The following is a 107,054-nucleotide window of genomic DNA, read 5'->3' on the forward strand; positions in this document are numbered from 1 at the left end:
TGATCCCTAAATGAAGTGCTCAGCCTCGGCCCTCTGCTCGTTCCTGCCCTGCTCCTTGGCACGTTCCCATTGCAGGGCCGCTGGGGTTGGGGTTGCATTCCCACCTGCAGGTAGGAAGGAAAGGCTTATGTTTTTATAGCAGGATCGGTTCCCTGATAATGTACGGAAGAGGTGGCAGCCCCAGCACAAGGGCACGAACTAGCAGGGGCTTTCTGCCACGGGGGCTCTGGCCGGAGCCCCCCCAGCCCTGCAGGGAAGGACTGCAGCGTCCTCTCCACACAGGATTAACGGGGCAGCTCAGCACTAACCTGCTGCTTAGCTTAGCTTAGCAGAAACATCTGGGTGCTCCGGCAGGGAGCGGAGATGAAGATGGCATCGCCGAAAAAGAAAAAAAACCCAAACCCCGAAGGCTCGCTAGAACAGATGAGCAAGCAGAAAGCCAGGTGGGGCTTTAAAAACGAGCTCTCTGCAATCACAGGCATTGTGTTTCGCCGCGTCCTCTCCGGCAGAGGTTCGGAAGGGCTGGGGCTGGCGGGCCTCCTCCGAAAGGCGGCCCCGAGCCCCCTGCTTGTCCGCCTCCTCCCGTCAAGACCACCCTGCACCCCCGGTTAAAAGCACACGGGGGCCAGGCCGGCAGCGGGGCTTTGCCCGACGGCTAGCGGAGCCCCAGCCCCTTCTGACCGCCGGGGCCGGCGGCCAGCCCCGCTCCCCCGGCGGGCTCCTGCCGCCCCCTGCCGGCGGCGGGTGACCCCCGGCCTCTCACCGGCAGCCGAGCAGGGCGGCGGGGGAGAGCGGCGGGCCGAGCTGCCGCGGGGCGGCCCGGGGGAAGCAGCGGCAGGAGCAGAGGCCCTGGGCCGCCGGCATGGCGCCCCGTCCCCGCTTGGCGCAGCTCGGGCTGGGGTTCGGCCTTCGGCCGCCTTGGAAAAGGCACCAGCGAGAGGGGAGGGAGGCGGGAGCCCCGCCACGCACCTGCCCCCCAGCGCCTGGGAGCCCCTTCTTCTCTTGAACACTCTAGGACGCAAAGATGGAACTTCGGTTTTGTTTTTTTTTTTTTTTTTTCCTCCTCCTCCTAAATAGCCTCTTCGAGCTTCACAATCCTACCGCGTGGGACATGCTTATTTACTCGGGGTAATAAACCTAAAAGCTAGCACCAACGGAGAGCTGCTGCTCTGCAACTTTACCCTTTTCAGAGTTGTTTGACACAGCTAATCTCTTCATGCTTTTTGGTAGACTGAAGCCGGCCCCAAATCACCTGACGTCTTAGTTACAAAAGTATAAAGGCAGAAAAGGGAGCTGAAAAGGAACCAAAATGCTCAGCCAAAACCTCTGTCCCTCCATCCACCCAAATTTATCCCTCGTTTACAGTCACAGCATAACTTGGTGCTCCTTCTGTTTACATAGTAAAGGCCAGAAGCCTGAACTGCCAGAAAAAAAGTTAAAACAGACCTCTTGCACAAGCAGTTTAACTCTGTGAGCTCAGTTCTTGAGTAACTTCAAGTTTCCACCAAAAGCACTCTGGTACCCTGCATCATCAGCACTATATGGGGCTAGCGCTGCACTAGGACAGGGTGGTCTGCACCAGTATCTAGGGGGAAAAAAACCCAAATCACTTCGATGAGTCAGTGCAAAATCCACTTAAGCTGATCCAACCAAAAATGAAAACTCTCTTAAGAGATGCTCAAAAGTAAGCGCGGCAATGTTCTGCTGAAACCCAAGTATCACCTTTCTACACAAGAATTATTTTTCAGAGGAAAGCTGATTAAAAACATGATACAGGATCATCTTTGGCATTAGAAGGAAGCCACAGGATAGGCATTACGCTCACACAGACTAGGTGTATGTTTTTAAAGCAAACATCCTGTTCCCAGTTCCCAGACAGAGGCTCACACATGGGGCACACGAACTGGATTCCTCTCAGACACAATTAAACCAGTAAATAGAGTCCAAGCCCTAACTGCGGCTCCAGTCCCCCAGTTTTTACCGGTTGCAGTCCTTAGGCTAACACCAACAGCAAGAAACAGTGGACTACAGCATAAATCCATCCTCTCCTTTGCCACCTCTAAACCACACAGGAAGGAGAGGTTGTGCCCCTTTCTGATATTGTCACTGTTAAAAAAATATAGCTGGAATCGCAGCTGTTTGTTGTAAGCACAGCAGTTACAGACCTTCTGATCTCTTCAGTGAGACTCAGTAGCATTTATTGAAAAGGACTTGTTTTTCCCTAAGAAGATGTGTTAGATTTGTACTCTCCTCTTCCATTCACAAATTAAGGCCTGAAGCAGCTGTTGGTCAGGTCACCTCATCTAGTACAGGCACACAGAAGCAAGTTCTAGGAGACAGATAATGTTTTGGTTTGATTTTTTAAGAAAGGGGAACATCCAATCTTTAGTTTGAAAGACCCAGAGCTGCCCAATGAATAAATCGTCATTTTTACATTTGAATTCACTTTAACTCAGAGGGACAAGATGATGGTGTAACTCTCTGTACTACCTTGAAGAAATTTGAGATAGCATACAGACAGCAGCTGAGTATTTTTAAATTAGTATCACTGTATCAACAAGTGCTTCATGAAAGTGTAGCGTTCATCAAGACTTTACACAGTGCTGTACTTGGCTATCAGCTGACGGACCACAGAAAGTTAGAAATCACTGATTAAACCACACTAGGTAAAATATTGCCCTGGGAAGTATGAAGAATGGAAAATTACTGAGCATAGAGACAGTACAACAGTGTTCTGGGCTTTGAAAAAGATTCAGAGAGAAGGGAAATCTATGATAAATACACAAAATGTTTCAACAATGACAAGAGAAAAACATTTTAACTGTGGAAGAGGGAGCACACAGAACTCACTTATGTAAAAGCATGAAAAAAGGTATGATGCTGGCAGTAACATAGGAATAGCTGAGGTTTTCCTTTCTACTACTACAGCTATGTAAGAGAAAAAAAAATTAAAATAAGAGAATCCTTCATTAAAGGGTGATTTGAGTAAGCTTAAAATAGTCATTACAGGGAATTTGTGAGAATGACATCTTAAGAGAATGCAATAGTGCAATAAATGACAACAAGTGAAAAAAGGATTTTTTATTTCTCAGTGTTTCTCCACTGTCAATACTGTCCTTTTGCTGCAACATGTTGCAAAAAAACTCTCTGCCTTTTCCATTTTAAACAGCTACAATATTTACAGGCTGTTTCCAGTAACACACGCAGACACATACACACTCACAGACACGCAGGTACATATATCCCTGTCCCTGGCAAGGTATCCGTTTGCTGGTAGAGGCAATATAATATTTTCATTGTCCATTAAAACCCCAAAAGCCATCCTCCTGTTTATGCTCTACTCCCCTCTCCCTCCATTTCCTAGCCAGCAGGTTATTGTCAAGCTTTTGGGGGTGTCTGTGTAACAAGTTAACATACCCAGCTATTTGATCACCATCTTTCAGATTTGTGGACTAGGTGTATTGGGATTATCTATTCAAACTGTACATACCAGAAGTCATAAAAATTGCTCATACTCAGATGTCTGTGACGGAGTGATGTATGTATACTCCTGAAATCTTTTGGAGCAGCCATCTTAATCACCTTTTTGGAAATATGCATATCATGCTGGGGTAAAACAAGCCACATGCTTTACTTCCCACCAAGGTGTTATGTACCCACTTTTTTACTAAGGCACCAGTAATTACCAGTATAATTTCTGAAAGAGTCCAGCGCCACTGAATGTACTGCATTAGATTATCAAATAGCAAGCCAGACAAGAAAAGAATAGATGCCTATATAATAGGTATAAAATTCCTTAATAAAATTAAGTACATAAAACCTGTGGTGGTATAACCCCGAATTCAATATAAGTTGAATAATATTTGAATAATATTGTTAATGGTAAGAAATGCAATCTATCCTGCTCCATTTTGTGAACGGAGAGTTCTGTAATTGAGAAAGATCTTTAAAGCTGTGTCTTTGTATCTACACTCCTAGGTCATATGGTGTTGTGTGCATTATCAGAGAAATGATCTGAAGTTGAATCTAATTGTAAGGCATCTCTTCTCCCCTCTCACCCTCACACCCTAGTTCAGACCAAGCTTTATGGCCACTTGCCAAACAGCCAAGGGCATGGACCTGTGCCACGAGCCTTCATCTTTCACCTCACCAGTCATCTAGGCTTCTTATAAGAGTTCTTCAGTTCCCAAAGGGGTTGTGAACATGGGGGTAAGGAATGCCTGGTGAACTACACAACCAACCAGAAAATTGAGAACACCACTCAAATATGCCATACGGCCCAGGCAAACCTACATAGAATTACCTCAAAAAATAATCATCATCATCTCTCCCCCCAACTTTGAAATCATTTCACAAATGCTGAATCATGAGAGAGATCCCCACAATTCGTCACAAGTATCATACAGTGCAAGTGGCACAGAAGTCTAGGTGTCATCAGTGGCATCACATACATTTCAGGGTTTTGTTCGTCTGTTTTAATCAGAACACTTTAAAAGATTTCACAAGGCTGTGAAATGGGAAGAGGTTTTAAAAAATTAAGTAGCAGCCATTTTTACCAATGAACATAATCTGATTAGTGGGGTTTTCAAGCATTTTTCTGTAGTTGAATATCTGTTTTAGGGAGCAGCAAGTCCTTACGTATGTACACAGATACCACCTTTGAAGAAATCTGAGAAACAAAATCAATTGGGATCTACCTGGAAGCTAAAACAACTGGACTTAACTGGAATGTTCTTATGGCAAGAGAATATCACACAATGCAAGGGGACAGAGTTAAAGCACTCATCTATAATGTTTTTTCATGAAACCTTAAGAAAGATAAAAAAAAAAATCTGCTCTATGCTGAGCTCAATCTCAACTGACAGGACTAACTGAAAAATACCCCATCTTTTCCACACTCACAACAGGAGAAAGATACTATGCATCAAGACAAAGGCCAAAGAAAAGAAAACAAAAGATGAAATTATCTCCATCTGGAACAGAAGTTTCCACAGACAGATCTATCCTGTGGGGATTTAGAAGAAAACAAACACAGTTTCCATTGTGCAAATGACAAAACAAAGACAAACTTTGCACAAACCAACATAAAATCATATGTGAATCTTAAGAGTTCTGAATACAGGAAGACTTTGAAAAAAAAGTTACTTTTCCAAAGCCTTATGGAAGAGTGAAATTTCAAGCAGGTAGCTTCTGTTGAGCAGATCTGGAATAGATCTGAGCACTATGTGAATGGCTTTACAACACGTGTTCGCTAAATACCTGAAAGAAGGTATTAACCTGTTAACTGGTCACATTAAAATCCATCTCCTGAAGGCAACACACCAAAAGCCTGAAGATTAAAAAAATAGAAAGATCCATCAATTCTCTTTGCCCCTTAAAAAAAGCCTTTCTTCCTCCCCATCTGCTGTTTGCTGATCTAATTCTAGGCAGTTACAAATTCTCTAGAATTTTCATGTTAACAAGCCATTAATTCCTATCATGTCTATTACCAGCAATGGACATTGTCATTATCTTGCCCTGAAGAGAGTAGAAGAGATTGTTCAGAGCCAGCATTAAAATCCTGAAAGTTGCTTCAGTCAAGTTTTTTTTAAAAAAACCAAAACCCTACATCTTTTGTTTTTCAGTCATTTGTTTACCTCAAGACTTCAGTAGAAGAAAAAAACCTCTTGCAACTAATAACAAATGGGGGCCTATTTTAAAACAAATTCTTCTTTCTAAAATGAAGCAATATTCCCAGTGATATGGGAAACCCTGTAATTACCTGAAGGGAAGGACACAGAATAAAACCTTAACTAGAACACCATCAATTCAAAACTTAACACATTTTCTGCGTTCCTGACAGCAATGTTACCAGACTGCTGAAGAAGGTTCATCTACTGTACTACATTTTCAGATATGCAGGAGATGAATTCAACTACACTATAATATGCACATATGATAAACTACATGGAACAGCAAAATTATTTCAATGGTGGCAGATCCAGAACTGTGCATTTATACCAAGACTAAATGGGACTGCATATGCATAAACCAAATAGTAATACGCAACTGTAAGATGCGCAGTACTTCAAGTGCAAGTTTGCATAGTGTATGATGTAAGCAAGGTCCCAGTATAATTTACTGGGAATGGTATCAAGAACTGACTAGCTACCAGGCACACAGACTTACCCTTTCATGGCTAGATGGCATACAGTGACTTGAGTCAGAATACCAATATTTCTTAGGCAGCTGTTTCTTCCTTCGTTTTTTCTCACCCCATATAATTTCTCTTACATTAGGTACATAATGGACAAGGTTTCTCTGATGTCAGAGAAATAACTACAATAACCTCTCTGGTATATCAGAATTCTCTTCTGGTTACCTTACATATAAAGAAGCAGAGGTGACTGGGAAGAAGATGGCTGCTCCCAAAAGCTATGACTGTATGCAGTTTCCCCACAGAGTCCTACATAATTACAGGTCAGAAACAGGAAACAATCACAACAGGTACATTTTTTTCTTACGGATTAAGAGAAGTGAGTCATAGGAACTGCAAGTAAAGAACAAACCAGTTTCCCTCTCACACTCCCATGATAGTTCTGAGTTGTTTCCCTGAATACACACTTTTAAAAAAATACAATAAAACCTAGGATATGCAACACATGAATAATTCAACTTCACAGTTATAAATACTCAAATTACACTTACATAGAATATATAATCACAGAAAATAAAATTCAAGTCATAGAAAAGAATGAAGACTAAAGGGAAAGAAAAGGCAAGGTGGCAAAAGTGATACAAGTTTAGGGCTGTGCCTTCTATAAAAGCTCTTTAAAAGTTGAAGTCAAGTTTTTGTTGGGTTTTTCTGTTTTGTTTTTTGGGGGTTTTGTTGTTGCTGGTTTTTCTTTTTAAATTGGATGGAATCAAAAAAACCTTCAAGCATCCATGAAGTAATCATGGACCTGCACCTCCCCCTACAAAACTCAACTGTCTCTGCCAGAGAAGAGCCAATGAAACAACATAGCCAGCTCTGGGTGTAAAGAAGCAAAGTAGCCATGGCTAGCGAAGGGAGGACAGATGAAAAGTAGTATATTGGGGTCCACTTTAAAGCTAGATGTGTTGTACAGATTTGAGGTACCACTGCCACCACAATAGTCTGATGTAGTACAGGGATACTCAGGTGCTTTTTTATATATTTGTTATTTTACCATTTATTGTGAAGAGGATGCAGCAAATGCACTTGTATGAAATACAGAACATAGAACCAAACCCATGGCACAGCCCTTACCATCAACATGTATATGGAGAGGGAGGGGATTAATCCCAAAGGCAATTTAAATAATGGTATTTTATATACTTATATTTATATATATAAATAAATGTTCTCAGCAATCTCAGGGTTGTTTTTAGTGCATTGCTGTAAAAAAATTAGTGCAGTTCTCATTAATGTTTAGCTCATAAGGAATAAGAATCTATACATCTGTTCAGTCTCTTCTTGCCACACCTGAAACGCTTACACTGTTTCACCAAACTGAAGGTTTGTAGTCAATTTCTTTAAAATAAGGTGGATGAATTCCACTCACTCTGTGACAAGACATGGCAATTTTTGGCAAAACAATTAGAAAAATATGAGGTGCTCTGATCTTAGAACTGAAAAGTTTGTTGATTTAAAGCATTACGCAATGCATAAACAAAATTTATAAACAAAAAGATATGTCTCAACAAATCTATCCTTCATGCAAATGTTTCTTCAGCAGCTAACAACTTTAAGAAGTTTCTTACACTTGTTTATTTGGGGGAAGGGACTTAGACAAATGCGTTTCAAGTCCTTTCCTAAAACTGGACCAAAGTTTCATGTCCTGGGAGCTGCTTCTTCTGGACCCTTCTTCTCTCTTCGGAACCGTTGGAGAAGGGCAAGTTTCAGTCTCAGAGAGATTTACACTTCAGCCCCAAGTTCAAGGACTCCAGTTTCAACAACAGCAACATATTTATCTTCAATTTGAACCAGCAGGATGGTTTTATCTATATGGGACCGACTACTTGGATCTCTGCTGCAAGGCACCCAGCGGTGAATCACCTGGGGGGAAAAAAGTAGTACAATAAAACATAAGTTCTGTAGGGAGAGCTGCCATATCAAAGTTGTGGCTGATAATTCAAGACCCTTACAGGGCAAAAGAAGCAATAATATAAAGCGCTATACTGACTTGGTTGCTTGTTTTTCAGTGACAGTATACTCACAGATAAGCTACTGATTTGAAGTCTTGCTGAAGATATGCAGCTTACCTGAGAACAGCCAGCCTTTGATTTCAATTTCAGCAGGAACAAACAACTTGACCCAAATCAGAACCAAATACCTCATGCAAAGTCAGTAACAACTGAAAAAAGTGTACACATATGGATTTGGGATATTTTGATGCTCTAGCTGTAATAGTCTTAAAATACCTCAGTGTTGTGCAGCACATAATAGCACAGAACTGTAGTTTTATCAGGAGGTAGGTGTAAATTACTGTCTCCTCTAAGTCAAATCCTTTGCCCTCATTTTGTTCCCTACTCACTGTGAATTCAAGGTTGATCTTCTAAATTAAATTACTCAATGATAATTTAAAATGAAAAAATATCACAAAAGAGGAAGGGTTTCAGAAACAGTGCCATAAACTACTGTCCCATACTCCCTTGGATCTACAGAATTCAGGTACTTTGACCTGCTGCTTCCAAGGATCCTGCCTGATATTGACCATCAGAAGGTCCCTTTTCCATACAGGCCCTTGTATGATCTTGTATGTCTCTGCTCAGCTGCCTCCATAAAAACACACCCTTAACTTCTGGGTGCCCCAAAGGAACCACAAGGATGCTCCAGTAACACAGTTTTAAGTATTGCCAGCTCCACAGAAATAGAGTTATCTCAAATTTGCCAGCTGTGGGAAAAGAACCCTAAATTCAAGACAAGGTAAGGTAAAAAGCAAATAAAATTAATTTTTACAAAATCCAGGATAGTACAGTTTTCAAGAGTTCTAAAGATACAGGTAGGGGGAAAAAAAAAAGGACAGAAAACCACAAGTAACCTACATCTTCCAAGATTAAATCCAAGAGACTCCCCTTAATCCTCACTATACCCAGCTGACAGCTGCCAATTTCTCTAACAGTGGGTGAAGGAGATTCAGCTTTGTCCACTGCGTGAGTTCTACACTGTATCCACAGGGACAGCACTTCAGCCAGGGAAGCATGGCATCTTTAGTTCCCCTTCATCTGATGCAACAGCACAGTATTTAAGCTGTCTATTCAAGTCTGACTTCAGAGTCTGTCCAAATAAACTTTTTATGATGCCATATGGAATAAGGCCAGAAATAATCTATCCCCAGACACATAAAACATTTCCCAATAAAGTCCAAGTACTACATCCTTGTTGTCCAACTTAAAACTGGTGCCTTTGAGACAGCCAAGGCCTCAGTTTTACCATCTCTTCTATCATGATTGGCATTTATTTGATAACCAAAAATGACAGATAACATGCAAAATGATGTCACTAGATAGTCAAGAGGCGATAATCTCTTGCAGGGGGAAAAGGGTTCTTTCACATGCCAGTGTCAGGTATCATAGAAAGATAATGCAGAGTATCCCTTAATCTCAAAAGTCCTGGAAAAAGTAGCTACTATACAAAGAAGAGTGTTAAATTTCATTTCCTTGAAGAAACCTTATAACGTCTTCATGTATTATATATACTGTACTGTATACTCAGCAAAATAAAAAGCAAAAGTTAGGAAAAATGCGTTATGTAGTAGGAAGGTTTTAAACAACTGAGTGCTGAACTTCATACTGAGAACACTGACGTAAGGCTTTGGCTGGTAAACTGCTTGATGAGCAGCATCTCAGCAGGTAAGAATCATTTCTGCCTGTTTGCAGAAAGGACTGCAGCTGCAGGATCAGAAAGGGAAGACTGTCCTAAGAGCTAATGGCTTTACTGATACTAGTATGTTTAACCACAGGCAGCTGAAGCATGCAGTGGAAACTATGCCATCAAGTTAAATCCTCTCCTCGTAATCACACATAGGATAATCTGGTGCTTTCCTCCTTTCTTCTTAGGTTAAAAGATGCTCTTCTAAAAAAACCTGCCAGTATGCTGCACCAAAAATAGATGAGAAGCATTCAGAACAGTAGCTTACTCTGACCTTCAAATCCTCTTGTTTTAATCCTTCTGTAACATCAATCACTGTACATGTCAGCATGCTGCAATTTGCAAAACATGCTCACGAACTCCTGAAAAAAATTGCCTAATGATACCAGGCAACAGGTCGTGTTTCAATACGACCCTTTACATTGACCATCTTTACAACTTTCTTGATCTGGAACAGCTAGCAACAAATTCCAAAAGTATAACGTCTAAACCCAACGTAACTATGAATGTTTACAAGAACATTCTACTCCTAGGTGTTGCCTACAAGTAACCCTACTATCTTAAGAGTGGACCGTCAACCGTGATACAATTATTCGTGGAAGGAATTTATTTCCAGGGCCCTTCCTTCACATACATATAACATCAAGGAAGATTTGGCATACACTGTGTTATCAGCATATTGCCATTTCTTACCTCAAGTTTGCGCATACATCCACAGTGATGTGGACTGTCAAGACAGCAAAATCCAGCCCCTGAATCCAATTGAGGTAAGCAGTCAATCAAAGCAAATTCTTATAAACCGTCAGAACTGACATATTCCAAATGAAAAAACAGTTGTATTGATAAACCAGTGCAGATGCAATGTCAGTGACTCTTCCCTTTTACTATTTATCACTGAAAGAATACTCACTGGAGCATCTTTATAGACATAAAGGTCTAAAAAATGTATGCCTCAGTAAAAAACAAAAAGCCTCAAAGATAGAGCTGTTTTCTTTTCTTCCTAAAGAGAACCTAAATCGGGAGATAAGTTTTCTAACTAATACAGTGAATTTTTATAAAATGCAGATATAACACACCTAAGGAAAAGGGAGATGGAGTTTCAAGTCATAGGCTTTTGCAAGTTTTAGTTACAGCAGATTTCCTTCTTAAAGGAAAGGAAACACCTATCACATACCTATTATATGAGAGACATCTAAAGACAATCTTACTTGGCTCTATTTTCATCAGAATAATTTAAAAACAAATGCCGTTAACCATTCAATTAAGGACTCATTGGTAAACTGACCTTCTATATTTGCTCAAGGACTGACAGTTTAAGGAAAGGAAAATGAAGGTTGGATGAATGAGTGCAATGCTTGAGAGCTCATGACAAGAGCTGGAAGAAGGCAAGGAAGGAGAGGTGGTTGACAACATCCGAGTCATCATCCTGCATCTTTTGGATACAGTTGCGGAAATATCCCTCTACTTCAAATTAAGATTCTAGACCTGCTTTTGTAGGAACAGCGACTTGGAAGACAGCTGCTGATCCAACTTACTACTACTATGTGTATTTTTGGCCTTAACATCTAGGCAGACTGCCATAGAATCAAGACACTCCCTTTTTTAAAGTTAGCTTGTCAACTGCTAAGCAAAACTTACATGGCCTTCCATGCCTTCCTGAGGACTCCAGTCTTTCCAGCTGTTTCTTCCAGCTTTTAGCCGTATCACCTCATCTGGCCACTGCAGCTCTTTCCTTTTTGACACGTTGATCCCTTCCAGTACTTGACTGGGATCCATTAACTATAAGTAGGAATTGAGTTTTGACTGTTAGTTCAGCCAAAGTTTAAAAGAAACAGATAAACTGTAATCTTTTGTATACTTCCAGAGAACTGAGTTTAACGAACAGAAATCAATTTCTGACCAATTTCAATGTTGGAAACTCAAACTCCAGGCAAGGAAAAAGCCTGAACAGCACAGAATTTGGAAATTAGTCTGTGGTTTCAGACACAGCTGACGAGGTACCAGTTCACTGCTGTCTGAAGCCGCAGCTCTGGTTCCCTTTCCCACCCCTTCTTTCAGTTACACTAGCTCATGGCAGGGTCTGAGGAGCTGGCACAATACAAGCATTGGCAGCACATGGTCCAGTAGCAGGGAAGAGTTAAGTGATGATGAGCTGTTAAAACTGGCTCATCACTTCTTAAAGAATATTTTAAGAAACATGGTCAAACGTGGTCTTGGAGAGTTTACTGTTAGGTTGAAGAATTATTTATCTACCAGCACGGTTAGTTGAGACCCACTGCATGTTTTGAAGTAAACTGGCCTTTCCACAGGGGCAGCAGGAGAAAACTCCTGCAAACTGCTTCGGGACACAGAGAACTGCATTATGTCCACTATCCAAGGGCACATGTCAACTTTGCCTGTATCCTCCTCACAGAGGAATTAAGCAGTTTCATAAAAGGGCCCTTGCCTGCAAACTAAAGCTACTAAGTACAGACCTGCAAATTAGTTTAACTTTGCCCACTATGATGCAGTTTACAAAGTATTACTCTAAAATGAGGCGATTTCAGCAACGAAATCATGTTTGTTATGATCTATCCTATTAAACACACCTCTTGATGTTTCCCACTAATATACTACCAAAGACATATATGTGGGGCTAATAAAAGCTAGAAGAGCAAGAATACAAATTTCTGGATTTTCACAAAATCAGTAAGGCTGCCATGATTAACTTAGTCAATGTTATATTGCTTGCTGCTCAGTAAACCCAGACTTGTGGCAATAACCGAAGAATACATATGAAAATGAATAGATACATATGAAAGTGAAAATCAGTATTTTTACACTTTTGTGGAAAATCTACTTGATTTAAAAGAAAAAAGCTAGTTGCTTTCTGCCCTGCAAATGGAGCTGTTTAGCTTTACATGTTGTAATGAATAAAGGCAAACTAAGTATGAAGAAGAACTGAGTTCAGCTGACGTTCTCAAAACTGCACTACAGCAAAACATGTAAGTAACATAAACTGGGATGTCTAAGCATGTAGGAAGGCTGGCTGTCCAGAAAACCTTTTCTTCACATTAGTTCTCCAAATGTAACTGCACAATAGTTGTACACTGAGACATTCCAGACTGTGTGTATTCACAAGTAGTGATTTCAACAACATACAAGGTAACGCTAACAAAAGCATGTGGAAGCATAGGTTAACTTGTTCTTCTGGACTATTCACCTGGATTCTGTAAATAACATCATCCTTTTTGGCTTGCATTTGATTTGCAGGGCTTGCATTACCACCTGACTGAGTTTCAGTTGCATTACTCCCTCCTTCTGTCCCTAGAAAGCCCACAAGGGCATGCTGTTTACAGGCTGGGATGCTTTGGCTGGAGCTGCTAGAAGAAGGCAGTCCATGCTGTGCGCTGACCCCAGTCTGGCCAGTAGGTTCCATTTGGTTCACCATAGATAGGCGGGACTGGATGGATGATGGGAGGTTACGAAGGGATATCTGACTGGTGGAAGAGCGCCGACAAGGCACAAAGCCTGTTGCGGATGTGCGAAGAGATGAATGACGACTGCCGTAGCAATAAGATGAATGGCTAGCTACCGAGGCGCGGGCAGGGGAATGTCTGACAAGGCTTGACTGCACAGAGTGAGAGCTGTGACTGGTGCCTAAAAGTAAAAGATACAGAATCAGTAGAGTTTGATAAAGCCTCCCACCCACATTAGATTGCCAACACACATGTTTTAGCATTTAGATACAAAACTCATGGGTCTAACAACATCTGAAACAGCTGTATTGCAGAAGATCTCTGTTGCATTTCATATAGCAGAACATTTGAATACATTCCATTCATCTTATCTCAGAATTTTATATTCTGTTCAATTCACAATCCCTGCAAGACAAGTAAGCTTGAAAATGCTTCAGCCTTGCTCTTCCCACATTAACAATTTGTTTCTTAATATTAACATTTAAGTTTCCCATACTTAAGGCATTAAGGCAGGTAGAGATGTCCATGTTTCAAAATACTAAATATTCTTTCTTAATATGCTTGACTGGATGTTCAAAGATTAGTCAGAAGATTTGTTAGAACAAAAGCTGTTTTTAAACAAGTTCAAAAAAATTTAATACCCTTAAAGTGAAAAACAGGAATTGTAGTTTATGAGCATTTGTGTCATTGCTTTTCCTATACTAAGTACTTGTAAGTACCTCTCCACAGCTGATATATCTAATTACATCATGTAAAAAAAAAGTTCATTCAACTACACAGACTTTTATATTCTTTGTGAGTAAAGGCAGTGTTCGGAAAGCTTTTTCTCAGCTTTACTATTTATCACCTCCCTAACTACAGATCACTATGGACTCCTGGATAGGATTCAGCTAAAATACTATGGAAATAGAGAATCCATTCTGCTGTATAAATAAGAAACAAAGACATTCACAAAAAATGATAAGTTTAGCATTTGCAGACTATATGACAGAAGCGAAAAGATCCAATCTGCAGAGACATGTTATCAAAAGTTATTTAATCTATTTTGCCAGCACAACTATACTCCTATTGCTCAAATTTCTGTTTGGGAACTTTGCATTACATAAAACGATACTGTAGTTTGAGATGAATCCAGCAGGTGTTAACACCACAAAATCAAGTTACTTTTGTTTGCTTTTTAACTTAGGCCTGATCCAAAGAACTGAAAGGCCAGTTCTGTCTATAGGATTGTACTTGTATAAAATTGTTGCTTAGTTTTATTTTAATTTTACCCAGAGTGGAGGGATGAGTTGGTGGATGAGCTGCAGGAAGAGTTGTGGGATGAGCTGCAACAGGAGGGTGCTGTACTGCTCCAGGTCCCTGCCCTGTAGTTGCACTCCCTCCTCCTTGTGACATGCTGCTCTGCGACTCATTGATAGTTGCATTGTTACTTGTGCATGAAGCTCCACCTCCAGCATCTGAATCTTCAATATTTCCACCACTATTGCAGCCAGCTCCACAGCCTTTCCTTAGTCTGAAAACATAACGCAATTGACACGTTAAGTCAGGCCTTCTAATCATCAGGATTTTAAGAAATGCCTTATAATGACAAGTGAAAGGCTTTACTCAGCACAATCCACAGCATTCCCTAAAAATCTGATAAAACTTGACTTTATTTTCTCAGAATATGCTTTGCAAATAGAAATACTGCTTTCTAAGAGATTGCAGTTTTCTTCATGACAGCTATTCAGGTAACAGTTATTTATGATAAGCCAAATGCTCATATAAAATAGCTTTTGAAAAATCAAGCCACCTCTGCAGTACAATAAAGTGATAAAATTCTAAATATAAAATGCTGGTAGAACATCCTGGTTATTTTGTAACAGTTTAGTACAGTTTATGCTCCTTCACACACCAGTCATGTATTCTTATACTGCAAAATCTTTGTCTATTCAGATGAGCAGGAAAAGAATCTTTGTTGGGTTTTTTGTTCGTTTACTTTTGTTGTTGGTTTTTTTTTTTTAATGTATTGGATTTCTTGTTACCTTCAGTAATGTACACAGTTGTTTGAAGCACATATCGCAGTTATTTGAATCACAAATTCTCATGTGAATTTTGAGCATTCAGACAATAGGTTATTGAACATTTTCCAGTGTATATAACCATACAGGCTACGGCAAACCACATTGTTTGCATTAATAAACTTCAGACAGACACAAAAAACACAGCACATACCTCCTCCCTTCAATTTCTACTTTTTATTATTTTTCTTTGTCGCACTCAAATACACTGAGCATTCCTTTCCAATTTTATTTGCCCCTGGGATCCAGAATCCCAAATCATACATAGCTTGGATCCAAATACTTTTCTGTGCCATACTTTCACCTGTTATTCTATCCATGTGTCAGACAAGCAGATGGTGACAGAAGAAAAACACCACAGACTGTAGTAAGTGTGACATATTCTGGAGTGAAACAGCACATTCTGTTTTGATGTGCTGTAAATGTCTAAGTGTAAGTATGACCATCAGAACAGCTACAAGACTTTCAACTACAGCACCAGTTCCTGGAACCGGTAAGAACTGGGACACACATTTCTGAATGCCACACGCAGCTGCCACTGTTGCTCTTGGAGCCACAGTCATAAGGGGCCAGAAGTGCAGTAAAAGTTCTCATGGCTATAAAACACAGCACAGCAAGAGTTTGTACTGGGTTACCAAAGGGTCATGTGGAGGGAAGATTATATTATTATCACTCCAGTTACTTGTTCTGGGTCTGACACACAGGGTATTTATAAGCACTCATGAAATTCTGAACAACAACTAAAGCTTGTGTTGCTATGCATGAGCATACCCTAACAACATTAATATTGGCACTTGCATGCTAAATATTTGCAAGACAGGAACCCTACCAAATAGTCCTGATTCTGTAAAGATGGTATTATAGACTGCAAAAGTGACAATACTGAAAAAAATAATACAGAAATTGCATTGTCTCATTCTTAGACCTGACATTAGAACTGAAGTTGCAGTTCTTGCACCTAGACTTTGTCCTGTTTTTTCTGAGCACTCATTTACATAGTTACTTATATGCCTTGAAGATTAATCCTGTAACAAAGCAGTTGCCATATGCTACAGATGCACCTGAAATGAAAGTCAAGGCTTATTTATTTTTATGTGACTGAATATTATAAATTATGCTGTGTTGGGCATGTACAAGACTAGTTAATGGAATGTGAGAGTATGAACACATACTAATGAGAACTCATTTCCTCAGCTCACCTGTGCCACGTAGACACTATGAAGTTTCTGATGTTTCCTAAGCTGATAGCTCCCCCGAGAATCTCCTTAAGCTGTTCATGACTATCTGAATAGGAAGTAGTCAAAGGTGAGACGTAGATTGGGTATCCAATTGGCTGGTCACAAGAGGAGTTGATCATGTTCCTCAGAGCTTGTTTTGCATTTTGGATGCTTCCTCTTTCTGGATTACGATTACGCAGGAACACAAGCTCCTGCTGTTGTCCTGCCCACAGGCCACGCACACACTCCTTATTCACCTGCAAAAGCCAAGTAAAAAGGCTGTGTCAAAGTAAAACAATGAGAGTGTGTGATGACTGCTTTGCTATACTAAGGCCTTCACGAGGGTATGTAATACTGCACTGCAGAACTGCAAGCATTCATATTCACTTCTTTAAAAGGCTGAACTTAGGGACACAGGCTGCAACAGTGAGAATAAAGCAAATCTAAGAATGGGATGAGAAATAAGATACTTTAAGTCAGGAACTGATTTTCTGATTAAATACTTCCACTATATGAGAAGCAGCAGCCCTAGCAATGACAGATCAATAACAACAGTAATTATTTGAATTGAGGCAGCAGTTTGGTATGGTTATTAAAATATACCACAACATACTGTCACATTGTGGAACGTGCACAAAGCTTACCTTAATGACCCTGAAACTGAGATACCGCTTATTTAGCATAATGATTTTATATTCATTGGTGCCATCATCCATCACATGACGCAGAGCAAGGAGGGAGGGAGAATTGGAGAGAACTGCACTCCGCCAAGCAGGGTCCCCTTCATGTGCTATAACTAGATTTTCTTCATGGGTTGTTATGGCTTCATAAAGGACAGAAGGATCATCATATTCATCTGGAGAAGTGAAGTGATCCTGTTTCCAAGAACACATGTTAAGTAACATATGATCAACATTTTAGATGTAACTACAGACAAAAAAATCAAACATTTCACACCTCTAACTCTTGAAAGGCTCAGTACATTACACGAAGTTAGACATCAAAATATCAGATACCTACTAAAGAACACTGTTACAGATGATCTCTCTTCCAACAGATTAGTTCTGTTTGCTTGTGTTTGCTTCTAACTTAAAACCAAAATGATTGGAAGGACCTGCCTATTACTGATTCAAGTAAATTTCTAGTTGAATTTTATACTAGATTTATATTTATTTATATTGTCTACAGAAGCATTTTAGTTTTAGCTTCTTAGCTTACTCACAAGTCTCCAACTGTAAAACACACTTAAAGTAAACCACTGATTATTCACAAGACTGTATTATATGAAAATTGCAACAGGAAGAAAACCAATAAGGTTTATCTGTATTTTCTATTAAAAAGTTCACATGAATACTTGATGACAGACTATTTCAGCATCAGATACTATCACACAACATAATTCACCACCAGTCAAATAGAAACACAAAATTTGCAAGTTCAAGTCAGTATTAGGTCACATTATTTTCTGGTTAAAAAACGATAGTGGTTAATAGCTAAATTTCCAACACTGGCTGAAGACTTGATATGCTATTGCACTGCAAGTGAATAAAATTACCCTTTAGAGATTAATACAATAATGTTCAGAAAAAACGTTTTTCATTATTAGAGATATTTGTAGTTTTCCTCACTTTTCGTTCTCTGACTTAATTCAAGCCCTTTCTGCACAGTAACCCAAATATACTGAGAGCACTTCAGAATTGTTGAAGTGGTACTTCTGCTGGTTTCAACAATGATTTTGTAATTATTCTACTTTGCTAGATGTACTCCTAAAATATGCATTCTGCCAAACTAAGGGACTTTGTGATACATGAAGGAGTTAATTCAATCACTGCTAGCTTTGGGGGACTTCTAGACTCTGTAATGAAGGCAAAAAAAGAAACTAGTATTTAAAAAGTGCAACTAAGATTTGCCTACTTACTATGATTTTGAAGCAATCTCATCTAGAGTACCAACACTTCCCCCCCCCCCTCACAGAATGTTTATCACTCAGTACATGCTTTCTTGTACTTGCGGAGCTTAGATGAGACATACGCACTGGACAGAATTTGAGATTGTTCATCTTTACCCTCACTTCATTATAAAGACCAACCCCAACTTCATCTTGGTGAAAGGCAACCTTCTCATTCTCACCTGAAACCTTACTGACAGGATCAATGAGTAACACCAAAGTGTTATTACAACACTTCAAAGAAAAAAGAACAAGAAAACCAACTCCCATTGGAGGAGAGGGCTGTGCAGTTTTGAATGGCATGATAACCTTTTAAGTCAATCACATGTTTGTGGGGAGGGGAAGAAGGAAGGAAAATATCAGAGAGGCTGTTCATAAGGGAATTATCTCTAGCTGGATATGAAACAGGGCTTGACATATTCTCTCATCTACACTTGATGTAATTTTCAAGCTCTAAGCATAAACTGCATTCCATTTTCCTCTATATCACCTTCCACATGAGCTATAACAAAACAAAGCACAACACATGATATTCCCCCATTTTTAGTTGTCCACCTCTACCACATGCCTTTTTATTCTCTTCCTCTTTTTTCTCTCTCCCAGATGCTTATTTTTAAAAGAACTGGACACATCTTCCTGTGTAATCTCTCACCTGATGTAGCTTAAGTGACATCCGTATTCCAGGAACCACTACTTTCCTCAGCAATTCCATGTCAGCAAAGATCCATTCATCTCTAATTGAAGATATACGGAAGTCACCCTTAAATAGGGCATGCAGGCCATACAAGAAGGATTCCAGATTACTGTTGAGGGGAAAAAAAAAATAATGAAGAAACAGCCCAAATATTAACAGAAATACAAACTTATTCACAATTATCATTACTGACAAGAGCAGAAAATACTGAGCTGTACAGAAAGGCACACAAGTCTTCTCTATAAAGGTTATTTACAGGATAGGACAGGGAGAAGAGAACATATGAGTAAGGATGTGTGTGTAAGCAAAGCCTGGACACTAGATGTCTATGTGCACTGAACAGGCAATGAGTAAACCATACATGCCACAGATTATTTGCATTGACTAAAGTAAACAGGAACACTGTGAGGAATGCCTGACTTTATTCTGAAGATTTTTAAAAGAGAAAACTTTTCAGGGAATATAACACCACAATGGACCAGTTGAAGGAAGATATGTAGCTTCCATTGTGCACACTTTAGTACAGAATAAAAATCTTGACAACTTCATCGTGTTTAAAGGCATTGTTTCCTTTTACTAAGCCAAATTAAGAGTGAAAAATCAAATATGCTCTGATCACTCTTGGGAGTGCATATCTGCAAGACCTTCAGGGGGCAATTGGCTGGTACTTAGAATAATTAGTCAACAATTTCCCTGAAAGTGAAGTAGAACAGGTTTTACAGTCAGTACCCAGCTGACCAATAGCTTCCACATTCGATTATGCTTCTATTTATTTTCTTTTTAAACCATCACCTTGTGATTTCCTGAAACATACAACTGTATTTTACATTGGCTTTCCAAAGTAAGTTGAGGCTGTCAGTCTGCAAGAAAGAGGATGCTATATGATGACAGAGTTGAGCTGAAGGAGATTTGTACAAAATACAACTGCTTGCCACAGAGCCAGCTAAACTGTGAAACTTATAATGGTCTGATCTAACTTCCATCAAGACATGTGTGTTCTTCACTTTAAGAAGTTGTCTTCTCCCCCCTATTTCCACATAGAGCACATACTTGGAGCAGGAAATGGAGCTTACGTTTAGAACTCAACCAGGTTTTTTTTTTTTTCCATCAGTTATAACTGGTCCTTACCCACACCAGAATTTTCACCTTGCATTAGTTCAATACAACAAAATGCTCAAATTCAAGTTCTCCTTCACTTGCTGTTCTTTGATTACATTTCACCAGCTGTTATAACAAAAACAATTTACATAGCGTATCTGTCCAGTTTAAGGAAAGATTACATTAAATATCTGGTTTTTTTATGAAGAGGTACTCATCTAAGACCTAACCTAGGAACCCAGATGGATTTTGAGGAAGGAAAGCTTACAACAACAGTATTTTATTACCTAGACATATGATGTGAAGCTGTTCCCAATGCTCTCCGCCCCAGAACACAGAGTCCATAACACAATGTCACCAGGGGTGAGTCTTTACTTGAATCCAGCGGCTTGTAGTAACAAAAGAAAAAAAAGAATAGTCAGGTGAACAGAGTAAAGAAATCACCACAGAAAAACTGTTCTGCGAGAAGTAAAAAGACCTAAACACATACAAAGGTACACAAACTCAAGCATGCACATGTACCCACTACACCAGTTACTCTTGCTCAGACTTTCAACGGGTTTTTTTGTTTGTTTTTTTTTTTGTTTTTTTTTTTTTTTAAGTTCTGCTAGTATGTAGAATACTTGTAAAGGCTATACTATATTTGAAATAAGACAAACTAAGCTGAATAGATGCATGCAACATTCCTCAGGTACTGTGTATCTTGTATGCAAACTGTTGATTAAAAAAATAATGGGTTAAGACAAAGATATTTTTAGTTAATAAGATGGATTCTCACTTACTGGTTAGGAGTATATAATTATGAGTTAACTGAAAACTTCCCTGGACTACAGCTTTATTCAGGGGAAACTTGCCCTCAGCTCAAAGCCAGTAGTAGCTGTAGAGGGTATATAATGCCCTAGATAATAGTATAATTCATTTAAGTGATTAAACCTGACTTTCAATACTTACACAAAATATTTCACAAGATTGTGACTTGGAGGGAAACAATTTTCTTCAGCTGTTTGTCATGTGACTGCAGAACAGTTTAAATCTTATACCTGTTAAAAGGGGCTTCTAGTTAAACTTTTACCACCAAAGTAAAATTGAACTCTGAAGTCTTAGATTCTTCATTAAACACACAAATTCCAACTATATTCCTGTCTCTCTAATCTCAATCAATTTCTGCTTATTCTCAAAGGCAACACTACTTTGACTAGACCACTACAGTTTTTTGTAAACACTAAGAAGGCAAGGCATTCCTCTGCAAGCATACTAATGTTTCTATTTAAAAGGTGGAAGGATTTGGAGAGGAAAAGAGTTGAATATGGGATGATCATTTTCACAAGCCAACAATTCCAGTGGTCCAAAGGAACAGTATAGCATGACCACTAAGAAAGTAGTAGTCAGTCTTATAAGCTAGCAACAGGTATTTGGGTTTTGGGGGTTTTTGTTTTGCTTTGGGATTTTTTTTGTTTAGGTTAGGGTTGATTTGTAACCACTGACATCTGAGCACAAAACATCAATTCTACAAGCATACCCTTTTGTATGTAGATAAATGCCTGACTAAGATTCAGCTGATGGATTTGAGCTGGTCAATGAAAACTCATTAATGAACAGGTTAAACCATACACTACTTACAGAATTTATTTAAATTCACATCTCAAGAGCAGAAGATCAAAATCAGTAAACTATAAATTAATATTTCAATTATAAATCTTAATTTAAAAAAAAAAATCAATATTAAACCAGCCTCTAAAGTCAAACCAACAGGGGAAAAAATGAGACCATCCTAGAATAGTGAATGGCTTTCCTCACATGTTCATACTTACCTTTTCTCTTCGAGAGCAGCAATATTCTATCCAGTTCAAATAGATCATACAGAAACTCTCTCTCGAGATCCCTGCTAGACGGTGGTCATAATCCTCATCAATATTGGGGTTAAATGTTGGGTCTACATCAACATAATTGCGGTCTGTGCACAACCGCAGTCCTTCCTGCATTGTCTCATTAGCTAACCATTCCTCTAGCTTGGGGGATGTTGTGACATAATAGATGATTCCCTGAAACAGTCGTAATTAAAAATACGAGTCAGTATTGCAATAAAAAAAAAAGAAGTCAGCAATATCAATTATTTCAACTCATTTGCATTATTTTCCTGGTAATAAACAAAACTGATACACAGTAGCATTTATTTAGCTCAGATGCAACAAATTTGCACAGAAAACATAATACAGGTTTGTATACAGGCATATTTTTCAAAGACTGTCAAGATTTCTGAAGCTTGCACTGAAGGAATAAGGAAAGGAAAAAAAAGATGGGACAGGACTCCCACTGTAATTTTGCAGAAAAACACTTACATAGGACTTTATCTAGTTAACATGGTGGCTTAGACATTGAATTTCTAAAGAATTCAAACGCTAAATAAAAAACGAGACAGTTTAACACCCTTGCATTTGCGGGGAGAGGCAGGGGGGAAATACAGCAACTTGTGTGTAAGTGAATAAGTATCTTGGAAATATTTCAACCTGAAAATTTTCAACTCTGAAAGAGGGTAGCTTATGAAAGATCTCAATTAGTAAACTGATTATCTGAAAGGATCTGAGGCCTGGAGTCCTCTTACAACTGCAGGGCAGGGGTTTTTTTTGTTTTTTATTTTTGTTTTTGTTTGTTTGTGGGGTTTTTTGTTTGGGTTTTTTTGGTTTTTTGGGTTTTTTTTTTGTTTTTTGTTTTTTTTTTTTTTTTTTAAAGACAGACAAAGATGGGTTTGGACTTCTTTCAAAGACCAAAGCAGCTTGGCTTTCTCCAAGAGAAATACACTATTTAACTTTTCATTTACAACACAGCTATTACATTTGGGTAACAGCTTTCAAGTTTCTACTCCAGCTTCAGCTAGAAAATGTCCTCTCAAGTAATCATCATTACAGCAAACTCTATCCTCCTTTGATGAAGGTGTTCATACATCTATAATTTGTATCACATTCTATGAACTTCTAATGTCTTTCATATGAGGATCAAGACATTAAGCAGTTCCTAGATGCAATCCAGCCTATCTCCCCCCAAGGGTCGTACTGATCTGAACCATACCTTCACATAGTAAGTGGTGAGAATTTTCCGGAGATCAAAGACTTGAAGCATGGAAGCTGCACTGTTGTCAGTGATGCTATAACCCTCCAGAACATATTTTGTCACAAGCACTTCCCAAGCTAGCCAACGCTGCCCAAAGGCAGCATTAAAGGAAAGCATGTGAGGAAGGTGGCCTGGTTCACAGCAACAAAACCCCTCATCTTCCTCTACACCTTCAGTGATGGCCTCTACTTCTCGTTGCTGGCAATAAGTTCCTTAGGAGAAAATACAGAAAAGAAGAAAGAGTTGAACACTTATACGATTGCTTTAATATTGACTTGTGTTTAAGTGTTTAGAATCCAACTCATCTCCAGTTATGTTTCTGTAACACTAAGTGAACCATCTGCCAACGAACACTAAAGATTTGGACAGCTTAATTTATCACTCTAAAGTCACATTTTAGTTAGGTGTCTCTAAGAATCAATTATGGTAGCCATGTTGCACTAAAATGGAAAGATACTTAGCATCAACTCTGCTAGAACAAGCTAGTTTTCCTCACCAGTCACAGGGGCATAAAGAGGCCCTGCAGCCCATTTTCAAAGCAATTAATTTACAGGATAGAACTGAAAATAACTTAAGTGTCCAAAGCAGAAGTCCACTTTTTAGTACAGACAGTTAAAGAAGTGTAACAAACTCACCTCTGAATTCAAGCCCCCTCAGCTGGAAGGTGACCAAGCCATTTCCTATCTCTATAAGGTGTACTAGTGCATTGAGGTAGTCAGAGGCTAGGATGAAGCAGTCCCCAGTACTATAGTTTCCCCACCGACCCAACAACAAGTCTCCACATAAGCTGTGCTGAAGGGAACGCGTTAAATGTTCATAGAAGATTGAATTCAGGTTGTTATCATCTGAACCTGCAGGAAGATTGGATTTGCATTATGTGAATATGAAGAAAAACATCAAGCTTGAATGTCAATTATCACTTCACATTGAATCCTACACTTTTCTTAACAGCAACATTGTTCTAAGGTCATTCTCTCGCCCCACCCCCTCTTTTTTTTAAGGGACAACTACTCCAAACAAATGCCAAGTGACATCTAGTATTTTTCACCAAATTTTTTCCCTTCTTAGTCACTCCTCTATTTTCCAACTTATTCCTTCAGTTCCACTCATGCATCTCCCATCAATCTATTCCACATAAGGCACAAAAGCAAATGAGCACAGAAGTATCTCAGTAACGATGTTGTACTGGTCTCATCACCACGACATTGAGACACCCTCAAACAGCATTTAGCTTTTTTTATTTTTTAATTACTTAAGAAAAATAAAATACTTAATACTAAAGAATAAAAAGCAAAACAGCTTAATGCATACTACAATTATAAATAAAGTAAAGCAGGCACACGTAAAGGTAAGGGGGAAACAAGAAAAACTTATAGAAGAGTAAAGAATAAAGCAAGAGAGATGATGAAGGAGAAAATAACAGTAGAAATAACAGAAATGTTGGGCAGGGTTGGAGAAGATCGGAGGGCAAACTGATCATGAATCCTATAAAAAAATCCTATACAAAAAACATTGCCATTTGAAAAAAACACCACTACCAAAAAAAACCCCCAACCCTAAAAAAAACCCTACCAAAATCAATCCCAAACACAAAACCCTACCAAAAAAACCCCACCCCCCCAAAACAAACAACCCCACCCCCAAACAACCCCACCAAAGAAAAACCCAAATAAAAACAGAACACTTCCCCCCCAGAAAAAGACCCCACCAAAATCAGACTAGGAAAGCTACCTGGATTTCGATCAAGCTGCGAAGCCAGTCTTGTATTTGAATGATCCACACGTTTTGTGCTGAAAATAATAAAGCATACAGTAATAAATTTTGTGTTAAGTAAGAAAAATCTAAGGGAAGAAACTACTAACAGAATAAAAATTGTTAACAAATATTCCCACTGAAACAGTTTCAAAAAGTTATTTTAAAATAATTTTATATGCAAATTTGCTGCTCTTCCCACGTAAAAGTATTTTCTGCCTATAATAGTACTATGATCCAATACCTAATAAAGATTGTCCACAGTAGATAGCCATAGAATAATCTTTAGCTTTAGAGATAAGCATATATATTTTCTTAGACAGATATCATAAAGTTAGATGTGACAAACTTAAAAACAATTAAATCAGCACAACTAACATTCTGGTAGACTTCACTGAAAGTGCAGTTTTCAGAAAGTTATTATTTCATTGGCTGAAGTTACAACTTTAACTCTTTAACATAAGATTTGGAACATTGTATTTAAACTGCTGTAGTGTTAGAAGGGAAAACGGCAATAGAGCAGTGAAATGAAAATTTGATTCTCCATAAATACCAGAACTATCTGCTTATCTTGCCCTATATGCTGTTTATCTAACATTTCACTGGTCTGATACTCCAGCAACAACAGTGGACTTAAGAGAAATAAAACACAGGGAGGTATAATCTAACATGAAGAATCTTTTACTACTGATCCCACCTTGATCAAAAAAGATTTACTTTAAAGATTTTTATATTGAGGTTAGCCTGTTTTAGCTGTGAAATGAGTGATAATGAACATGTTATATGTATACAAATACAGTTATGAACTGCCCCCAAAACCTTTTTGTAATAAAAAGGTTTTGTACATAAAATTCACTTTCTGATTAGAATTGCACTTTACAATACTATAATTTTTATGTTGAAAAAAATTACCAGGATGGCATACCTCTAGGTAGAAGCTACTTAGGAAGCTAAACCAAATGTTGCTAGTTTAAAAACCAGAAGCTACAATATTTCAGAAACAAGTTCACTGAAGACTTTCAGTGCTATAAACTGTTTTTTGCGGGGGGGGGGCGGGGGGGAATAGCAGTACTTGGAGGAAAAAAAACCAACAAAAAACCAAACCAACACATTTAGCCATAGTTACATTATTAAAAACAAATTACACAAACTTTAAAGGTCTTTTTTCACCTACTTGTAATCTCTTTCCCAGAATTTGACAGGCCTGGCATATGAAGTGATGAATATTGCACTTCCCAGAAAAGGATTCAGTGGAGTAGAGAAGAAAGCTGACACAGCTGCTTGGACAAACAACATTGCAGAATCTGTAGGATAACAGAATTAAGGAAAGCAAAGCAACAACTACTTTTTTTCAAGCTTCTGTGATAGCACCTGAAATAGACAGCAATGTCAATTAAGAGCAAAACAAGATCTTCAAGAATTTTTATGCAGTAAAGTATCTTTACAGTATCTCCAGCAGTAAGGGGATTACTTTTGTTTTTAAAAACAGAAATAAGTGAAAATTTGGCACTAGACATGGTAGTCACTCTTTCTCAAAATTCTACAGAGTACTTACTCAACACTCCATTCAAACCAGTCTACAGAAGCTTAAAATGCAAAACTCAAGAACTGAAACCATAGTTAGTGACTCTTCAAAAAGGGAATAACTGTCATAATAAAAGCTGTGTCATTTTCAGAATGAAGTATCTCCTGCTCTGTTTCTTTTATATAAGAATTCTATTCCTACTCTACCTGGTACTGTATAATTCATAGCATTGCAGCAAGGCAGAAAGCGTGCACAGTTTTTCATAAACACTCACTAAACAAACCTGTTCATTCAGTAGATTTAGCCCATAATACATAATCCATTACAATGCAACATTGAGAAGTTATAAATACATGACTTGAGAAAAAAGTCTGCATTTTCAAAGGATACGTGGCACAGCAAAGGGCTGGGCAAAAGCATGGAAGGCAGATCCCCATGTGATCTGCCAGGGAGCAATGTAGGTATATACAAATCTCAATTTATAAAAGAGTTCCCAAAGCTACAGGAAAAAAAAAGAAAACAAAAAGAGAGAAGAAAATTTAGTGATTTGGCTGAGAATCAACATGCTTTGCAGTACACAAATATCCTGAGGAATTTACTGGTCACCCTAGAGTTCTTACTGGTCTACCAGAAGCCTTGAGACTTACAAAAAGGATGTAATAGTGAAGCAAGAAACATAATATGCACTTCATTGTTCTGCTAACAGAAACTCATGAGATGTTTAGAAAGTTACATATGCTTTCTGAACCAGACAGAAGTGCTTTGGGAAAGAGAAGTCTTAGCTGTCTTATAGCACATTTATTACAGTATCAATAGGACTGATGATCTGGAAGATTACCTATCAGTTAAGACTATCTGTTTTCTGTTTTGGATGACCTGAAACACCTAGAAATAGAGTTAAAGTTACCTTGCTGAAGAGTATGGACATGAAGAAGAGATCTAGCAGCATGGTCTCAGTAAAACTTTTGTAATCAAAAGTAAAGAAGAGCACTGTGAAAATAACAGTGACATACTGGCACGTTGGGCTACTGAATGATGAACGCAGTAACTTCAAGCCAGCTATTGTGATCATTAAAGCACCCAACCTGTATAAGAAATTCACACAAAACAGTTACTTATCTGCTGTCCAAAAGGGATTTAAAGACCACCTAAATTGTTGCTATCATGCAATGTCAATCTCTTCAAACTCAAGGTTTAGATCTGGGGCTGCTTTTTGAGTTTTGGGGGGGCGGGGGGGTTTGTTTGGGTTTAAAGACAACTTCAGATTTTTTTTTTTTTATTTAAGTTTACTATCCAGATCTTTCTATCAGTATTCTCAAGCCAATCAATATTCAAGGATTAGCATTATTTGTAAGAGTCTTGCTAATTAAAAAAAAAAGAGGTGAAATATCCTTGTACTCTGAACAGAAACCTGGTCTTTAATTTAGGTTATGAATGTTGAAATGCGAAAATGCTAGGAGTGCTCTAGATTAATCAGCAAGAGGATGTTAATGAACACTGGATTATCATTAGTTCCTGCATGACTATACTGCTCTAGCTTGTATTGGGGCAACCACAACTTAGTGATTTTTTTTTTTTTCTTAGTAACTGACAGATCAAAGGGTTATAAAAATAACGTTAAAGTAATGTAATGGCTATATTCCTCCCAAACATCTTGTAGTGACAAGACAAATGAACCCAAAGCAAGAACTTACTAGATCCTGGGATGATTAAATTTAAAAACCAAAGCCCCAAAATCCAATGCCCCAACCCCCAGTACATATTCCATTTTGTTTCAAGATTTATTTTCTCTACAACACTTCTGTTCTAAACCAACAGAACTTCAAACCCAAAAAAGCCACCTGATAGCTGTTCTTGGAGGCAAAAAATGCAGGGCCTATTAATGAACTCTCATTCACTGAGACCGATACACTGCTTGAGGGATTATAACTAAGGCTCAGTTTAAGAGGCAGTGTGCAATGCCATCTGGATACAGATTATACTTAGGGGCTGGAAGGCCTAGGGAATTCCTTGAGTCCAGGAAGCTGTAGAGGGGCTACAAGCTGGCACACCAACTCAGGGTGCATTACACAAGTCTCAAACTTTCACCTGACAAAATACCAGAACATATTGTCACTATCTTGAACTTGCAGTCCAGATAATCATATTATAGACTCTGAAGATCAACAAGGAAATTCTAATATCACACTACTAGGTAATTCTGCAACCTGCAATCTTTGTAGTATATGCTATGAATTGAATGATTTATTTTTGTGGGGGTTCTTAGTTTAACACTGTAATACTCCATTCAGTTTAAATCAGCAAGGTGACTTGGTTCTATAAGAGCTTTCAAATAAAGAACTTTGTTCCTTGCCTTAGTTTTAAGGCAATAGCATTAACTGTCTTCCCATTGAGGCCAGAACTCACTATTAATTTCCCACCACAGTAGACATACTCAGATTACTTGATAGGCTTTTCTACTTACTCAGTATCCAGTTTCTTTGGACTAGCAATATTCTTAGCACTGCTACTAAGCTCATTGAGGACTATCAGTGGATAGATAACATTCTTCTCTACAAAAAGGAGCCAAATGTGAAGTTTCTCAAACCACATAACATGTGCAGCATCTGTCAAGATATATTAAGAAGAAGAAATCAGACTGCACTATCAAATCAAACTCAGCTCACAGAACTCTAACTGTATTCTCATACTGAACTTTCATAGTTTTATCTAACCAAAATAAAAAGAAGCTCCTTCTAAGCTACTGTTGGTACCCCCAGTAGAGTTTTTGCACTGTTACACATCTATACAAAATGTATTACAATATAACAGTTTGCGAACTACTTGCTTGCTGCACACTGCAGGAAACAAACCCAGTTAACCACCTCTTCAACAATTTCAACATTGATACTGATGAAGCTGTTCAACATTATGTACTTTATCTCATCCAAAAAGATGCATATTCCAACCGTATTTGAAACAAAAGATTTCTGGTTTACAACTCTACAATATAGAAGAGCATATGTAACCTGCCAACACAAATGTCTGAGACTTAAGAACTTCTTTTAAACTTCCACAGTAATTGCAAAACCACGTAGCAGGATTGCTATGTTTCAAATCAATGCAAATGAAGATAATGATAAAACTTATTATACAAGGCAGTGCAAATACAGGCTGGAAGAGACTATGTCAAAAGTTATGTTAAATGTTGCTGTATACGTGAAGGGTTAAAGGTATACTTGAAAGAGGCTAGAAAAAGGCCCACCCCTCTTCATTGCTATGAATGACTGCACATGCCTAGATGAGCCCCAGCAAAAACTGAAGTTCCTTTTCTACAACAGAAGCCATAAGGACAATTAGTCATTGACACGGTATGAATTCTCTTTAAGTTACAGGGACCAAACTGGGAGATGCTACAAACTTGTATTTAACATTACTGGATATGACCTTCATCTTTCCTGAAAACACTACTACATATGGAAATGCTGAAGTTGGGTATCAGGAAAAGGGCACCAACTATAGCTTCTCTAGTTTTGCAGATTAAAAATCTAGAGCATAAAATTGCACTTTTCACTTCTTCCTCCAAATAGAGTTTGGCATCATATTACAATTGCTATTCATATTTACCCAACTTTACACCAAATCACTGAAAAAAAAAAAGCCCACAATTAGACATCAGTGAAAAGACCACACTGCATAACTGCTACAAAGGTAGGAAGTTTGCAAAACAATTCTGATAATTCTCTGCTCCTGAAAGCAGCAGGATGCTCACTTTCTTTTCATTACTGTCTTACCTCAAAAACTAACTGAAGAGAAAAAACAAAATAGCTTCAGTTGTTTCTAAGCCATTTTTGATAGAAATTTCTTAAGTCTGCTGTTAATAAAAACGTTCCAACAGTGGAAACCCCACAACCTACCACTATATTTATCCATAGTGGAAAACTTAGCAGTATAACTAACTTCGTATCTTGTGCAGCCTCCAGGGAAAGATTTCATGGAAACATAGACTTTAACACAAGGTGCAAGTGCGTGTCTACACAGGTCAACTAGCAAGACTCCTTTAGTGTGTTTTTCCATTAGTAGGCCACTTGTACTACTTTGTTAAACATGTCAACAATACCATTAACCAAATCCATGCCAAGATGAAATCTGACAGCATTCATCATACCTAACCCTCTAAAACATTTGAAAACTTACTATCTTGAAGAAATACTTAGTGAAACGTATTCTACCTGTATACAAAACTATTAAGGCAATCATTAGCACAAACTTTGCAACTTAAGATTTTGAAGACTGTGCTTTAATGGAACTGCTCTGAGATAATGTTAGTACATGTAATATATTATTACCATCATCAGTTAAGAGATACATAAAATGTCACAGAATCAAAGCATGAGGAACTGAGAAACTAAGACACTTCTAGATTAGATGTCATTAAATACTCCAGTGGTGAGAATAACAAAAAAAGAGATTAAGTGTATCAACAGGTAGCACAAGTTGGTCAGCAACTACAGCAAGTTCAAAAAAGTGTCTTGAATGATACTTACTTCGGACTTCAAACTGATAGTATTCCTTGGTTTTCAGCAGCGGGTGAGAAAAGCAATGCCAAGGAAGTTGCTTTCGGAGTTGAGGCAGAACATAATGGGTCACAAAGCCTACCGTACCCACCAATGCATAGAGAACATAACTTAAAATAGGCTAAAAAGAAGAATTGAAGAAATTAAGGTTTGTGTCTATATAAACAAAATCGTACACTAATGATGTAATACCTTTTCCAGCATCTAGGCAGGTCCTACTGTAGTAGTAAGTTGGGAATATATTTCTTCATGATAAGCTATACTACCAACTTTAAGATCAAACAAGAAATGCCTGTGAGAGAACAAACCATCTGTTTCTAACAAATTTTCACTAAGTTGAGGAGTATTTTAAAGTAAAAATACTACACCAATCTGCCTGCATAGTCCATTGCTTCTGACCTATTTGCACTTTATAAATGATAAAGCTATTATCCTCTGAAGGCTGAACCCAATTTATATTTTCATCTGCTGGATAAAAGGAGGTATAAGCATAAGGAAAAAAAAAAATCATTAATCTTATATTCTCTTGAGAAGAAAGTGAGTAAGAAGCCTCCCACCAAGACCAAAACCCTTTCACAGAAGTCACAAAATACTACTATATTAACATAGTACAAAGACTGGATTTCACAGTAATGCTTTCAAATACACTAAAATTTTCTCTAAATTTCTAGATATGTCATAGCAAAATTAGGATTGCATTACCTTGTTATAAGCTCTTGGTTCAGAAATTCTGTGAAGCCTAAGCCTATTGAACTATGCAACTGGTGAAGAACATATAGTCAAGTTTCTCAAACATGGGACAAAGCAACATTCCGGAGGGCTGCTGAAGTCCAGCCATACAATAGAAGAGATATTTTCCTTAGAAAAAACTAGTACACCTGCTTAAGTAGGACACTTCACCTGAAAACCAGAAGCTACCTAAACACATATGCTTTTAAAAGTTATTTTCTTTCTTTAACTGTAGGCAGCAGTGGCAGGGTAAAATCCTTCTGAAATACATGCAAGAAACTTTCATTTGCCTTATATACAGCTGTTCATAACCTAACCAATGGTTCCATTACAGGAATACCAAAAGAAGAAATTCAGTAACTGCAACTCTCTAGGCAAATGCCTTTGCTTAAACAAATTAAAGCATAGGATCTGGTCCCATGTCATCGTGATCGAGTAGGAGTCATATATATACACATTAAAAGTATCCAAAGCAGTAATAGTAGATACATTGACAAGTAAAAAACTTGAAACTCAAAGGCTCTTTGAAGTCCTGCAAGTAACAATTCCAGTAAAGGGGTACTCCCCATACTATAGTCTACAAACAGCCATACTAGCATGCAATTGCTTAGTCAAGGTTCAGCCCCCCAGTCTTTAAGAATCAAACCTTTTAAACTTTTTTTTAAAAAAGTTTCATTTTTCCTTACTCCAAAATGATCCTGACACTATTTAGCTGAGATAGATGAAGGAAAAGCAGGCATTTTGTGTTCAGAAACTAAAATAAAAATCCAGAATGTAAGAAGAAACTAGGAAAGAGCAGGGGAAGGGGAGCTTTTGGACACATAAAACTGGAATGTGAAGATCTTCACGTCATGTACTTGCCACACTATATATTTAAAGACCACCTAAAACTAGTCAGGAGACTTGGTGCAATACCAGAATAAGCACTATATCACATTAGAGTATTTGTATATAGAAAACACATGGCAAACATGATGGAACACCTTACCTGTAAAACTGTAAATACTGTACTGACGTGAATTGCAAAATAGAGTACACCAATGACTATACACACAATCAGGTCAGACTGCAGTCGTTCACTCTGGGGAGTCAAAATAAAATAATTTTAGAAAATGCCAGCTTCAGTTGTCCTCTTCAGATTGTTAATGCCCATCAGCAGTAACACTGAAACTTCAAGATTTTCAAATCATGCCAGTGTTAATTACTTCCATTGAAGTTATCAGAAATTTCACAACATAAATCTTACGGCTAAGAGCACTAGTTCAAATGAGTTAAGTGGAAAGATACATACTCAAAGTGGGGCAGGAAAAATTAATATACCCAATATATTCTCTCTCTCATTCTGGACTGTGAGAGTGTATAAGAAGCCCCCTACAGCACTGAAAATAGCTGGAAGGGCTAACCAAATTTCCCATTTATGATCTAACAATTGCTTAGACTATGGGGCAATTAAGAGCTCTGGAAAACAGCTGCCTAGACAGAGCTAACAACCAGGAAGAACAACTAGGCTCTTCAACCTTTTTTCCCCCTCCTTTGCAAAAGGGTAAAGAACAGCTTTGGAACAACCCTGAGGAATGAGTCTGAATTTTCCATTACGCCTAAAAAATGAAGACAAGCTGTTGATGACAGGCAAAAAAACCCAACAACAAAACAAGTAACACCAGACTCAGTCACAAGGGGGCAATATGTACTTAAGGCCACTACAACTCAGTCTCCCAAGTTTAGACCTGTTCCCACTCTGTAAATACAGTATTAATATTTTCAGCCCAGAAAATCATTAAAGGATTAACTACTCCAAAATCGGCCAAATAATTACACACAGCAATTATTGCTGCAAGGTCTTAACTTCTTGGGATACTGATTTAAAAAAAAAAAAAGTTGTAAGTCCCAATTTAGAAAATACTGAAGAAAGATTGTATCATAATTCTCAGCTCCCCTGCCCCCTTGGTGACTAACAACACTGAGAACTAAAGAGGAGCTTGCAGCTCCTATGGTCATTTCTGTCCTGTTAAGCTTTAAAAGCATTGCAGTTTCTCTGCTCTAAATATTTACTTGCAGTTTCCACACACTGTACCTTGTCACACTTTTGCCTGCTGTACTAGGAGAAACCCATCCATACAGTTATTCCCCTACAGCCAAGCCCTACACAAGGTTAAATGAATGTTCAACCTTCTTTTGTACAAGTTAAACATACTAAGCTTAAGTCTTTTACTTACTGCTCCACTGTATGAAAACCAATAATGTTTAAATATTACTACTTTCATAAATATTTAGAGTGAATCTGTACTAAAAATTTGAAGTATGTACTAAAGTAAACAGAACAGGTTACATTTGCTCTTTAAAAGAAACCACAACAAAAAAAAACCAGAACAAAACACCAAAACAAACCAACCACAAAAAACCCACACCACTTTCCACCATTTATTTTCTGCTTCTGGAACAGCACCCACAAAGCTATTGCTCACAATTACTAGAAATACTGAGTTAATATAGTTTTGCCACCATTAACTCTTTCCCACTAACTTCTGCACAAAAGCAAGTATCATTTATTATTATCGATATGAGCTAGAAGAAAATCCTCAATGATACTTCACTGAATTCACTAGGGAATTCCAATTCTCTGGCATGCCTCCTTTTACATAACTTAAATTGCAATATAAGCATTATGCTCTTAGTGTAGTACATTGGTTCATACGCAGATTTAAACGAAACTCTGATATATCTATTCTAATCAACACCATGGTAATTAACAACTGTTGTGAGCTAAGTAAGATCCAGATTGATGCTATACAAACCAACATAAAGTAAATGCTTACAATGAATTAAAAAAAAATTTAAAAAGCTTACTTACCACAGAATTTCTAAGCTTTTCAGGTAAAGGATCTTTTACTTCAGACAGAGGATCCTCGGGGTTTTTGTCTTCAGAATTAGGAAAAAATTTTGATTGCACTAAAGAGCTTAAAGACAGACAAAAAAGAACCTACTGAAAAGCAAGTATTGTTCTATGTGGTTTTAGAAGAATAACCAAGTCAAAAGTTCTATTACAAGATGTTTACAAGAAAAAAATAATCCTGGCATATTAGTGCTTTCACATGGCTAAGCAAATTTACAAAGATGAGATCTCAACTTTATAAAAGAATTAGTTCTCTGGTTGCACACAATGACCACCATTAAAGACAAGTAGCCAAATGTTGTTCAAACGGCAGTTTCTCCAGTACCAACAGGAGTAACTGAACAAATACTGAATTTTAAGTGGAGTTCTTAGTACTCATGAAATAAACCTTTAGTTCATAAATAACTGAACAGAAATGTAACTTGGTGCAAAATTTAGAAGTGGTCTATTTGTCAACACCAATTAGAAAACCAATAATTCCTTGGTTTAATTCAAACTTCAACAGCAACAACAACAAAAAAAATCTATACTACCCTGATTAATTCATGAACTAGCTATGCTGACCAAACTACTAAATTCTTAGCAGACCTTGCTGGTACTAAAGCCCAAACAACTTATATCTAAGCTTTTAGAAGACCATATGCAGCACTGCTAGCCATACCTAAGCATCTCACAACCCCTCAATGTGATTTTTCTTACAATACGCTATGTAGTACAGAAACATGTATTATTTCTTTTTATGGACAGGAAGCTAACTACAGAATGAGCCCTAGATCTTCAAAGATGTACTTGCAATTACATACTGCAATGTATTGCAATGCTTAATTGTGCCATATCTGGCTAAATAGGTGAACCTGCAGGTCAAACATAAGCATCCAGGCTATAGCACTTGGAAAGAAAAAAAGAACAGGGATCTAGGGACAAGGACCTCATACCAACTGAGTAAAGTCATCTGAACTAAGAGTAACAGGACAAGGTTTAGTTGTCAAACCAAAGGTAAGAATTTTCCTTCTGTGTGAACACTCACGAATCATCAATCTCCCTGTTCACAGAAGAGGCCCCTCACTATCTACCCCTGACTACTGCTTATCAAATTCATCCAACATCATGGCTAAATTTAAATCCAAGTTCAAGCTCTGCCTAATCCAGTTATGTGACTAAGCCTCTATTGGCTATTTTGTGGGAGGTGTTTCTCCTACTGGAACTATCTTGTTTTACACACATAATTATTAACTGAATCAGAAATACTCTCATCATCAGACCAATACTCAACTCAGAATAGCAATGTGAATACATGTTTCCCCATGCTAGATAGGAATGCTCATCAAAACAGATCCTTATTGTTTGACATCCAAGATGAAATTATTTGAACAAGTGCTTTGAGTGTACATTCAAGATAAGAACACAGTAACGAATTAAGTGAGAGAAACAGTTAAAAAAAACCACGTGGGCTTCAGTTTAAACTAGTGCTTTGAGCACCTCTTTAAATACCGAATGGGTACAGATTGTTCAGCAAATGCACCAGCAGAAAGATGGCACCTGACTGGCATTCTGGAGAACATCAGCAAGCAGTTAAATCAGATTTTGGCATGTAAGTGATTTGCCAGAAGTCACAAAGAAAGGTTGTTGTTAGAGGAGGAACTGGGTGCAAAATCTGAGAATTTCTCTTTAACTACTGAACCAATATCACACTATTTTTGATAACGCTAGTGACTACCAGTTCAAACAGTACTAATATCTAACATTATTTATAATATTCCCTTGCAACTTGCTTCTTCCTTGGGGTAGGGACACAAACTGAGTCACTTACAAAAGTACAGAAGGGTCACTACTTTGTCTGCTGAGATGATACGATATTGCCACTAACAAACCACAAAATATGGAGAAGAGAACTGGAATATGCTGCCCATCCCAAGAATCCTGGAGACAGAAATGAAATGTTAATAAAGGAGACAAAGTGTAACACTTATCTGACATACAAGAATTATGTACATCATAGTAAGAGAATTGAAAAGTTAACTACAGTTCCACAAAAATGAAACAGGACTTTTAGGTAAATATTGAACAATATTTTTGTGCTATGTTTAACTATTGATCAGAAATTAACATAGTGTACATCCCTTAAGCCTACACCATCTTAATTATTAAACAGTCATCAGTTTTCATAACCCTTACGAAGAATTTCCCACATTCCTTGAGGCCACAGGTTCTTAGAGTTGCACTTAGTCACTTTTTAATTTTGAAAGTTACATACATTTTTACTCAGATTTATTTTTTACTAATGTGCTGGATTCAGATTAAACCAGTGGTTTTGTTTTTGTTTTCATGATCTGTACTGGATCTGCAAAGATGAGACAGTGATCTTTGCTAAAGCTTGTTTATCTTGAACAGATGTGTTTACAAAAGGCTCATGAGACAAATCTACAAATTCACAGAACACTAATGATGTTCTGTGGGCCATAGCATCATGGGAGTATTTCCTCTAGCAACATTTTACTCAGAGTGAAAAAAGCCAGTCAACTCTGAGTTGGAAGGCACTCATGCTACAATTAATTGTGAACTGTGAGCATTTGATTATTGACAGACACCTGAAACCAACAAACAGCACCACCTCCACCACCACACTGTTTTCAAACAGAATGGCATTTCAAGCAAGGAAAAGCTGTTGGTTTTGGGGTTGGTTTCTTTTTTTCCCCCCTTTGCCAGCTAACTCCACCTTTTAGATAGGCACACATCTTCACTTTGATGTGAACTATAAACTATTTCCTGGTTTCTTTTCAAATAAAGATTAATTTGAAAAGACTATTTCTGGTTTGCAGCACTGGAAAAAATGCTCATGTGAGCCATTTTGAGAGGTTAACAAACCAATACACGAAGACTGTCCTAGAAACAAGCCACTTACATATTTTTTTTTCAAGAACCCATGTAGAACAGAACTGATGGTAAATGCCATGTGGTTTTGGCCAAAAAAATAGCCTGTTAGTGCAGGCACAAATCATACACCTTTTAAAAGCAAAATATCTGCTTTGTTCCTGCATTGCATCTCCTTGATTGACATCACAGTTGAGCAAGTATAAAACCCTACCAAATCAGACTAATATTTCTAAATCATTTTCTGCATATTTAAGTATCTAAGATACAAGGAAGCAGAGAACAAACCCCAAAATATTAATGTATGCTGTGTCTAAAATTTTGCTCACCTTCAGGGCACCATAGCACAGTCCATACAACAATGCTACTGCCACAATACTACAGATAAAACTGTAAAGTGCTGCAAGCAGGCTTGTGGTAGCTGAATATCACAGAAAAGAAAGAAAAATTAAACAGTGCTATCTAATTAGGTTAGAACACAAAATACTTCAGATTGTTCAAGATCGATATCAGCCCCCTAGCTGCCACACCCCTCTGATATAAAAAAAGAAATCCAACCCACAGCAACTACTTGTATTTTCCCCTATAAAAGTTTTTTTAAAAGAGCATTTTATGTGGCTTTATTTACCTTATTTATTCAACAGCATTACCATGGGAATGGTTAACAACTGCAACAGAAACTAGTCAAGGAAGAAAGTATACTTTTTGACAGACTTCCTAGTACAGTAATTCTATTTCTCAATAATCAATCAGAAGACCTTGAGCCTTTTTAAAAATACAATTAGTATTCTATGCTTAGAGGGTAGGAATACAAATAGTGTAATCACTAAATTTTTAACTAGCCTACTAATCTGATGGCTGCTCCTGATCTAATGCTTTTGCCACTGACATAAGAAACAACACTCACCATTGCCACCAAAGACATGAATATCCAGCTGTTCACAGAGATACATCACAAATGTATTCACCTGAGGCAGGAGACCAATGAAGAATACTATAGGGAAACATAGCGTAAACACTACGGAGGAAAAAAATAGTTGAAAAAGTGGTGAATATGAAAAACATAGCATGGTACAGTTTAAGTTCCAGGGTATCACACACACCATTTAACTCAACATCACTGAAGTATTTCTACTCTTATTTCCAAGGAAAACATCCATTATGTAAATCTCTACTTCAGTGACTCAGAACAGACTGAATATAGAGGTTACATAGACCAATAGTCAGAAGATTGCTTGCACTTCCATTTTAACTGCTGTAGAAATGGACACAGGCAAATTCAGGCTTCCCATTTTTATTTAGCAAAGATCAGCCAAGAGTGTTTACAGATTAGAAGATTTCTAAGTTTTCACTCATTGTGAATGAGGCTTATCTGAGCCTAACTGCCTGTCTGGAGTTACAAGAACAAGCTAACACCAGCCACACTGACATAAGAGAGGCCAAGCATTTCACCTCCGATTTTTTTTGCCACTAATAACATCTCACAATTTCACTCATTTTCCTGCACCACTTCTGAAAAGTTCTGACCCTAAATGACTTTTTTTTTTAAACAAAAATTGGTAACCATATGAACTATTAAAACCTCTGCAAGTTACAGGACTTAAGAATGCAAAGGTATATGAATGCCACTTAATTTTAATACAGAGGATGGTGTGTCCCAACCCATACATATCATTTACTTTCCATTTGAAGGAATAAAAGATGCAGAAATAATCTTCTACACAACTGTTAAGTAGTTCAGATGTAATTCACAAGCAGCAGTATATCAGAAGACCAAAAGAAGCCAATTTTAAAGTATCCTGTAAAGAATCACAAGTCTCAAATTTAAGTTTCTAACTTCATAGCCACAGAATGGTTGGATACTAAAGGATATCACATTAGAAATATCTACAGTGAGACAGGCACTGAGAATCTGATTTTTTTTTTTGCTACTCATTGGTAAAGTTAAATAACTAAATGTTGTTTAAAAACATGTAGGTTCAGGGCTTGGGAAAAACATTGAGTTCTGCATCTTTTTACTGATACAAATTAGGAAATATAAGACTAATGACCAGATATGTAGGACCTAAAGAAAATATTTTTCAGAATTCTCAAGTCAAACCTTCAACTCAAATGATTACTCAAGGAAGCCTACATAGGAGGCAAACAATAAAGTGTTCTCTCACTGACAGGTTAAAAAGTTGATTCGTGAAGGCCTGAAGTTGAACTGTTTTGGGTCCATTGAAAACAAAATTACAAAATAGATCTGGGAATACACAATTTATAAAGAGTATTCCAACAAAAAGCCAACATTTTTGATGGCTTTTAAAGTCCGTAAAAGAATTGCTCTCTAATGGGGACCACCTAGGTGAAAACAGAAAATAATTGTTATAAATGTGGAACAGTTTTAGACCAATTGATCAAGTCCAATATGTGGGACGCAATAAATAAGTTATACCAGTCCTTACTTGTCTGTTGGCAAGGACACAGAAATTATGTTATCTAAACACAAAGTTTGCCTTGCCCTGCACCTGTGTTGTTCTAGTAGCTGTGCCTGGGAATGGGAAAAAAAGGCAGCTGAGATTTTTACTTTATGCCAACAAAGTATGTTTGCTAGCAGTCAGCTTGCTTTGCGATACACAAAAGGTTTTTGAAACAGTGCTTCAGCAACATTAAGAGTTGCTCCAAAGGCAAGGGTGTGCGTGTGGGGCAGGGGGGTTTTGGGGGTTTTTGTTTTTGTTTTAAAAGAAGTGAGAGCTGTTCTGGCAACATGAATTTTATTGGTAGAACTGCTAAGAAATATAAACCACATAAGTTGGTGCAAGATACCTGAGAAGAACAGTAAAACTTAAGTGTCTAAAAGCATTCAGGACTCTTGAACTAAGAAGATTCAAAAGCTAATCCCAAAACAGACACGGCCTGGTGAAGATGCCAGCATGTCTTTAAAACTGGAAAAGACTGTTAAGTACTTTTTAAAAGTAGGTCACTTTCACAATACAACACACCACCTACATACACATTCACATATTACCTTATGGGTATACATTATGGCAACAACTCAAGGTGATAGGAAAGGGAAGAAAAGACTTCCAAAAGTGACAAAGCATAAACAAGGGTAAATGAAGCTAGTTCTATCTTGAATGAGTCAAAAATATCTGCTGTCTTAACTTCTTTTTCCACCACAGATATAGAATGAAATACGCCAGTGCATGACTAGATCCATGGAATCTGTAGAAAAGCACCTTTGGAAATGCCTGGATAATATTCTGTTCATAAATAAGTGGCTTAGACCTTTTCCCACTGGACATTTACATTTAAATACAGATTCACTAGCAGAAAGTCAAAGGGGGAAAACAGTATGATGTATGAAATTCAGGATGTTCCTAAAAATCAAGTAATAAAAACTAATACCCAAAATGCTGAAGCCAGTAATTCTTATTAATGAATTAAAAGTCAAAAATAAAAGAAAATTTTTAAAAAAAGAAGAAGAATCAAAACCAAGACCAAGTTTTAATCTTTTCCTGGGCAGAAGACTGTCCAAGAACTGGAGGCATGCTGTCATAACATTTAACTGCTGTAGTCTTCCATGCACAGATATTTTGGTACAAGTGAAGAGCAAGTGTGTTCAATTTAGATTAATTCTTACAGATTTTCTTCCCCCTCCAAAGAGGTGATCCAGAGAGGATCACCCAAATAACTTTGCTCCATTAAAGGATATGCACAAAGTTCCCATGATAAGATCGTTTTCAAATGTTTACGTTCTCTTGCCTTTCTATGGGCTCTGCCTGAGATTATGTAGCTGTTACTATTTTTCAATAGCTTTTGTAAGTAAACAGGGGAAAGGTTTGGGGGTTTTGGGGGTTGGGTTTTTGGGGGGGGTTGGGGTGTTAAATGCCAGCAGTATTGTGAATGCACTGTGCTGCTCAGAATACAATCAAAGTACCTCATACAGCCCAAAATTATATTTTTGGTACTGCTGATAGGCCTGTTCTGAGAAGAGACACATTAAATAAGATTTAATCTGTCTGTAATGTTTTTAAAAATTGTGTCTGTATTGTTCTACCTAATTGCTAAACACAAATAACCTGATTTAAAAGAACTCCTGCTCATTTGCCACAAGGCCCTCTAGAGACTACGAAAGAGTCCAAATCAAAACATTTCTTTAACTACTGAGCAGCTAGGTCCAAGCACAGGGTAGCATATCCAGGTCCAAGTTAAGAAGAACTAACAGAAGGTTCAAGGATGAGGACTACGATACTACATAATTAAAAAGCTAATTATTTTTTTTTCTACGACACCATATTAGCTGACATCTCTGCAGTTTGTTATAGCAAAGCTACAGAAGGGGGGAATTTTCCCATAAACTTCAGCAAAACTAAAACTACTCTTTCCAAAGGAAACTAAATGAACTGCATTTAGAAGGTGATGATGCAACAGTGTCATAAGACGCAGAGTGGAAAAAAAACCCAACATTTGCTTCACTGTGGTGAAGCAAACAATTCAAACCCATGAAAAAGCCACTCACCTATAACTAAGTCCCTGGCTGAAAGCAGCAGCAATGGGTTGGTGAAAGCCATTCCATACAGCCTGAATCTTGTTGTAGATATGTTTCTGCTGCCATAATCCAACAGCCAAATAAGACCACAACATAAACAGAAATATACAGGCCTACTATAGGCTATGATACGATTATGACCCTGTTAAAAAAAAAAGAAAAAAGAAAATGTTTCATTATTAGCAGAAAAAGTAATGGTTACTCTTCTGTTACAGATCATTTCAGAACCAAAATTAATCACTGTTAATCAATTAATGTACTGTCACCTCAGTACATCCTTAAGTTTTGTTCATAAAATCCTTAATGCATTGCCTTGCAGTGATACAAGTCTTTTTTGTGGCTTTGATATAATGAGAACACAACAGATTAAGTTAGACTAAGCTATATTTACCCTTATTCTCTTCTAACTTTTAAAGTATGTTTCTTGTAATACTAGATGCCAGAGAAACTCTGCCTGGGCTTCATAAGCAAGACAGAATATATTAATTTTGAAGAAAAAGCAATTAATGTTTATTACTCATACTGCTCCTGCTGGGAAAAAAAATAATCATCTGTATTTGTGTGTTCATTAAAACATACAACTTATTACCTAAAATAATATGAATTACTTGCTGCAGAGGAATAATGCTTTTTCATATCTTATTTAGGACATAAAAATATTTTGTCTTGGCAATCTAGCAGATGCACAACAGAATATAAATATATTGTGCAACACTAGCACATTAACATTTCCATGCTTAAATGTTAATGCTCACTAAAGCATTGCATACTCAGCTTAATAGAGTGAAAAAAATAAGGCTGTGTGCACACTAGATCAACTGAATGATCTACAAGACCAGAATAGAACCTCAAAGCTGCATCAGTTCATACCAGCATAGCAAATCACAACATTAAGAACACTTCTCAGTATAATTGCTTGAATACTAAAGATACATTAAAAAACTTATTGTGATATGGCTCTATAGCAAAAGCTAGGCTTAAAACAGGGAAGACATGATTTGCTAAATACAAACAAAGCATATGGGGTGGGGGGGATAATACAATAGTATCAGTTCCCTCCTCACACACTAAGACAACATAAGTCTCTTGTGCCTTATGAGAAGGTACATAAGAGAAATGCTGAAAAGATCAAACCAAAAAGATCAATTCTCTGTGGAAGTTCTACATCTGCAGGGTTAGTACAGTGGCACATGCCCATGACTTACATGTCGAGGGGAAGAAGAATCTGGCTGAACGCTCTGAAACCAAAATGGATAGAGGAAAGTTACCCAATCTACGGATAAGTTTGTTTACCTCCCCTCACCCACACTTTCTTGATTAAAGTTCTTTTAATAATATCTACAATTAACTTTACAATGCCACTCTACAGCCTTTAAATATCACAATGTATTAAACCATAAAATCTGTTCAAAGAGTATATGTCTATAGCCAAAGTTTTTAAAAACACCTCATTTTTAGAACTTTTACCTTGTTTTTAAACACAAAATGTTATGCGCTTTAAATTTAAATCTAATTTCCACCCTAATAGTCTAATCATAAGGAAATAAAGTAATTCTTAAATTACAAAGATACTGTTAACAATTGGCTAATAAAAACTAAGATTCTGACTAAAAATATGCTTCGATATAATTGCTTAATATGAATGCATTGAGGTGTATCCACAAAAAAAAAACCACCACAAAACATAAAAGCTTCAAGTTTAGTTTGTAGGCTGTTTTCAACCAGTCAGAATGTGCTCCTCTTTGGGAAAACAAAAAGTGCACAAGAACAACAAATAAAGAGTTGTTTAACAAACATATGCAGAACCATTCTAGTGAAGTGACCTTGCATGTCCATCTATTCAACTTTCCACGAAGCTGAAGTTTACTCATTTCTTCTGAAACAATAAACATGCATTTTTTGACTTACAGCTCTAACCAACCTGCAACACCCAACCAAAGTTATTTCTATTGTTTATAGAAAGTTAAGATAGAAATTAAAATACCTTCAACAGCGAGTACTGACAACTGGCTATTACCAGGCAGAACTGGAAGACCCAAATATCCTTGAAAAAGCCCTCTATAAGAAGTACAGAGCCCAGAAATGCAACTAGAATAGCTAGGATGACAGCTAACACATTTTCAAGGATCTCACGATTCCTGTATTAGAGAGACAGGGGAGGAAAAAAAAATTAAAAGCTAACTACATCTATAAAAAGCTGCAAGGGAACAGTTAGGGTCAGAAGTTAACAAGAGTTATGCTGCTGGTAACAAAGTAGTTAAGAACAGATTTGAACTTCCATAGACTACCCTAGCACACTGTCTTTTAGCAAAGCTAGGAGCTACCAGGTTTTCAATGATAGCTGAAAGCAATTAGTATCTTATGGAATTGAACTTTAAACAGCAGAAGATAACTTCAGCAGATAACTTGAGAAATAATTCAAATGCTTAACCAGAAGCATGGTCTGTAACAAATCTATATTCAATGCCCACACAGGATGATTACAAGCCTGTGAAAAATATATGCATGATAGCTTACCCATATATAATCTGTCATTCATCATTTTCTAACGAAGAAACTAAAAACACTCTCACTTGGCTAAGATAGGCCAAGTGGAATAAAGAGAATTCCATGTGATACAGGTAGTGCTGAGGAACACAATCAACAGTATTTCTGCCTAGACAGAATCACTACTATATTGTTTAACTCAAGGAAGTTCATTACCAAAATTTAAATACTCTATATATTCCAAAAGCTGGTAACTGGGGGTGTTGGGTGTCACCTTCATTTTATTCCACTAAGTGAATGCAGCAGGGACAACAGGTTACGGTATTAGATGACCCTTTGGAAAAATGCTTTGAAACAGAAGGTAAATTTTCTCTACTTCCTGAAATAATGTAAGTGTATGCCAGGTTCTAGACCCTTTCAATTCATTTTTTGGAGAAGATTATTTTCTAGCTTTAAAGATTAGCAACAAATCTCTATTGTTGACTATTCAAACATATTATCACCCCACTCACACAAAGTGAGGGTTGGGTTTTTGGGGTTTTTTTTTTTTCCCTTTCTAGCATTGCTGGAGAAAAAGGGAGAGTAGCCTTCATTACTTTAGAAATACTGCATTCTGTATTATTCTTTCAACTTTCAGAGTACAGTAAGTACAATTCTCTAAGGATAGCTTTATCTGTATTATTCAGTTTAGTTACCATTTTTTAATCTTTACTTTGAGGTCTAGTAACATACAAGGATCTCACCTATCAAATAAAGCCAGAAGAGTTAATCTATCAAAATTGATGCTAATCCAAAGCTTAGGAAGGATCCAAAAGCGATAGTACTGCTTGACTTTTTGAGCTGCTTCCTCTTGAGGTTGCATGTGGTCCTGAAGGTCAGGGCTCAGGTCAATATCCTGCTGCTCCAGCAGATCTGTATCCATGGTTAGCAGCCTGTTCAACCTGATCTGAGGAAGAGAAAGCTAAGAGAAAGTCAGTATTAACAAAAGCTCGTTTTTAATTATATCACTGTATTCTACTGAAAACTGCTTTGGAATAAACTGCTAGAATTATTTAGTTTCACTTTTGAGAAGTTATATGTTAAACTCGGTTCTCCGGCTTCTACTTATTTTTCCTATCCTTATAATGGAAAATGAATAGCACCAGCAGCAATAATAGTTTGCTTACAACACAACTGTTTGGCATTTTAGCATATACCTTATTTCAAATGAAATATGAACATGTCTTCCAAGCACATTATCCCATTTACTCTGAAAACTTCAAATTTGAAGACAAGTAAACTGATACGTGAACAAGAATAACGTATACTACAAGAATAATCCAATTCTGAATTTAAATAAATTACAACACATTTCATATAGTCAGCTAATCTGCATGCATACCCATGCTGAATGGTTGGTTTTGCATGACAAAGCAACATATGCATGCATCAGTGGTCAAATTCAAACTCACGACATTCAGAGTATACTCAAAGTAAAAAAAGCTCTACCCTAACTAGTCAAGTACTACTTATACTGACTATATTTCTCACTTATTTTGTAGTTTGCCACTCTAGAGTTCTCTTGAAATCACAGTAATACTAACAACCATAAAGGACATTTAAGGAGAGCACTCAGAAGGTTAAAAAGTCACATAACCCACTTTATAAATTTCATTAACAGGCCAAGAAACATCTGAATGTGCTGCCCTTTATTCTTAAACAATATCGTCATTAAAATGTAATTTATGGAAAATCTTCACAATCTTTTAAGGCAAAGAGTAAAATTTAAATACTCATGTCACCTTTAAGTGTCAAAATTATAGTTTTTCCTTTGTTTGTTCAGCTTTATGAAGTTTAACATTTGGTTTCTTGTTTTTGAAATTTTCTCATGACTCCTTAAAGCATCAGCCTACTGTAACTATGCTCAGCCAGCTTTTCCTTCCTAGAAAAATACTAATAAAAACAACAAGCAGGAACACTCCCTTTCTAAAGGCATTTAAAAAATATGAAGTGTAATATCTAAGACAAGCTGTGTCAGAAAACAGCTGCTTTTCTGACTTTTTAAAAACTTGGTTTCTTAAAAAGGTAGAATCACCATAATGTAACATTTGTCACACTAATAATAAATTTTAGTGGAAATTTCCATTTATGCACACAGGCTAAGCTTTTATAAATACAAGTTTGCCTTAAACAGAATCATTCCCTCTGACGGTACCACACTGGCAAACCAATAGCACATAACAGAAAAAGAGGCTGCATTACAAGGGGGATGGTGGAAAGCAAAGAAAGTTCCTCTAGCAGACACCAGGTTTGAAAAGCACACTCTTGATCAAAGGCACAGTCAGGCAAATGGAGGTCTCTAGCTCTTCTGCCAGATGCTGAATCCATATTTCATTTTCCCTCTTGATTAGGTCATTAGGTACTTCAATACACTTTACTTTGGTTTCCTAGCTTAAGAATCATGACCATTTGCACTGTTTTCATGACACAGCAGAATCAAGAGTACAGGTATGTCTGGACTTGCCAACAATATAAAGGTTTGAGATCACAAAACTAAGGAGTTTTAAAGCTATTTACAGTATGAAACAGCAAAAGCCTCTGCCTTTTTTCCAAGTCACTCCTTGCGTATGAATTAAGATTTTGTACAGCAGATTCCAACAACAGATTTTTAAATTCCTTTCAGGGAAATTACTGAAGTTTCTCTTGGTCAGAACATGAAATTTATTCTTTCTGCTGCCTGCTAATCTTAGTAATGCACAAAAGGAAAACTCTGTCCAAGTTGTCCAGTCAGCTCTGGAAACCCTTACAAGGTATCTCAGAACACCCAATTTCCACTTGATTTAGAAAATCACTATGCGTTAGATCAGAGGAAACCATTTATATCTAAATTTTAAAGTGCTGTGCAGAAAGATGAGTTTGTATGTATGTATGAAGACACTGCAACAATAAATAAATACTTATCTTCATTTAAACCCAGGCAAAAAATCCTTCTTAAGAACAAAGAACTACCACATAGGATGATTAACCAGTGCTATAAAATTGGAAAGTCTTCTGGTTTTTATTGCATGCTTTAAAAATAAATAAGAAAAACTTACTAGATCATGTGGATAAAAGCGAACTGAGGTAGAACTCGATACGTGAGAGTCCGTGTCACTATAAGAACAGGGGAAAGACTTCAGATTATAAAACTACATTTTATTTCAACAGGACACTCAAATTTTCTAGTCTCCCAAATTAATTTTGACTCATTTAAAATTTTATCTAAAAATCTTTAAGTTTTTCCTTTGATCACATATTTTAAATACAAGTATCCTCTTAGTCTTGCGCATTGTGATAGATTCTGTAGCTATAGCAAATCAGGAGACTCTTTACCCTTACACTTGGTATAATTTTCTCAACACCCTAAGTTGTTTAACAAGGATTATCATGACAGTGATTATTCCACTTGAAAAACAAAGATGTTTCATAATCTGTTAGCTACTGATGTGGAAACACGCATCACCTCTAAAGGAGTGCAGAGTCCACTATGCATTCACACACAGAGTTTTTGTTAATTCTATACTGTTTTTATCAAGGTCCCAAAACTGCTAAAAATAGTACATACTTAACACGACTATACTGAGTTAATCTTAAATTGCTTTTGAAAATCTTAACTTTAAATAAACTTAAACCTCTGGTAAGAAGAGCAAAATTACTTTGCAATTTCCATTCATTAGAGATGAGGAGAAATTTCTCTTACTGTATGAGAGTCCATATCCAACCACTGCTTTTTTGCCCAATTTTGGATAGCTTTTGGATGTTTGTATTCCATGTAAATCACATGGCTGTAAGACTTGTATCAAATTTATGCAACTTTCCTTCAGTTCCTTGCCTTAAGATAAAAACATTCTTTGTTATCAATTTTACTTCACTGAAACTCAAGTATTCTCTAAAGCTGAGATCTGATTATTTAGATGTTGCCATTTTGTTCCTTCCGTTAGCACATAAAACTTCACAACAGCAGCCATCAGCAAAGCCATTGCATCTGGAACATGCAAGCAGTAGAGGCAGGCATTGGCAGCTTTGTGCAAGGAATACAGAACTTTTTGTCAAAGTTCAAGTCTACAAAAGGCGCTTGCACACTTTCACAGGAAAGATTTGAAGATGGGAGCTTTTATATTCATTACTCCATAATTCCAGTAACTATTCCACCTACACACAGTGGGAATTTGTAGCATTCAGCATGATGCAATAGCTTCAGAGCAGTTCTATATAGTGAAGTGGATTAGGCCAGGGGGGAGCATGGGAGGTTTTGGGTTGTTTTTCTTTCTTCTGCCTCCTGTGCCTTCAAAGAAAGGGCATCTTTCCAACAGCAGATGAACTTTCCAGTATGTAGCTGGCTATTTCAACTATAAGTCAAATTTTAACCTCAGGCATGTTAACACTTCCATGTATTGTTTCATGCCATCTATGAACTTAAGAACAAATTTATCAGTTTACATTTGCTTCACAATTGGAAGTTCATTTGTAAATAAATTAATAGCCATTATAGTCAGCAGCCACCTACTTTCCCCAAATCTGCATTAAATCCTTTAAGAAAGGCTTTCTATAAGCCAATCAAAAACACATTTGTCAAGTTCTCAGTTTGGACATTTATTGCTTAAGCTAATAGTAGTCTTCATTTTCTGAGATTTATTTAAGTGGAGAAGATTATGCAGTTAGTGTCATCTTCTAGTAAAAATCACTTAGGTTTCAAAGTATATGGATAGTATTTTATATTGATTTTTTTTGTAGTCCATACTAAATAACCTTTTAAAATTTAAGTCAAAGATTTGGTTGCAGTAAGACAAGAATCATCACTCTTGACTGGCCTTCACACACACCAGATGTTGGATGCTCTTCTTGCAGCTGGCTCAAAGTTCACAAGTGACATGTCGCAGCCCCCTGTCTCGTAGAGCGTAGAACTGAACTTACCTATTAAAGAAAAGGTAAAAAGCAGGTCAAAATTTCATAGTGTTTCATCCCACTGGCACTAGTTTCTATTAACTTACTACTGAGATCAATTTAGACATCTAAATTTACATCAGTGTCAAAATATAAAATGTGATTACACATTAATGTGTCAGAGCACACAAGACATTAGCTACTCAGTCCTCTTTCATACTGTTTTACATGACGTACATACAGTAAACTGCAATACTGAATTAAATTTTAAGTTTGTATTTACAAGATGTCCCTATTAACACAACATAAGCACAATGTAAGCCTTCCCCCCCCCCCCCTCGCTTTGGAGAATAACCAGGTGAACAACTTGCAATGACCACCTTCTTCAGTTCTTCCCCATTCCCCCACCCCCAGTAGAACAATCAGTAAATCACTCGCTATCAGCATTTAAGAACCACGGCAGAGATTCCTCACATGTACTGAATAAAATTCTTTTGAGAGGCACGTGTCTATTTGATAAGAAACAAAGAGTGAAAGAAGTGGCCAGAGATGCTTCATAAGTTCCACCTCTAGAAAAACTAAAAAAAGGAGTGGCAGGCAGAGATTTGTTCTAGAAGCCAGAAGCAAACGCTCTGGTGTAAGAACAGAAGACTGCAAACTAATTTCTCAGATAAACCATTTGGAGTTACTGGAACTCCATTAACCATAATTTCCTAAAGTTGTTATTAAAAACCTTTTGAATGAACAATATCAAGCTATTCCTAAATATATAGTTAAGAAAAAGTAGCTGGAGATTATAACTCAAATGATAAATTACCTTACTCACAATATGATGTTTTTACAGTGCCTTTCTCCCACAATAGTCTGATCAGATAGATAAGGATTGTAATTTCCCCTGAAGGCCAGGTTCAATATATTTCAGCTCTGAACACAGGAAGCTGATTTTGAAAGTTTGATCTCATATGAAGTGTTCTTGCCAACTTCTCCATCTCTTCTAGCTCAAAACACTTCTTAAGCCATGATGCAAAGCATGCAATTTTTTAAGATCTGCTTATACAAAACAAAAAAATCCCACTTAGGAGCATCTGAAGCAAAAACTGCCTACACCTCTCAGCCACATGTCTTGCAGCTCTTGCTTCTTCTGTTGATACAGTATAACGAGCAGTCCCAGGAGAAATACCTAACAAGAATCAGAGCTTCCATTCTTTCCCCTTTCTGCAAGAACATAACCTGTTTCTGATAGTGTTTTTTGATATATTTAAAAAAAAAAACAAACCAAAACACCACACTATGATCCTGCTCCTACTTCTCTTCAGACCCACAGACAATAAAGTTCAATTTAGAATTGTTTGAATGCAAGAACGTTAAACTTGAACTGGATGATTAAAACCAGTGAAACTAAGAAAAAAATACTGGTATATTGAAAATATCTTCATAAAGCTTTCTACCCTCAGAGGGGGCACTTCAGACCAACTAGACACATACCGCAGCTGTGCTAAGACCAACCATTCTGACAAGGCAGTCAGCTACATAGCTCAGGAGTCACATACAGCATGTGTCAGAGCTCAGTAATGCAACAGCTCTTTCTCAATATTTAATTACATCTGCTATAGGCATTTGTAAGGAAATACAAGTAGAAAGTTCACTTGTTAGGGTTTTTTCCTCAATATTTAAGATTTTAATGAAGCGCTTTAGTTAAATATCCTTTAGTTTTTAAAGCATAGTGTAGTAAAGAGTTGTTACTGAAGTTTAAAATTTAAAATAGTGCAAGAAATTAGGAATCTTCTTCCCCACAACTAATAAATAACCTTAGTTACACAGGGTTATTTCTTAGCTGCATCAGTAAAAAAAAAAATTCAACAGCAAACATGAAGGTATTAGATAATACGCTTCAGGTTCTAGTCAGGACAAAATTATGCATTACTATGGAAAAATCTGGGCAACCAGTCCTTAAAAGAGACAAGGAAAATTGGGTTAAATTCTTCATGTTTTGCACTACTGAATTGAGAGCCTGGAAATTAAGCTATGTTTTAAATTAATAAAATTCTAGTCACAGAAATTAGAATATGCTACTTGCAAGATACAACTTCCCATTCTCTTGGGCTGAGATAATACATCAGACATTTGTTCAAAAGAAGTTTACTGAACTCTTATACTCATGAAATGTCTGAAAGGGGCCTCAAAGTATGAAAAATTTTAGCATAAACCACTTCAATTTAAAAAGCATCTACAGTTCCCTCACATCCAACTTGTCTTTGAATCTCAAAATTTACTGCATTTGTATTGTTGCTGTAAGTACTGCATGGCCATGGTAGGATAAAACAAACATAGTTAATAAAGAGGTAGCAAACAGACAGAACACTTAATTCCAATTGTTTACACACAAACTACAAAACAGACTCAGGTTTTGCCATACTTGCAATTCACCTCCCTACTTATACAGACTTCCAATTGAAAGTTAGCTCTCTGTCAAGGAAAGTATGGCTTCTCAATAAAACAAAGTTGCATGCCTCCTTTTTTGTTTTGCTTTTGGGTTTTGTTTTGTTGGGGTTTTTTTGTTTGTTTTAAATCAAAAGGCTCTCCAGAAAAGCCTCAACTCATCCAAAATAGAAAAGATGACAGGACTATTCAGTGCTGTGCAGGATGCAAACCCTAAGGTGTGGCTGGAGATTCTACAGCTGAGCTCCAAAGTCCCATCAATTAAATACTTTTTAAACTGTGCAAGATAACAGCTTCCACACAGCACACTCAAACTCTAATGAAGGATCCCAATGCTCCCAAGATTCAATATATATGGATATACCTCACATTTTTAGTTACCCTGGTAATTTTCTCTCCCTCCCATTCCTAGCTCTCCCACAGAATTCTCTGAAGTATTTTTAATAGCATCACACTGAAGAAGCTTAAGAAAGTTTTTTCTTTAAGGACTGTAGTTTTATCAAGTTGTGAACAAATGGCAGACTCAGAAGTTTATTTTACAAATAAAGAAATACAGCCCAATAGCATGTTTGTCCACTAAACAGAAATGCTTGTAACTTCTCCCCCACCCCTCAAAGGGAGAGCTATGAGTTCTTAGCAAATTAAAGTCACCCAAACAATATTCTATTTGGACCAGGTTACAAAAATAACAAAACCAAGTCATTGATACTTAGGCACACAAACCCAAAATACATCTTCATTCTGACATGAAAAGAGGAAAAGATGAATGCACTTCCTTTGAAACAAGGAAACTTGTTTCAAAAGACAAAAATATCTCATCACCAAGTCCAGAGACAACCACTTAACAGTTCAGTGTACAAGCTGGTGTTCCCACAGTTACAGGAATCAATGAAAGCAACAGGCTGATAAGCTTACACAGATGAAACTTGGAAGACTTAAGTGGCTCAGGATCCAAGTAAAATGGTGCTCTGATCATTTCTTCAGCTAAGTTATTTTCAGCACACTTCCCAGTTTCCCATCTAATAACTACTACTTCGTTTCCCATCTAATAACTACTACTTCGTTTCCCATCTAATAACTACTACTTCGTTTCCCATCTAATAACTACTACTTCGTTTCCCATCTAATAACTACTACTTCGTTTCCCATCTAATAACTACTACTTCGTTTCCCATCTAATAACTACTACTTCGTTTCCCATCTAATAACTACTACTTCGTTTCCCATCTAATAACTACTACTTCGTTTCCCATCTAATAACTACTACTTCGTTTCCCATCTAATAACTACTACTTCGTTTCCCATCTAATAACTACTACTTCGTTTCCCATCTAATAACTACTACTTCGTTTCCCATCTAATAACTACTACTTCGTTTCCCATCTAATAACTACTACTTCGTTTCCCATCTAATAACTACTACTTCGTTTCCCATCTAATAACTACTACTTCGTTTCCCATCTAATAACTACTACTTCGTTTCCCATCTAATAACTACTACTTCGTTTCCCATCTAATAACTACTACTTCGTTTCCCATCTAATAACTACTACTTCGTTTCCCATCTAATAACTACTACTTCGTTTCCCATCTAATAACTACTACTTCGTTTCCCATCTAATAACTACTACTTCGTTTCCCATCTAATAACTACTACTTCGTTTCCCATCTAATAACTACTACTTCGTTTCCCATCTAATAACTACTACTTCGTTTCCCATCTAATAACTACTACTTCGTTTCCCATCTAATAACTACTACTTCGTTTCCCATCTAATAACTACTACTTCGTTTCCCATCTAATAACTACTACTTCGTTTCCCATCTAATAACTACTACTTCGTTTCCCATCTAATAACTACTACTTCGTTTCCCATCTAATAACTACTACTTCGTTTCCCATCTAATAACTACTACTTCGTTTCCCATCTAATAACTACTACTTCGTTTCCCATCTAATTACTACTTCGTTTCCCATCTAATAACTACTACTTCGTTTCCCATCTAATAACTACTACTTCGTTTCCCATCTAATAACTACTACTTCGTTTCCCATCTAATAACTACTACTTCGTTTCCCATCTAATAACTACTACTTCGTTTCCCATCTAATAACTACTACTTCGTTTCCCATCTAATAACTACTACTTCGTTTCCCATCTAATAACTACTACTTCGTTTCCCATCTAATAACTACTACTTCGTTTCCCATCTAATAACTACTACTTCGTTTCCCATCTAATAACTACTACTTCGTTTCCCATCTAATAACTACTACTTCGTTTCCCATCTAATAACTACTACTTCGTTTCCCATCTAATAACTACTACTTCGTTTCAAACATCTCAAACTAGTTCTGAATGTTGCTAACACTTTTTGACTTTAGATCAAGATATATTCATCTACTACTTGTGACAATATTTTTTGAATCCTAGTCAGCAAAACCAAAGCCATCAGAATTTGAATACTCTGTAGTGTGGCAAGGAGCTATCATTTCTAAAGGTCAAAATTTTACCTTCAACCGCAGTATGAAGACTTCTAAGTTTCCAGTTAGAACGCTTCAAAGCAGTTCATTTTTTATTTCTATAAAGTTTGTCAAAAGAGTAACTGACCTATTATGCAGAATTCCACAGACTACGAGATATTTTCAATAGGAACAATGGGAAGTGAGTACTTATTTTCTACCTGTACCTTAGAAAATACTCCCCCATCCATCCCAAATAAATTACATCTCCTTAATTATAAAAAGGTATTGAGGAACTGATTCTAAATTGTTTCTAATCAAATAAGTAATCTGTATACATTTATCTTTAAAGAAAAGTTTTGATCTTCAAGACCATCCAACTGCCTTCATAAGTTAAAATATCGCTTGAAAGGTTATCGCTTGCATCTAAGTGATACAACCAGAAGTCCAACATAGCACTGTAATTGTATTGTAAAGCTCCAGATGACCAGTTCTTCTTAATCGCAAAAGCAATATTAAAAAAAAATTCATCTAGCTGAGGACAAGAGGCTGTTATTTCACCCCAGTTTCAGAAACTGGACATCTGTTCGAGCAACTCAGTACATGGATTCCGAACTACTTCACAAATTGTAACACCTACAGCCTGTGCTGCAAGGACTGAAAAATCTCACCCATCACCTACATGCCTTTTATTCTCACTAATAGCTGATTCTTGAGACATCAGTACTACCACACTCTGCTGTAAAGACTGTCATTCACTTAAGTCACAGTATGTGTTTTGCTGCTTTCTGGATTCATATTATGTTAATCCTGCCTATAATCATGGCACTTGGGTCTGCCACGTTTCCTTTCCATCCTGCTTCCTTCCCCCTCTCCCCTCATGAAACAACAACATAATTGATAAAAATCTACCTCAAACCTGGAAGACTAAAGATAATACCTCAAAACATCTCTTGCCTTACTCTCAGGACAATGCCTAGTTAAAGATGACTGTATAGTCACCAGACTGGATGTAGGCTAGGCATAATACAGTAAGGTTCATCCTTCGTAAAATAAGCCAGCAGAATCAAGTTGACAGACATGAATCTTTAAAGCAAACAAAAAAATAAAAATTGTGTCTTGTTAAGAGCTGCAGCTTGACATCAACACATAAATGGCAAAAGTGTAGAAGCAGATACTGCATTGGTGCACAAAAACAGGAGTCCTAAATGTAGGGGCTTTTAAAGTAAATTAACACATGCTCTGTTTGTCTTCCAGAAGAGCTGGAATATGCTAATAGAATTCCAGTAAGAAAAGAAGTTCTTATATGCATTGTACAGAGATATATAACCCCATCTACTATGTTTGTCACTTACATTTCCAGCTGCTGTAAATCAGGTTTTGTTTCATGTCTTATCCCTGGCCTCTATTTTCAACATTTTTTCTGCCCTGGGCAGTCACAGTGATTTCCACAGTGACAACGAATTGGTCATATCACCTGCGTTGCTTTGATCAGCATCAGAATAAAAGTTAAAGAAAAAACAAACTACTACCTTCTTGCACCCCCAAACCGTATACAACCTAAAGTAAAGTAAGGGGGTCATCGTACACTGTAATGTATCTTGGGACAACAGAGCAAAACCAACAGCCTTAGACTTAAGGGAAACAGGGCAGTAGTGTTACTTCATCCCCGACTGCGGATAAAAAAAAAAATAAAACCCAAAACAAAAAACCAAGCAAACCATGTACCAGTTATAAGGAAAAACACTCTGCCTTCTTGTCAGGCCTGATAAAGGAATCACACATGTGAAACCTTGCACCATTTTGCCAACCATTTTACTCTAACAGAAGACAGTACCTGTCACACAGTCTGCTACACAAACTAGAAAATTTGATTTTCCTAAAGTAATAAAAACAGATCTGGCCTACAATAGCTGCTTTCACTCATGGAAGGTTTCTAAACAGACACTCTGAGCTTCAAATTGGGAATAAACCCCTATTATACATTAGATTTTTAACTGAGCAGATCCTGGAAGTTTTGTGCCTCCCAAAGGCAATGTGCTGCCCCATGTAACTGCAAGCACAGTACAGACAAAATTTCAGAAGAATTTAGCTATATAAATTTCTGAAGACTCCAATACATACCAAGTGCAATGAATATGCCTTTTTAGGGAGCCTGAATGCAATGTTGAATTTCTAAATGATTCACTTACGTTACTATGTTGTTGTAGAAATCAAAGTGCTTAAGAAAGTCAGGCTTGCCTAGATTGTGTATTAAATCTTGAGTTCTGTAAAATTTCATTGTATTTTGGGTAAGATGAACCAAATCCTTCAAATACAATAATGGTGGCTTTAAGAATAAATCTCAACATTAACCTTGGAGAGATATAACCAGTATCCCTGAATTTCAAAGTTATATTCCAATATTTTTTCAAACAAGAAGAGTCCAAATTAAGTAAAGACATCTGTAGTTTCATGTGACAACTTTCAGAGACGCATACAAGTGTTGAGATAGAAGTCTTGATTTTTCCATCTAGAAACTAGTAGAACCACAGAATCCAAAATGAAAGATATTGGATAAGTAGATTGTGTGTATTTACCACATCTGTAGTTAAATTTTATAAAACATCTTGGAGAATGTCAGGGTTGTTTTCAGTTTGCTTATACTCAATTTTTCCTTATATTGCAGCTAGATGGTGCAGAAGAATGGCAATTTGTTAGCCAAATACATATTTAGAGTGGTACCACAGCCTGGCAACTCTTGACGTCTTCCCCACTAGTGGAGTAAGATGACAACTCGCTTATCTTTTAGTACTGGGTTACAGTAAGTTCCAAAACAAGTGTTTTGTCACTGTTCTGAGCTAAGCTGTACTTTTAGGTTATTACAGCTGACAGCTGCTCAAAATACTGTCATTAATAATTGTCAGTTCTAGAGATGCCCATTTTAATAATTTAAAGAAGAATTCCATATTAATGCTGAAGTCATAAGTAATTCAGGCCATGTATAGATAGCTGCAAAGATCCCCGTCAGGAATTTTTCCACATGTGCCCCTGCGTTACTGTGTCGCAGGAGATCAGTCACTTACAATGGCCATCTTAACTTCCTTCTCGCTAGCACTTATTAGCTGCATAGAAGTTCATAAATAGCTAAGAATACTACATAAAATGGACCATGAAGAACTAACGAGCACTACAAGGCTCCATGAAATGATGGCATTTGAGATAAGAGTTCAGATTTTCTTCCAATCTCAACCTCCTAAATTAAGGTGTACATGAGAAGTAAAGCACTCCCATTTACATGAGGATTTCTTTTTTGAACAGTAGCTAAACAAGACTCATCTAAAAAAGGTAAGATCAAGAATTCCTAGGGACCATAACAAATATTTTTCTCAGGAACCAGAAGATCCCCAAAGTTGGTCTCAATCTCTGCTCAGCTACCTGTGACAACGCAAGAAAACTTAGGCATTACACGCGTTACATAGTTCAAGTCACGAAAGCTCTCGCACCATCATTACTCATAGCTACGCATCCTTGGAGCATTTCCCATCATGCATTTGTTAGAGAAAGTGCCTGGAAAGGCGATTGTGAAAGGCAAGGAATTTACGCGCAATACAGCATTCCAAGAAACGCACCTACAAGACTCAGAAACAAAGCTAAGGTTAGCTGATTTTCACCGCATTATTACCGATATATCTGCCGTATTAAAACTTCCATGTCACCAAGGTTACATAAGGCCTGCATACCAAGTTCATCGTGCAAACTGCTACCGCCTACAGCAGATGCAGTGGCATGTGATGCTTCTAAGTGGACACTCCCATTTCTCACCAGCAAGGAGGCGCTAGCGCCGAGCACAGCTGCCTGGGAAGGGGGGCGGGACTGCACTCTGACCTGGGAGGAGGGCTGCTGGCCTTGCTGACCATCTTGAAGGCTACGAGAAAACACGGATTGGGGACACATTACCAGGAAGAAGAGAAAAATAGCTAGAAGTGAAGCAAAACAAGACTTTTTAGTTTCAAGAGGAACACTTAAAGAGAGTAGAGCATTAAGAAGCCACTTACTAGCGCTAAGATAACCGACGAGGTCTGCATAGCAGAATATTTGGACACTAGTTACATCAGTAATCTAGAGATGCCGTTCCTGTTCTGCTTCTTAGGAGAAGTATTGCTTTCTAACATCTCCCCAAGTCACCCTCAAGCATATTCTTGTAAGTCTTAATTTGGGGGTGCAAATGCAAATTACCAGTGGTTAGTCGAGTTGTAGACTAACCTGAGGTTATCACCTATACACAGTAGTCACTATTCCAGTCTTCTCATGATAGTTAGGGTCCTTTTCTTGCTCATTTAGGTATGACTCCATCAACTGTTTACTTGACCGTCTGGGGGGTGGTTTTGGTCACAATAACATTACCTTTCTTGCTATTAATCTGCACTCTAACTACAAAATGTCTTTAAGCTTTGTTAGTAGCCATATGCTACCACAGACCTGGTAGATAACTGTAGTTAAACATTTGGATTCAGAATTTTTTTTACCATATTAAGAATGCTTATAACAAATTACAAATTGGCAAAAGTTTTAAGTCTATTTTGAAGTTATTTTGACAGTACAGCAAAAACTTTATTACTCAGTATTACTACCACAACAAAATTCTTCTATACCCAGACATATACCTGCACCAAAAAACAGGTTCTAAAAGTCAACTTGGGCTTCAGAGAAATTTGTAAATTTCTAGCCATATGAGTACACAACGCTTGAAAAATGTTAGTTCTCCTCATCACAGCCTTCTCATTGTTATACAGCTTTAAAATAGCCTTGCAAAGTTCAATATTTTTTTTAATAGCTTAATATTAAACATGGCAATGTGTCAGAATGCATGACATTTACACTTGTATACCACATCTACTTTGCAAGATTAGTGTTTTTATTATCCTTCATTTTGTGCATTTAAAGAAGTTACTGTCAGTCATTAGCTGTGGGACATGATGAAATTAAGAAATTAATTTTTTTAGACAGAAGAATTTATATTTTAAAGACTACAGAAAATATCTTAAACACTCTTTTGAAAAACAATCTTTATCACCTGTTGCTTTTAACATTTCATTGTTTACTGTGTGATGCTACAGTTGGCAAGTAAGGCAACTGAAAAAGCATGATCTTACTAAGAGTTGAGGGGTTATATCTGATGTACTTGCTTTTAACAGTATTTTCTAGAACATCTACTTTTCAGTTCTTTTGTTAGACCACCACTGGAAAACAAAATACGGATATAAGTATAAGAATAGGTGTTAAGAAAAGCTCATGCAAAATAAAGCAGGCATGCACACAGCTCATGAGGTAAAAAATTGCAACTCATTATTTATTGTATTCTAATATATTTCAATCCAAACTTTAAATTCAGTGTTTTGCTGCTGTACACAAGGCTTTCAGTGAGCTACATGGCAACAAAAGCCCTAAGGAAGCTCACATACATGCCAGCCTTCATTGTCTCCCTTAAGTATTATCAGCAACACCAAAACAATGCTGAACAATACTGCTTTCCCTTAAATAGTAGCTATGTATCAAAAGGTATATACAAAGTTGCCCTTTCAGTGGTTATTCATATCTGTTACAATAAAAAAAACCCCAAAACATCAACATTAGCAGATTGCACAGATATGCAAAAGATACATTTACTCTCTAGCTAATTAATAATTACAAAAATAAAATTCTACTTCAGACAGTCACTTGCATTCTCATATCAGACGCACATGTGTACACCATTGACTACATAGGATGCCAATGCATACTTATGTTTAAAGTGCCCAAAACACTGTTGACACTTAGGCAGCACAAAAGCAGGGGTGGGTGATTGTTTCGTGGTGGGGTTTGGGTTTTGTTTTGAAGTTACCAAAGTACTCTTGGGTCTAATTTAGCATCAAACCAGCAGAATTTACTAGACCAGGTTTTACTTAAGAGTATACCATTGCCAAACACACACATATACAATGCCATTGTCTCTTTTACTAAACATTCCACAGAGGAAGTGAAAAGTAATTGCAATAATGGATAGGAAAAAAAAAATTCAGGTTGAACTCAACAGGTTCTAAGGGAACATCCCCACAGCATCCAATTTTATGCCAGAGTTAGAAGATTAGGAGATTAAAGTTTTGCTGGCAAGAATAAGAAAGAAGCAACATCAGGGCAACTAAAGATTAGTAAATCTAATACTGTTAGAAGTTTAACATCTGAAGTCATATGGATTAGCAGTATCAGGAACTATACCAAGGCAGCTCACCACTAGCATATACAAGTAATGTCAGTACAGTTGCAGTGATATTATGAAAAGATACTGGTGGTAACTGGTTTAAAAAAAAAAAGTCTGTACTTCTTCACATTTCTTCCTTATACACAATTTATTTTTTTTTTTTAAATCTTTAAGGGTTTCTTCTTCCAGCAACATGCAGAATTTACAATGAAATTAAGCTACCCATATAAAGGAAAGTTTTTTCAGACTATTCATCTAGAAATCAGAACAGTAATAAATACAATTTTTCAGATACATTCCACAGTTGGTAGTTCAAATGGAATTTATGTCAAACAAATCTGAAAGCACTTTGGAATAAGGCAATTTAACTTCACTCCAAGGGACAGTCATTTAGCACCACAAACAATACTTTCAGCAAAATAACCTCACTAAGTGTTCCATTCTGAGCATATGTTTGTAATACAAGTATTTCTGATAAGGTGTGTCATTATGTCAGAGAAAGTACAGAGTTTTGTGGGTTTGGTTTTTTATTTAAAAAGGAACAAATTTAGGTAACTGGAAGATGCATAGAGGAAATACAAGGCTAGAATATTTGATCCACTTTTTCACCCTTGAACACCTTGTTTGATTAAAAAGTTACTTCCACCAACTTCAGTTTTCTCATGATCTCTCACTGAAGTCCAGCTTAAGCCATGGGAACCTTAATGACTGCACTAGTACATGAAAATGAGGGAGCTGTCAGCCTCAGTTTAAGGGAGTCCTTTATTTGCCCTACTTTATACCGGTCTGAGAGAAAGAAAACTCCCTATTTTCTGGCTAATGCACAGTTAAGGAGCTCTGATTAGTCTGCACAGCCTCTTATGAACCAATATACAAAACCATAAAATCCTCCTTTTAAAAAAAAAAAAAAGAGAAAAAAATCAGATGCAAATGAATGCAGTAGAGCAAAAGTGATCTAAGAGAATGCAAAGTTTCAGCATCCCTCACTATGAAATAAATCACTAACTTAAATATGAACATGCTATGTTCAGCAAGACCAGAAACTTAAAAAAAAATAATTGAAGTTATCTGATTACTGCTACATAGTGCACTAGCCACAAAACCCACATCTAACTAGTTTCAGTCCTTGATATACCAGAAGTCAATGCTTCAACTGTTAGATATTAGGTACCACTCTTAAAATCCCCCTACCTGAGGAAAATTTACAAACTTAGCCCTTGATTATTTCAGTAGTACCACAAAGATGGCACAATTCCTCCCCATCCTCTACTGTAAAGTATTTTCTTTTTATTTGCTCAGTTTCTATAGTTTTTTTCCAGTTAAAACAATTACACAAGTATTCCTGAAACACAAAAGCAGACTGCTCCTATTATTAAAAGATAGCTGAGCATATGAAGGAAGATCATTAAGAATACACAACATACATAATTATTCCTGCATATTTATCATATAACTGGAGAAAGAATTACTTTGATGTATATGGGGGAGTGTTCCTTCCTCTAGAGGCAATGTTCTGCTCACCAGATTCTCCAATACCATAGGCAACCATGGGATTGAAACATTTTAAAAGCAAGTTTAAAAACTTATTGTGCTTGCTGCTTCTACTGTTCAAGCTGACAGACCAAACAGAATTGCTGTATGTAACATATCACTAGGTTCAGTATTGTTAACAAATGGGCCAGTGAAGGTTGGGAACTCCTGGGATACAGGTAACAGTACATTTTAAACATTGCCAAGGCATGCAAAGTGCCACACAATTAGATTTAATACTAAGCAATACTGTGCATTTTATAACAAAGGCATTGCTATTACTTCATTATTTCTCTTTTGCTGTAAAAAGCTGCAGGATGTTCATACAATCGTTTACCTGCATTTTGTACGTGTAGAGGTTCCAAGTCTAATTTAGCTCTTTATAATGTTCTGCCATTTTGTTTTAATGCTTCTCTCTCTCACCATCTACAGATGTGAGAAGCGATTACAGTAGTAGTCCCTAATGCTTGCTTACTTAAAGGAAAGAAAACCAAAATGAGGAGTGGTGAATAATATTTTCCTGGGTTTTTCTCCTTGCTTGAAAGTAAAAGTTTCTGAATTTTTTGATAAAAAACACTGAACCTAAGTTTGTTAGCATTAGTTCATTTTGTTATCAATCTGAAATCAGCTATAACATGTTAGAGACTGGCTATCCTGATCATTTTGAAAATAGTGCCACATATACATGCACAATTCAACAAGCCCACAGTGACATGCAGTGACAGCTCAAGGAGGTTATGGTGGGGAAGGAAGTAAAAAGTGCTTTTCTGGCAACACTGGTGGGTGTGGGGAGAAGTGGTCTGCTGCATGCATGCTAAATATGGTGGAACATTTAGATACCCTACCTGAGGGGTGATCCGATGAGCAATGTAGGAGGGGTAGGGTTACTCCCTGCATTGTGCCGGCGTCGTACTGCCTGACGCCTAAATGTGCTGCGTTCACGACGAAATGTGACAGTCTCCTCGCTGGCTTGTGCTGCTGCATCAAGACAGACTTTAGGTCAAATAAGAACCCATCCTATTTATGTACACAGTAACTTAAGACTCCTTTCTTCCCCCTGACCCTCCCCAAGTTAATGAACTTGACTTGCAACAACAGAAGTAGCTTATTCACTGACTGTTCAAATAACATGCCTGAAGACAGGATCACAACACACAATTATTAGTAAAAATCTGGGTGTTTGGGAGGTGGACTGTGTGTGTCTTGAATATACAGCTTACTTTTTTTTTTTTACCCCCAGATCCAAATAGCCAGTTTGCAAAAACAGTTGGGTATCCCAAATCCCTTCCATTTACAGAGGGCAGGAAGAGACACAACTGATCTGACTCTTTACCTCATTTAATAGATAATTAAAGAAGCCTAAAGGACAACCTAGAAAGGCTGTCTGCCACTCCTCACTATAATATTCTCTTCTCAATTTTGTTATTTCTGCCAAACAGGTAGGGTTGAGGTTAACCTCATCATACCTCCTAAGGGGACAAAATAGAGTTGCTTTTTTGTTTTTCCTTATAAGCACCAAGGAATACATGTTGCTCATTTTAGACTAGTTACACTATGATTTGGAAGAGCAGAGGATTGAGACTAAGTGAGATAACTACTTCTTTGTAAGGACTGGTGTTTGTTATTTCAACTCTCAAAAAAAAAACCCAAACCCCAAACAAACAAAAAAAAAGGTTTGGTCCACTTATAAAGCAACACTGTAAAAACCTGTATATACTCAAAGGAGTCTATGATTTTTCCACAGATTACCATCCAAAATCCACCTGTGCTCCCTAAGCTTCACAGTGTGAACAACTTTGGATCTGGACTGCTTAAAGGTATGTCTGCAGTCTCAGACCCTTCCTCCTGAACCAAGGAAGCTACTAACCAATTTGAATGCAGAGCACTAGAGAGCTCAAATGAATGGGTCACAGAGAAAATGGGTTTTGGCAGGCAAGTCGGGGGGGGGGGGGGGACAGGGCCCAACAAACAAAACACAAAAAATTTGACATGAAGTCAGTGCAAGAGGAGAATCACAATCTTGAATGGGAAGTCACAACTTGGTAGCCAAGAAGCCTGTTACTAGAGTGAAAAAACCAAGGGTCATGTCAAGCCAAAATAAAAAACACAAAACAAAACAAGAAAAAAACCACTAAGGGAACAATACTTTATGGCAGAAAGATCACAGGCAGAGTAGCCCACGTTCACTTAAGTGCATTTCAAGTTACAACATTCCTGTCATTAAGCTTTCAAAACTTACCAGCAAAGATACTAATGCTGGTCTACAGGGAATAGCAACCTACAGCAACCTACTACTGCTGCTGTGTATTACTGCCATTGCTCAAGCAATAAAGACTGCATGGAACAAGAGTCTAATTCCACCCATGAACCACAGGTTATCAAGTGAATACTGTATACGAAACTTCAACCTGTAGTTTGCTTTAAAAGCAAAGCTACATGAAGAGATATACTTTAAGACCAACATTACATTTATAAGCATTTCATTACCAAAATGTCAGAAGTGAAGGACATCCTTAATTCAGTCCTTTCCTATATTTTCAGGAAACCTGTGGGATTGCTTACTTTCTCCTCACTCCTCCACAACTGTTTTTGTTATTCTAAGCATGAATAGATGATACTTCCTTTTCAGTGTACTTCAAGAATTCAGTACATTTCTCTTGTGGTTTAACATACAGCTTTATGCTTTGCTTTTAATACACAGCCTAATTCCTTCAAGGATTTCTTTATAGCTCTCATACTTGAAGTACTGGGAAAGTAAAACATGCTAAAGATAGTATAAATCCTGACTTCTCTGGTGAATTAAGTTAACACACACGAGATCAAAACTGCCCACTAATTTTGGGTGCCAAATTGTAAATCTCAATTTTTCCAGTGTATACATCAGCATATAAAAACTCATATTCACAACTCAGCTTCCACTGACTTTAGATGCAAAAGCAATTCCACACATTTCTGATAATCAGGCCATAGTTAAGCACCATGAAATAACAAACAGTGACTAGTCTTAACTGAAATGTAAACATCTTAATTACCATTAAGATGGTAAACATCAGCATTCATTACATCTTAATTACCATTTGCAACTACTTAGCAAAAGCAGCATTCAAGTGCAATTCTTCAAGGCAGCATACTTAAACACTGACAACATCTGGTTTTCTTTTCATATCCTTTATTCAGTAAACATCACCTTCTGCAATAAGTGAAGCCCAGATTATGGAAACACTAGAGGTCCTTCCTACACAGCTCCAATTTACCAGTAAAAGCAAGTCTACCTCAAATACTGACTGAGGCAGTGTCCTGTGATAAAAATAGAAAAATATAACCTCGGTTGAAAATTAAAAAATTAAAAATCAAAATTTGTATGTACTTGGAGATTACATTCAAAGCTGCACAGGGAAATAGTTCTGGCATTTGCTAACTTCTTATTATTTCACTTTAACCTTTAAAAAAATCAAAGTAGATTTTAGTGTAGCTTTCTACCTAAGCTACCAAGGGATTTTTGATTTATCTTGAAACTTTTCTGCAATGTACATCTTCTATATACACTCCTCCTTAATGTAGGTGGTGACATTCAGAATCACTAAGCAGGTCTATTCATTCTTTTGAAAAGACTGCACAGCTTTTCAGCCCAACAAGCTCCAAGTCTGCTAACACTATGCAACATCTCAAGAAGCGACATGTTGAAACCATGACTAAGAAAAAAAAAAAAGGATTACAGTTTGAAGTATGGAAAGCCAAACTGAGCAAAGTTTGGCTTTGGTTAGTTGTTTTGGGTTTTTTGTTTGGGTTTTTTTGTGTGTGGGGGGGGGGGGGTTTAACAAAACCCTCATTTTACAGAACACACAGGATTAAAAAAATATATACCAGTATGGAAAGCTACTTATATTAATACATGTTATTTGTGTTTCTACTTCTCTTTAATGAGAAGCAGTACAGCTGCTCGTGAGTTCACCAGTAGGATGTAAGATAAAGCTCCTAAATTATCCTCTATCATGCTCTGAGAGCAGTTTAATCATGACAGAAATAGCTTTGTTTTAACATAAATAAGCTTCCTGAAGTATTTACAAAGTAACATAATGTTTTGATGTTTTAAACCAAAGCTAAGCAAAAAATATCCCCATAGGACATTTCCCCAGTTCGTGGGTTGTTTTTTTTTTTAAATACATCTTTAGACCGTCACTCGCACTTCTCCGATGCTGCTACTTACAACCACTTACTCTAGACTCCAGAAAGGTAAGATCCAACATCTAAACTCATGTACAAAATCTGGATCTAATAGGGAGAGATAACATAGGTTACACTTTACAGCTCCTGCTTACTTTAAGTAAATCAGTAAAGGAAGACTAGAATGTTTGTTGTTAAAAGTCTGTTCTGTTTTTCTGTTTTATTCTAGATTTTTATGTTGAAACACTACACTTCATTAGTGTCAAGAAATTTAAGTATACATTTCTTCTGCATGATGTTGTATGAATTTGAGCCCCCAACATTATCTGTTCTCAAGAACAGAAAAGTCAGGTTTGAAATTCAAGTGCACCAGTTAAAGATAAACCTACATCCCAGAGATCAGTAACACTAAGAGGTAGAGACATAATGACAACTTTGTAGCAAACTTAACCCTCCCACACCTATTCCCAGCTATAATACACCTAATTTCAAAGACAAAATAATTTGACTTTTGTATTAGTTAATGCTACTGTACATATGAACATGTATTTATTAAAATTCATCTTTTTTTTCTTTCATTACACTTCTGAATGGAAAAAAGCCAAATTAGCAGTTACACACTTAGAAAGTCATGAGGATATCATTTTGTCATCACACATTTAGAATGATACCTTGCCAATTAAAGGACTAAAATTTATTGTAGAGAAAATTCTATAATAACAAATAATTCACATCCCTTTGCCAAATAGCTGGGAATATCTGAACATAGGTTGAACTATCCTGACTGCAGGTTATGCCCTTCCAAAATTTCTCTTTCTATACTACATAAGTGTTTTTGATGTAAACCTCTGTAGTTCCTCAAAGTTTTAAACAGAACTGAAGACTCAAGAGTTTTACACTACAGCTACACATTTGTTGTACAATACAACTAGCTTTAAGAAACAAAATGAAAATATTTTCTAACATGAACATTTACACATACAAGCCAAAGCTTTTACATCACCCTGCATGTATGTACAACTGCTTCTAACCAAAACTTACAAGATGAAAACTGAAAAAGAATTTCCAAATTTTATTGCATCAACAAGTCCCATTTCATTTTTGCTAGGCAAAAAAGCCGAACCCAGTGCCTCAGATGAATTCCAAAATAGATAAATTCTTCCCAAGCAAGAAGATTCCTGCAAAGATATTGTATTGAGGTAATACAGAGGTAAAGTACCCATGTGGGTACCACAGAGTTCTCAGAATAGAATTGCAAACTTCAGTCTGACTGGAAAGAAAACAAAAAAACCCCACACACAATGGAAACAGTGTCCCTCACTCTTCCCAGGAAAGAAAAAAAAAAAGCCTAGATGGTTTTGAACATGAGTCAGGTTAAGCATGGTTAAACATGTGCACGGAACCTGAGTGATGCTTGGACATGCCGTTTCTCTCCCTATCAAGTGGGAAACTGTGATCTAACTATTTTCAACCAGTTGTAATGACCAACCCTACAAATTCTTAGTGAGAGCTGATATGAATAGTTTATGACTCATGCATTCAGATAAGCAATGAAATCTGTCTTCTAACACTGAACATACTTTGCCAAACCAAATAGCTGAAATTTTCCTCTTCTACATCGAGCATCTATATCTCATTTGTGTTCAAAACATGAGAAAAACCATACTTCCCACATGCATTTATGGGTTAACACCACCACTCTCCTCACAGTTGAGACATTCATAGTTTATTCTCATATGCCCTAACACTATTTTAAAAACCATACTTGTAAGATACCCAAGTAGAAAGGAGTCTGTTCAGTCCATATCTTCAATATACAGTTATTAATCCCCATGGATTATGCACCATTATAAGACCTACAATTGCAGGGATTTCTTATACTTCTGTGATGAAAAAATAAGTATTGGCTTATAGTATTGTAATTTACTGTGGACCTTTAATGAAAAACACACCAATGACAATTTCTGAAGAATGGACACATGGGCAGCAAAAGAGAAACAATGAAGAACAGAGGGACATCTCTTAAGATATAAACTTTTGCTAGAAAATAGGGCAGAGGAAAAAAACACACAATTTAGGAAGGAAAGCTTGTCACAAAAAAAAAAACCACCACAAAAAAACCCCAACAAACCCAAAAACCAAACCTGAAAGAGAAACGAGGGAAGTAAAGCCCAAGACTTCAGTGTTGTGGTTGAATGTATGAAAAAACAAGTTTGAGATGAGGCCAGAGGAATATTTACAATTACATCAAACCAGTCACTACAACAATCTGAAAAGCAAAACACTGTCAAGCAGGGAATAACCAGGACAATGAAACCATCTGTTTTGCATTCTGAACCAAACAATTTTACAGACCAACTTAATAGACAAATTTCTATACTAATGCCAAAGATAAAACTAGGACTCTGAGTTGTTCTACCTCACTGTACTTCCCACTGGAATTATTCCATTTTAAAAACATTACTCACACAGACTTCTTGAATATAATGTTGATGGACTTGGGGTCAAAGAGCTAAAGCTATGACCTAATCTGATCCCCTACCCAATATAGTCCCTATAGCCAGGGATTTGGGTATCAAAAGCTAGTATTATGTTCATGAAGCAGACAAATGTTCATAACCTACATTAATCTTCATGAAACTTAATTCTGATTTTGTATTTGGATTTATTCACCTTAAGGAAAAGATGCTTTACATCTTTAGAACACACAGCATTTCCAGCATAAGTGGTATTCTATGTTAGTATGTCATATATAGAAAGTCATGTTTGCTTTGAATGGGCTTCTATTAACTATAACACCAAATGTTAATTAGTAGCCAACCTCAATATATCCTGGAATTACATCTCATAGCTACATTTGGCAGCAATGTGAGCACTTCCATTACAGTTCAGAGAGCTCTCTCAGCTGTATGCATAACAATAGATCCAGGTACATCTACAAAGGGGCATGAAAAGAGTGGCTTATAAACTTAAGTTAGTAGATGCAGCTTCATTTTATACCAAGTACCAAAAATTCTTATTTAACTCCTGTTTGAGATGAATACTTGGCAAATTTATGAACAACACATGCTACTTGTCAACAAAATTGAACCATTCTTTCCAAATTAAGTAAAAATTACTGCGAGAAGTAGTTGCACAAACACTAACAATCTAAGACACTAAATAACTCACTTCCACAGCAATGCAAAGTATTTAAAAAGAACTACTACTTCTGGTTTATTTGGGAGGCTTGAGAGAATTTAACCAGGGTCAGATTTTATAAATAATATTCCCAGGGAAACAAACAAACAAAAAGTTTTATGAAGTGTATTTTACTTCATTTTTAACTGTTGGTATATGCTGTAATGCTGTGGCATGCATTTCTCATCAAGTATACTGAATTTCCCTTACACAGCCCTGCAGAACTTCAGGTAGAATGTCTACTACTCTGTAGATGACACACTAAAGGAGCATGTTTCCACCAAGTTAACAGGAAGTCTCTTACCAGTAGTACTCAGAGAGCTTTTGCCAAGCAATTACACACATTCCTGGCTCTCAACAGCCACTGCTGCGAGCTGGACAAAACCTGAGGGTTTTGTTTGTTTGTTTGTTCCCCATCACCACCTTTATGGAACCACAAAGTATCAGGAAGATGGTAGTTATCTTGGTCATAAGTCATCTAATGAAAGCCCCTGTATTATCCATAAATACCAGAAATGGGACAAAACAGGCAGGACAGAATCCCCACACAATGTACTAAAACTGCATTTTGCATTAGTAGGTAGTGATTAACAATTAGTAGATGCAAGATTCATTCCAAGTGTTATTTCATTGTTAAGTTCCAAAACTGCAGAATTCCATTTCAGCCTCACGCATCACTCCCAATGCTGTTGACATCTTTAAGTGTTGAATGGCAACAATCTCGCCTCTACTGAGATGACAAGATATCCAAAGTCTAGAGGTAATTCGGTAAAACTCAACCTTTACACACAAAAGCTGCGACATAACATTATGCTTTCAAAGCCAGATATTGGGAAGAGCTAACATTAAAATTTCTATGTCATGCTTGAACCAAATGCTGTGTACATTATGACACTGCTAGTTGACATCTAAAAATCAAGTAATGGAATACAGTCTTTTGGTTCCAATAAAGAACCTCATATGGAAGAGAGCCCTTTCTACTACTGGCTAATCTGCTTAATCTGATCCAGTTACAGGAGGGGTCCTGCTGAACACATAGAGATAGCCAACATACTGTAATCTGGTTGTGTGTAACTTACACATTTTTCAGTTTCTACCATTTCCAAACTCTTTCAGAGTTTGATTTCTCATGCAAAACTGTTTGGTTTAGGAATTTGAATGTGAACTGATAGACTCCCAGAAAACAGACCAGAAGCCCCATCTTCTGTTACTGTATTAATTCCACCTGCAGAAAACATATGAAACTAAAGCCATCAGAAGCATGGAACAGCTCTACAACACAGGCAAAATAAGTAATGACTGTAGACCATATGCAACATAAGCATAGTAGGAAAAGAGTGATATACCGTGGCTGCATAGCAGAGAACTGAATTGTACTTTTAACTTTGTAGAGGATACTGTCTAATGATTACAGGCAGATATGCTAAGCATATATGTACAAATACATGCAGACTAAGAAGATGAACAGGTTTCCATACACCATATGAAATGCAATATTCTAGTCAAGCTCACAAAACCCTATTTTGCCTGCCTGTAGAGATGTACTGCAGACCACAAAACACAGAAGAATAGTATGAGCTGTTACTTCAATATCGCTATGCAATGCACAGAAGGAAAAATGCATTACATTACATGCAGTTTTATTTACAAAAGGGTATGTAACTCAAGAACTTAAAGTAAATAAATCTTAAATTACAGCAAGCTGTAAAAGAGAGTAGCAACTTAAAGCGTGCATCTTTTACAGTTAACATAGAACTGGGGGAGAACACTTGACTTTTCAGGTCAGCTGAAGTTTTACAAAACATCACTATGTCATATACAGCATTATGTTGGTTCTTTAAATCATTACAAACAGCAATCCGGAAATAGGACATATCTGACAGAAACCAGGCATAGGAGACTATCAAGGTAGTACTTCCAAAATATCACTGGACATCTAGGCAAACTTTTAGACATCTAAACAACTTCATTTAACCCATAACCCATCAATTCACTAGCTACTTTTAGAGGCTGAGTAGTTAAACAGGGATAACAACTATTGTAAGACATCTTCCATTTTTTTTTTGTTATACATCCACCACATGTATTTAATTACAGAATTTTCAAATGCTGTTTGTCTGCATTTTAATGAACTGCAATTTCTATTTAAATGTACTAGTTACCTTGTAAAAAGTGAGTCATTCACCACTTCCTGGCACAATAAGATAGAAACGAAACTGCTAAGTTGTATCTGCTGAAGTAACATACCTCCCAAGTTTGTATAGCATCCTGCTTAGTACAAGATTACTAAAGGCCATATCCTTTACGGAACACATTCTAGCAGTTACATAAGTAAGAAAGTACTTTTTGGTTTACTCCCCAAAGACTTGAAGATAAAATGAAGTTATAATTACTGATTTAAGTCATATTTGAAAAATAGGAACTGAAAGCTGCTGACTGAAAAAGAGGCAGTGGTATTAATATCAGTCTTTTGGTTATCCAGCCTGCCATCTGTTAATTATTTGTTGCAGAAAGTTACAAGCAATCACAGAAATTAAAAAATAGTTATATAAAATTATAAAATAATCCTTTCAGCAGGAGGTTGGACCAGACAACCTCTAAAAGTCCCATCCAACCAATATCCTCGGATCTTATGAAAATCTGAACCAAGCTTATTCTGTAATTGATCTGCTACATGTAAATAAAATAACTTCTTAATTTTCTCAAATAATTTCTATACACATATAAATATACATCATATGTGTACTACACATGTATGTATGTCTTTAAAAACACTCCCAAAAGGTGAAGACAACTCAATAGTGGGAAATACTGAATATAAAGCAACCTAGATTCTAAAAAGTTAAAATGTTTTCTCCAATTACTGTTAGTCACAGGTAAGCCCAAAGAAGAAAGCCACAATTAGACACAGCTGTTACAAAACTTGCAATATAAGCTATAAATTTGGGGGAAAAAAAACAAAACAAAACAACAAAACACACACAAAAGAAGAACCAGTAGAAATGAAGGACAACATGAAGGAATTATTCAGATTGATCATGAACACATAAATTCAGAATAATTACTGACTTGATGCCACACATGACTGCATAAATATTTAAGTAATACTAAAGAAAAGTGATATTTTTGTTCTGCTTTCCAAAAAGCAGAATGACATTAATTTCTTACAATCATAAAGGAAATACTTCCTATTCTGCTGGTAATAAGAAACATAAGATACAGCAAGTGTTATTAATCATATGATGTCATCAAATCTGGAGAACCTGAACCCAGATTGCTTCTTAAAGTCAGCCTGAAACCCACAGGCAAGTAATACTTGGGTGCTTGCCATTTATTAAAAATACTAACAACTTCAAAATGACCATTATCAAAACAAAGTTTAAAAGGGGAAACTGAAGAGAATAGTATGTCAAGAATGACAGCAAGACTTCCCTGCTTAAGCTGCTACAGATTTGTGTCTTTAAGACTGCTTTTAAATGTGTTAGGGTTGGTCTTCCCCACCATTTCACTCCAAAAGAAAAAAAAAATTTGGCAGTATACAGTATCAGTCATGCACTGATTCTTTCAGATTATGGATTACTGGTGAGTGCATAAAGTCTGACATGTTCTGTAAGGTAAGGTATATTAATCCTCCTTTGCATATAAGGAGAGAACCTTAACAGTTTTAAGCCGTGATAACACAAACCAAAATGAAATTAAAACTTGTGCTAAAGAGAGCATAGAGTCAAAACAGTAAATACATAAAGCAGACCTTTTATTAGTCAAATTACTCTCAGTAGACAAAGAAGAGATGCCACTTCAGCAAGGCATAATAAGAATGTGTTAAGTGTTTAGCTTGCGGAGTTAGTACTAAAAGAGCAACCTGGACTCTTTCATTAAAGCTACTGCAGAACTCTGTTGCTAGGAATAACAGAAATACAGAAAGTACCAATATATGCAGGTTTTGGGGGTTTTGGGGTTTGGGCAGGGGGGGTGTTTTTTGTTTGTTTTTGTTTTTTTTTTTTTTTTTTAAAGTGAAGGCATCTAAATAGGTCTGAACTAATTGTAAGCCAGGCAAATTTGATCAGTAATCAATAAACAGCTGAACTTCAGTGTAGCACACTTTCCCCCCCCCCAAATTAATTGTACTAATTTTTAGAGTTTGTTCTAGTGTCAGGGGAAAGGAAAAAAAAAAAAAACCCAAAAGGACTATTGGTCATCTCTCATGTTACTGTGAGCTGGAAGTCTCTCCTTTTAAGATGGAAGAATCACTACTTTGTTTAGGCAGTCTAAATAAGCACAGTAAATTTGCTACAGTTTCTTAAAAATATCTATGTCTTGATCTAAAATACAATTGTATGAAGCATTTGTGCGCTTAGCTAACAAGATCCAGATTATCTGGTAGGTATTACCCTCAAACAATCCCAAAAGTCAGACTGAGGTAATTGGCAATCACATACTGCTCTGAAAACATATTTTAAACCCACTTGTCTTCCACAACACAAAAAGCCTTCCAGTTAAGGCAGTCCATATGGTTAACCAAGAAGAGAGACTGAAACGTCGTAACAAGTGATAAACAAAAAACTATTAAGAGCTCAAAAATTTTTTAAAATGCCCCTATTAATCTATATTAATACCACCTACTACAGGTAAGCTTAGTACTCACATTACTCCAAGCAAAAGGAATACTTATAGAAAGTAAGAGGAAATTACATTCCTCTCTCCAGCACAGGAGGGTTATTGTGTTCTCATAATGAGGACAAAAAAACCCAACCCCAAAGTAAACAACACTGTCTAGCCAACAATGGCAAGGCTAAGCAAAATCAAATCCCTAGGCAAATTCAGCTTAGTAACTAGACCACCTTAAGAATGCACAATTGAAGGCAGCATGGTAAGAGTTTGGGGGTGGGTTGTTTTTTTTTTAGTACCACCTCAAGCCATGCCAGAGAGATCATCTAAGAGGCAGCAGTAACTTCAAACAATCACTTCCATGTTCGCAATCTTCTAAACTGCACAATCTTTCAAACAAAAATAGTCTCTCTTTTATTGTTAACTTTTAAAATAGTACACATAATTTGAAGTCTGAGTAATACAATGGAGCAGGTCTGATGTGATCACAAATAATAATTTTAAGATACAGCTTTGGTTAACAAAGACTACCAGTTACAAACCCGTAACACCTCTACTTATAGATTTCATAACATTTGTTTGAATTCAACTCCCATTTGTGTAGCTCTTCCAAGAGATTATGAAGGAAACACTTTGTCAGGTTTACTAGGCAAGAATGAAGAAACAGGAAGACACTTAAGTGTAGTTGTAACTTAACTCACAGGTACCAGACTCATTAACAAAATATGGCAAGGTACTTCTGGTAGGTCATTTACTTACCTCCACTTGCTGATTCTTGCTCTTCCCCTTCAGGAAACGTAGCCTGGCTTGGTAAGCTATTCCTAGAACGAGTGACTGACTCTAAGTGTGAAGCCCTTCCCAACAGAGATAGCTCATCTAGCACCTCTCCTTCTTTGGCTTCCAAATCAGATTTTGAAGTGGTTAACTGTTTTATGTTACCTGGTGCCATTAAACTATTTGGGTCATTTAAACAAGCTACAGTACCACTGTCCAGGCTTAATACTCTAGCACGATTCTTGGCACTGTTTGTGCTAGAAGTCCGACGTGTAGATCGTTTTTTGCTAATTCCTTCAGAGCCTACATGGGTTTTGTGAGCATTTTCAGGGTCTGTGCCCCCACGTTCTTTAGAAACATATTTGGTCTTTAGAGCACTGTACTTTCCCTCAGGAGACTGGCATGAATGGGAGGTGGTGCTGGAAGAGCTATCACTGCTGAACTGATGAGCTGACTGCATACTTGATGTCCTGCTCAAGTCACTTTGATCACTGGAGTCCTCATCGTGACAGAACACAGCACTGTGAGGTTTAGTACCAGATACACCTCGGAAGGAAACATATTCCCTGTGCCGACTTGAATCAAAACTACTAGCCCGCTTTTTTCCTGTCCTTCTCCGGCTGGACTTGTGGGTAGAGGCTGTTCGATGTATTAAACTAGAAGATTTTGGTCGAACATCTCCTTCTTTTTGTTTTCCACTCATTTCTTTAGAAGCTCTTGAATCTACTAACACAGCTAGTTTCTCACTCTGCTCATCTCTTTGTTCAGCAGCCTTCCCAGGTGGCCTGTCAGCTTGCGTAGTCAATTCATTGGCATGTGGGTTCTTATTGGCCTCTTCTGAAGCAGAGGCACCAAGACCTTTCTGACTGTGCATCTCATCAGATGCATTAGAACCCTTTACCTCTTGAACACCACTGTTAGTGCTCACTTCCACAGCAGTCCTTTCGCTACTAGTCCTTTTGTCAGTAGTAGAACTACTGTCATCCTCTGAGTCGACACCACAGTCCTTTTTCTTAGCATCCTTTTTCTCTTCTCTAGGAGACTCCTCCTCATGCTCTGACAACACACTTTCTATATGCGTTGAGCTAGTATGTTCACTTTTATAGCTACTGATAGTACTGTTAGTGTCACGATCAGTTCCACTGCAGTAGCTTTCTGTTGAACCACTGCTTCTAGTACTCAGGCTTCTCAGACTGTCCACACTTTTATCTGCTTTCAAGGATTTGCTCTTCCCACTCTTAGCCAATGGTTGAGGGCTGCTACTTTTCAGAATGTCATCTAATTGAAAAACTCCTGAAATGCAAGAGTTCTCAGCCAAGGACTCTCTGGATCCAGAAGGGGGCTTGGAAGCTTCTAACTCACTGACAGGATCTAGTCCTCGTTTTTGCTGGTAGAGAGGGAAGTCATTTAGTGAAGCATCTGGAAAAGCGACAGCAGAGCTAGAAGTCCTTGGTACACCTCGTGGTCTATGATCCTTCCTATAGGAGTGAGAATGCAGAGTTACAAGTGAAGCTACTTCTGTGTCACATGCACTTGTTTTAGACTGGTCCACAAGCTGGTTGTTCGAGAGGCACACTTTGTCACTGTTGTCTCTTGGCAAATCCTGTCCAGAGGATAATGAAGGTTGGATGGAGACAAACGAGTCATTCGACACCAGACGAAAAAGCTTCCGATCAGTTGCCAAATCTGTTTAAGTACATATTTAAAAAATATTAATGTAGAATGTTCAAGTACATTATACAATCTGCTTTACAACTGCTTGTTTATATCAGATAAAGTAAATAAACCAACAAATCCATTTGCAAGTACTATGCATCACATTACCATTTAAAAGATTTCCTAGCATCTGGGCAAACCTGACAGACTTTTATTAGCTGCTAAGATTAAGCTGGTGTTGATGGTTTCTTTTTTTATTAAAAAAAGACAACATGATTCTGACAAGTCCCCAACCTCCTCTATTGCTCAAGTGTCAGACTTCGTTTTTATATATCCCAAAGTTTCTTAATCATTAAAGGGCACCCTACCTTTTGTTTTATTTCCTACATGCAGCTAATTGTTTCACAAACTTTAAAATTATTGAAGAAGACAGAATAAACCCCATTAACATTGAAGTCACAAAAAACCCAACAAAAGTCACCTTTCCTACCAGATACCAAGTAAGCTCACAGTTAGCAAGGATGCAGGCACTGGCAGAGGTCTGTTGGTACCATAATGAAACTCCCTACAAAGTTACTGAGTTTTACATCTCTAAAACTGGTGCTGTTAAAGCAAATCATAAGGATTTGCTGTTAGCTTTTGATCAGAACAATTGTTTGTTATCCATCACAAGCAGTCTCCTGTAAAAGTGTCCACCTGCAGGTAGTATTGAAAGTCAGGCTACTTTCCTTTTTGTTACTGTCACTAGAAATAGAAGATCTGGAGGCCAAGTTAAGTTACTACAATTACTAAAGTTTTGTAGAGTGTATTTGCCCATGTGTTGAACTTAGCCTTCACAAACAGTTCCATTACTCAGCTGAAAGTAGTAGAACCTGCTGCCTATTACAACAGCATGGCCACCTGTAATCTTCTATTTTAAAGATTTTCTGCACTGAATCACACAGTAACAATTGAAAGGAACCCATCAGTCTGATTAGAATGGCCAAAACAAACTATAGTATTCCCAGAGTTAATTTTCTGCTAAGTCACCAGGTAATTTAAAATCAGCAAACAAAAGATTTCCCTACAGTTTTATGCTCTGTTTTAGTCCGAGCAGACTTTTTCTCAGCAATGAAGCTAAATGAAAAGTGAGATCTGAAACAAAATTGGACAACTGAAGAATACAAGCTAGCAGTTTCCTTACATACTAGGAAAAAAACAGTTACAAAACTCTGACAGCTTGCATGTTAGAAGCAGCCTACAGCTCCAGAAACACAGAACTCTGGACAGGATTATTTACTTTACAGAAAAACACACCTGGTTTTGGAAAAAAAAAAATCATTTGGCTGTATTGGAAAGCAAAGCAAATTAGTCTACAACAAAGTCCATGAATCCCAGGCCACTTTCAGTATGACAGAGATCATCTAGAGACATGTAAGCTAGCTATCTTTCAGCAGTAAGGAGACAGTAAATATTTATTACCTGCTGGAAGATGCCAGAACAAGAAACACACAGCACACAGCCGAAGAATAAAGTTAAAAGTATTCAAGCTATGCATCCCAGGAACTCAGAGTAATTAAGAACAGAAACAGAGAGCTTCAAGATATCCTTTCTTAGAGTCTATCAATAAATTGCATGAATTTATTTAGCACATTAAGCAAAGGGTCTTTGGTAACAAAATACCATGTTTAAAATGCAGAAGAAGAAATTTTACCTTGTTCTTCACTCCCTTCTTTACACAGGCTAGAACTCTGGCCAAGACTTAAACTGATATCATCAGAAGTCTTGGCAGTGTCAGTATCTCCTGTGAATTTTAAGAAAGAAGAGTACTAGTGCTCAAAGTATTAACACATACATCTACATACGCTGCAGATTTCTCACCTGTCATGAATGACTGTTGCTTTTATTTCTTCATTTGAAGGTAAATAATAATTACAAGTAACACAATATTTGTCTCATCTTTTAGAGGTAAGTATTGTCTATTCTCTTTCTTTTATTTTGTATATAAGAATTTTCATTCAACTACACAGATCTTCCATAAAGAACTGGAAAAGTATCTTACACAGAACCCAATGGAAATAAAGATTTTTTTTTCTTAAAGACATATCTATTTGAATATTCATTTTTGCATGGCTTCCAATAAAAATGAGGGGTGGATCGTAACAAAATACTTGTAAAGAAAAAAGGTAAGAAAAATCAGGAAAGTGACAAAAATTCACATCTTATTTTCTTTTGTCTTATTATCGGCTTAATAAATTTACAAGATATCAACTTCACATATTACAAATCATTTATCCTTTCATCTCAGAGGAGTTCACAAGGGCTACCCTGGACAATACCTTTGCTAGATGCCAAGCAACTAGAAATAATCAAGTCATCGAAATACAATACCAGAAGAGTGATTGGTTGCACAGAACTCAAAATAGTAAGGAAAAGTCCACTCAAACCAACCCCCTGGGTCTGCATTTACAAGCAAAAGAAAAACATGGTGTTACATGGAAAACAGAGCACGGATTCCAAAATATTCTCTCCTAGTGTTTTACACACATAATTTGTGACTCCAAGGAAGATTTCTTCCAGTTAGTAAATGGTAATAGTAAAAGGTAGACAGTATTTGGAAACAACATAGTAAACAATAGTGAAGTGCTACTGCAAGGTAATTTTAAGAAGTAGCCAAAAATCTTACCTTTGATGGTTGCTGCTGTTCCCAGACGAGATAACCCAGATCCAACCTAGAAACAGGGAATTATGTAAAAAGCTGTAAACTTTCAGAAATTACCCAACTGTTGTTTCCTATTACTGCAATGTATGCATTTGCCTATACATCTAGGAGAGATTTTCAAAGGCACAAAAGCATCCAACAGCACAGTGCCGTAAAATCCTTTCTGACTCAGAATGTTTCCACTGCAAACAGAGATGACAAGGCATCTGATGGATGCATCCAACTATATCACTGCATTATTCTGTTTTATAGCTGATGTACTTGGAGGTTTTACTATGCTGATTTTAAAAACAGTTTCTAATCTAGGAATTTTCCTTGAAAAAAAACTTAATGTGGAAACAAAACTACTACTATGGTGGTACACTAATAACTGCTGCTGTAAAGCGGAACATTTAATGCAATCATCCCGGTTGCTTAAAATGCTTAAAGAAAACACTATGTTAATATAAAACTTACCTGTTCAACATAGTAAACACCAAGCTAAATCCAGAAACTGCTCCCATGGGAAAAGATACATATTTTTACCAGGGTTAGTTTTCAGGTCTGTCACAGTTGATCCAATGACCAGGTAATCACAAGAACCTAAGTGTTGGTACATGGAAAGTGGCAGCAGCATGAACAGGGGATATGGCAGGATGATCCCTGCTGGCAGCTGGATAAGCTTAAATCAATTTAACCTAATTATTTTATTACGGTATCTTATTCTTCCCTCTCATTCCTGCAAATGCAATTTTTCTTTTGAAGACAGTTTCCGAGTACACAGATTACAGTTATCTCAAAGCAAGTAAACTGGTTAGTGGAAGACTGCAGTATTCCTTGACCTATTCTTGGATATTAGTTACAATCACATTTCAAATTTATAGTATCTGCTTTTCAGCCATGTTCAATGGCTAACCAGCAGGCATGTACCTCCTCATACGAAAACTAGCTAGCCATTTAGGTTTGCAATCTACATACATCCTGTAATCTGTAGCAGATTATTTTGCAGAGGTGCTAAAGAGAATTTAGGCTTTCCTTCAATAATATTTCCACTACCACCTCTCTCAAAACTTTGAATAGCACACAAAAATGCAGGTGTCAAATAATTAAACCACTCAGAAATAAGGTAAAAGAACACTCAAAGGCAAAATCTGAACGCAAGATAAATAAAAATGACAGCAATTCTACTTTACTGTATACTTATTGGGATGCTGTTTTTCAAAAATCCCTAGTTCAAATGACTCTGGGGAAAAGAGCATAATTCTACTAATTCTCCTTTGTAAGCACTGCAAATTTAAGGTAATGTGAAGATGTGTGCAGATTTTTTTTTCAGCCATACTACAGAAGAACAATGGCTTTGCTACATGTAATGCAAAAAAGCAGCTGGAGCTTGTTTAATGCATTTTCTTTACTACACTGTCACATATACTTTTTGTTAGTCATTTTGCCATGTTTCAACTTTTTTTCCCTTCAGTAACATGCCTTGCTGAATGCTGTAGCTGAATGCAAATGCATCAGCATGGGGAAGTTATTTCACACAAAAAACTGAACAGAACTCGGATGCTTACTATTCACATACCCTTTTGATGCTGCAAATTCAATCACAAGGGACTAGTGAACACTAATTTTACCAGCATAAACACATTTTAAACACTATACTTCCTTTCACAGTAGCTTTAACTGAGTTAGTGTCAGCATTAAAACACACAGGAAAGAACACAGAGCTTCTTCACACACTTTAACATTAAAATTGTTATGAGTACGTTTGGAATAGTTTTGTCTCCAAACACCAAAGAAACATGATCCCCAGCTTAGTTCTGTCTTCCTACATGGACCATCGCTTCCTATTCCTTTGAACGCTACCAAATACCTGCTTTCTTCAAAGGAAAAAATCTCTTAGAGTATCTATGCTGCATAAAGGAGCATTATTCAGATAAAACACCAACATTAGCATAACACTGCACTACATTATATACTGCTTGCTCAGAGAGCTAATTAGAAGGACTTGATACTGTAATACCACACCAAGGATTTCCACGTCATTCAAAAATAGCTACTGTATCTTTAATATGATGCTGCATTGCTCATTGTCAACATAAGCATACAGTCTGGCCAGTCAATCTACTTGTCCTCATGAAGAGTTGGTAAAAGAAAGATGCCACGACTGGCTAAACATCACAAGCCAAATAGAAGGAACAGCATATGCAGCGCTATGGAAGTTGAATGCATAAATCTAGCAGACACAATAAGGAAGTGGAACAACTTCCCCAGTGAAATTACAAAGGCAACTAGAGCATAATGAAGTTGTATTAAAATCTAATAAAGCAAAGTTCCTCAGCACTTCCATCTGGTGCACAGCAGCCCCTATTTTTTGCTTTCTTCCCACCCCTGTTGAAGCATCAAAATAGCGAAGATTTTGCAGAGGTCATCCAAAAATAAACAGTTTTAGTGTTTCTATTTCTACCAGTTTATCTTGCTCTGTACTTCAGCAAATTAACATTTTTGACTGCAGAGTCTGAACTGTCAGGAATAATAACTTTCAGAAAGCTATTCAGCATTGCAAGGGATAAATCAGCAGTGGATACATTCTAAGAAGACTTAACAGAAGCCTCCTCAAATTCAGCACAACTGAAGTTTGCCAATTAAGCATCTAGATGACATATCAAACAAAAGTATCGGAGGAAAACAAAGTTAGAACATAAGGATAAAGTTACAGCTTGAGCTACCTAACAGTTCACTGATACCAAAAGGATGAGGGAAGCCCACCGCAGTGGGTCTTGGTACTTACTTGACTATGCTCTGAGCCATCCTGATTTACTAAATCAGAAGATAGCTAACTAAGCAAAAGGGAATACTTTCTGATGGGACAGTAGGTTGCCTTATAAAATCCAGCCATTCCTAAAACGGACACAAGATGAGATAAGCAAGAGCTATGCAGCTGGAAGAGTGCAATACCACCCTAATAAAGCAGTTAAGAAATACAGAAAGGCAAGTTGTTTATCCTCATACAATAAAAAAATTAAAATAATAATAAAAAAAATCAGCAAAGATTACTCTACAGATTGCAAAGCCAGCAGTACTAACACAACAACTGCAGCAGCTTTAATTCTTACCTGGCTGTTGGGATCTACCCCAGCATAAGAATTGCGTGAACTACAGCCCACAGGGGGAGTTGCTTCTCGAATGAACTCTGACATCTCAATCCCTCCACCAGGGTCACTGAGAGAAACATAAGAGAAAAAATAAATAAATAACATTAACCTACCAGTTAAACAGAAGTTTGTCTGTCTACACTGAGTATAGATTCAAAACAATTTTTCCCTTTTCAAATATCAGGGGCTCAAATACATCCCAGTATCTCAGATGAATACTGCCCACTTGACACAGGAAGCTCAGTCAGACCTGGAACACCCTATCTACCACCACAGAAAATGCTGCCTTGTAAAGTCCACTGTCACCAGCCAACACAAACTGTGAAGACTTAGGAGCTACAAGGCATTTCAAAATGCTGACATAAATTCTCTCTGTCTATACATACACACATGTAACTTCCATATCATGTGTCCAACTATAGACACTCAGAAATCAATCAATGGAAAAAGTACTAAATAGAACTCTTTCAAAGAGCAAGGAAAGGACTCCAGATCTTTTCCTTGGACTGGATCTAGGAGCAAAAGTAAGGATGGGTTAACCAAGAAATACACACACTGTCAGTAAAAGTTATTGGAAAGGCAGAGACATACAGGGACATGGTATCTCTCCCAGGGATGCAAACCACTTCTTTCTACCAGAAAACAACTTCCCTTCAGATAATTTACAGGTCCTACCAAGAAATATTTTGAGGTACAATAGATATATTATTATGTCCTAGTGATTTCACTCTTTCAGGATTATTAAGTACTAGTTTGAAAGTATTTTCTAGATCTACATCACCAAATTGTAATAAAACATAATTCAGCTTGTCAAAGGCAGATATTTATGAAACAAAACAAAGCTGGACCTGCCCATTAGGACAACAGGGTGTGAAATGAGTTGGGGACTACAACTCAGGGATCCAACCTAGCACTGTTTGCTAACTGCAAAGAGGGAGAAGTTGAGGCATCCTTTTTCCTCTCCCAATACAGTTCTCTTCAATCATCTTGATCCAGGAGACTTCTGAACAGAAGTAACTGCAGTGTAGTTTGACACTGACCCTCTCTGCTCCTTCCCAAAGATAAACAACTGCCTCCCAACAACCAATAATTCAAAGCTATGGCAAGTGCACTCCAGCATTTTGCTGGAGAAAGAACATATGCGCAACCCTTCTCCAGCTGGACTGAAGAAAATAAAGATGAAAGCCCTCTGGAGAAGGGGACAGAAATAGACAGCAGCACTGCAGGGCTTACTTAATAGACAGCTAGTCTCATAGAAAAAAGTCTCATGCAATAAGACCAACACCTAATAATTTTTGTAATATATGGACATCAATCTCGGGTATTATAAACAGTCTGTCTGTAGACTAAAGGACCTGAAGCATCATTCATTCTGCAGGATGACATTTCAAGCTGTTGTCTTCTCAGAGAAGCATAAATGTACAACCTTGGGAACCACTTTAGATCATACAAGAGGCCCCTCAACCTTCCTATATCAAAAAGATGACAAAAAAGACAGTTTGAAGGTAGGAATATATTACTTCAGTAAAAATAAGTTAACTTGAGAGACGACCAGCCATGCATTAGCACAACAGTTACAGTCCAACTCCAGCAAACTGAAGAACTGAAAAGCCACCATTTTAGTACAACTCGGCAGTAAGACATAAGCATGCTCTTATTGACAGCTGTTTACAGAGCCCTCTCTGACCTGCTATTATCAATTATGCTAAGGCAGAACCAGGTAATGAAAAACAAACAGAATTCAGCTTCAATAATTTGCACCAGCTTTAGCCAAACTAAGTACTCCTTATGTAAGCATTTTAAGAACACATAGGGACATAATATCAAGTTAGAAACTAAACTGAAAAATTCTCTCAATGTTTAAGTTCAGCATACATTATGATGACAACTGAAGATATAACAAAGAACTTTCACAAAAAGATGAAATTCCTCTCCTGTTTGAATAATTCATTGATAAATACTGCATATGATTAAAGTATGTCCTATGAAGTAGAAAAATAAGTTAATGTGAATAAGCTCTCATGCATAGAACTGGGTAGTTAGCCAGGGCGGGAGAAGGAGGTGATTTTGTCTAAAAGCAAACCAACAGATATCAGCATAAGCAACAATACAACCCAACACCACCACTCTACTCACAGCTGCTATATTCTGTGACAGCTCCCAAACTAATGGATTAACAAAAGCTAGTAACAAACAACAACAAATAAAGTCTGCAGGAACAAGCAGGAAGTACAGATTTCTAGGATTAATCATTGTATGCATAAGGATCTGGACTACAACAGCATGTAGAATCCTTTCAGAGCTATTTTCTGCTAGAGCTGTGGCCATTCCTTTGCTATTAAGTTCTACAATCAGTTTCTCACAGTTTGCTGACTTCATACCTTAGAGCAAGTGCTACACTTTTCAGTTTGCAAGCAAGAAAACTGAAGTGAAGTTACTACACAAATTGAGAAGACTGAGTAAATTATGTCCAGCTACCTGCAACAGATATTGCTGTTGAAGAGGCATTCAGAGACTGCACAAAACAAATTAAAACTAGTATTTCTAATTATTAGTAACTGTTGTATCCAAAATTACAATCTGCAGCTATATTACATTAGTGTGTCACAGACTAACCGTAAGTCTGAAGAGGCTTTAAGTCTACATGAGTTCAGAAGTTTAAAACCTGATGTACGCTGACTGACTAAAGAAATCTGATACTCGGACTAGAACTTCCAGAGAGAATTTGGCACAAGCAATTTTGATTTCAGGACAAAGCAGAGAACATTTTATTCCTTTCTTTTGAACACCTTCTTCTGTCCTTAATTTCCAACAAAAATAGTAGGAAAACTAGTCAGGAGGCTGCTCTCAAAACACTGGACCACCACAGCACATACCGCAAATACTAGACCACAACAGTTTCAAGTATTAAGAGAAGTTTTCTTTAAAGCTTGAATCACTAATTATAGAGTCAAAAAGGCAAAACTCCTCCAAGCTCAAGAACAGGTCTGCCAGCCACAGAAAACTGAAAGGAAAAGAAACAGCAAAGGTACGGAGAGTTGTAGAGCTTACTTTTTTTTTTACTTCTCTTGCTCATACTTAAGTAGACTGTACATAAGTCAAAGACACAACATTCTCCAGCTGTCAGTTTTATTTTGGAGAAGTACATGTGAAATTCATGTAGCATCACGATTACAGCTCCCCCATGCTGATGGAGATCAGGGACAGCAGTGTCACCAGGTTAATGCTTCATGATACTCTGAACCATAGTAGTCACTGACAAGAAAGAAGCCATATTCATATCCCCCAAAGCAAGACTGACTTAAGTGTTTTAAAGTATCTACGTGGATCCAACCATACCCAACAAAGAGTACACTTGCACTGTTCCTTCTACCTTTTATGTGAGATTAGGAGCCTGTATCCCCATTACTTTTCAAGAAAACTCACAGAAGCACTACTAACACCACCCTCTTAAGTACAAAAGCAGCAACTGCACTAAAAGCTACAGAAGACCACAAATCACATTCCTGTCTCCAAATTAAGACTAGCTTCTTTAAAAAATATTAACTAGAGAATTTCAGCTTTATAAAGAGGATGAGGAAAAAACAAACAAGGCATTTCTTATGGAACAGTAAGTTCTTCTTTGCTTAAGCATGCTGAAGTTTTATGAGAAGATTAAAAATACCCAGAGTTTGATCCTATTCACAAACCAATGTGAACCAAAGATAAACGAGCAGTTCATGTAAACCTACAAATGACAGCACATAATTTGTCAGATACCTGAAAGCACCGCTTTGCGGATAAACATCTTCAGAAAGAAAGAACAGCAGTTCTTAGAAGCTAAACAGAATCCTGAACATAACTTTTGAACAGAAACCAAACTATTGCTTAATCCTTAAAAAAAATATTAACATTCATATCTAAAGTGGTCTCAGGGAGGGTATGTGTGGCAGGGTAAAACTCTAGGACAGCTTTGCACACTATTCTATATATATTTATTTGGTTTCACATGCTGTAGCCTAAGCTATCAAAACCAATATTCTACTTACACAAATATTTAAGGTAGTATGTCTACTTAGGTCTTCCCTATATCCACCTTAGGCTAGGGGAGCAAAGTTTAAAAATAAAAGAAAACCCTACATACACACTTTCTTCCGAGACAGTTTTTTATTAGTGTTCCGATTTAACTTATTCAGAAGGTGACAGCTCAGTATGAAACACTCACTCTACATCCCCTCTACTGGTTTGAATGTTATCCCAGAGTTCTTGTAAGCTTCCAGGCAAAGATTAGTATATACTGTACATCCCACTTACCAAAAAGTAACTCCGTAATTTCTGCATTGACCTTGTTCCCAGTTCTAGTTAAGAGACCTGAAAGTGGGAACAAGGATCATATAAAAGTTAATGAAACTTTAGTTGGCAAGCAGGACACACAGCATCAAACTAACCTCTACTTCTGAGCTCACAAATGCTTATAATGTAGTAACTTGTCCCATGTCAACTGCTCCTTAGACAAAACAGAACTTCTGAAACATCCAGAAGTAATTCACAATACTAGTAGAAAGAAGTCCCTTGCCAAGTCTTGGCTACTGTTTTGGAAGCAAAAGCTACATGGCTTGAAAAAACCAAAACCAAACCAAAACAAAAAAAACACCACACAAATGAAAACATCTAAGGATCACAGCTAAAACATGCATTAGCAAGGCTGCATTGAAACAGAACAGACCACTAGTTTACTTTCATGAATTTTATTAAGCAGAATAAGTATTAATATACATTTCAGCAAGCATTCTCCCCAAAATAGCTCAATACAGTTTTAGCAAAGTATATGGTGATCTAAATGGAGTCACAATTAAAATCAGCAGGTTCAGTTACCAAAAACAACATGGAAAAAGGGTCAGGTTATAAAAGATTGATACAAGAAGTTACTGTATATCAACTTCAAAGGAATCTAATACACTGTTTTTGCTAACAATACCTGAGCTGAGAGCAGATACAGAAGAACTTAAGACCCATTTCATGAGAAGCTACCCCACAGGCACAGTGAAGTTCTTTTACTTCTAGGCTGAGCATTTTAAGGAGTATCACTTTAACACTTCCTTCCTTTAAGCATGCTGATAAACAGACTTAAGAGGCTTCTTTCAACTACATTTCCTTATAGCACATGTCTCCATGTAAAAGTTGGGGGGGTGTTGGGGGTTTTTTTTTTTTGTTTGTTTTTGTTGTTTTGTCTGTTTTTTTAATAAGACACACACAACCTTCTAAGAGTCAGGACAGCATACAAATTGCCTCAATTTGAAAACTATTCATAGCTACTAGTACCAGAAACTCAGACAAGAGAAAGGTCGTCTTTAAAAGCTAACAATTCAAGGCTGATTTATTTCATGCAGTCTAACTCTTAAGATGGCCTCAATTATCTGGAGCCAAGCAGAGGCTTTGATAATAGAGCTTGTAACACATCCACAGTCTGATCAGACTGGTTAGGCTGGCCTTGTTGATGAGTCATCTTTTGCTCTTCTTTCTCCAAATAGTCTGGTCAGAGGAAGAAAACCTCTGGTTTTTTTTAATGCTGGTGACAGCAAAGAAGATCTGTGGAAAGGAATCACCTCCTACTGACAGTACTTCAGACTCATCATCTTCATTACCGAGCTGAGAAATTCCAGAATTTCCAAATTCACAGGACAGTGTTCTCAAGAAGACAGACTATGACTGGAGTCAAGCGTTGTATCTGACTCCTGCTTTTGCAAAACTAAGCAAACTGAAACCCGATCAGACATTCCTTTTAGTGATAAAAGACTTAGCATGTAGTATGTGATCTTTGACAGCTAGATTTTTAAAACTAAGTCTACTGCTGAAATAAGATTACTTGTACTGGTTGTGTTCATTAAGTATTTAGTGACCTAATCAGCACACGTTTTCCATGCTATTGTTTCAGTGCTTCCAGCATTTTCAATACTGTTCTGGAACTCCTTTGGGGGAGGAACCAGGAAATTAACATGAATCCATCATTTCAAACCTAATACATAAATAAGTCTGCTTTTAAAGACCAGACTTAAACAGTCTTTCAGAACTAAGGAGGTCTGCATCTATATTCCTCAGTGTTTATTTCAACCACCATTCCAGTTACACATCTGCTGAAGACAGGACTGTTTATCATTTGAAGCAGTATATAGACATCAGCAGACACCTTACCTGGGCCCATTGCTGTCTTTCCTCTTGGCTGAAACATTGCTTTGTTCTGGTTTTGCACCTCTGTCCATACGCTCACTGGCATTCCTCTCCACAATTTCTCCCTCATCCAGTGCCCTGTGCAAACGGTAATTCACCATCTTCAAAACGATAAAGAGAGCTGCTATCACCGGGCAGTAGACAGCTACTATCATCATGGAAGAAGGAAGAGCCTTTCAAAAGAGAATAAGAAAGAGTTAATGAACACAAGGTCAAATGTCCACAAGAATAAAGCTAGAGTTTAACAGTTTTTCCATACAAAAAATATTGATCATACTGAAAATGAAGGTTTAAACACACACCCCCTACAGTCAAACTTTGTGTGGAGATTGTCAGAAGTCTAGCAACATAGAAAAAAGGAACAGTTGGACTACAAGGTACCAAAGCACCACAGCAGCATGCTAAGTAGACCCATCACTGGAACCTGAGAATCAAATTCAACTTTTGTTCTTTTTTTCCAGGCTATTGGAATGTAAGACCTAGACCAGGAAACCTAGAGCTAGCATGACTTATTTGTGTCACACCCAATATTTTTGATTAGTTGTTACGAATAAAAAAAAAAAGATGGGAAGATTTTAAGCAACTTGAAAAGTAAACCAAGCACAGGGTATGACCTTATTTCAGGGCTAGTACACAGCACCAAGTCCATTTTGGAAAAACTGAGGCAAGTTTGACAGCATGGTAGAGGGGAGAAAACCCGTTCAACTACCCAACATAGATGTTTTGACTTCACTCGTCAGCTTCCAACAGCTACTCTTGCATGACAAGATACTGATCAATCACCAAAGCCAAACTTTTCCCTACCTGCATACAAAAAAAAAAAAGGCTGTTTACATCTGTGGCTCACACAAATGAGCAGTAGTCCACAGTAACCTGCAAGAGCACATGCTGCAAAGATTATTTCTGCTAGACCATTACATGCCCATGGAAAGGCAGCTAACACACATGTTCTGAAGAGAATTTTTCAGCTGTGTCAAAGGTGGCCAGAAGCCACATGAAAAACCTCAGTCCTGAATTCAGCTTTTGAAATTCCACTCAGAGTTAAGACTTCTCATGCAACTTTTGGTGAAGCCCATAAGGCTTTTATAGATCAATCACTTCAGCAACAGGTATTAAGTGCAGCCTAATAACTATTTGAAAGAAGCGTTCAGAGTACTAGTTAAACTTCAGATTTCACTTCAAGGCTTTCACCCTTCTAATTCTCCTTTTATTCATATTTATAATTTTGCCATTTCCCTAGGCAGTCACTAAACAAAATGAGACAATAACTCTTAATCTTCATCCACAAATAGACCACTTCCCTTACAAAAGCAACAAGAGTCTGTGTTCTCAAATATTTTGCTGCATCACTGTCCTTTACCCCACTGATGTTGTAGTTTGATATAAAACTCTAACAGCCATAAATATACACAGAGACATACAACAATCAGAATTAGCATTTGTTACCCAGCATGAATGTTAATTTAGTAAATGAGAAGAACAAATTAATTTTCTTTAGACCTCCTAGCCTAAGGAGAATTCCAGCTTGTTTCATACACCTAGTCTCCCTCCCTATACAGACCACTGCAAGAGAAGAGTCTTTATGGTGATCAGAGCCCCACACACATCTTGCAGCATCAGAAAGGAAACATGACTGGAGAATAAGAGAGAGAGCCCTCTCTATTCTGCACATAAAGCTAGTTTTAGTCATTTAAGAGAGATCTGATTACAACATTAGTATTTCTACATATTCAAGAGCTTATAGTCCTAGAAGAACTGCCAGTGCTTGTCACACTATTTAAGCCATGAGTTTAGCAAAAACACTGTTCAAAGAGATCTCCAAATACAAAATATTGTACCAATAAAGGGGATAAAAGAATAAATGTTTCTAAAGATTGTATTGACTGTTGACTTCAGAATAAAAACAATCCTTAATCTGGCTGCTCATTTTCTGGCAGTAAGCAAAAACAAATAACCAATATAACATTTCTAAAGCCAAACAAGTATAAATAATAGAGTCTGGAATCAATAAGAAGGCAGGTTACTTATTAGGATTCTTTTATTAAAGGGATCAAGTTTAACCTACCTTTTCCTCCAAAACAAGTCAACACCTAATATAACATTTGAAGTAGGACAGGCAAACTAAGCTGAGGTATGCTAACTTAGATTTTGCATGCTGAGCTGGACAAGACCCTAATGGGCAGTGAAATTCACTTACCAAGCACCACCTCAGAAGGAGAAAGAGGAAATAAAGCTATTTATAAACAGCAACAGTAAACAACCAGGAGCCACAACGATGCTAATGGCTTCCATACAATCCCTGAAGCAATGCTACAAGGGTTTCCTCAAGAGATGCGGTGCTTCCACTTCCAAGAACTTCAGAGGCAGCTGCCCCCTGCAGGCAAGGGCAAGCCCGTTAACTTTGGCAAAACGTCCGAGCTTCCTGTACCTGCTAAGCAGTCTGCTACCTAGTCAAACAGAACTTCAACTATCCTCTCCTTTGTAAGTACCTAGTGTTCAGAAGCCACTACCAGAAGTCAGTTTAACACTAGATGACAAAAGCTAGAGTTAGTCTATAAAAGACTTGCCTATAACTTTCTGTCCCAAGCACTCTTCAATTTCTCCCCTCCACTCTGTCAGCAGTGAGGTCACACAGTGTATCCAGTTTATCTTGCCAAATGCAAAATCTACACATCCTGTTCTGCAAATGAAAGCTTTGAGAACAAGTGGGGGAAAAAAGGTAAAACACCTCATGTAACTTGCAGCAAACCCAATAAAGAATTAAAAGGGTGCTTTTTCCTCACATCCTGTTTCCACAGGATTGCAGAAAGCTAAAAATACATTAACTTACTGCTTTTCAGTCTTCGTATTCATTAGTAGTTACTCCTCTCTGAATAGGGCATATACTCTGGGAATAGAAGAAATTTTAGCATGTCTGGCATACTCTGCTGTCTGATCATACTTTATATTAAGTCTCATGTTGCGGTACAGCGGTGCTACCCATGGTACCAGCAACTCATCTGCATGCCAGCGTCAAGAGGAAGAGCTACTGCAACCTAACCTAAACCACTGGTGCCTTCTCTATTTTTGTTTGCCAAACTTAGAAGCATTCAACTTCCATTTGGGGTCTTCTCTCCACAAGCCACGGCAAGTTAAAGTGAGATTAGTATTTTAAACTGTGCTTGACATTTTACCACATTTGAGGAGAGACAGGTCTCTCACCAGTGTAACTGAACATCTTGTACAATACCATCTTCAAGACTGGAATACAAATCTAAGTCCTAAAATTTGCAGCTAGATCTCACTTCAGTTCTTTTCACAGGTACTAAAACATTTTTATTGGGCACAACAGACCAAAAACCTCAGGTTAGAGCTTGTTAACAGACACCAGCTGGCTACAAGTCTGTAGCTGCAACAGCATTTCAGAGAACATCGCATTTTACTGCACATCTCTAGTCACTTCCATTAGCACCAAAAGAAAACATACACTGAACAGCAGTAGTCACAACAGAAGCTCTTGTAGGAGAGAAGAAAGAGCTAGACATGACCATGCAAAAACTGCCTGCTTTAATTACATTCTGTTGAAAACTTCAGTCATCTAATGGCTGAACAAACCCAATCATTAGATAAACTCCTAGCTGGAAGTATTTCCCTATATCTTAAAGGGAAGTTAAGTAGTAGTCTCAAAGATGGAGGGCGAGAGGAAAGACACTGATTTTCTACCACCTTTCCCTCAGGAGTTACTTTCCAAATTTAAACCTTTCAAGACAACTTATGAAATCCATACTGTACATGTGGACAAAAGGCAAGATGCAGGAATGCACAGTTGAGGAGTGGGACTGTCCCTTCTGGAAGCTGCTGGCTGTCAGGTCAGCTTAGCTGTATCACAGCACACCTTTTGTGAAAAGCTTTAAGCACTCCTCGATTCCAGTGGTCAACCTAGAACAGAAAAGAAACCTCAGACCACTAGCTACAGGACAAAAATATTCCCATTTGAACTACAAAGGTCACTGTATCTTGATTCATCATTTCAAATACATAACTGCCAGGAACCAAAGGGAATTTCATTGATCACAAGCTGTGCTACATACTTATGAAGAAACAAAGACTATATGGATCTTACCTAATCACATCTCACTTTAGCTAGACACTACAGATGCAATGAAGTTTCCAGATTCTTTTCAAAAAAAAAAAAAAGAGATGTGTAGGTGTTACCTGTTGAGAACATTCATAGCAAAGTCTCCCAACCCAAATCAGATTGCAAGTCCTTACGTAAACGTGATATCAATCAAAACGTTCATTAAACAGTAAGTTGGCTTGTAAAATGCTTTCAAGTTCAAGCATTTCGAGGCCAGTATTTTATATAGAAACATTCATACCAGAGAAGAGGAAAGGTCAAGAAACAGCAGATGTACTTTTGTCACCATTTTTGTTTATGAACAGCCAGAGCCCTTAAGAACTGCTGTTATCTGGAAGCATGTTCTGTCACAAGCTATCTAGTTTTTGACTGAAACCTCAAGGTGTATAAATGATACTGGAGCAGCCAAGAAACTAGATGTGGCTTAGAGCCACACGGGATACCAGGGATTCTCATCATACATCCAACTTCAAGTACTTAAACTCTTAGTTTAGGAAACAACACCTATTTCAGAAACTTCACTGGAAAAAGACTTTCACATGAAGCTACATTTATATGACCTACTTCTATAACTATGTACACAAGTCAGGAAATCAAGTGCCTATTAAGTGAACTGTTGTCTAAGTGAGCTTGACTTTGACAGACAAGTTCTGTAGGTACATATGAGCCCATCACCCCAAGCAAGGTACAGTCCTGGCTCCTCTTCAGTCACTGGCAAAGTTCCCCGAGTGCCAGAGCCAAGACTTCACCCCCTCCTGCGCACGTGGTGGGGCTGAAACAGCATTCCGACTAGGGGAAGTGCTTTGGCAGTCTCCACTCTTCCCCTCCCCCTTGCAACACTGATGCATAACATTGGCCTCTGCATTTAGGGTATTTTTTCCAACTCTGCCACTGTATTTTACAACCTAGTTGTACAGTTTCCCCATATTGTAGCGTATTTTCTTCTCCCAACTTGAATTTTGGATTAAAAACAGGGATCAGCTCTTACAACAGATATGCAGATCAACAAGCACAGTTGAGTCTGTTACTGAATACAAATATCCAAACAGGGTAGTAACTAGTCTAGAAAGCAGTATTTTTATATGCATGCTGCCAAGCCACAGATCCAAGAGTACAGACTCAAGCAGCTTCACTCAGGCAGACATTTCTCTTCCTCTACAGCCCAATTGCTTCGTTATCTACACTTTTCTTTTCGCCACACTTCCGACAAGGACAGGTTAAGTGTATAAATACACATGAGAAAAAGAAAAGTATCCAGATCTGTAATATAGGTACATTTATTTATACATCTGTCTCTCCTTCACACAGGGTACATACCTCACTTTCATGTGCTTAAGCTCAGAAGGCAGGTGAGGGACCAAGGAAGAAAGGCTAGCTGAATGCTACTGCTAATCCCTTAAGTTGGTTTGCACCATGTGTTAAACCCATCAACCCTAACAGCACTGGCATACACGTGCAAAGAAACACATAGATTTATGTTATTACTTGCAAACCACAACCATTACCATATTCCATTCTGAAAATACAGGATCAATAGAAGGAACGCACAGTCAAAACATTAGCAACATTGGGTGCAATAAACCAAGTCTTTAAGCAATAAGTGCATCTAAATTACCATGTTCAAACGCTATTAAGCATTCCACCCCTGTTGAGGGTTAAATAACATTTGAAAAAAGTGATTAGCTTACTATAAAATGCATTCAGCCTTGAGAGCCAGCTACAAGCCGAGTTCTTAGGGGATACTTTTGCCTTTGTTGCTACAAAACAACTTAGGAATAACTATAGTTATTGCTGCCCCGATACATCAAAGCAACACTATGATCTTCAAATTCCTTCTGCAAGGAAGTTTTAGGTAATATAAAACCTGCCGGCATTCTAAGCCTTTCTATATACCTTGTTTTTTTAAACACACAGGGTTGTCTGCCAGCAACAAGTCATTTGAAGCTAGCTTAGAAACTCCCTCCTACACGCCAGTGAGCCATGCTCACAATTCAGATTACGATTACCTAAGACTTTTTAAGCAAGTTCTGCTTATTTATGTATGTCCTACAGCAATGCAACATTTACTGCTTTTTATTCTGAAAAAGAGCTTAAGAGATGCTAAAGAACTAAGATGACCATCATGGTTCTGCCTGTTTAGTTTATGTCTAGACAACACTTAAACTGCAGAGGGTGGAAAGAGGGAAAACAGCCAAATATGATTCAATCTGCTTTAACTTGTGACTAATCTCCCTACTTATTCTCAGGGAAGTTGGCACTTGTTGTTGCATCTTTAACACATCCAGAGCTATGAAGCAAGAGAATTTCTCTGACCTCAACAAAACCCGAAGCAGCTTGCTTTTGCCCGTCTTCTCTCTTTCCACAGGAAAAGAAAAAAGTTTAAGCAACACTGAAGTTTACCCCATAGTATGGGTAACTGAAGCTTAACTGCTGCTTTAAGAGCAGCAGGACACTCAAATGCTGGTCCCAATTTATCAGTTGTCAAAAGACCTATGTACAACATAGATCAGCCCCCCTTCAAAAGTCCCCTGCACATGCAGGATATAGCTCACCACACCTTTATGAACAGCTTTCTCAGCAAGGCAGTACTAACTAAATAGACTATTCTGTCAAAGCAGAAGAGCAGTACTTCTAAAAACAAAAAAGCTACATTTGAGACCAAAAAGACTCTCTTCTTCCCATACTCAGTGGAACTCCAAACAGATGCAGATTCACAGATTTTATAGAGAAGATCTCCTTAGCTGAAAGTTTTATCTAGCTGTTGTCACATTAACTTCGGTTTTAAAAGCAGTTTGTCTCAGTCTGCAGTTTCCTTGCCAGCAGTCTAAAGTTTTCAAAAACAAAAAGCCTTGGAGCTACCTTTTCCAAGACACAGTAATGCGAATTAAAAACTAACCGTACAGGGCTGTAACCTCCTCTTCCACATTAGCTGTTTCTTAGTATGAAGTGTCTTATGCTGCAATCTTACAAATTGCTTTTTAACAAAGCAAACGCCTGACCCCAGAGCTCTCAATCTGCAAGTGCACTTGTAGAGTTTTTCCTCCAAGGTTTCATTCGTTAACTCACATTTTTTTCACAATGCAGTTTCTACTTTAAGTTGTCACAGCATCTGGACCTGGCAGACTTGCAAATTACATTCTACCTCACGTGCTCAAAACTGGTCACAACACACCTAGTATGATCACACTTTTCTACCAAGAAATCTGAAGTGAAATATTAGTATTTCAGAAGTTACACACAACATAAACAGAAAGAAAAGTACTGGCCAACAGGAAACTGCCCCTTTCCCTCATAGCTGATCATACCCCTCCTAGACTTGTTTCCAAGTCCAAATGTCAAGAAAGTTTCTAGGTTTAAAGGTTAGTATTTTAACAGCTTTGATCGAAGTGTCAGATACAAAGATATATTCAACTGGAATTCTCCCAAACCAAGTACACTACCGTCTGGACACAAGCAAAAAAGCAAGAGTAACTTCTTGTCAATAACACAGAGTCCAAATACACTGCCAGCCAGCACGCAGTTCACTACACCACGGCCAAATAAACTTCTAGGTTATGGAACCTGAAGCGCATCCCTCCCCCAGCCTCCAAAGTCAGAAGAGAAAGCAATAGAGCTGCCAGCCAGAAATACTGGCTAGATCTGACAGCTTCTACAGCAGCTGTGCCTTTTCCTGCACTACCAGCAGACCTGCAGTGGACGCTAGCAGAGTTATGCCCAGTTCCGAAGGAAAGTAAACAGAAAAACGAAGGCGAAGCGCCAGCCACCGAAGCCCTGCCGCGCCCGATGCGCCCCGCTAGCACCCCCCCCCATCTTCCCGGTAACAGCTCCGTGCTTCCGAAACGCCACAGCCTCAGGCGTACCCCGCGCCCGCCTCCATCGCGGCTGCCGGGCCCGCCGCGGGCCACCCTTCGCAGCGGCGGGCGCCCACAGGGCTAAGCGGCGGGCGGGCGGGCCGGCCCCGGGGCAGCCCGGCAGCGGCAGCGCGGCGGCAGCGCGCCGGGAGCGCCGCGGGCAGGGGGCGCGCGTGCGACGGCCCCGCCGTCCTTCCCGCCCCCCCCACCCCCCCCGGGCCTCCCCGGCCGCCGCTCAGGCGGGCGGCCCCCCGCAAGGCCCACCCGCCCGCCCCGAGGCCCAGGCCGACACCGCTCCCGCCCCCCCCCGGGCGCTGCGGCGGCCTGCGCTCACCATGTAGAGGGTGAAGGGGAAGCCGAGCAAGAAGAGCCACAGGTAGAGGTGCAGCGCGTTGACCCCAGCGCCCTGGTGCGGGTCCTGGTACCAGCCGCCGCTCAGCGCCGCCCACACGCCCTGGCGCAGGATCTGCAGCACCTGGGAGCCCATGGCGGCCCCGCTCCGCCGAGCCGGCCCCGCTCTATCCGCCCTGCGAGCCCGGGCAGAGCCGCGCGCCGCCCGCGCTCCGCGACAGCCCGCACGGCCGTAACCGCCGCCGCCGCCTCCCCAGCAACGCCGCCGCCATCTTATGTCCGGGCCCCGGGCCGGCCGCCCGCCCCCGCGCCGCCGATAGACCGGCAGCCCTTGCGGCAGGGGACGCCCGCCCCGCGCTCTGTCGCCGGGGAGGGACGACGCCGCGGGGGCGGGGGCGGGGCGCCCGCTACTGCGCCTGCGCGCGGACTCCCGCTGCCCCCGCCTCCGCCGAGGAGGGCAGCGCCACCGCCAGCGCCCCCTGGCGGAGCGGAGGAGGCCGGCCCTGGGCGGGAGAGCCGCTGCCGCCGGCCCTAATCCAGCTCCGGGCCCTAATCCCGCTCCGGGCCCAAACCCCCACCTACGAGGCGGCGGGAGGCCGGGGACCGCCCGGAGTACCGGGGGGGAACGTGTCCCCCGGTCACCGGAAGGGGGCTCACGCCTGCGGCCTGGCCAGGGTGGCTCTCGGGGCGCGTGACGTGTCAGGGTGCTCCTAGAAAATGGAGGGAAACGCAACCCTCGCAAAGGGCTTTTCCTTCCCCTCTCTCAGGGCCTTGCTCCTGGCGAGGCGCGGTGTCCTCTTCTTGTGGCAGGGCAGGAGGATGTCGTCCTACCCTACACTTCAATGCTTTAAAATCAAAGCAAGGTAACAACCTCGCCGTTTTTGGAGTCTTTCCGTTTACTGTCAATACGTGACTTTACCAAAACCCTCGCGTGCCCGTCCCCACCACGGGGTTTGTTTTGTTGTTGCTTTCAACACATACAAAGCCAGAATCGCTTGGATTTATGAGAAAGGAAAACACAACACAGCAGGCCGTGGGTGCGCCATGAGTCTCACAGATTCGACTCTGCTTCTGCGGTCACCTATTTTTACAGGTCACTGGTTCTCACCAAGTCCCGGCTTTTCAAGCTTTTCCCTTAGACAAGCACGTCCCAAAAGTCACACGTCGGATAGAAAGGGACAGATGAGGGAGTTTTGAGAGTGCTGTCAAGCAGGGGAAAGGGGAGGGCGCTTCCTTCAAACCCTACAAAGGTGTACGTAATGCTGAGGATCCCTCATTAAATTACCTGACTCTCCAGTCGTATTTGGGAACAAGTAGCTTTGAGGGCACACTATGATACTGTTGCTGTGGTGGCAGAAGGATCCTACATAAATTCTGTCCTAAAACCAAGTTACTGTCCCACTCCAGCAGATACAACTGGGGAGAACAGCACCTTCTGGTTCTCTACTGCGGAGGAACTGCAGGAATGAAATAACCCAAGCACTCAGTCATGACTCATGATGAGCATGCATTTGGGCTGGTGTTTTCAAGAGGCTGCGTTAATGCCACAGTCTCCACAGTGTTTTTCTCCCTGACAGTTAGAGAACCAATGGCAGCATTTGGCTATTCTTGGAAAACCAGAAGACAGAAATGACTGACTCAAAGCAGATGTAGATGATTCCTTTTTGTTTCCTCAGTGGGAAAGTCGGGAGAAGGGATGGACACAAACTCCCGATGATGGGTCTCTCCCCCCAGCATAAACAAATAAACCATTTTTAACTTCATGATTTCAGATAGTGCATTTTCAAATACAAGACTGCTAGCAGTATTTTGCAAAGGAGCGTTTTTTCACTCAGTCAAACAGGATTGAGATATGAAAGGAAAAAAGGATGCGGGGAGGGGGGGAGAAGAGGGAAAAAAACAGCAGAGAAAACCTACAGAGGATTATCTTGGATGGGGAGGGGGAATTCCCTTTATCCTTTGGGATAAAGCCAAGCATGACAAGCCTCACCGGTTATAGTAGGCTCAGAAAAAATAAAACTATGAAGCCTGTTTCAACTACATCATTTTCCAAAATACCATTAAAAACTAAACTTACAAATACAGCTGTTAAAAGGTGAAGTTTTTAGGATGTGTTATGCATAAATATACTATGATTCTGTAACGATCAGGATTATGAAGCCTTAGTTCTTCCAGCAGCTGCTTTATGAATGTTACATAAAAGCTATTCACATTCTCCACGAAAAGGAGGCAAGAGGGATAACATTCATTAATAACATGTCTGAAGGCTGCAGTACATGCTTTAAAAACCTTTATGCTTCTGTTTAGGAGCCAATGATTAAATCTGGACAGATGAGCCTCAGCCTCATAGTAATGATTCACGTTAAACAGTGCCTTTGTGTGAGAGGCTGGATGCTGTGGAAGCTTATGGCTGCTTCCCCAGCCCTGCTCCTAGAAGTCATTGGACCAGCCATGAAGTGATAGAGGCTTGGCGGGGGGCCGGGGGGGGGGGGGGGGTTAAAGCAAAAAAACGAAGAGAGGAAACAAAGCATGAATATTACAGGCTCAATCCTGATCCAAAACAGCGTAACCTAGTTTAGCACAGATAGCCCTGTTCAAGAGCACTTCATCATGGGATGATCTAGTCTGTGTCCAGTAAAATAAGCAAGAGAATATCACGTGCTTGAAAGGACAATTAAATTTCATTGTTTAGCTATTTAAATGCAGACAGGCTGAAAACATTAGGACAGAAGATGGGGAAATAATATTATTGGAATCCATTCATGCCCAAAGGTAAAACTGATAACCAGCCCAGTCGCAGGCATCATTAACAAAGTAAGAAAAAAAAAAAAATCATTACTAGCTTTTAAGGGAAACAAACAATCCACATATGGATAGAAAGTAACAGCAGTAGACTCAATCTGTGCATTGAAGCTCTGCAATCCAACAAATAACTAACTTATTTTCTGTACTCTACTTTAGCCTTACAGTACTTCTTTGGGGTGGGTATTACTCTCTGTACAGGAAAAGAGTGTGCTTTGGGAAAAATAAAGCACAACGTCAGTGAAGAGTGAACAATTTGTTAGATAAAATATTTAAGAGAGGGGTCATTAAATCGAGTGATTGGAGATCAACCTATTTTTCTCCAGCATTTCTCTTGTAATTTAGTATGCCAAGACTAAGGCAGAGAAGTCATTTGCCACATAAGCCAGCATTACACAGGAGGAGACCAGCTCAAAACTAACCGTTATTTCAGCCAGACAATACTTCAATTCCATTTTTCCTCACGTTCTTTATACATGTACACAGTCAAGTGCCCTTCTTACAACCACAGGCTATTGGGGAAATTTCTGTAGGAAATTAATATTATTGCCTCTCTTAGGTTTGCCATCATATTAAAGATATGGCTGTTTTGACTTGGACTTGGCCAAGGAAGAATGATCTTGTAATCATATACAGCAATGCTTTTCTTTACTTCATGACACACTCCAGTGGGTTGAAAGGGCATTTGCAAAATCAGGGCAACACTGTATGTGGTGCACAGTAGAACATATATTATACCAAATACTCAGATAGATAAAGTAATCACAATTTCTTGACCAGCCTTATGGGCACACTTTTCCTAATGGGTCGTATTACTAGAACAGGAAGTTGATCAAAACAGTAACAAAACACTGAAACCTGCCACAAAAACTCTTCAACATGTTGCCATTTCTAAGAATGATATTGTAGCATGCTTTGCACCATTAGTAGTACTTTAGTGTCTCTTATTTTCTCATTCAAGGGAATGAAGCTCTATACTTTCCCTCCAGACATCTTTTGTAGGATACCCCAAATTATCATTTTTAAATTAGTTATCAAGAGAATTCCTAAGTTTTATGAGAACATAACTTGGATAATTAGGACAAGAGGTGAAACAAAGTTAAAAACAATATTTTGCCTAAATTGGGTGAAATTTAATATGTCCAGAAACAAGCTTATGATTGGCACTTCCTTGTCATTTTTCATTACAGTAATCATCACAGTATGATACCAACCTGTAAGTAGCTAATAAAACAACCAGCAGAAAATAAGAAAAACACTGATTTACTCACTTCACAATTATGAGGGTTAGCACTTCTCTTTCCATGCTGGATACAGGATTTGTTTTCAGACAGAGATTGACAAACTAGGCCTTGGTGGCTCACTACCAACTTTTATTTACTTCTTCCTATTGATTCCTTGTCTCAGGATCTATAATTAGGCAGCAGCATTTCAACCCCAATTTTTGGATCCTGCTGACATGTACTACTTTTACTGTGGCTTGGATACAGTATCCAAAGCAGCAACTTTGGCTCCAAAAAGAAAGAAAAAGACAAAAGTCAATTTTCTATATAACTGATCAGCCTAGAAGTGCACCTACCTTTTGATTTCCTGAAGAAGCAATAATTAAAAAATATACTTGCTACTTGGGCATTAAGAGTCTTTGCCTAATTTGAAGTCTTGACTTTTTTTTCTGCCATTCGCCTGTAATTGCAACCTGGTTAAAAAAGGGTTTATCTGAATTCAGAAGGTTGTCATAAATGGTGATAAATGTGTCTTATTCTCACATTATCTTATATGAGAATTAAGAAATAGGCTTATTTACAAGGGTGATAGAAAGCAGAATGTCATCCTACAATAATATTTCTTAGCCTGGTTTCACTGTAAGATAGCTAGTTTTCTTATAAAACCTGTCAGAAGATTGTTCTAGATTTGCTTTTAATTACAGTAGAGTAGTTTTTGACAACTGCAGGACTCTACTGAACACGTTGTCATCATGTTAGCATCTGATGGCAGCTTATCTGCTATTTGCAGTTTTTAAACAAACTTCTAAACAAGAGCCAGATCATTTCACAGACCCCACTCCCTTTCTAGCAGAGAAGCCACGCCACATTCAGCCTTCCACACTAAGAGATCGCTATGAAATTACTCCGTGAAGTTCAGCCCTGTATGTTACCCCTACTCCCAGCTGGAATACAGCATTTAGAAACAACAAGAAAAATACGCCTAGTTTCTAGCATTTCAGTACAGACCAGGCACAGATTTATCAACAGGAGGGTTACATGGCAGGAGACCTCCTCTCCCTGCTGTGCCGGCAGGTTCACCACTCACAGCACATGATGCAGCCCCAGCTGTGTGCCAGGATACAGCCTGCACCCACTTTTATCACAGCTACGGCACCACACACACTCCCAAATCCACCTGCTCTTTCAGGATACACCCTGCCCAGCAGCTTGTGGGGCAGGCCAAACCTTTCTCTCTCTTTCTCAGCGTGGGAGAACATAGTTCTTGCCCTCACAAACTAAGAAAGGGGAAGAAAGGTTAGGGTTTGGGGTTTTTTTTTCTTTATTTTCAACTATCCCTATGACTAATATAGCTCTCCATAGTACTTCACAGTGCTACTTAGGGAGAGAGCAATTCACTGGGTGGAGGATGCTAATTACTGATCTGCAAACAGTTGAACCATGAAGCTCACAGTCCCATTAGTCCTGCTCTTGCAGATTGTCTCAGGTGCCTGCTGCACCTTTTGAGTATGTAAGCTCTTTTTGTACACTCTTTGAGCCCTGTGCTTTTCTCAAGACAAAATAAGCAGACCAAAGTGAAATTCTCCCTGAAGAAGAGCACTTACATAAGTTTCTTATTATAAGGGAGTGCTGAAAGGGGAAAACTGTTTAAAATAGATCCATGCAGACAAAGAAGTCCCATGACAGCTAAGAAAAAGGAATTCTTACCAACTTGTTGATAGCAACCTTCTGTAAGTTGCCACTAGAACAACAGCATCTTCAGCTCCACTCCTTTTCTTTGTTATCTAGAAATTGTCTCTATGCAGCTTTCTGCTGTACATTTTTAGCGGCTACATGGACCCCAGTCTCACTATCCTAACCTCTTGCAGCTGCATCAGCATGGCTGAAAAATCAGTTGGAATGGCTTAACAGTCCCATTGCTAGAGGCAGAGTGCAGTTTTAAGATGAATTTTCCTCTTAAATATAGTTCTGTTAGTATTTCTTACAAGATAATTGCGATGGCATCATCCACTTTCACATTACAGGACCTAATTGTGTGAATGTATCCATACAGAAATCACAGAGAGAAGCATCATCCATGTCCCAATGACCACAAGGTCTCTCTGAAAAAGAGGAATTTGCTAGCATTGCTGGTACAAGAATTGCTTAAAAATGCCATGGAGATGAAACATAATAAACAAGGCTAAAATTAGAATATCCAAACACCCAGCTGACAGTATTTTAGCAGCATTTATACCACATTCTTTAAAGTACAGCACAGTGGTGCCTCACTGTAAGAAATTCTACCAAACAATGATTCATGATGCCACTGGGATAAACTCCTATTTAAGGTCTTTGTTCACAGTTAAAACTCTCTGTCTGAAGTACAAAGCTCCCACAGCGTACGAATGAGTCCCCAAGACCATCTTCTCAATTTTAAAGGATTTCGTCTCTCTTATGGCTCATGTTAGCCATTTTTCTAAGAAAGTTAAGCCTTTTGAATTGGTCAGTCCCTGCCTAGGAGAGAGTTTCAGTTAAAGTACATTGTCAGAGGCAGAACTATAAAAAATATTGAATGCTTACCAATTTCAGGCTAATGAAAAGAGGCCAAAATAAGGAACCACAAGGAGGAAATGTGGGCAGAATTTGGAGAATAGTCCTAAGACGGCTGGCTTATCAACAGGGAACTGTGGAAATCCGTGGAGTGACTAGTGGCATTGCAAGGTGACAATGTTGTAGGGGATATAACTCACAATTTCATGCAATTGGATTTCATACAAGCACAAGGGTCTACTTGGGCAGATTAGTTGAGAGGCCCTGCAGGCCTTGGCAGTTTCCCTAGATCCTTCTTGGATTTCAGCTTCATTCTGAATAAATAGAAAACTAACTTTATATTTCTGTCTGATTTCGACTCCTTTTCTAACTGTGTATGTAAGATTCCTCACTGAATACAGCCTTGTCTGAAGTGGAATATGGCAGTGACTGTGTGCTTTAGTAGGAGGTGTGAAGAATAATTTTGACATTCAAGACTATTGGAAACAGTATGTAATTCATTGCCTTGAGATGGAATGTGGCCATAGTTAACAACCTGAATTTGAGAAAAGAACTGCAGAATCTCAGTTTTAAATCCCTTTTGGAAGGTAGCATCTATAGTCATACACTGCTTCAGCACCAATATAGGTTGGTCGCAGCAGAAGCAGTGCTATTTTTTAAACAACCAAGGTTTAAATTCCCAGATATTGTATGATTTATACTGGCAAGAAATCTCAGCTGCCTCACAAGATCTGCCGCTTCCTGTATTCTTTCTGTTCTCTGGAGGTCTCCCAGATAAATACTGAGCAGGTCAGACCTGCTTAGTGTAGAAGATCTGATGAAATCATGCCTGAGGTGTTGTGACTACTATTTTTGTATTTGCTTGAATTGGCAGTGCCTGAAGGTACAGTTGACAGATTTCAGAAAGTGAAAATGATTAATCTGGGGGGAGTGCCCTGAAACACTGCCACTTTATGGCAGATCTAAAGTAACTTGGATTCCAGCAACCCTTTGAAGAGTTATTTAAAAAGAAAACCCATATGAGCTACCCAGTGAGTAACATTCCAGGAATCACAGAGACAGAGACCCAGGCTGTCCCAGACAATCTTTCCTTTTTCTCTAGGCCGTGTTTTCTCTAAGCACTAGCTTAAGGAAGCCATCATCCTACAGCTGTACAACTGCATGAACCAAATGAAATCAGGCATAAGTACAGCAGAATGAGAGAAGCCTGAAGGAGGTGTGATGAGAGCTTTATTAGAGAGGACATATGGCTTTTAAAGAAAGGGTCTTTGGCAGCCAGCTGGAGGTGGCATAATTATTCATCAGGAAAACAACAGCAGCTACAAAGATCTTCTCCCTCCCCTGCTGGCTGAATAGATTTGTTGCAGCCATTCAATGGGCAACTGGTTTTAACCTACCCTCCATAAACAGCATTTCACGTTAAGCTGATTTAGGAGGAAGCTCTTACTGTAGAAGAAACCCATAGCTATATGGAAACACATACACACATTCAACTCAGTCTCTCCTTGCAGCCCCTACTTTCAGCTAGAGCACACATATGCATATATATAGACCCATGTGTTCATGCATATATATAGATACGCCACAGGTTCTGAAACAGCATGATTTTTCATGCAAATATTCTTTCAGCTGCATTAGCTGATAGTCTTCAGCCTGTTTTTACATCAGACTCTGTTTCACTTTTTACATTTATCCTTGCGACCCTGAGGTCTGTCGTCAGAATTCTTTGCCCTCATCCGTACAGGTAAGGCCTGATGATCCTCATCAACAGCAGCAGCACGGTGGCAACATATTGAGTAGGGAACTATGTGCAGCCAAGAAAAGTGGACTTAAAAATAGATTCACTTTTTGCAACTCCATGTTATCTGTTAATTGGCACTGATACTAATGCGTATGTTGGATATAATTTTTTTAACTGTGGATGAAAGCAACTTCAAAGGAGGTATCCTTAATTCCTTTGTACAGGTGTTAAAACTGTTGCAAATCGAGTGAGTTACTCTGGTTCACCACGTAAACCATTGACAAAGCCAGCACCCAGATCTCCCAGTTCCTAATCCATTAAACAGGGTAATGTTTAACATGAAGAGCATCTGTATAGACTGTCACAGCTTCTGCAGAGTCAGTACTAAACAAGTGAGCTTTTTCTTGGTTCAGAGGCAAGGCAGTAGGATGAAACTAAGGCTATTCATTCCTCTATTTTTATTTACCACATGAACTTGTTCCCCACTTCATATCAAGAGCAGATACTGAACAGCACAGTAACAGTGGAGTTCACAGATCAGAGAACTGCAGGCAGATTCATTCCAACTCTCGGCCAGCCTAAAGGTTGTTCTATAAACACTGCTTGGTGGTCAATCCCTTCTGTGGAAAAACCCACAGGAGGCGCTCTGAGAGGGCAGATCCATGAGCAACCCTTTGCAGAGTTTCTTCCTGATCTTTTGCTTAGGAATGAGGGATTTTGCCCATCATGGAGCAGCCTGTAAATCCCTCATGGCAGATTCTTAGGGATCTTCAGGCATCGAGAGGCATCTGTTTCCCAAGGCCACTTGCATGGATGCCTTGTGCAGCTGCTAGGTTCTTGGCTCCAGGTTTGTCTCCAGAGCGCTGTCCATATTTAATAGCATTAATCTATTTATTTCATTGGTGCATTCTTTATCAGTCCACAGCATGGAAAGATACATTCAACCCCTTGGGAAATCTTTGATGGATTAAGCAATGAAAATGAACAGGGAGAAAACTGTTAGAAAGCAAAGGAATTAGATATAGGTGTATGATGCTGATGACAGTCATATATTTCTGACCACATCTGCTGGAGAAACATAAAACCTTCACCTTTTCATAGGCCTTCCCAGAACAGTGATGACTGCAGAATGGCCTGGAAACACTTTTCTGCAGATAAATAATGGAAATGATCTAACATTAAAAATAACCCTAAAGGCAAAAAATCAGAAATGACTTCGAAACAAAGGAAGGGTGGAGTAAGCAACACTTTTGGAGAGATTTATACGCTGCTTCATGCTGCTTACAGAACCCAGAAATGCCAGTGAAGGTTGCATCAGAAATCTGTAAGCTATATGCCTATAGCTGTAATATACAGTGCTCTAAACACTATAGAAATTAGTGAACCTATTACAAAATTTGCAGCAGTTAAAATTAGATTTGGAATGATTTATCTTTTTGCCATTGTTTCAGCGTGTGACATGACATGAAAAGAGGAGGTTTTGTTGGAAACAGTATTTTAACCACAAAAAGCTATTTTGCAGTAGAAAATGTACTTCCAAGATTTAATTCAATGCTGAGTGTTACACAAATCATATGAAAAACAGTCTCGCTGTGGTGACAGCAGAATTAAGCACAGGTGGCTGAAGTATTTTGACTGTTGGACTGAATTTTGAATTTCT

General features: G+C 38.1%; 1 protein-coding gene across 9 annotated transcripts; it reads right to left on the reverse strand.

The window, feature by feature from the left end:
- Positions 1-3,066: 3,066 nt before the first annotated feature.
- PCNX1 (pecanex 1) lies at positions 3,067-97,427 on the reverse strand. 9 transcript variants are annotated; one of them, XM_052782306.1, is made up of 37 exons: positions 97,080-97,182; positions 92,652-92,695; positions 88,742-88,950; positions 82,532-82,637; positions 79,404-79,449; positions 78,432-78,521; positions 75,068-76,768; positions 63,202-63,334; positions 58,329-58,513; positions 49,643-49,733; positions 47,876-47,933; positions 45,545-45,762; positions 44,299-44,452; positions 43,520-43,552; positions 42,285-42,456; positions 38,688-38,798; positions 38,110-38,201; positions 36,720-36,829; positions 34,868-34,973; positions 33,005-33,097; positions 31,258-31,408; positions 29,196-29,337; positions 27,639-27,816; positions 27,122-27,230; positions 26,381-26,510; positions 25,186-25,244; positions 24,090-24,305; positions 23,413-23,666; positions 22,158-22,388; positions 20,634-20,734; positions 19,207-19,357; positions 17,251-17,481; positions 16,589-16,863; positions 14,601-14,842; positions 13,074-13,510; positions 11,510-11,650; positions 3,067-8,056 (listed from the first exon to the last, which is right to left on the reverse strand). In XM_052782306.1, the coding sequence occupies exons 3-37, from the start codon at positions 88,933-88,935 to the stop codon at positions 7,916-7,918; spliced, it is 6,882 nt and encodes a 2,293-aa protein (XP_052638266.1). In that variant the 5' UTR covers positions 88,936-88,950; positions 92,652-92,695; positions 97,080-97,182; the 3' UTR covers positions 3,067-7,915. The 9 variants fall into 9 exon arrangements, with proteins under 9 accessions (XP_052638266.1, XP_052638265.1, XP_052638264.1 ...); XM_052782305.1 differs by lacking the exon at positions 92,652-92,695 and having other exon boundaries at positions 45,545-45,747; positions 97,080-97,427; XM_052782304.1 differs by lacking the exon at positions 92,652-92,695 and having other exon boundaries at positions 63,202-63,331; positions 97,080-97,426.
- Positions 97,428-107,054: the final 9,627 nt, after the last annotated feature.

The sequence above is a fragment of the Harpia harpyja genome, chromosome 3 (assembly GCF_026419915.1).
Source record: "Harpia harpyja isolate bHarHar1 chromosome 3, bHarHar1 primary haplotype, whole genome shotgun sequence".
NCBI classification, from domain to species: Eukaryota; Metazoa; Chordata; class Aves; order Accipitriformes; family Accipitridae; genus Harpia; species Harpia harpyja.

Bases quoted from the DNA above. Each gene is read 5' to 3' on its own strand.
- PCNX1 (XM_052782303.1), bottom strand. From the start codon at position 97,232: ATGGGCTCCCAGGTGCTGCAGATCCTGCGCCAGGGCGTGTGGGCGGCG. The intron at 43,553-44,298 runs GTATTTTAATTT...TTTTGGTTTCAG, and splicing joins GTCAGTACTCGCTGTTGAAG to AGCGTTCAGCCAGATTCTTC. The intron at 34,974-36,719 runs GTAAGTGACTCA...TCTGTCTTTAAG, and splicing joins AGTGACCCTTCTGTACTTTT to CTCTTTAGTGCAATCAAAAT.